Here is a 121,896-nt window from a genome sequence, read left to right as displayed (position 1 = left end):
TTTTAATTATATTAAACATTTTTGCGGCAGAACAGCTTTCAAATCTAGATTTTTTAGAGTAAATGCTATCCAGAACGGTATATGAAAAAATAACGCTAATGAGTGTGTTACGCAGTTTATGTATGAAAATTAAAGGGATTTCCGGTATTAAATCCATATGCGTATATAAAATAAGTTATTTTTTTGTCCTTATTTTTTCCTGTCTGCTTAAAATTTATAATTCTTCACCTTCAAACGCCGCCACTATTTGCCCAATGTCACGTGTTATTGCGGCCCGTTTTTATGCCTTATTTCACGCGCAACCAGGTTGGTTGGTATGCGGCATCTACCTATTAACTGATCTAGGTTTCTATCATAGCCGTATGATCAGTGTTGCCGCATGTTCATCATTATTACTTCTAAGAGGTGGAAATTTAAATGGATTTATATCATAGATTTCGAGAAGAGTAATACCCCGGTTAAATTGATTGCTCATTGATCCAATGTCTGAAACGTAACTCATTGATCGAAGAAATGCAGTAAAGGGGTGTTACTTAGCGTTTGCATTAAATTCACGTTTTTTAAATTCATTTCCTATGTATTATAAAATTGAAATGTTGGTCATTATGGCTGTCAATGTAACCCGCCATAATGTTAACGTCACAAACGCGTTATGAAGTACACTGATTAGTGTTTATCTGTGCATCACACCACCTCAAGGGCTACATCAACCATGCGAAAACTTTGACCCAGAAAGTAATATCAACTGTTGTCGTCAGAAAGAGGCATTTTGTTGGCAGATTTCAAAGATTGTGGATGAGAAATTGAGTCCGACATCAAAATCGACGACGTTTGGTACTCTTCCCTCTTTCTTTGAAATAATTAAGTTCCTTACTGTTGGTAAGTTTAAATTATAGTAGAATGAGTCTTATTTTATGCAGTTTTTTGAAGTAACTTTTCTACAAATTTTGTGCACGTAATAAGCCACTCGAATTCGATACCTGATTATGTTTCACCAAATGGATGTGATCAGCGTATTTTAAATGCTAATCTTGCAAATATTGTTTATGTTTGCGCAATTGTCATTGTACACTGGCAAGAATATTGTATATTAGGCCGTGAGATAGATTCGAGAGACTAACCAAATTAATTGTTCACTACATTGATTCGATGTATGGGTGTGCTAGTTTCTTTGCGGGATGAGGTAATTGAGTACGGAAATCCATTCATTAAAGATTAACGTAGAAATTAAAAATGTGGCGTATAAAGAAATACCTTCAATTCACGGCAACCGTGTATGAATGTTGGGACATGGAAATGCATATCAACTTAAGTTATTCCGTTTAAAAGGTAATGGTTCACGTATCGTGTAACTATCACTTAACGGTCCAGAATTGGGGCTTAACATTAGGAGCGACCGCATCGTTCTATCTGCCTAGTAGGTGTAGCAGACTTCGGAATTGTCGTTCAAAACATTTGAGAATCAGAAAGCATATTTCAAGAGCCATCGCGCCATTCGTAAATCATGAGTTGGTGATCTAAATGTGCCATCCACGTATTCCGTATTGCCTGGGACGCATAGGAAGCACCACAATTATTAGTGGAGGTGAGTTCTTAATTTCAACTACCGTAATTTTAATTTGAACGCTGAAGTAGGAATGGTAGATTTCGTACTGCGATACAACTCCTTAGTTATCATTGTCAAGTGTACATATAACATAATCATTTTACTTTTTTAATACAACAAGGAAACATAATGTAGCGCTACTAGGAGGTCGAAAATGTATGCCTATTGCTTAGTAGTCATCAAATATTACAATTGAAAATCTAGTTCTGCTATTATGCTGGCTATATTTTAATTTTTCACTATTTACAAATTTATCACACAAAACCGTCATGACAAACATAATTGTTGCAAATTGTAAATACCTCATCGCATAAGCGTCCAGCGCTTAAATTTCACATTTCAGTTTCTGACCATATATTTTATTTTGAGTCAATTAATTTATATTTTTGGGAAAAGTCAACGATTTTCTGCTGGGATTCAAGGATATATTCCATATGTCTCCCAAATTTTATTCAAGGGAGGCAAATGTATTGACAACAGTAATTCTTCAATAGAAATGTTATTTGCCATACATATATTTTATACGTTTACAATATCTTTGTTATGGTTTGGTTTTAACCTAGTGGTAGGTACTAATTGGTATCTGGTGACCTGAGTGGAATCCTAAAAATCCGTTTGTAGGTCAATCATGTTCGAGATATTAAAATTGAGTCCTGTGAAATTATAAAGTCGAATGAAATCTTTAAAGATTGCTGAAAGAAATTGATATTGAATACTGGGGAATTTCAAACCTGTAAAAGTTGGGCAAATTAGAAAAAGGGAAATTGTCTGGGAAGTAAAATAAGCCATGATATTTTAGTCCTTGAGACTATGAAACATACAAAACACTAAAATGCTATAATTTATGTAATTTAAAAAAATAATGAGGACCAATGAATTTAACCTGGGACTACAACCGCCTACGTGCTTGTTCAGAATGCCTGCCTATTTGTCATACTGGTGCATCGGGAAAAGTGAGAGAGTTGCAAACTCAGAATAATGGCAATCCTTTGAAATTAAATGGCCTAATAAACATAAAACAATAGAATGGACTTTCTCTGGTGTTCTCTTCCTGCCTTCTTTAATGAAGAGATTCATATGTCTGTAATGAGATGAAAAATTTTTGGTAATGCCATCATGCAGTGAATTAGTTCAGATCACACAGACCTGCTTGCCTTATATAATCTAAGATCTAGTGGCGTAAAATCTAAGATCACAATGACAGCGAGAAAATGCTGAATAGGAAACTACATTCCCTAACAAACTTTTTTGCTCTTGCTCTCTCTTCCTAGCCTTCACCATGCATGAACTTGGCATTCAGGATGTAAATAAACAAAGTTAAAGTAACCTACTTAAATAAGGAAGTTGAACAAAAGTCGGCACACGTGTAAGTAAATACACGGAAACTATAATACGAAGTGAAAAACACCACTTGGCAGAAGCAGTAAATCTTTGGCCGAATTTAAAAGTTAGAAAATTGTGTTGATATGACAAGAAAAATTTGCTGTTTATTAACTAATTTTATACCAATATAAATTTCAGTAAAAGAAATTAAGATTTCATTGACAGGAAGCAAGGAACAATTATCACATGATTCCAATGTCACATGTGGAAATGATGAAATATGTAGGAATCACAAAACATCCAACGATTCTCGTGTTATCACCCAGATGACTTAATTTGGAGTACCTACCCACCTATATTATTACTACATGATGTACTTCCTTTAAATAAAATTGAAGCTATATACTTCATTTGTTTGTCAGTCAGCAAAGGGGGTTACTTACTTAGTGCATTTGAAGATCAGTGCGATAGGTATGGGATGAGAATAAATTTAAATAATACAAAGGTTATGCAGTTTTTGAGAAAGAGTAAGACTAAGCTAAACTTAAAAATAGGAGGGTAAAAACAAGAGCCATTGAATAATTAATATACCTTAGAAGTGTTTTGAGCCAAAATGGCCAAAGTAATAGGGACATAAGGAGAAGAATTGCATTAGGCAAAGAAGCTTTCTCGAGGAGGAGGGAATTGATGACAGGGAGGTTAAGTAAGGATGTTAAGAAAGTGATTGTTAAAACTTTTATATGGAGCATAGTTATGTATGGTGCGAAAACATGTTCATTGAGGCAGGATGATAAGCTTATATTGGAGACTTCTGAAATGTGGGTGTGGAGAAGGTGAAGTGGACTGAAAGAAAACAAATGAGGAAGTGCTAGGAATGTTTGGGGAGGAGAGGGAATTGTTGGGAGAAATCCAAAGGAGACAGGAAAGATGGATGCAGAGAGTTTTCATTGACATTGGGATATGATACCGTGATAAAGGGGAGAATATTAGGCAAGTGAGAAATGAGCAGGAATAGGATAGGGGTGTTGGGCTGAATGGATGGGACAAGGAAGTATGCAGAGATAAATAGAGGCATGTTGTGAAGTAGGATGTTTGGTTGTGTTACATTAGGAGAGAAAAGTGAATTGTTTCTTAGCTTGTGTCCATCAAAACCTACCCTAACCAGTAATACCCTATAGTAATAATACTTCATTAGACTACCCATTTACTTCAAGTTTGTATAATAAAAGTAACCTTGTCTTAATTATGACCACCTTTTTTACCAAAAAAATTATTATATAATACTTAATCGTCAATTTTCCATTTTATTTAATCTCTTTTATAGTTTGAGTTCATTAATATTTGTTGAAAAAATCTAATAAATTAGTTTGTTGGAATTGCCTAGAAGGAATGGCAGTGTCCATCTCTTTCCAGCCTGTGCTGAGGCTCATATATTCACTTTCACCTACTTCAACAGTTTCTAGATATTTTGCAGAGTATTTAACATGAATAATACTTGGGTTGGCACTTCATCATCATCCTCATCACTACATCCATTTCCATGATAACATATAAGTTGTTATCAATGGTCTGATATCATTGTGCTCTGTCCATGTCAACAAAACCTATCCAGTTTACTTTTGTTCCCAGATGCTTCCATTCTGTCTCTGCATGTTCAATATTTTATTCCTTATACTCCTGCTCTTCCTCTCGTTCCTTATCTGAACCTTATAGCATAAATTCTGCTGTCTTAAAAAATTTTTGAAAATTTTTATTCCTTAATAGACGTTCAGGGCCTTGCTATAAAAAGTGGAGTGCCAAGAACACAAACTTTAAATCTTTAGATCTCTCTCACAACCATGATCACCATTCACCATACAAATTAACTTATTTGTATAACTGCTTTTTCGAAAATTTAACTTCTCTGGTCAAAGAAATCCTGGTGCCAATCTTTTAGTTTTTGATTCCACCAACTAAACCCTAAATCTGACCCATTATGGATTTAAGATGGAATTAGTTGAAACCTTTAATTTGGTAAATTCACTTATTTTTGGATCTATCCATGCAAATTTTGAAAAACATAATAAATAAATTGTTCAGACACAAAAGAATCACTATTACAATGTTGATAATGGAGATAACCCAAAATAACACTCATATGATGAGTATTGATTTTAGAAATAGGTTCATTAACAAGCACCCCTCATTCAACCAATTCATTTATGCCACCCTGCATGTCTAAGAAACATGCAAAGTATTAAAAATACATTCGAAATAATGCCTCAAATCATTCAATGGCCACATCTGCACATTTTTAAGTTGATGTATAAATTACTGTATTGAATATCGTGTCAATCTTTCCCACAGGGAAGCAATAACACAGAATCAGGGAGTGTATTTTATTTTAGGAAAAAACCACTAGGCTTCCCACTTGTCTCCAAACACCAAATAACAACCTCGGCAGGGTGCTTCACAGGTGCAGGTTTGAACTCTGCCAATATGGGTGTTACCTAACAATAGCATACTCAGGACATAGAATATTTTAAAATTGAACAAAGTTCCAATATGCTCAAGGGAATTGTTTCAGATTCCCTCAGTGCAGATATGGGCAAACATTAGTTCCAGGGGACCCTACTAACTGTGCATCTTCAGAATAAGATGTGTACTTGCTCTCTTTCTTCTAAGCCTTCAGCCATTACAGTGGAACCTTGCACAATGAGCATAATTCTTGAATTTGATTTGTAGAAAACAAAAAAAGATTCAAAATAATTAGTTTATAATTTATGATACATTCCTAATTCTTTCATGTATAGCTACTGCCTTATTAGGGTGATGCTTCTTAAGGTACGATACAAAAGTTTCTCATGACCTCTACATCATATTTAGCCTGCTCTTCTGGACTTTACATTTCTTGAAGGTCATTGAGTTTCTGAATGGTAAGCAAGGCAGGGTTTAATTTTCAAACCACCACTTGCATTAGTACAAAATAGCAGTGTGAGGCCGACATCCATTGCATGAGCAATGTATTTTCCTCTTCTGTTACATAGGTTTGCTGCAGAATCTTTTTCCAAAAGAGACCTGTTTCATCACAATAAAAACCCTGCTATGCAGGTAATCCTAAGAATTAATGGGCTTCTTGAAACCACTGAGAAAGTTCTCTGCTGCCTTTGTGCTGTTGCTCGCTGCTTTACTGTGCCTCACAGCACTGTGAATACTGCTTCTTGAATTACCCGTGACTTCCTTGAAATACTTCCTCTTTGGCTGCTGATGATCCTGGCATCTTCTTAACAAGGTCGGCCAAAAAAGACCTTATGTATCAAAATCTCCCTTTCTGTTATCCCACCTAGCCTTCACCTGCAATTGCATACCTTCCATCTCCCATCAATCACAGGAACTTTCACATGATGACCTCTCACGCTACCTCATCTCTTAAGTCAACATCAAACCAACCTGCTGTCCCTAGACAAAATTATATCAATTCATTCACTTATTTAATTCAATCACTCATTTAATTCCTTCACTCAACCCAATACCTGCCTCAGTTCTTTGAAACCTTGCTCAATGACATGAGGGTCTTCTGGAAAAAACTCCACTCTTTCCCAATGTCTCACCCACATGGGACTCTCCTTAACTCGGACGCAACCCCTACCCCAACTGAAGCTCCACCAATTTTTTTCAAAACCAGACCTTGCCACCCTTAACAACCTACCCCATCCTCAGTGCAAAACATCCGTTTTCCCAAAGGTCAACCTAAAGAGACAGCAATCCAATATCCCACATCCCGAGTCAAAAACAAAAGTAGTGAACTCTCGTTGGTGCCTCTTGATAATAGCGAGCTTTTGTTACTTGGTAAGGGTCTCTCCTCCCCATTCCCAGAATCAACCATGACGTATGACTATCATGGCAACACTTTCAACTTTTGCCAAAATCTAGGCTGGTACACTTATTGGAAATCTCAACCTTGTTCCTTGAGCTCTTCCACTGTTAACCCAGCAGTCAGTCATTTGTGCCCAGCTTTAGAAAATAAACCCAAACAACTCTTATTCAACCATCCAATAGAAGTCTTCACCAACCTGAAAAAGTTATCCAATAAAAAAATTATAGATACCTAAAGACACCATATAACCTTCCCTCTTCAAGGCACATGCGCTCAGAAATTTAGCATCAAACGTAGATGTAATAATCACAATTGTACACAAAGGGTCATCTATTGTCATGCTAATCAAAAGACTCGCTAAGCCCTTGCAACAATTAAACAACGCCTCTTGTTATGATCCCGTACCCTAAGACCCTAACCCTACATACCAGATGGTTATTCTCTCTTTCCTATCCAAATTTGGAACCAAAGAGTGCCCACAGATATATCCATTCTTTCTCCACGTAATGCCAAGATCCCCCACTTCCATTTGCTAATAAAAATACTTAAACAAATAACCCCTGATTGTCTCCAGCGTTAACTCACCCACTAATGATAAAAAAAGACACTGCAATGGGTACATGTATGACTTCAGCATATGCTTATCTTTTTGTGGGCAAATTCATGCACGTCTTTCTCCACCAGGAAGCCCTCAAACCACTCCTGTTCCTGCTACATTGACGACATCTTCCTCCTTTGTTTCCATGGTTATGAAACTTTATCCTCCTTAATTTTCTCTCTCAACTCCTCCTTAGTATCTTTCGCTTCTGCTAATTCTGGCTCTAACATTACTTTCCTAAATATAGACATTCACCTCCAGAATAATAGGTTTCACACCTCAGTCCTCATTAAAACAGCCAACAATACCTTCACTTCAGCAGCTGCCATCCATCTTACACAATATGCCCCATTCCTTTTTCACTGCCAGTCCGTGACCTCTGGTCTCTGCACATAAATCTGTGGATCACCTGCACAATTTCCTCAAGAAACGTGGGTCCCTGGTAAACCTACTCAATAGCAAGCCTTAGCTGTTTCATTTTGTATGGACTATCCTAATGCTTTCACTGCGGCTCTTGTTGTCCCTTTTTGAAGCTTCGGATAGTTGAACTCAAACCTTAAATTTAGTGCTTAAAAATTTGGTTGCTGTAGCATTTTTACTCTACAACCGTCATAATTTACTGCCACACCCCAATCACCCATGTTGAAAAAGAAGGCCCACCTAGCCCACATGGAGCCACATCTTACACAAGGATCCTGACTGATAAAAATTTGCTTAGCATCAGCTTCCTATGGATCTACTTGAGCAGATACCTTGGGGTTTTATGTGTAAATAAGGTGTTTTGCTCAATCCTCTTTCTATTGAATGTTGTGATTAGGTGTAATATGTGTAAAAATAGATGTGAGAAATATATTTCTCAAGGATTCTTGCATCCTATTCATTGAAGTTTCTTTTTGTTTTGTATATATAATGCAGTATTGGTTTTTAAATTTTTATATACAATTTCAAGTAATCAAGATTCCTCTTTATGACTCTCCCATGTAAAACTATTTACATTCCAAGAATTTTTCCCTTGCTACTTGCTTCATTTGCATATTTGTTTTGAAAGATGTATTTCCAAATTGTTGCGGATATTTGTTTCTGAGGCATGGATTTTTAACTGTTTGGTTACTAATATATTGAGAAGTTGAACAATGGCCTTAGGCTAAGAAGAACATATGTTTTTCAGATATGAAGTGTGACTTTAAAAGTTTCAGGAAATTTTTTAAAGATTTGAAGGATAGCTTTAAAGATTTTTATTGTAGTGATGTGGAAGGGGAAAAATCTCTTAGTAAATTACATCATTCTTGCATATTTGAAATATGGGCTGAATACCCCCGGAAATTACTTAGGTAAGCTGCCTGTGGTATTAATTGCGCACTGAGTATATGATGTATTGAACCTGTGGAATATTATAATGGCCAGTGCCAGAAATCGCATAAAAGGCAATCATTATCATGCTTGGTACCGGAAAAAATGATGAGGAATCACTTGTGGCAGGTTGTACAAAAATATAATAATCAATATATTTTTGGGTAATTACCACATATGCATATATTCAAAAACATTAACAGATAAAATTAATTCTTTTATAAACAGTAACATGGTATTGTGAATGGGATTTGCAGATAATAGGGTAAATCACAGATACACAAACATAATTAGAAGTGTAAATATAAGTATAGCAGCGGAGTAAAATCTTGGTGTCATTTCACATTGGACCGGTCACTGGTGAAATTCTGATGCACCCGTGATGTTGCATTACAAAATTAACCAACATTGCGGAAATATAGGGGTGAGTATTTCAGGAGAGTGTACAGGATCAAGGGCAAAAGATTTATTTGTGAACTGCTCTAAATAAAAAAAATCAATGCAAAGTACAAAAGTTACTGTGAATTATCAGAGGGCAGCACTTAAATTGATTTTGAAACCTAGGATTGGAGCCATTGTCAACTATTCAGAAAAGGAGAATGCCATTAGCTGGGCCATTTTTTTTATAGGTGACAAACAGTAGTGGTTGAGATCTTTGTGTCTCTTTCAGCTCTTCTTTTTTAGCATAATTAGCAAAATAATATTTGATGTGTTAATTATAATAAACCCATAAAATATTTTGAAATGCTAGAAAAGGCTATTTAGTGTGTCAGGACTAGTCAGGCAACTTGCTTGTGAGACCTTATATGATGGCGGTTCAATAAGTACCTGTGTTAGAAATGAAGAAACCATTTTTTTTATTTTTAACATAGTCCCCTTTTAGAAAGATACACTTCTTCCAATGTTCCGGCCATTTTTTTAACCCCTCCAAAAAATAGGATTTGTCGAACTCTCCAAAATATGCCTCTGTCTGGTCGAAAACTTCCTTGTTTAAGCTAAATTTTTTTCCCGCGAGCCATTTCTTCATGTTAGGGAATAAGAAAAAGTCACAGGGAGCCAGATAGGGTGAATACAGGGGGTGGGGCAGCAATTCATAATGTAGTTCATGCAGTTTGGCGGCGACAACTCCGGATGAACTTGTTGTCCACTGTGAGCAATCAAGGCACCCATCGAGCCGACAATTTTTTCATCGCCAACTTATCATGTAAAATATTAATTGCTATTCTGGTCGACACACCCACGGCCTCTGCTACTTCGCGCACTTTCGTTCGTCGATCAGCGAGAATCATGGCGTGGACTTTTTGAATGATTTCCTCGTCTGCCGGGCATCCTGGTCGCTCCTCATCAAAAACAGATGTTCGCTCATGTTTAAATTCTTTTATCTCCTCGCATTTCCTCCCATCCAAAAACAAAAAGCGAATAACCGGATGATACTGCTCTTTTTCCATCTTAGCGAAAATCACGAAACACATTTAACTGGAATTGCTGCCAAATTCAAACTAACCTTTATATTAGTCTGAAATTTGTTTCACCGTCGTTTGATAGATGGCAGCACACAATGATAACATAAACTTCCCAAAGGAACGCCCTTTGTCAGCTCAATGGATAGGGTGCCAAATGGTCTGTTGGAATTATAAATTTGAGAAACTATGGAATTAGCTTGTATTGGTGTGGCCACGTTACATTTTCTCTTTACAGGGCAGTTGATAAGATAGCAGTTTGGATAAGATTAATGCTTTTTGAGAGCTGCTACAGTGTAATACTCATGATTATGATAAAACAGTGAGGAACATCAAATTTAGTCACAAATTATAAGTGAAACAGTTTCTGGTGTCACTTGGTGGAAATTCTTCATATTGAAATTAAATTTAAAATACTTCGCCTTTCCACATAAACCACTTTTATTACTACCTAGGTTTCGTTATGGTATGACATCATCAGGTAAAAATACAAGTCAAACACGGTATATATAGTTCTGGACAGAGTGGAAGAGGAGGGAGGGAGGAAAGCAAGGATTGGTTGAGGTAGGAAGAGCGAGAATAAAGGAGCACCGAGCATGCTTTAGAAAAAAACATCTCCACGTCACTCTTCGCCAAACATCTGAGAGACTGTGGTCACAGCAGTGATTTCATCCCCGAAATCCTGCACTTTGAGAAGAAAGGCCACCGCCTCGATGTACTGGAGCAGTTAGAAATACTTCAGCACATGGATTATGGAGGAGAGGTTTTGACAAACGAATTTCTTTACCCTTCGCTTTCCCTGTTATTGTATTTTCCTCGCCCATCTGCCAATTAAACTGACACCAAGCTAAGCTTTTTCAACAATGAATTAACTCCTCCCAGCCTGCTACTTAATCACCTAATTACCCAATGCCGTTCGCAATACCCATTCCCCCACTCCTCTGCCAACTAATCGACGCCAAAAAAATGTATATATTTTTTTTTCTCCAACAATATTTGTATAATTTTATTTCTCTCTCTCAACAATGTAATTTTCAACAGTGTATATTTCTGTTATTTTATAGTTTCAACAATGTATTAATTCTCTCTCCCAGCCTGCTAATTTTTCAATGTTACCATTCCTCCTCCTCCTCCATTAAAATGCCCCCTCTTCCTACCTCAACCAATCCTTGCTTTCCTCCCTCCCTCCTCTTCCACTCTGTCCAGAACTATATACTATATACTGTGTTTGACTTGTATTTGTACCTGATAATGTTATACCATAACGAAACCTAGGTAGTAATAAAAGTGGTTTATGTGGAAAGGCAAAGTATTTTAAATTTAATTTCAATACAAATTATAAGTATAAAAAGAGAAATGTGTCTTTTTAAGATCATTACAGAGTCAACTGAAGACCTTATCAGTGGCTATGAAGCCAAAGATATTGTATAATTGCGTATGAATTATAAATACTGCCATACATAAAGTCTGGTCTCTGTTGTCAATTAAGCCAACTGAAATACTCTTGACTCATTCATTTTGTTGTTTGAAGTCATTAGAATTCATTTATAATTGTAAGGTGTAATTTCATCTCCATAATTTCCTTACATTTTGTCACTGATTTTCTTGCAAGAAAGTAGATTGAGGGAGTGGAATAATATTTTAAACTATATTTATGAACGTTCGTTCGAAGGTTTCCGCGGCGATGAGTAGGTGATTTCCACATTTTTCGGGCTGCGTCCGCGTATGTCGTTTAAATGTACAACAGTTTCGCCAGCTATCCTGCTGGCGTCCTCAGGTCAAGGATGAAAAGAAGCTTGTTGTCCCGTCTTATATAGGAAAAATCTGGCGCCAATACCGGGAAATTTCTTGGCCAATCAGGGAACGTCCTCATATTTGCGCGGAATAATTCTTTTCCACGCACTGTGGAGTGGATATCCATCCTCTCTGTTAAAATTTTCTGGCCTTTTAACGATTTCAATGGCCTCTCTGATTATTCTCTGGAAGTATTTTCCTTCTTTCGCTATTATTTTAGCGTCGTCGAAGAGAATAGAGTGTCCAGGTTCACTCCAGGCGTGCTCAGCGATGGCCGATGCTCTAAACTGTTTGGCCTTGGTTGCCCTCTGGTGTTCACTCATGTGTGTTTTCAGCGCTTTGCATGTTTCACCGATGTACCATTTGCCACAGGAGCGTGGCACTTGGTACACGCCTTCTGATATTAACGGTGAAATTCCATCCTTGGGTCCGGGTAGGGTGTCAGCTATCTTGGTGACGCAGTTGAATCTGGTCACCACATCATGTTTCCTTAAAGCCCTCGCGATTCTTTCCGAAGTCCCTGCGATGAAGGGGATGGTGACATAAGCCTTCGGTCGTGGTCTGGAGTCTTCCTCCCTGTCAGGAACAGCGGTGGTTTGTCTCTTCTTTTCTTCCTTCTCGGCCCTTTTTTGGATCATATGAGCGCTGTATCCATTCCTTTGCAGGGCATTTGTCAAGTGTTTCTTCTCGTTGGCAATAGAATCGGAGTCACATATTTTATATGCTCGGTTGACAAGTGTGTCTACCAGTGAGGTCTTCTGACTGGGATGGTGGTGCGATGCAGCATTAAGGTAGCGGTCGGTGTGAGTAGGCTTCCTGTATACTCTGTGTCCAAGCCTCCCATTCCCTTTATTTCTCTTCACCATGACGTCCAAGAAGGGCAGTTGATGATCCTTTTCCACCTCCATAGTGAAGTGGATGGCTTGATGCTGTGAGTTCAGATGTTTCAGGAACTTTTTTTAATTCTCCCTCTCCGTGTGACCAAATGACAAAAGTGTCGTCGACATATCTTAGCCACAGTGAGGGCCGCTTGTCGCAGGATTCCAGTGCTTTCTTTTCGAAGATGGAGAGCTTCGAAAAGAAAGCACTGGAATCCTGCGACAAGCGGCCCTCACTGTGGCTAAGATATGTCGACGACACTTTTGTCATTTGGTCACACGGAGAGGGAGAATTAAAAAAAGTTCCTGAAACATCTGAACTCACAGCATCAAGCCATCCACTTCACTATGGAGGTGGAAAAGGATCATCAACTGCCCTTCTTGGACGTCATGGTGAAGAGAAATAAAGGGAATGGGAGGCTTGGACACAGAGTATACAGGAAGCCTACTCACACCGACCGCTACCTTAATGCTGCATCGCACCACCATCCCAGTCAGAAGACCTCACTGGTAGACACACTTGTCAACCGAGCATATAAAATATGTGACTCCGATTCTATTGCCAACGAGAAGAAACACTTGACAAATGCCCTGCAAAGGAATGGATACAGCGCTCATATGATCCAAAAAAGGGCCGAGAAGGAAGAAAAGAAGAGACAAACCACCGCTGTTCCTGACAGGGAGGAAGACTCCAGACCACGACCGAAGGCTTATGTCACCATCCCCTTCATCGCAGGGACTTCGGAAAGAATCGCGAGGGCTTTAAGGAAACATGATGTGGTGACCAGATTCAACTGCGTCACCAAGATAGCTGACACCCTACCCGGACCCAAGGATGGAATTTCACCGTTAATATCAGAAGGCGTGTACCAAGTGCCATGCTCCTGTGGCAAATGGTACATCAGTGAAACATGCAAAGCGCTGAAAACACACATGAGTGAACACCAGAGGGCAACCAAGGCCAAACAGTTTAGAGCATCGGCCATCGCTGAGCACGCCTGGAGTGAACCTGGACACTCTATTCTCTTCGACGACGCTAAAATAATAGCGAAAGAAGGAAAATACTTCCAGAGAATAATCAGAGAGGCCATTGAAATCGTTAAAAGGCCAGAAAATTTTAACAGAGAGGATGGATATCCACTCCACAGTGCGTGGAAAAGAATTATTCCGCGCAAATATGAGGACGTTCCCTGATTGGCCAAGAAATTTCCCGGTATTGGCGCCAGATTTTTCCTATATAAGACGGGACAACAAGCTTCTTTTCATCCTTGACCTGAGGACGCCAGCAGGATAGCTGGCGAAACTGTTGTACATTTAAACAACATACGCGGACGCAGCCCGAAAAATGTGGAAATCATATATTTATGAACATTTGATTAGCTACTTTATTGGTTGCAAGTAATGTTTGTTTTGTGATTGTAATTATTATTTTCTTACTTGCAGATTTGAAAAGAAGCTGAATCTTAAGAGGGTCTATAGAATATGGATGATTTGGATTTAGACGATGAGGTTTGTGAATATTGTTTACATTATAAAACATTAGCACCTAAAACTCTTTGGCCATAATCTAAATTATTGTTGTTTATAATCGTTTGTAGTTGATCCTTCTTCTTCTCCATTCATTACCCATAGTTCATAAGTGACGTTCACTTAGAGGTTTCTAATTTTGCATGCATCTAGTTTGGGAATATGGAGTGGCAATTCCACTTGTGCATACAGTATTACTTTCATTAATTTAGTGTACGTGTAGGTTACTATCATCAAACCTACGAAAGAAAACAAGACCAACCATTATTTGAATATTTGGTTCTATTAATTTATGGCACATCAAATTCTTAAACTCTTCATTAATTACATCTAGGATTCACTATCTATGCATAAAAATGCAGCCATTCCCACATTTCAGACTTTCCACTTTCAATTGTGCGGACTAACTTAAATAATTTTAAAAATAATGCTTTATTAAATAGCTGGATGCCAACATAGAACTTGTCATGTTCAAGAATGTAATAGACGCAACTTTATGTAATATTTTGATATTAAAAGACCCAGCAGTAATAAAACTAATGTTACAATATCAGCCTTTGATAATAATAATCAGTTTTATAGATATTATTTAATTGAATATAAAGCTTGATTTATTTAATATTTTTTAGTTTCTATTTTGAAGTCATTTGAATTATTTGAGCATTTATTAATACAGGAAGTGCATTATATATTTTCCTTGGGCAATACTCAGGGCAACGTTGGTAAAGTCTTAGTCTATGAGTATTTGCACGGCATAATGATGCCAATTTTTAGGGAGTTAGAAAAAATTCCGTCGACCAAAGATTCATTAATGATATGAAGAAGAGATTTTAGGATAATGTCATCACATTTTGCTATGAGATATCCAGGTACTTCGTAATTTCCTGATGAATATTTTTTTCGTACTTTATCAATAATAGATTATAGTTCTTTTAAGTCTAGAGATCCCAGAAAGACTTGACTTCACATTTCTTTATCGAGTTCATTACAGTATTATATACAGTGGTTTTATTTGGACCGCAATAAGTCACATTGTTGTTGAATGTGTTTGTAAAGTAATCGTTGTATTCATTTACAATCAAATGATATGTAATTATCTTCTTATCTAATATTAATTATTTTCTTTCCATAAATAAGAATTTTCCATAAATAAGTAGAACTCTTAATTAGTTGCTATGAGGCTCTCACTCAATTAAATTATATAGTTTTCGCTGGATTCTTTCTTTGCCATATAAATCTTTTTCTTGTAAGATTTTGGGATGGGTTAATACTGGGCCATTAGAAAAGTAATATTCTTATGTTTAACTTTACTGTATAATTCTTTCAGAAATTTCCCTTCTTGTTTTGATGCAGGTGTGATACATCTTTCTTTGGATATTTTGTCTCATATACCGCTTCTTTGGTTATTATATGTTGAAGTGGTGATTAGAATGGTATTAGAGGAAACTGAAGTTGCCATCAATTGTCTTCTTAATTTAGACCTGCTGCCCATCTACTTGAGACATAACTGAGAGAAAATCAAGAATTTCATGGGGTCCAAATATCTTTTATAATAATGGAAATGTATGAAAAAGTTTCGTTTCAATAGGAAATGATATTAGTCAAGCAAGATGATCAAAGAGACTAATTGTTCAAATAGTACATTAATAGTTACCAAATACATAACTAATGATTATTTTATCCATCCGTGAACAAGCTGAGATTTCTGTTGATCAGAGTATTGTTGGTGATAGTTTAAATAATGTAATTAATTCAAGAAATAAGGTTTTCTTAGGATTAACAACGAGAATATTCATATTGAAAACACCACAGATAGTGCTATTTAGGCCTTGAGGCCATAGGGTCAGTAGAAATTTGTCTAGAGATATCAAAAACTGGTTAATATCTTCAGTTAGTGGCCTTTAAGTACATATTCCTAGGTATCTTTTCTTAGTACTGCATTTGAATTCTATGTGGGTCATTCAATAATTCTTTAGAAAAACTAAGAAATGGTGCTCGTAGTATCCAAAAAGGTTTGCTTTTAGTCAGCCTCATCTCTCACTAGACTGCTGTTAATATTTCAGCTTTATCTATCATATGGTTTCATTTTCTTAGTCAATTGAACCATCAAACTTTTTTCTATAAAGCAAATTGGAAAAAAATGAGTTTCATGTGGTGATTAATGGCTTCTATTTAAAAGGCAAACGCCGAAAGAGACCTAAACTGAGGTGGATGAAGCTTATTACACATCTGCTCCTATGCTTGCAACTGGAAATGACTTCCTCGAAAATGATTGACAAAATCCATTATTACTCGAATGGTTTTGAGTAATTGAGGAATGAAAGTTTGCAAAGTAGCTGAGGCCAAGGCATATTACAAAGTACATTGTTTTCAATTTTGCACAAGAAATTGGGTGAATAAAAATTGTGGCTAGATGGCTCTCTGCTATGTTTGCTCTCAGTGAAGAATAAAGGCAAACATAAGGTTGATTTTTAGGTGGTTTGACACTCTCTAAATTATCAACAAGTTTGAATTATTACAACATTCACTGGATTTGGCCCCCTGTGACTCTATTTTCAAGCTCAAATAAATGGCTCTGTGAAAAACAATTCACGTAAAACGAGGAGGTCATCGCCAACACATATGCCTACAGGGTTCGTCCGGAAAATAAGTGTACTGACTCCTGGGCTGGGCGCGCCGCTCCAGGCGCGCCCAGCCCAGGTCGCCGCTCTGACGGGCGGCGATTGGAGGGGGGTATGTTGGCAAGCGACGCTGAAAAAGGCAGTCGGCTCTGAGCTGTGGTGTAGTGAGGAGCTCTGTTAACGCGAACCTCCACGCTCGACCCACGTCACGGAACGCGATGCCGAAGTTTTTGGAGCAGCGTTATTCCATCAAATTTGCGGTAAAGCTTGGGAAATCGTCTACCGAAACTGTCGGTATGATTAACCAGGCTTACGGGGAGTCAGCCATGTCCAGAAACATGATCTTTCGGTGGCACAAGATGTTCGTGGAGGGCAGAGAAGAGGTCGACGACGAGTCTTCAAGAGGTTCCCGATGATGCCTTCGCGGGAGCGTTCCAGGAATGGGAACGCCGCTGGAACAAGTGTATCGACTCACAAGGGTCCTATTTTGAGGAATATTAGCTTAAGATATGTAAAAGGGTAATAAATTTTTTTTCCTGAGCTCAGTACACTTATTTTCCGGACGAACCCTGTATTTTGAGTACCCTCCAAATTGCTACTTTTTGGATGGCTTGGTTTGGAAAAGTTTGGGAATTGCTGGGAAAATTTTGTCGTTCTGAACAGAGATTGTTGAAAAATAAAAAAAAACTGCAGGATAATTTGTTTTTCTATTTTTTTAAAGGACTTATTGAAGGACCCTGTTATAATTTGAAATTATTAATACTGTTATGAAATTTCATAATTATTTATTTATAACTGAAATAACATTATAAATTTTATTTTCCAGTTTCAAGATGCAAATGAATACATACCTGAGTAAGTATTATGCATTACACAAACCTGTGCATTTCTGTTTGTCTGGCAAAAAGTTGCATTAATTTATGTATTTATATATTATAGGTCATCACCGATTGACTTGGAAGTTGCAATGGAAGAAGCAAAAACTGCTGTTAATTATTTTTTTAACAATAAATTTATTGAGGCGAGGAATATTTTGGATCCAAGGTAGTAAATACTTTATCAATATGCATGTAATCCATATTCTTATTTAAATTTCAATTGTAATTAACATTATTTAACTAACAATTTTTTTCAAGGTTAGTTTTTGAATTGTGATATGAAAGGCAGCCTCATATATTGTGTCATATCTTGTGTACAGGCTTTGCAGTGTGGCAGTCTGTGCTCATTTGTCATCATGATTCTCCTTAGTTTTATGCACTGTGGTTATTCTTGAAAATGTGATTTATTGTGAAAATGTTCCTATTCTTCTTCAAATTTACTTGCCCGTGTCATGCATTAAGTAAACATATGTGTTGCATAATCCATGCCCACCAACAATTCATTAAAGATGAAATTTATAATATATATGGAAAAAGTAATAATTTGCTGAGAAAATTCATTAACACCCCCTGTTCACAATATTAAAGGAAAACTCATGTTATGTGGCCATCATTTTTCTGCTAAATGTTACTTCTTGCATTGTCATACCAAGGGATAATTTGGAATAGGATATATTTAGAAAATTTGATTTTAAATCCATGCCATTGCTTTGGGTGGCCCATGATGTAATAATGAGCTGATGATCTCAACTAGGTTTTATACATGGGTTATTCAGAATACTATTTATCACTCCCAAATTTAATTTATATTTTCTGATTTACAGGCATTTTGTAAAATTTAATCATGTCATCTGAAAGTGATTTGTGCTAGTAAATAATTATGTTGATTATCTTTACCTTATTGTGAGGACTAAATGAATAGTATTTGTATACATTTCACAATGTTATATGGGAGGTAGTGTGTTGGATCATTCAAAGTGTTCACCCTGGCGGCACCTTTCGTCTCAGGTGACATTAGATTAAATGTTAAATGAATAAACAGAAAATGTGATGGAATTGACATTGGCTCCCAATGTACATCATTTAGATACTTGAGGCATATCTCTGGCAAGCCTTAGCCTTGGTCAGCTTCTCCATCTGTGGGGAGACTCATACTTTTTCTAATTTTCATTAAAAAAAAAATTATTGAGACTGTCTCAAACTTCTCAGGTGTGAGTGGGGAACGGGGAGTCTGGATGGTCAGTGTTAGGAAGAGGTGTAAGGTGGGGTTGTCCACTATCACCGGTGGTGTTCAACGTATATTTGGAGGAAATGATTAAAGAGGCATGTGAAGAACTGGAGGTATGAATGAAAGTGGACGGGGAATTCGTAGAATCAGTTAGGTTTGCTGATGGCCAAGCTTTAGTTTGTCAGTCAGCCAAGGGGCTGCAAGTAGTGCTGAGTGAATTGGAAATTCAGTGCGACAGGTATGGGGTGAGAATCAATATTAATAAAACAAAGGTTATGTGATTTTATAGACATAAAAAGGCTAAGCTAAACATTAAAAAAGAAGGTCAAAAACTAGAGCAGTTCAAACAGTATCTCGGAAGTGTTTTGGACCAACATGGCCAAAGCTGTAGGGACGTAAGGAGAGGAATAGCACTAGGTAAAGAGGCTTTCACAAAGAGAAGGGAGTTGATGAGAGGGACTTTGAGTAAGGATGTTAAGAAAAGACTCGTAAAAACTTTGATATGGAGCGTAGCTATGTATGGTGTGGAAACGTGGTCATTGAAGCAGGAGGATAGACGTAGATTGGAGGCTTTTGAAATGTGGGTGTGGAGAAGAATGGAGAAGGTGAAATGGACGGAAAGGAAAACAAATGAGGAAGTACTTGGTATGGTGGGTGAAGAGAGAGGTTTGTTGGGAGAAATCCTGTGGAAGCATGAAAAATGTATGAGGGGTGTATTGTTCGGCAGTGGGATGTTGTAGACTGTAATAGAGGGGAGAATGTTAGGCAAACAAGGAAAGGGAAGGAACAGGATGAATGGGATGAAGGATGGAATGAAGATGCTGGATGGGATGAAGGGAGGATGGAAGCACTCGGAGATGAAGACGAACCTGGTGTAGAGTAGGTTGCTGAATTTAGTGTTTTGTGAGGAGTCCCAAAATATTTATTTGGTAGTTATATCCATCCAAAAACCTACCGTAACCAGTAGATTACCTTATAATAATAACACAATGATTAATTTCTTTGATAAAAATGGAGATTTTCCGAATTTGTTAATAAGTTTTTATTTTCAGTGTGTAAGTGATGAATATCTTATTCCATGGAATTATTGTGACTTTTCTAAATCATGTTTACTCAAAATTTATAATTTTGTTACCAAGCAAGCACATGCCAAGTGATCATGTGTAATTTTCAGAGCTACCACCTACCTGAAAAATCTGTTTAGTCACGGAATTCGAGAAAAATCGTTGCAAAAATTATTCTTTCATCACTGTTATCCTTTTTAACCAAATGTGTCTGGTGTTTCACAAAGGAAGGCTGAGTTGGTAATTTATCAGCAGATTTTCCAGTTCATGTCACTAATTACAATGAACTGATTGAAAAAGTTTGATCCTTGACAGCTATTTCCTACAATCCTCCATTTATACATGCATATGTTCACGTGCCCCCATCTTAATGTGAGTAAGGAGTGATTGGGCGTGATTTAGTCCACGGATTTGATTTGCGCTGGTGAAATCTCACTCCTATCATGTGTATATATCTGTGTTCATGTGACTGTGTGTGTGCATCAAGGATCAAATTTGAGGAATGTGATCGCATGAGTTGATTGTTCAGTCTGATCAAAAGATTTTCATCTCCAGGAGTGAGATCTGTGTGTGTATGGGTGATAGCCGATGAGATGCCTTGGTATTGTTTTTCACGTTTCATTTTGCGTGGAAGGTGCCCTAAGAGAAGTGAGGATAGATTTCGTAGAAGCAGATTGTATTGCTCGTGGTAGGTCCCCATGTGAGATAGGGGGAAGGGTATGAGCTAGACTAGATAACCTTTATCGTGTTAACCAATATTTTAAGATTGAGGGGCATGGTGCTTTGGCCAATATAAAAAGCTGTGCCAAGTGTACATTGTTGGAGAAATATGATATTTGTAGAAATGCAGGAAGAAGTCAGGAGGGATGGGAGATATTTGAGCAGGTGTAGTTGGGGAAGGGAATTTGTTACAAGGATAAAGCAAGTTTTGCATCTAGTATGACTGCATGGAGTCTGAGGGGTTTTGTAAATTTAGGTGGAATTAGAAAGGGACCTGGTGAATTATAGAATATTTTAAAGATTTGCTGGACATTTAAATGAGTACAGATTATAAGACACCAACTCTTGATGTCACACCAACGCGTAGAATGAAAGGGCCATCAATTTCTAGTGTGATTGTTTGAAAAGGTTTGCAATAGGTTGAAAAAGCCCTGGCAGAAGGTTAATATTGATACAATCATGATGTCTTTTTGAAAATGTGAAATTAGCAATATTTTAGATGGAAGCGAAAATGACATTGTGCATGAGGGAAGTGATAATGCCACTGAAAATAACTTTGTAAATGAGTTAGCAGTAGTGATGATGAATTTCTGTCATTCTACAATGAATAAGCATTAATGAAGTAGCTTTTTTTTAAATGTAAAATTTCCATTTTCTTGAAAAAAAGTGTTAACATTAAAGTAATTTGATTCTTTTGTCTGATCCATTTTTTGTCTGATCATTTTTTGCTAATTCCAGCCTGAAAAATCATAGCGCATCTAATGGGCCGGGTAAGGTGCACCTTATTTTAGTGTTGGATGTCAGGTTTTGCTTTGTTAGGAGGAGGAAGTAAATGTATCGTTGTGTAGGATATGCCCATCCAAAACTTAAAGTTTTAATTCATTAAGACTACCAAGTAAAAAAAGTTCAACTCCCAAGAAATTTGATGATTAAAAAATTCCTGTAATAGGAAATGAAAAGTGTTGCCTTCGTATTTGTCTCTTAAAAAAAATTAGTATGCCTGTGATACATGCACAAAGTGCAGTTCTATGGAATAAATAAAAATGGAGTAATTACAACATATGTGGCAAGATATTATCTGTAAGTGTTAAAATCAAGTGAGATCTTATGTATTACCTTTACTTTTTGCTGGTTTAAATATGTTCGATTGCTTATTTTATTATCCTAGGTAGATCTTTACTGGTGAATATTTTGAGAAAAAAGGGGGAATTTATACAGGGGCATAGAGTATCAGTATTCAAGCAGTATGCAATTAGATACTAATATCTAGAAATGGCATTCATGCAATTGAAATTTCACAGTTTAAATGTGCATGATTCATCTTTGATCATATGCTTAACCTTTTGTTAACTGTGGCAAGATTTACCAGTAAAACCTTAGCAAATATCTTATATGGTTTTTATTTATATTAAAATGATACATGGTAACCTCAAGCCACTGCTAGGATGTGTCAGGGGATTATTAAACACCATATTGCTGTGATACAAAATACTCTAACCCCCTAGGGCAGTTAGACGACATTATTCTGATCTATTGCCATTCGTGGGAAGTATCTGTAAACTAGTGGCGACAGTGGAGGCAGATTGAGTGTACTCTGTAAACCCTGCCTGCATCCATCCCCTGCGATGGACTGAATCATTTGCTACTTCTTGTTCTCTGAATTAATATTCCACGAAACTTAAAATCTTCACCTGCCACACACTGGTTAAATTTCCTATTGCATTTGTCCTCACTCTTGAGTATCCCATGTTTGTGAACTATTGTTTTCTCATTTTAAGTTCACGATCCTGAAAACGATTGTGCACTTAGATAACAGTAAATGTATTAGTGACTGTGAATCTGATTTTTGTGAGCTATCCAGCTACCACTTCTGTGAGCTACCACTTCAGGAAAAACTTTTGTAAATGGGGAGTAAAATGCTGCAAATGGCATATTATGGCTCTAGCAATGGCTTATATATGGTACCCTACAAGCCACCGCTAGGGTCTGTAGCAGGAGTAATTAAATACCACACTACTTTTGACCCAAAATACTTTTACTCTCCAGCATGGTTGCATAACGTCATTCTGATTCTTTATCGTTCATGGAAAAATAGTATCTTAAATCCATCTGTTCTACAAAATCTTTCTAATTTTATTTACATGATCTCTCTTAACATTTTGCGACTGAAGTAGTAATATTTTCAGCATCATCGTTAAAGAGACTTCCTTCCAATTGATGGGAGAGATATATACTGTAGTCTAATCTTCATTCCGTGAGTGATTCTGAACCTAGCTCCGCTAATAATTGTGATATATTACTCAATTTTTCATGACAGCATTTTACAAATCTGCTCCTTCACACTGAATGCGATGGACTAATTCGAAAATCAATCAAAATTTTTGAGAATCCTGAAACTTTAAATTCCATAATTTTTGCCATGGAATCTGCACAGGTGTGCACCTGTCTTGATAGAAGAGAATTTTTTTTGCCAAATGAGGACATTTTTTCTTGATTTCTTTACTTGACTAGTGCAATTATCAAGCATAATACTATCCATTTATCATATGTCCTTTTTGCAGGTAATTGATGTAAATGATTCCACATTCATCCCAAAAAATTGTGGCCTTTGCCATTTCAGCTAATTTCACCATCTGTGCCAAGTTGCTTTTAAAAACCAATTGTTTCAACTTCATTTTCTCCTGGAGTGTGGTAGTGCATCCATGTTTTGTCCACGGTTATGTGTTGATGCAGAAATTCATCAGGATTGACACAGAAAAGGGCTCTGATTTGACCACAGAATTACATTTATTCTCTAATAAGAGCAAATGTGGCACCCATCTTGCCAAGATTTTTTTCATAACCAATTTTTTGTGCAAAATTGAAAACACTGTACCTTGTGAAATGCCTATGGCCTTAACTATTTTGTGAACTCTGATTCATTGATGCGTCTAAACTAAATTGTGAATTTTGTCAAAGTCTGGAGGAAGTCAGTTCCACTGGACTTTCCAAATGATGTTCATCATTTGTAGGCATATTGCCACGTTTAAACTCATTTAATAAATTGTAAAAGAGTCACAAGCACAGGAGCAGATGTGCCATGAACTTCATCCGACTTGGCTTAGGTCTTTTTCATTGTTAAGCCTTTTAAATAGAAGTGTTTAATCACTGCATGAGACTCATAATATTCGATTTTTTTTAAATAACATAAGTTTGTAGCTTTAATTTAAAATGAAAATGAAACCACATAATGCATATGGCTGAAACTTAAACAGCAGTGTGGTAATGACGCTAACTAAAAGCAAACCTTTTCTAACACTACAAGTGCCATCTTATGGATTATCTAAAGAATTGTTGTATGACCCATGTTCTGACCAAAGGTCAAAGGTGTGGCCTGGAAAATACTGCCCCACTGACCTGAGACACTTCCTGCATAATATTGTAAAATGTATCTGATAAGAAATCCAAAAACTGTTAACATTTTTTGAGCTTTCAGCATTGAGCTGTATAAACTTTTAACGTAGGCTACTGTGATGATTTGTGAAATGTCTGCCTTGTTCACATATTTGCATTTATTGTTTCACTCACTTAAAAATTCATTAGATGCTTGTAGGCCCTTTGGCTAGTTTATTAAACCATGAAACAACTTTTGTGAAGCCAGTTTGTTCTCCACAACCTTATTCATTATTCTGTTTTAGGGCAAATAGCAGTATGTACCATTCATTAGGGAGCTGCGTATTTAAGTTTCTGGAGGCTTTATTAACATTTGAACAGGTGAGTGTTGTTTATCCCAAATATATTGTCTTTTGATGTATGACAAAGATATATTTTCCATTGTCATCTTGCAGTAGTTCTTTAACTCATTTTGAGCCTTGTCTTAGATTACACTTTTGGCTTTTTTAATGGAATCACATAAAGGAAATCGGTGTTGTATAATGAAAAATATTTTAGGAATTATTTACTATGATACACATGCACTGTGTTCTGCAAATATTTTGTCACCCATCAAAAGTGACTTGTTTACCTACCTTTGGTTCATTATCGATATGCTAAGGAACAGCTTTATTGGTTGGTTTTATTATTATATAGTTGCAACTGAAACTGAATTGAATAATAATTGCAGGTTTTATCATTAATGGAATTGGTTAAAATTTATTCATTTTCATCAAGTATGAGTTTTATATATGCCGTACAGAATTAATTTTTCATATTTTCAAATGGTGTTCAAGTCAGAATTTCTCTGTGTATTCTCTGGATAAAATAAATAAGATTTGGAAAAATATTTTCCCATGGACAATGCCATTGATGCAGTGGAAGGGTTTGAATGTTCAGTTGACCCCCTGGAGATGTAATTAGAGAGAATCATTTATAATTGCTCCTGGTAAGGTCACCGATGCCACTTATTTCAAAGGGTAAGAGTCAAACAAAAATAATCCTTTCAGCATCTGTTCCTCAGTGAGGCAGCTATACCAGGTGTACCAGTATGAAATTTGGATATTTTTCCAAAATTATTTTTTTCAGAAGAATAAAAAAAAGAGCTTTGTTCAAAGTATGCTCCGTTGCTAGTTCAACATTTTTCCCATCTTTCGTGCAGTTGGTGGAAACCACACCAGTAAAAGTCTTTCCCTTTTGCCACGAACCGGTTTTGCCATATGTGATGGAGCATTGCCTTGAAGAAAAATGACCAAGTGTTGCCTCTTATGGTATTCTGATCTTTTTTCAAGCAACGAATGGTTCAAATCGAAAAATTGTTGTTGCTAGCATTCAGTATTAATCATTTCACTAGGTTTTTAATTGCTCCTAATGGAGCAGAGCACTGTCTTTTTGCCAAAGCGTTTCATTCTTGCGATCGATGTGGATGGTGCGCTTGGGTCTGCCCATGATTTTTTGTGCTTGTGATTTTCAAATAAATCCACTTTTCATCCCCAGTAATGATACAAATAAAAAACGATTACGTTTTGTATGGTGCGAGCAAAATTTCAAATGTGTTTTTGCACCTCTCCATCTGCCTGTCATTCAACTCTTGTGGTACTCATCTGCTGGTCTTCTGAATCTTTCCCATCTCTTGTAGGAGATTGAGAACAGCTTTTTGACTAACACTAAATGGCTCTGCAAGTTGTTTTTGTGTTTGTGAATCAACTTTGTTCAACAATGCTTTCAATTCCTCATCTTCATACCTTTTTGGCAGTTTTCCGTGTTCCTTGTGTGCAACATCAAAGTCATCCCTTTTGAATTGCCAAAACCATGTACACACACGATGAAACGTGTTCACCATAAGCTTCTTGAAGTAATTGGTATGATTCAGCAGCACTTTTCTTCAAATGGAAACAAAAAATCAAATGCTGTCCGCAAATACTCTTTGTTTGGTATAGCTTTCAGCATATTGAACAAAGCAATACAACATTATTCAAACACTTTCAATTTATCACCCATGTGATACTTGTTGATAGCATGACAAAATGGCATAAGTGCCAAATCTGTGTACCATAAACTGCATTGGTGCACCATCTAGTGATTAAGTGATGGTGTCATATTGAAAGCAATATTGTGGAAGTCAAAAGGAAACGATCTCAGTTATCATTCCCATGATAAATATGGATGAACACAAATGGAAAATGAATCTTGGCAATGATGGACTTAGGCAGGATGTCATGCCTGGCAGTGGGGAGATGAGGTCTTTTTGGTCACCATTTCATTAATTCCTTTCATAATTAAGCTGAAATGAGAAGGAAGGAAAACTTGGAAAAGGGCCAAAATGGTTCACATAGGTGCGTGGATTATTGAGAAGATGATGATGAGGAATGTTGTAGTCGTAGATTTAGGGGAGGCGACCGACAGCTGTGGCCATTTGTGCCATTAAGGATGGATGGGAATGGAGGAAGGGTGGAGAGAAACCCAGTTTCAGCACTAACCTAATATTATCAAAAGGCGCCTAGGTATCAACAGCTTAACATCACATCCGACCGATGGCATGCTCACTTAATGTGCTCTCTGTAAATCACCTCGTCTAGGGATTGGGATACCACTGAAAAATATCTGCTGTCTCTTGGAGTTGAACCTGGGCCCTCCGGGTCGAAAGCCAGTACGCTAGCCACTGTGTCATTTCAATCCCTATAAAATTGTTAGAAGCTAAAACAAATCAAGAGAGAATGGAAGGAGGAAGTATAGATAGATTTGCAATAGGTGAGATGAAGGGACAGGGGAGATTATTGGAGTGATAGATACAGAGTAATAGATAGTGGATGGGGAGAATAGTAAACGTGGAGTGGCCGTAATATGATTAGAAAACAGGGGAGAAGAGTAGTGAAGATAGGGCAGGTGAGTTATAGAATTTAATTGGTAGATTTACTTATAAAAGTGGACATTACCCATAGAGTAATGGTAATCCAAGTGTGCACACTGAATAGTAGTCACCAGGACAAAAAAATAACTAGTCTCTAAAAGAAATAATTTTCCAATACACATAAGAAATAATCTCCTCATGAACTCGGTCTACAGGCACTCAGCCTTTATTAGGATAAGAGTGTCTTAAAAGCATAGCAAATAGTTGCCTTTAATACAATAATTGTTGACAAAATAATAAAAGGAACTTAGTGTTGCAAAAAAAAGGTTGAGGGATGTGGTATAAGTGATTCTAAGAGGGACATTATCAGGGAAGGGTTGTTCAACACATACAGAGAGTGGAGGGTAGGGGGTGGTTAGATGAGAAATACGCAAAGGGTGGAGTCAGTAGGAGAGAGGGAGTTTCACTGTTTGCTGTGGAAACAGGATTCTAAGGAGAGGACAGTGGTTTATAAAAATATTGTAATTTAAAAGAACATTCATATTCAATTTTACAATTTTAAGTTGCTCTAGAATATGAAGTCTGTGGCCCTCATTTTCCTAGTGTGGGATCTCAGGATTAAATTTACATGAGTGGGATGATTGTAGTAGATGCTTAGCTAGGAGTGATGTTTCATTTAAAGTCCTCCAACATCTTTCATTTTCTTTTATTCTAGTCTTGAAACTTCTTCCGGTCTGGCCTATGTAGCACACATCACAGGAATCACACTTCACTTTGTAATTACCACATTGTAAGAGGGGTTTTAGTTTGTCTTTGTTGCAGCAAAGGATTTTCCCCAGAGTTGCGGATTATGAAATGATATATTAAACTTTCTTTTACTACATTTTGGGCAATCTGATTGGAAAGATCCCCTACAAACAATGAACGACATCACTTTGTGGGCTTTTCTTGTGTGGGAGTAAGGGAGCATATCTTTGTTATAGCTTTAAATTGTAATTTTTTCTTTAAGAGATTGGTGACAATGTTTATATTATAGCCATTGGATACTGCTTTAATTTTATGATAGCCAGCTCATGGTTGAAATTTTTTATAGTTAGGGTTAAATTAACAAGTCGGTGTATCATTGAATGGAAGACAGACAGTTTCTGGTCCATAGGGTGGCAGGAATCGGCTGGGATGATCTCATTACCGTAACATGTTTTCCTGAATATGCCCAAAACTATGTTTGTCATCCATGATAGATATGGGAGGTCAAGAAAGTTCAACTCTTTCCCGGATTCGATTTCCATGGTGAACTAAATTTTGGAGTGTTGAGCATTTGAAAGATTGAGTAAACCATCTAGTTGTCTTATACTCCCAGTTCAGTAGCAGATAATATCATCCATATAGCGATACCAGTAGAAAATATTAGTTGGGATTCAATAGCCGGAGTTAAATAATTGTGATTCTAAATTGTCCATAAATATTTTGCTAATAGTGGGGACAGAGGAGATTCCATTGCTAAGCTGTCTGTTTGATGATAGAACACATTATTGAATAAAATAAAAACCAGAATTAATTTTTATTCAATAATGTATTCTATATGAATTCATCAGATCATGCAAACAAAGCAGCTGAAAGGTGTTTTGGGACCACCTCCAACTGAGATGATGACATGAGAAATGAGGGAGCAGAATATGGATTTAGCATATTCAGGTATGGGTAAAGAGAACTGCATTTATGTCCTCCTAAATAGTGAAAGCTTGAGGAACATGTTAAGAACTGAATAATTAATCACCGAAAGAACAGGATTACCATTTCAATGAAACTGATTTTAACTGAAGTAAGAAAATTAGTGATAGATATTGTTATAAAAACAGCTGAATTTTTAGGACGATGTCATGGTGTGAGAAATTCATAAATAGAAAATGTCTGTGCATGCATACCAGATCTACAATTGTACATAAACAGCTTGAACTTGAACACAAAAGAAAGATCATTTGGCACCAACTTATGATGTCATACGGATGGGAAGAATGAAATGACTGTTGATTTCTAGTGTTGGTGATTGGTTGAAAAAGTCCTGGCAGAAAGTTAAAAGTGAGACTATCATAATGTCTTTTTAAAAAATGTGAAATAAGCAATGTGCTAGATGGAAGTGAAGATTATATCATGAATGAGGAAAGTGACAACCCCCATGGAAAAAGCTGTGGAAATGGCTAAGCAGCCATGGTGATGAATTTCTGCGATTCTGCAATGAATAAAAATTGATGAAGCTGCTAATTTTCAAGTGTATCAATTGAATTTTCATAGGGTGTAGTGTTTATATTAAAATACTTAGATCCTTTTCTGTCTTATCCAAGATTTTTTCATTAATTTTAGCCTAAAAAATCACAGTGTGTCTTATGGGTCAGGAAATATGGCATGTGCGATGCCAGTTTTTGTTCTCAAAATGGGATTTTATTCCTTCATGCATGTGAATTACCGTACACTTCAAGTTACACACTTCATTATCCTTTATTTAATACAGTGGTGTAATGGCACTGGAATGTAAACAAAGGCAGGCATATGACATAACACGCATTTATTGTTTAATTATAATATTTAATGCTCCTAGACATACATCCTATACATTCTTTTCTTACTATTTCAGAGGCATATTGAGGTGGCATCTGAAGCTCTCAAACAGTGCATGGCTGTCTGTAACAGGCACAGGCGGAAGACAACATTAACTAACTCACTTGGAAAAATGGTGAAGAGGACAAATTATGACAATTACTCCCCAGGTATACCATTTGAAGTTAGCGAGAATAGAATCACAGTTTGTACAAGAATTGAAGCCATATTAAAACTAATGATGTTCTTCTTCCTCATCATTAATTCAGAAGTGGGATGCCAGTGAGGCATGTAATACTTGATTTCACCCTGTTTATGAACTGGTATGCCCCCTGGTGCCTGACATGGCATATATAAGTGAAGTGTGCCAGGAGTCAGAAATATTTCAAAAATTTTTGTAGTTTTATTGAATTCTGTTATAAGCATATGGTGTAATTAAACATGCTTCATGCTTGAGGTTAAATTTTGAATTCATGCTCAAAATTATTCAAGAGAAGCCATCCTTCAAAATCCTCATTTCAAATTTTCTAGTTCACGAGGGTAGTCCCAGAAGTACCTGACCCAACAAAAAAAACAAAAATTTTGGAAAAAAATGTATTTATTTAAAACATCACCTCCTTTCAGCTGTATACACTTCCCAGTGATGTTCAAGAAGTAAGATGCCCTTTTTATATTAAGAACTGGCTTTCTCCTCAAATCAACAATTAACTGCTGGCATCACTTCCTCACGGTTAAAAAATCTTTGACCACCAAGCCATTTTTTCAAGTTTGCATACAGGAAATAATCCAAGGGGGTTAAATCTGGCGAATAGGGGGCATGAGGTACCAATTTTAAAATTTCATTCATGAATTTTAGCCATTGCAATAATGGATTTGTGAGTTGGTACATAGTCTTGATGAAACAACCCTTTCTTCTTAGCCAAATGCGGCTGCTTTTGCTTGATTTCTTTGCTCAAACGCTGCAATAAGTTTGCGTAATACTCGCTGTTGAGAGTTTTTCCTTTTTTAAGATAGTCAATGAAAATTATCCCACACACATCCCAAAAAACCGACGCCATGACCTTGCCTGGAGATGAAACGGTCTTCACCTTCTTTGGAGAGGGTTCTCCCTTTTGAAGCCATTGTTTTTATTGTTGTTTTGTCTGGGGTGTGAACAAATGGACCCATGTTTCATCCATGGTTATGAAACTGCACAAAAATTCTGCTTTGTTGCTGTGAAACTTTGCTAAACATTCAATTGAAACATCTTCACGACACTGGTTTTGCTCGAGTGTGAGCAAACTTGGCACCCATCTTGCACACAGCTTTCTTATGTCAAAATTTTCAGTTAATATGCGATGCACCGCACTTTTTGAAATGCCTACTATGTCTGCTAGCTCGTGCACTTTGTTGGTGATCATCCAGTATCACTTTGTGGATTTTCTTCACACTTTCTGGAGTCGTCACCTCATTTGGTCAACCAATGTGATGCTTGTCTTGACACTTTGTACGGCCTCTTTTGAACTCTGCTACTCAATACTTTACTGTTGTAAAGAAGGAGCAGACTCACCCAGAGTTGAATCCAGTTCAGCTTCTATATTGGTCGGGCCTAGGCCTTTCTAATAAAAATATTGTATCACATAATGATGACCAATTTTCTCCACTTTCACAAATTAATTGAAAACGTTCACTATCAATGGCTGCCAAACAAATACTAAACAATGTAGTGTCTTCAAACTTGAAACATACAAAGTGTGATCAAAAAAAGACAGGACTGATGTTTATTTCAATGGATACAGCGTAATTGAATTTGTCGCCCTCAAAGTGCATGCCTTGGCTTTCAGCACACCTTTGCCAACGTTTCTTCCAGATCTCAAACCCTGCCTGGTAAGCCACCTTAGGGATCCTTTTCAGGTCTGCCGTACAATTAGTTTCAATGCCCAAAATGGTCGAATATGCGCCCTTTCAAGGTTGATTTTAACTTTGGAAACAAAAAAAAGTCTGATGGAGCCACATCTGGAGTGTAGGGTGGCTGTGGAATCATGGAAGTTCCGGTTATAGCAAAAACTGTTCATCAGTCAGCACCTGCAGGATGAATTTTGGTGTGACATGCTTCATGCCCGAAATGCCTGTCATAATTGTCTGACAGAATCCAAAACTAATGTGCACTTCCTCAGCTATCTCCCTAATAGTTAAACGGCAATTTGCCGGCAAATCATTCACCAATCTCACATGGCTGGGGTTTGTCGAAGTAGAGGGCCACTTCGCTTGTCAGTTCGCAAATTTTCATTTGTGAAGGTTCTGCCTATTTTAAAATGAATGTACCGCTCAAATCCTTGGCTTCGAATCATAGCTTCATTAGCAAAGGCTTGCTGAATCATTCCAAATATCTCCATAGCACTTTTGCCAAGTTAGAAACAAAATTTCACGCACACACACTGTTCCTCTAGCTCCCTCATGTTGCCATTGCGTGTGGCAACGAACTGTTGAATATTTTTCCGATGTATCTCGATCCCTACTTGAGGTGCTTTGTGGAGGGCACTTTGAGTGAGTACGCTGTCCGTCGGATGGGACGTTAAACTGCAGACCCCTTGGCACCTTTCGTAAAGAGTAGGCTAATGCCGACGCCGGGTTTCTCTCCACCCTTCACCCTTTCCTGTCCATCCTCTTTGGCGCAAATGACCTCAGCTGTCGGTCGCCTCCCCTAAAACAACAACAACAAACGAGTAGGTTAAGACACATACCACTGCTGCTGCATAGTGACTCCACGTAAACAAACACAATGCCTCTCGTTTTATTTGTCAGATGTGTCGCTAGATGGCGCACTGTGTCATGTTTCGATCCGTTGAACGGTTTGCGTAGAATAAAATCTGTCCTGTCTTTTTTTTATCACACCTTGTATGCTTTATAGATGGCATACTTTCTAATACAGTGATATTTTTTAAACAACTACCGCCATCTCTAGTTCAGGCCAGGTACTAATGGGACCACCCTTGTATTATGTAAGATAAAATTGAATACAACCCATTACCCTAATGCCAAAAATCTGCATTTTGCTCTCTAGATCCACTCTGACCACATAGTGTGGCGTGATTCTGCCTCTCTGTTGTAGCTATTGAGTTATGCAGCAGCATTATCTATGTATTTGAGTTGAGAGTTGATGATTTCCATTGTAGGATAATTTGTACTAATGCTGTAGTTAAGCAAATTTTTGCCTCTATATTTACTTTTAATTGGTGAGTATATCATTTTTGCTCATTCCTCACAATGACTCACTATGATGTCTTAAACTGGTATTAAATTTGCATGTAAATGAAAATTCACAATAATTAACTGCACCTATGTAATTGAAAGTATAAAATCTGATCATTTATAAACTCTTACAGAGAGTAATGAAAAGTTTAAGAATGGTATTTACATCAGTATGTATTTACACTGTTCCCACATTTGATAACTGAAATACCTTTATGTTCATGCATGAAAATACTTCTCTATGAGGAGAAAAAAGCTTAAATTCACAGCCTGGAGTGATACAATTTCTAGGAGTTACACAATTATGATACACTTGTATATGCATAATGGTGCATAATTCTGTCTCAATGATATGCTAATATTTCCATTAAGTTGACATTGTGATTATCTTAAGGAAATGGATAAAGTGAGTAAAGATACTTTAATCTTTTAATGTACTTTTCATGGTTCCATTTATTTTTTGAGGTTTCCTTCAGTGGTTTGTAATTGATGAACAGAATTAAATCTTAGGGTTTTATACTAGACATGATAATTGTCTATTTCCAGTGGAAATCCATGCAGAGCTGTGCTATGCTGAATCTTTACTACTCAAATCTATGCTGACATTTATAGAAGATGAAACATTAGTCAGTTTCATTAAAGCTGGTCTGAAGATTCGCTCATGTTATGGTTCATATAAGTAAGTATTCGCTTAAGATTCATTTGTTATGAACTAAGAAATTATCAAATTTTAATATTTATACTTTTTGAGAGCCAAATCTCTAATACATACAGTTTCTGTGAGATTTAGGTACACCTATTTCACCCTGCATGATAAATTTCCTGCAGTGTTCCTGGGATTATGCTCAATACCCTACTTATGAAAATCTCAAACAGGTTTTCAGTACTTTCTTAGGCGGTATAATTACTGTGTATAGCTATTTATAAAAATTTTTCATGCACGGAGTGCTTCAAGGCTTTGGCTCTGCATTCATTGATTTTTTAATGTGTCGGTCCATCATATACAAACAGCTTCTTTATTTTAATTTTTCTTAATATGAGGGTGATCTAAAAAATCCCTAGCCTGATGGTGAAAATGACAATTTATGCCTTCAAAATAGTTTTATTTGTTGATATAATTGCCTTTAATATGAATGCATTTCATCCAGCTGTATTCCAATGCCATAATCCCATCTCTGTAGCGTTCTTCCATAATTACTGCAAAGTAATCATGTACCACCACAATTGCTTCTTAATTGGATAAAATATGTTGACCAGCAAGGAAATCTTTTGAGTTTTCATGAGGGGTAGAAATTTGGAGGGAGCCAAATCTGGGGAATAGAGCAGATGTTCCAGCACTTCATATTGTAAATCCCATGATTTTCCCTATCACTAAGACACTTTTGTTGGTTGGTGCATTGTCCTAATGGAAATAACTTTTTTTCCTCTGCGCCACAAATTTTTGTGTTTAGTTTGAAGGTTAGAATAGCACTCCCCAGTAATTGTTTTATCTTTACCAGGAAAGTCAAACAACAGAATTCCTTTCGCATCCAAAAAAATGCCATGACCTTCCCCACTGATGGTACCTTCTTTGGAGCAGAAAACTGGCCTCTATCCACTACATGTGTTGTTGTTTTAATTCTGGTATATATATTGTGCAATTTTTGGATGGTTTCCGGTATGGTTGGACTTTTTGGGCATCCTTCATATGGGTAATCTTGGAGGCTTTCACGGCAATGTTTAAACTTGCCACCCATTTCTTCTATGCGTAAATTGAAAGGAGTCCCCGTATGCATTAACAATCCTCAAATGAATGCAGTTGGCTTTAAACCTTCTTTGCAAAGAATTTTAATAACCCTATATGATACTCTTATTTTTTTCATTTTGAACGACACATGCACCATAACTGATCTAAATGGCTACCTTCAGTGAACTGCTGGATAGAATGGCTTGCAATTTCGCATGGCATGTACTAACAGTTGTGCACACACAAGAAAAAAATGTGATACCATCAATGGGAAAGGACGAGAACTCTTTAGACGCCCCTCATTAAAAATAAAAATTTTTCATGGTGTCAATTGTGATGAAAAAATACCATGTTAGCATTTTGCTGATCATGTGGGGGCTATTCAAGAAGTCTAGCTGAAAATCCAGTGGAGGTTGTAACAATTCAAACTTCAATTAAAAAAATTTTCATCATGGAATCTACACAGGTTTACACCCATCTTGATGAGAGGAGAATAATTTTTTTGTTAAGTGAGAATGTTTTTTCTTGATTTCTTGGCTCAACCAATGCAATAATGATGCATAAGACTCTCCATTTATCATTTGTCCTTTTTGCAAGTAATTAATGTAGATGATTCCCCTTGCATCTCAAAAAAAAGTGGCCATCACCTGGTTGGCCAATTTCACCATCTTTGCCTTTGGAGCCAGATCGCCTGTAGAAACCCCCAGTTTTTAACTGTTCCTTTTTCTTTAGAGTGTAATGGTATATCCATGTGTGGTACACAGTTATGCATCGATGCTGAAACTCATCAGGATTGTGGTGAAAAAGTGCCAAACCAACCTCTGAATCAACCATACAATTGTGTTTATTCTTCATTGAGAGTAAACATAGCACTTATATTGCATCAGAAATTTGCATGAAAAAGTGTGTGGGGAAAAAGTCTGTCAATATGGGTGCCACATTAGCTCTCGAGGGAGAATAGATGCAATTAGTGTTGTCGATTCATATGCTGTTACAATACAACAATTTCAGAGTGTAAAAATCATTTTCGTATTTTGGTTTGGCACTTTTTCATCATGATGCTGTTGAGTTTCTGCATCTGTGCATAACTGTGTACGAAACACATGTGGATACACTATCACAATCCAGGAGGGAACAAAAAGTCATGACAGTGGGTTTCTAAAGGCAATTCACTACACAAAATATTTCACTTGATATTTATTTATCCACCCTTTCACAAAATGATGAAATGATTGACAAACGCTCATCAAAAAATCAATTTGTCAATCCAGCTTCATAGAAGGGGCAAAGATGCCAAAATCAGATGACAAGATGGCAATGGCTTCTTGGGGTACGGCCATTTGGACACACAGAATCATGTACATCGATTACTTGCAAAAACGACAAATGATGTTTGCAGAGAATTATGCATCATTAATGTATTGGTTGAGCAACAGGAGGATAATAAAGGTCGTGAGTTACTATTCAAAATTTGGTGAGCCAACTTTGGACAATAAAGAAATGTCCTCAAGCAGCTATTTAGCAGTGAAGCTTTAATTGAAGACCTCTCACCCTTGATTCAATATTGTGTTTAAGCCTCTGCTTTCAGAACTGTTTCAGAGCTACGAAAGACCTATGAAGCCACTTGTGATTCATTTTAATGACGTTATGTTGAAAACCTGTTTTGCTTAGATGAAAATGAATACAGGAAGGGGGAAAATCCATTTGGAAATCCATCCATGGAAAATCCCCCATTCGGACTGCCAATTTCAATTCTCTTGGGGGTACAAAATCATCCCTTACTGCTGTGGAGTACCAACAAAGATTAAATGAGTTGCTGACCCACATCCCAATGTTGCAGCAATCCACACTGACAGGTCAAAATCAGTGGGTGGATCTGCACGGCTATAACTTCCTCTTATCACGGCACAACCCAAATGAAGATGAACTCACTCAATAGCATTTTCACAACTTACATTTAAACTTGTCCTTTGCAAAATACACTGTAATGAGGGATGCTTTTTCATCTGCATGTATTTGTAGTAGTTTTTTGTGGAGGTGACTGCCAGCTAAGGTCATTTGCGCCATTAAGGATGGGTGGGAAAGGAGTAAGGGTGGAGAGAAACCCAGCATCTGCATTAGCTTACTCTTAACAAAAGGTGCCAAGGGGTCAACAGTTTAACATCCCATCTTATGGATGACATACTCTCCAAGTTCTCTCCATAAAGCACCTCAAGTAGTGATCAGGATACCACTGAAAAATATTTGCCATCTCCAGGACTCGAATCCGGGCCCTCTCGCTGGGAAGCCAGTATATAAGCCATTGCACCATCCCAACCCCTCGCATTCATATAATGCATTACTGACCATATGTAGACATTACAGCTTTTCCTCTAGTTCAGGAGATTGCCAACTCTCTTAGACCTAAAAGGTCAGAATGTTAAAGAATCACTCCTGTGGGTTCCTGTGTATGCTGGAATAGCTGGAAATGAGTTAGCTTATGCAGTGGCAAAGGGAAGCTTTATTTTATTTTAGGGTTCTGTTCCTTTGTATGAGGTGAACTTATCTTTAGTACTGTCAAATATAACTTCAAATTGATAGCGATGGTGATTTTTTGCAGGGAATGTGGAAATATTTTAAAGAATCGAAACTGGGAAAAGGAGAGTTATAAAATTCATTTTGAAAGTGGAGTTAGAATGGGAATTGGAGCTTTTAATTTGGTAAGTATGACAATGGAGCAGCTTAATAGCATTATTATTATTATAGTATGATAAAGAGTATTGTTGGAAGCAGTTTTTATGGTCATAACACCCTAACTAACTGATGTGAATCATTAATCCTATGTTTAATGAAAGCTTGACTATGAAACCTATCCAGCTTGCTATTCACTTTATTGTAGTTCTGTGTTCTAAAATCTAAAATTCTACTCATTATAAAATGGCTGGAAAACTGAAAAAATGTACTCTCTATTGCTAACAAACTCAGATTAATAACTTGGAAACAAAAAGGATAGTTTCCATGTATCTTTGCCTGTATTACTGCCATATTAGCTGAGGGGCGACATCCCCGTTAGCCTAAATGATTAAGTTTTACAGCAGCAAAACATGTGAGATGAAACTAAATGTGCTACGTTGTATAAATTTACAATTTGGGAATTTTTTCAGGAAGCACTTTCAACGAAATATTAAAACTCTGTTGCTTATTACTGACTCAAGGCAATGATATTATCAAACTTTGAAATCAAGGCAACCATTTTCTATGCTAAATGTGGGGAAGAATACGTTAGAAAAATGCTTATTCCGCTAAATCGGTTTGTGCTTTTAGATCAAAGTTATGCCTATATACCCTTGGTCCATACGAAGCAGCCACATTTTAGAACACATTTTGGGGTAAAAAAAGTTACCATATTTTCCTATGTTTAAGACTCACTGTGACTTTTCAGGTTAGAGTATAAAAAACATCCTTGTATCAGACAGAAAAGGCTGAGAGTATTTTTATATTTCCACATAATATGAAGAAAATTGAATTGTTACATTGAAAGTTAGCAGCTACACATATACAGTGGAACCTCATGCAAAAGCTTCTTGAAGTCACCATTGAAGCTCTCTGCTAGCTTTGACTCATAGGTTGCTGCTTCACTATTCCTCACAATGCCGTGGATGCCCATTCTTCTCATTAACTTCTTGAACCATGCACAGCTCCCCTTTAATACTTTGTCAGCTATTGATAATCCAGACAACCTTTTGTGGAGGTTAGTGTAATTCACTATTCCATTCTCACAAATTATATTCTCATTAATGGTGTAGCATAGCAATAGCTTTTTGTTTAAGCATATGAGAAGCAACCTTTCAGCATTGTTGAGGATGTTTGTTTGTTTTACAGATATTCTTGTTACTCACTTTGAAACATCTACCTCCCTAATTTTGTTCTTGAAGAAAATGCAAATCGTTGATGTCGACCAATGGTTGATTTTCGTAATAGATCAGCCATGCTCACAGCTTGTTCCTGATTTTCAATGGTTTTACATTTCATTTCTATGATTATTTTTATTCCCTTATGGATTTTTATTCAGGGGCATCTTCAAAACTATGCTCAAAATATTATTTAATATTTCTCAAAAAATAAATAAAACAGAGATGAAGACTACTTCAATTTTCCACTGAATAAAAATTTTACTCACGACCAGTTTCGATGCACTACTCGTGAATAAATTTTTATTTAGTGGAAAATTGTAGTTGTCTTCATCTCTGTTATTATGGAACAGCTCCACCACATCACACCTGAATCTGTAAATTATGAAATCTGTTCTGTTGAAACAGTAATCCTGCTTACTGTGATTTGTCATCCAGTTATTAAAATTTTCCTCAAATTTTGGACATTTAGGAGCACATGAACGTGAAATTTTTCTGCTCTGAGGTTATCGGGAGGGATACGCGTTCAATGTATTAGCAGAGTGGTGACATTCCCGTAGATTTATTTTGGAATTTTTTTTGGAAGTTCTCTCCAGGAAATATTAAAACTCTTGCTTTCTGCTGGCTCAAAAAGGTGATTTTTCCAAAATTTTTATTTAAGGTAATCATTTTCTCTGCTTGATTTTGGAAAAAATTAGTATATTTCTGGTGAATTGGCTCAAGTCCTATAGGTCAATGTTATACTTGTATACCATTGGCTCATCAGACAGGTTGAATTTATAGCACATTTTGGAGCAAAAAAGAGCATCTTATGAGTGGGAAAATACAGTGTATATGAGTGTATATGCATAAATATTAATTTCTATTTAACATTTTAATATTTTGCTAAATAAAAACTCTATTCTTAACATAAGTAAAAATTCCTTAAAATTAAAAAAAAATTATTTACGTCTTTGCAGATGATTTCACTTCTTCCAGCACGGGTTATCAAGCTATTAGAATTCATTGGGTTTTCTGGTAGCAAAGTAAGTAATAGCAGTATTTGCTGAATTTCATTCTAATACATATATAATAGGGATCATACCTTACAAATTAAATGGTGTTCTACTCTTCATTTTAAGTGACTGAAGTCTAAAGTCATATATGTGGTAGTCTTGGGTATGGGAAAATTCATATAAATGTTCATTGTGATAAGTGAGCTAATTCTATGGCTAAAGCATTCATACCTACTCTAACTTTTGTTGATTTTTAGAGATTTAAAAATATTTTTTGGCAATTCTATTTTTCATTCTTTGCTGGAATACAAGCAGTTAATTATAGACTGATAAAATACGAGAGTTGTTTGAAAGGTTCCCTGAATCACCACCAGATGTCAGCGCTAGTGCAATGAGTTTCCTGCATAGTTATTTGTAATCCTTCATGAGTAAACACATAATGCATCAGTGCTCTGGAAAGAGATCTGTAATGTGGACATCTTGCTGTTGTTGTTCCCAAGTAGTGATTTGTGAAGATGGAAAAATTTTGAGATTTGAGCAGTGATTAAATACTTCATAAAGAAAGGTACGAAAGCAAAGGAAACACATGCTGACTTTCAGATCACCCTGGGGGACTCTGCCCCTTCATATTCAACCGTTGTCAAGTGGACAAACAAGTTTAAGTTTGGTCGGGACAGCTTAGAAAATGATCCACTTAGTGGTCAGCCAAATTGTGCCACTACTCCATGAATTCTTGTAAAAGTGCATAAAATGGTAATGGAGGATCAATGACTGAAAAGGCAAGTAATCACTGAAACTGCATGGATGTCATCTGAATGGGCTTATCACATTTGAACAGTAGAATGGAATATGAGAAAATTATCTGCTTGACTCTTGAAGAAGCAGGATCTTCTCCATAAATCAGGATGGAAATTTGTTTGGAAAAATGTTTTGACCAGTTTTAAGAGCAATCAACCAGACTTTTTACGCCAGTTTGTGACCACAGATGAAACTGGGGTCCATTACTGTACCCCAGAGACAAAACTGCAGTCAAAGTAGTGGAAGCATGTTGATTTACCACCACAACCAAGAATTGCTTTGGCAGGCAATACAGTAGGCGGGAAAGGTGATGGCTTCAGTTTTCTGGGATGTGAAATGGATTCTGCTGGTAGATTATCTTCCCACTGGTCACACAATTACTGGACAAGACTATGCTAACCTCCTAGACCAACTGCAGCAAAAGATATACGAAAAAAGGCCTGGTTTGGCAAGAAAGAATCTGTCTTCATCTTTCATGACAGTGACAGTGCATGCCCACACACGTGTCCATGTCATGGCAAAAATACGTGAACTTAGATATGAATTGTTGCCACACCCACCCTATTCACCTAATTTGGCCCCATCAGATTTCCATCTCTTCCCCAAGCTCAAAATGTTCCTTGGTGGACAGAGGTTCTCTTCAAGCAAACAACTAACAGCTGAAGTAGAATGGTATTTTGCAGCCTTGAAGGAATCTAATTTTCGAGATGGGATCAAGACTTAGGAACATTACAGGGCCGAGTGCATTAGTGTGCGAGTAGACTTTATTGAAAAATATAATACTTTCACTGAGGTAAGTCATTATTCCTATTCCATTCAGAGAGCTTTTCAAATTACCCTCGTATTTGAATTGCTAACTTAATTAAAATACGAACACAATTTCAAATCCTCTTGAAATATTATTGAAAAAACTACATTAGTATGATTTTAAATAATTTTGTTGTTTATTTGACTTTTCAAGGAAGTTGGCCTGAAGGAGTTAGAAACTGGTTATAACCTATTCAACAGCCTTCGCCAAGTGCTGTGTGTTATGGTTTTGCTCGCATACCATCTTATTGTAATGGTGGTACTTAGTCATACTGATGGGGATTTAAATTTCTCTGAAGAAATTTTAAAGAAAGAACTCGAGGTAAATATCTTCCATTTGGAGTTAATATTTTCTTATATTCTCTGGGAAATTGAATATATTTCTTAAAAAAAACCTTTTCAGACCTATCCCCAAGGTGTTTGGTTCCTATTTTTCAAAGGCCGTCTTGAGTTCATGAAAGGGAACATCAATGAAGCAATTGCATGGTATGAGAAATCATGGAAATCCCAAAACCTTTGGCCTCAATTTCATCATTTATGCTTTTGGGAGTTAATGTGGGCCAACTGGTAAGTATCTATTTGTTTTTTGTGTAGATTATATATGTGCTAAGTGAAATGCATTTGATTACAAAATGAAAGTCACTCATTAGGGGAAACAATTGCTCCCATATAAATTAATATAAAATCCAACTATAGGTTTCATTACAAAAGAATGAAGTATGGATAAGAATTATTCAAAGATATCTACAGTTGACTTATTAAATTATGTGGAAACTTCACTTAATGAGCATAATTTGTTATAGAATCTTACTCTTAAAGCAACTTACTTGTTAAGAGGAAATATTTTTCCTGTATAAATGTAAAATATGGTAATGCGTTCCTTGGCAAAAAAAATTATTTATGTTCAAGGTTTATTCAAAGAAAGTTATATGTACATTTTTTAGGGTCATTAATCATCTCCATCTCTTATATAGGAGAAAGAACCAACCTGCGAACTCCATTTGTAGAAAACAAAAAAGAATTGAAATAATTAGTTTATTATTTATGATACATGTCTAATGCTATTTAACTGGTTAACTGACTAGAAACATTTGTTTTTGGTAATGCTTCTAAATTGTGAAAACCTAATATACCATTATCATTGAAGAAATTTTAGCACACATAGCCATTGCCTTATTGGAGTTCTCAATATATGATGCAACAGTTTTCCATGCTTACCCATGATGTCCACATTACATTTAGCCTGCTCTTCTGGACTAAACACATCTTGAAGGCTCTTGGGAGTTTCTGAATGCTAAACAAGTATGGGTTTGATTTTCAAATCGCCACTTGCATTGGTACAAATGTCAGCATGATATTGTCTTGTGACTGGGAAATGCATTCTCCTCCGCTGCTTTATAGGTTTGCTTTAGCTTCTTTTTCCAGAAGAGATCCATTTTGTCACAATGAAAATTGTGCAGCAGATAACCCTCAGAATCTATGATCTACTTGAAGTCACCGATGAAGTTCTTTGCTGCCTCTCGAGTTATAGCTTGCTGCTTCACCATGCTTCCCAATGCTATGGATGCCAGTTATTCTCTTATAAACTTCTTGAACCACCCACGGCTTCCCTCATATCCTTCTTCTTCAGCTGTTGATGATCCTGGCATCTTTTTAACGAGGTTGGCGAAAATCACTTTTGCCTTCTCACAAATGATAATGTTGTTTATATTACTACCTTGAAATTACTTTTTTTATCTATATGAGAAAAAACCTTTTGACATAATTGAGAATATCTAGCCATTGCATAGATATTCTTGTATGCAATGGCAATTCTTGATACATCTATTTATTTAATTTTGTCTGTATTCTTGAGGATAGTGCAAATTGTTGATGTGAACCAACTGTATGTCTGCGCTTGATCAGCCATTCTCATATGTCAATAATTTTACCTATCATTTTTATTCATCCATGGCTGTCTTGTGGTGGTGTTTTCTTCTGGGACATTTTTGCAAGAGATATGATTTTATATATTTATAGGTATTTGTAACTTGTTATATTGAATGACTGGCATGGGTGCTATGCATTAGTCTCTTCATAACTGGTTGATTTTACATGTAATTCTTAGGCAAATAAACTGTGTCTTAAGTATCAATTGTTAGATGCCATACTTGCTATATAAGGCTTCTACTGCATGTAAGTTAATGCTAAAAATTAAATTTCTAAAAAAATATAGTATATTAATATGCAGAATCTTTTATTCTCACTCGGCAGTTTAGTGTTTTGAACCTTTTAGAATACGCCAAATGATAAAAAATTGCTTAATATGACAGTAATTGCTTAACATGAGAGTAAGAAAACCTGTAGGGATATAATTTCAAAAATGTATTTAATACACATAGGAACCTGGGAAAGTAAGGCATTTGACATAGTGGGATATCTGTCATGATCGTGTGATCATTTTAAGTATGTCAATTTTGTTTTGAAGCCAATACAAATATCTCTATTTTCAATAATTCAAAGCTCACTGAGGATCCTGCAGCTCAGAAGAATAGTATTATGGCCTACATAAATTAAATAATAATAAATACCTACTTAAACATGTAGGTATTTTTTAGTATTATACATGGGTCATTCAATAGTCCTTTAAAAAAAATTTTCAACAATATCCTTCTTCCTCCACAAATTACTCCTAGTGTTTCACCAGCTTTTTTCAGCCATTCAAAGGATAGAATTTCAGAAGGTTTTCAAAAAGCATTTTTGATGGTGATGACCTTCTCGTTCCATGTAAATTGTTTTTTGCTGAGCCATTTTCTCAAGTTTGGAAGTAAAAAAAGTCTGGGGGCCAAATCTGGTGAATACAGTGGATGTTAATTATAATAATAATTCAAACTTAAATTACATAGTTTTTGCCATGGAATCTGCCCAGGTGTGCACCAATGCATTGTTGTGATGGAAGAGAATTTTTTTCTTGAACAAATGAGGACATTTCTCATGATTTATTTACTCAACAGGTGTGAAAATGATGTGCATGTATATTCCTCTCCATTAATTGTTTGGCCTTTTTGCAATTAATAGATGTAGATGGTCATCTTCTTGTCAGTCAAATTCATCATCGTTGCCATCTTTGCAGCCTGATCACCCTTAGAAACCCACTGTTTTGACTTTTCTTATTTCTCTGGAGTGTAGTAGTGTATCCATGTATCAGTGCAGAAACTCATCAAGATTCCGATGGAAAAGTGCCGAATCAGCCTCCATATTAACCACACTATGGTATTCTCCACCGAGAGTAAATGCGGCACCAGTCTTGGGGAAAGGTTTTCTTGCCCATTTTTTAATGGAAAATTGAAAACAAGGCACTTATTTTGTGGTATGCCTATAGCCTCAACTATTTTGTGAACTTTGATTTGTTGATCACGCAAAACCATATTTTGGATTTTGTCAATCATTTTGGAGGAAGTCACTTACACTGGACATCCCAAACGTTGTTCATTATTAGTGGGTGTGTGGCCACGTTTAAACTCGTTAACCAAGTCGTAGAGATTTACAAACACAGGAGCAGATTTGCCATGAACTTCATCTGACTTGGCAGAGATCTCTTTCTTTGTTAAGCCTTTTAAATAGAAGTGTTTAATCACTGCATGAACCTCATAATATTCCATTTTTTTCAAATTTATATTTTTATATTTATGGTCATAAAAATTTCAGATACATATTTTGTAGTATTTCACTGAGATTTTTGGAAAGTTCATAATTATTTATTTCAAAGTCAACAACAATTACTAGAACTATATTAATCGTAGCATTAATTTTCCCTTCCAATATTTTCAGTGCCAACCAGTGTTGGAGAGAAGCCAGTGTGTTTGCTGATAAACTTATAAATGATAGTAGATGGTCTAGGACAATTTACAGTTACCAAAAAGGTGCAATGCTCCTAATGATAAAAGATCCTATTGCTGAAGAAGTGAAGGAAATAGAAACCCTTATGAAGTACGTTAATCTTTTATTGAACCTTTTAAAATAAAAATTGTATGGTGAGTAATAATAATATGATGGAAATATGTAAATTGATTTTCATGAACTGTGCATTGTAGTGTAGGGTAAACATCCACCTCTTGTGTATTGGCAGTAATGTGGACACTCTTGAATCAAGAGTGATCAGAAATTTATTTATTCACATTCGCAGTGGCAACCATTGCAAGCTGAAACAGGTTGCTTGTATTCATGCATTTGATGATGAAAAAGTGTTTTATCATCTTAAAAACTACTTTGGGTAGGTCTGTGGACTATAAGGAGGATGGGGAACACACTTAGTATTGAGTTTTGCTAGATATTAGGGACAATATTTGCATTATCACAGTGCAACATCTAGTATGTTGATTTTAAATATGTCCTTGAAGAATTTTCAGCACATCTATACGGTATGCTTCATTTACAGTTCCATAAGCTGGTATGGCATACTAAAATATCATTGCCTGATTATCAAAAAATGATGAAACCATTAACTTTCCCAGGTGAAGCCACCACTTTGGTTTTTTTTATGCTGGTGATGCCGAAGGTTTTCACAGCCTTGCTCTCAGTATCAAAATGTTACAGCCAAATTTCATCTGCGGTGATTACCTTCAAAAGAAATTCTTCATCTTCTTGTAACATCACCTTCAACTGCGGACAGACCTGCATGCAAACAACCTGCTGCTTGAAATAATCAGTGGTAGTATCCACCTTGCACCAAACACTCTCACTTACACTTTTCCTTATACCAAGGAGTGGGTAGTACCCATTGAAATTTTCAATATATCTGAGAGAGTGCTCTTAACATTATTTAATGTCTTATCTAACAATGTGAGCAGCGGTGTTAACACCATTGACTGGATATACTTCACACTTTCAGGCTTCACTTGGTAGAGCTATTTGATATCCATATTGAATGAGTTTCTAATTTCCCATTAACTTTATTTTAAGGCACAATGCATTTCACAGACTTGTAGCATCATCAGGTACATGTTTGGTTCTCATGCAGTAGTTGAATATAGATAGATAGATAGATAGATAGATAGTGGTCTTTATTTGGGCGAAATTGAGACCAAATCCATTCTTCTTCCATTCATTCTTCCATTTAACCCATAAATATAATAAATATATACCCTTAGGACAGAGTAGAGGGGGAGAAAGGGTGGAAAGTTGAAGGTGGGGGGTCAGGGTTTTTTCGGTTAAGGGAAGGGAAAGGCGGTCGTGTCTAGGTTATGACATGGCGTTGGGTCTGGTCAGACGAATGAGGGGGGTAGGGGAAAATGGATACGTTGAACTACTGGATTTTTTTTCCTTGAGGTCAGTTGCTCCAAAAGGAGAAAGGAGGGATGAGCATATAATTATTCATTATAAAGTATTGTCTTGGGGTCTGATTGTATGTGATCTGTGGTGCTCGAAAAATCCAGCTTGAAATGTTTAATTTGAAAAAGCAATCTGGCAACAGACTGAGAACTGATGTGCAATGCAGATTCAAGCGTTGTGTGGTGAGTGGTTTTCAGGCATATGCAGTAGGTTGGGAGGGTGGAATGTGAAATTTGAGATGAGAGCATACCCACTCGCCTCTGATCCAGGGCTTCTCTGATTCTCAATGGAATTGGTGTTTGCCCTGATGGGTGTCTCCCTCCCTTTCTTCAGCCGGATCTGCCCCATTACTCCACTACCACCCTCCTACTTTCATGTAAAATCACTTGGAAATGACATAATGCATTGAAACTAGTTATATTTAAAAAGTAAAAAACTCCTTGTTTCTTTTATTATTGAGAATTTATATTCCAACTGTTGCATTTTCTTCCAAATTATAGTCTTTTCGAATGCTTGGATGAATTGACCACTCATAACAACTGTCATTCTTAAGAAACTGGAAAGGATGTTGTTGTTTTGAGCTATTATTGCACCCATTTTGGTTGTCAGATTGAGAATCATTGATAAGATTTGAAAGCACTGCAACTTGTGAATCGCTATTGTCTGGGGTATATTGTGTCAATTGTTATATTTTGCTCTGCTTATTATTTCAGAAATGCACCCCAGTGGAAGCAAAGAATCGCTGGAAAATCCTTACCAATGGAGAAGTTTGCTGTGAAGAAAACGGAAAGATATTTTTCTCAAGGGAAGACTCTATTGCTTCCAGCACTGGAACTTCTCTATGTTTGGAATTTGTTCAAAGTGTTGGGGAAAAAATGGCCACTTGTTGAGGCTGTTTACAAATTAGTTGAAGAAGAAATGAACAAATTGAGTAAAAGGCCTGGTAATTACATGACTTAATTTTTTTTTTTTACATTTGGATTTTTTATCTCATAATTTTAATATTTGATTGTTTTTCCTCAAAGATACCGAATTCAGTGCTGACAACAAAGGTTTGCTACTTTTGTTGAAAGCAGCTTGTTTAAGGGCAATGGGCTCACCACTACAAGCTGAAGAATGTATCCAGAGTTTACTTCTATTGGAAAAGTCTATTAAAGAAGATAATTACTTGATACCGTATGCAGTTGTGGAATTAGCATTGTTGCAGAAAGAACAAGGCTTTAATGATAAAGCCATACAGCTCTTGGAAGATGCTAAGTAAGTGATGTATCTGATAATTCTAATGTTTTATGCCCAGTTTTAGGATTGAGGGTGGTGACTCATTTTATAAATTTGGAAAAAATTCCAAGGAATTACTCTTTACCATCATAAGTTTGGGAAACTATCTGGAAGAGGACCATGTTTTTTTGAGTCTAAAATTTAATTATGAGATTAGGAATATTATATAAGGATTCTGAGTGAGAATTATGTTACTTAGGTTTTGAGACCATTTCATTATTGGTCTATCCCAATGCACATGCTGTGAGGTGAAAACTAAATGTGGAATTGCATAAATGGTTGGTGGCCCAACATGAGGCCAAGAAGGGGTCAAAAATTCACAAAGTTTTGAATTGATATCTTCTGTCTTCTCAGATGGCTCAAAATGAAAATTTCAGTAGATGTTAAAAAAATTTCAAGTTTCTTTTTATCTTTATTCTTATAGAATGGAAAAACATCCCTTTATGAGCACTAAAACAATGAGGAAAATGGTATCATACCATTTAACCCTCAAGCTGCAGGTAGCATACATACCCATGGGCAACTGAAGGGAAAACATTCTAGTATGTTTTCTCAGCAAAGGAAATTAATTGAGTTCCTCACTAGCAGTGTTTCAGGGACTGATCATTTTATGTTGCATGTGTGGGAAACTTGAGTGTGGGAAGAAAAACTATTCAAATGTATAAAATGTCATTGGCTATTAAATTTTATCCAAGAGGGAAGCAGAGGGAAAGTGGGGGAGGGGGGAAGGATTGCCCCTTGCAGGGACCCAGTGGATAACTGGGCATTGAACTATTGGCACTCTAGTCTTTAAATATTTTTTTACTCCAGATTTCTTAGGAATCATTTTCAAACCTAATTGCTACCATGGCAAATAATTTTGGGTGCAATATTTTGAGTTTCCTGCAGTTCACTTATAACATTTTGCCTTTCCTTGCAGGAGGTTATACACAGGATATTCTTTGGAATCACGTCTCCATTTCAAAATTCATTCTGCCTTATTAGAGCTGCAAAGTGACCGAAGAGTTAGCAATGAGGCTGCTGCAACTGAAACATCTGCTCTATAGTTTTACACATGAGCGTACATACATATTGTTTCAGAAAAAGTCAGTATTTGTTTTCATACTACATACACCTTGTTTTTATTGTACTTATGTTGTTGAATGTTTGTAGTACAACCTAAAACTAGTCTTCTGAGGCATTTTTTTATGTAATTGCCAAGCAACCAATTTGTTAATCAAAAGATAATATATATATATATATATATAAATAATATATATATAATATATATATATAATATACCTGTATATATATAAAATATATATATATATATTATATATATACATATATATATATATACATATATATATATATATATATATATATATATATATATATATACATATATATATACACATATATAAATATATAAATATATATATATATATGTATATATATGTATATACATATATACATATACATATATACACATATACATATATATATATATATATATATATATATATATATATATATATATATATATATGTATGTATATATATGTATATACATATATACATATACATATATACACATATATATACATACATATATATATATATATATACATACACACATACATACATATATATATACATACATATATATATATATATATATATATATATATATATATATATATATATGTGTATATGTATATATGTGTGTGTGTGTGTGTATGTTTGGATTTTTTCTGGGAGAACAAGGACTTGGCAAATGGTAGAAAAAATGCATTCCAATTTCTGCTGTCAACATTGAGTCATATTGAGGAAATGACTTTTTGCCTATTTTAAATAATGCTCTTGAGTGCCACCAAAAATTGTTACTTATGGTTAAAGCTTTACTTATTAATTTGTTCCTATTATTGTGTCTTAGTTTGATTGGTTTGTGTTTAAAAGTTTTGGGGTTTGTTTTTTATTTTTGGATGTGATGCCAGGGAAGTCTACTTTTTTATTTTTGAGTTATACTTTACTATTACTTTTATACATTAGTATTGTTAAGTCTTTCACTTGTTTTTTTAAACAACTTTGCATTCTTTAATGACATTAAAGGTGTTAATTTTTCTTAGTTTATTTATGCACAATTACCATGTCATTTGCCATGCATATATTTCGAAATTTTTCATCCATTAATGGGTGCATACTTCCTATTTAAGGTCCTCAGGTTTTGACTTTCCAGATTTTATCTCACAATGGTGGATGCATATTTACTTTGTAAAGATAAGTAATTAAATAGCTTTTGCAGTATTTATGGGTCATTTCCATGGCCCACATAGTGCATTTGAATTTTAAGCAAGATATGTTACAGAGTGACTTGCAATGGTGCAATTTTATTTCAAAATTTTGGAAAGATTGAATTTTATTTGATTGGACCCTGCAGCATGCTATATGCGTGTCAATATTTGAATGATCACATTGACACTTTTTGTGATAGCATTCAGTGTATTTGTAATTTTTGCTTGCAGTAGGTAATAAACCTGAATCAAAGTTAATTTGCAATGTTCTCATAAACCACTTTTAGTTTATAATAATTTGATTATGCATACATATTAACTTGTAGTTGATTGTGACCTTAAAGCATATTGTGAGCAAATCATTAGCCCATATGCAAACACTTAAAGTTTTGTCACAATGGTGCATTCCATAAAGTATTTGTTCCTTAGGAATGTCTTCTCCAGAATGTAATTAATGGAAAGTAAATTGTTGGGAATAATATTCAAATCTAATGTTAAAAGTAACAATGCCCTCACTTGATATTTGTAATCTGTGTGTCTATGTGTATGGCACTTCAGAAAGTGAGTGAGAGAATACCATTAATATGTGAATACGTGTAATTATGCATCAAAAAAGTTTCCTAGCAAAATGCATATATTTTGGAATTCAGTGTTAAATTTGTTGAAGTTTCTGTAGTTAAGTCTTCACAAATTTATGTGCCTTATAAATTAAACTGCTAATGAAAATATCTTAAGTATGGCTATTATGGTTACTTAAGTTAATGTTTTGCAATGAAATTATTATGAGAAAATTGGTCACAAAACTGCATGCTGAAATAACCAAGGTGATAAATTGAATAATATACTATTAAAGACATAATATGATTACATACATAGATTGTGATTTCTTACGACCAGTTGTAAGTGATGTCACAGTGATCAACTTAACTCCTGTGTTGTGGATAAAGTGTCCATAAAATGCAGGGATGCAATACTCACATGAAACTGTTCACATTCATCATAACTGCAAATATGGTAACTGATGCCAAAGGCGGTAGTTCTTATTGGCTTATTAATTCAGCTGGAGCATCAGTGATGAAATGCAGCTAAATGAGATTTCAGGTGATTACTCTCAGAATCAAAATAAATTATTACTAACGCAAAAGTCATAATAATTTTTATTTTAGGACTCAAAAGACTTATATAATTCAATGAGAAACACATTAGCCGATTTCTCTCTTCTAAAATCTTATGTCATTTCCCCAAATCCTGTGTAGGCTTTACTTTGGTAAGAAAAATAAGCCATTTATAAAATAGGAAATGGCAACCAGCAACTCAAGCCTAGTGACTCTTTTCAAAATAATACAAATCAGGTGAGGGAGAAAGTTACTAGAATGCTGCAGAATTAGGGATGGGTAAAAGTCTTTTTTGTGAATGCAGCTTGTTAACATGCATATTATTACTCTGTTCCACTTATCCTGTTGTAGAAAACCTTGATCTTCCCTCTCTTCTGCTCACAGCCCTGCCCTCGAGTCAGGAACTTGAGGATAGCTGATGTATCTGATTAGTGGGATACAAGTGGTAGTGGCAGCAAAGGATATGCCCTGATTTTCCTCCTGTATAGTCAGCAGAATAAGTTCTCACATGTAATAGAATTTTTATGCTAAGAATAGCGGCTTAATTATTAACTTTCTATGCTCATATGCATCTCACAAGCATTCATGCATCACTATTTGCAGCAAGACTACTGTATGCTTCTCAATCCCTAGCAAGTAACAGTACAAGTAGTAGTGATGAAAAACACTTGCTTTTATTTATTTATAGTTCTGTCAGTCAGGTACTTGACATAGAACATGGTCATAAAAATGTACAGAAAATAGATTAAGAACTATACATGAAGTGTATTTGGTAGGTTGGATACAGCAAATTCTATGAGATTAGAGAAGTGAGGGGTTACTCTTGTGGGAACATTATTGATTACTGTTAAACCCAAGGATTGGAATTAAGCATATAATTCCATAAAATTGAGTAGAATTGTTAAACAAACCCTTATTAAAGCGACCAAAAATTATTTTTTTCAGCATTGCAACCAAACACAGTTTGATTAGTGTCGTTTAATTAATTAAAAAAGACTTGGGGGAGGTACTGGGAGATCTATAGGCTACAATAACCCTTCAGGATTTTTTGGACTTAAAGATAACCATGGCACATTCATAAAGTTTTTCAATATTGTTCCTTATTTTGATAAGGGAAAAGCTGAAGGAAAGTTTGCAGAAGATGGCAATGCCATCTCTCTATTATCCTTTCTTTAAAACAATTCAACTGGTTTCAAGTAATTGATTGCGTAACATTTGAGCTCATTGCCTTAGTGTCAGTGTTCAGTTGATTTGAGGATGTCACCTTTTTCTAGGAGAAGTACCTCTAAGTCAACAGCCTTGTTCCTTAAAGATCAAATGTTTGAATAAAGGAACTTGAGGAAAATTCCACTTACTGCTAGTCGCCAGGTTTTGGGTCAGGTGTTATACGCATCAGTTTTCACAGAGGTGTGGTGAACACATGCATTTTCAATGCATGTAAAGATATTATCACCAGGATTACATGGAGAATACATATCAACCCTCAATTTTGAATTATTTAACACAGTGGAGTTGCCACTTGCCGGGTTTACTTCAAAGGGCTTCTTAGAAGGGTATAAATTACCTATCGCTATCTAGGATCGCTCAATGCCAAGATATTGCCACTTCCAAGGATGGACACAATCATTAAGTAAGAAACGAGTTACTTCACAGACCTCAGTGTAAAGTGATTTTTTGTCATGTGAAGCCATTATTAAGTGAGGGCCCACAAATTAGGAAAATTGAAAAATTTTAATTTAGGCTTATTTGATTTCCTAGTGAAATGGCAAAAGGAACTTCCAATTTTTGAAAATGTATTCCATTCTGTGGCATCAAAAAAATTGTGTGACCTCCCTTTTAAGGTCACTAATATCTGAGAGGAAGAAAAATTCTCTTCAATGCACCTTAAATATCAGTATCAGCAAGGCAGCAACATGTCAAACTTGTTGAAGGAGTAATTCCATCATTTATTTACCAAACTCCTGCTTCAGCGCTCTGCCTAGCATGCTGCATCATAAATTTACATTGTTCTCTTTTATAGGACAGTTCCAGCATGTGTCAAGGCATTGGGTGCTCCTTATCTGAATGGCACTGTGCTCACTCTCCTAGTCCAACTTTCACAGTTTTGTTTGAAGAAGAGTGAATATCACTTGTCGCTTGCCTACAGCCTGAGGCCCATTTCATTATTACATTTAACCCTCTATAAGGCACAAGAAGGCTTGAGAAGCATATTGGTCCTACTGGGTGTGTGAGAATCATGTCAGTTTTAACTTTTTTCTATGCATATAGCAAAAGAATTCATCATTAAATCATTTTCAATATTCCGAATAAAAATGACAACACTATCAGCAAGAAAATTTGAAATCCATCATCTATTAAAGATCCTCAAATTATAATCTCCTCAGGGTCAATGATTTGTCCATCAACATTATTTTTGCAAAGACTCCACAGATTTATCTTAAATACTTGTTCAAACATAAATGTATATTGCACTCTCTCTATTATGCTAGAATCTGTTTTGGTGTTTGAATAGTAGGCACAATGCTTTCTCATCCTGCTTCTGGCATCTTGTTTGGCAGTGAATGTACAATTCACATTGTAAATTATCACAAATCCTTATTTAAATCTTTTAATTGAATATAAGTTATTTTTTTAATAAAATGTTGATTCCTTTGAGGAAAACTACAGTTATTCCATTTCTGTGACCCTGAAAAAGGTATTTCATTTTATGTGTAAATTTATATGTACTGTTATATTGTTCAATAAAATCAAACTGCTAAGTTGGGACAATAAATTTCAGCTGAAGTTGGTACCTGTTTTTTGCACTGTCCATGCATATTATAATTTCCTTTTCAATAGTTCTTTCAATATCTCAAAGCTGATGAACCAGTTATCAGCTGTGGTCCCCGACCAGATCCAGAAATTGGTTCTGCAAGTGTTGTCAGAGAATCTTGAATTGGTGGTTTCTCTGATAGGATGAGGCTTGCAATATTTCCATATTAGCTGAGGTAAAAGGTTTTTAAGATATATTTGTTATGTTTATTGAAAGACTGAATGTGCTGGTGAAAGTCACAGTGATTCAAAATCCAGGTAGCATTTCAATAATTATCACATTTTGACTCAGAAACTTTGTTTAATGATTAATTATGATGATAGCAAAAAATCCACATATCTGGATTAATTTATCATCTTGTTGCTAGTTAATGTTGTAAAGTTTTATCCAAATGAATCCTAATGGTTAGGGGAGAAAAGCCTGTTCCAGATAAAACGTACCCAAACGTTCCCGGTGCTCTCTCTACAGGCCGGGGGGAGTAAAAATAGTTCTATGGAGTCGAAAAATATTGATATCTAGATAAATGCTTCAACTATCGGGTGCATGCTAATTCAAAAGTAACTTATTTTAATTGAAAGCGCCCTTATACCTTTTATACAATGCTGACCACCTAACTGTGCCTAAATTAGTCAAACCAAGAAATTTGAAGTTAATTTCAGTGCCAAAGTATAATTTTTGAAATGTAACTATTTTTTTAGCCAATGGTATCTATGGCTGAAAGAGTGTGTACATAAAGGGATGAGCCATTTTGTATAGACAATTATAATATATTTAGTGAAATCGGAATTCACATTTATCGTTTATGGTAAATTTGCTCTTAAGTCGAACGAAAATAATAATGTTGCCACTCTAAAAATTTGTCGTACTTAAATTTCATTTCTCATATAGATAATAATGAACAATAAACGATATAAATATGGGCATCAGTATTTTCATCAAATTGGCCAGAATTAGTTTCATTAATTAGCTGTGTGTGTGTATGTATATATATATATATATATATATATATATATATATATTATATGTTTATTATATATATTATTTTTATATATATATATATATATAAAACATAAACACAGTAATCAACCCAAAGGTCGGCTTAGTAGGTGATGGTAGAGTTCACCCAGTACTAAGCCCTGTATGGCATGTGAAAATTCACACATCAGGGTAGGGGGGCCAGTTCCTTTCCCTGTGCAGGTTATGGTTTCCCAGGAAGATCTGATACCAGAAAAATCACATAGCCTCGCCTGGTGGAGCTGCAGGTGCCCAGAGTGCCTTGCCCGGGAATTGAACCCGGGACCCTCCGATCAGCAGTCCAACGCTCTACCCACTGGACTACCGTGACCCATATATATATATTTATATATATAATATATATATATATATAATATATATATATTATATATATATATTATATATATATATATATATATATATATATATATATATATATATATATATATATAATATATATATATATATAAATAATATATTATATATATATATATAAATATATATAAATATATATATATATATATATATATATATATATATATATATATATATATATATATATATATATATATATATATATATATATATATATATATATATATATATAATATATATATAAAAAATATATATATTATTTATATATATATAATTTATATATATATAATATATATACTACCTTGATCAAAAAGTTCCAGGAATAACCACCGTGTGGCGCTCCCATCGTTCCGATTTGAGTTCTGTTTTTTTTGTTAAATTGGTACATCTGTTGTTGATATTCCCTTTAAATCTTAGTGTCATAACTTGACATTTGCAAAAATTACGTAGCCAAGAGTACATCTATCTCTGTGTGTGTTGGCGATTTTTTACAATTTCAGAAATGGATTTAAATTTGCAACAACGAACTTGTATTAAATTTTGCGTAAAAAACGGATTTAGTGGCGCACGGACGTTGGAAATGTTGGAAAAGTGTTTCGGCAACGATTCTCTAAAAAAAACGGTCGTTTACCAGTGGCACGAGCGGTTCAGAAGTGGTCGTGAGTCAATCGAAGATGATGAACGCAGTGGCAGACCATCGACATCGAAAGTCGGTGAAAAAATTGATAAAGTAAAATAAATGTTGGTCAATAACCGCAAATTAACCATCAGAGAAATAGCGGAGGACTTGAACATTGCCTATGGATCCGCCCAAGACATTGTGGTTAATGATTTGGGTTTCCGTCGTGTAGCTGCAAAGTTGGTGCCAAAAGACCTCAATTTCATGCAAAAAAGAGACCGTGTTGACGTCGCAAAAGACATGATTTGCGAGGCTGAATCCGATCCCACATTCATCAAAAGGATCATTACTGGAGACGAGACGTGGGTTTATGAGTACGACACGCAATCCAGACATCAGGCAAGTGAATGGCGTTCACCAAATGAGCCGAGACCAAAAAAACCACGTCGTTTTCAGTCAAAAAAGAAGTCAATGCTGACGGTTTTCATGGATTACAACGGTGTAGTGCATCATGAATTTTTGCCAGAAGGCCAGACAGTAAACAAAGAGTATTATTTGGGCGTTATGAGACGTTTGCGTGAAGCAATTCGCCGAAAGAGACCAGAAATGTGGGCAGAAAACTCGTGGATTTTGCACCAATGATAACGCACCGTCGCACAGTGCTATCATTATTCGTAATTTTTTGACGAAAAATGCAACAAATACCATCCAACAGCCACCGAATTCACCTGATTTAGCTCCCTGTGACTTCTTTCTGTTCAATCGAGTTAAAAAACCATTACGGGGAACGCGTTTTAGCAGCCGAGAGGAAGTAATGGAAAAATCGCAGGAAGCACTGATGGACATACCGAAAACCGACCGTAACTTTTGCAAATGTCAAGTTATGACACTAAGATTTAAAGGGAATATCAACAACAGATGTACCAATTTAACAAAAAAAACAGAACTCAAATCGGAACGATGGGACCGCCACACGGTGGTTATTCCGGGAACTTTTTGATCAAGGTAGTATATATATATATATATATCCATATAAATGTATAGTGTGCCAACAGTTTGCTTCACTAGTGGAAATATACTCTATCATGGGCAAAAGAATGACAATTTGCCACAAATATAGTTGTTTTATTTTTTGTGATTAGTAAACATTTTTATTGGAAAAATAAAAACTTGACACGATGCCTAAACATTTACCTTGATCTAAGATTGTTCTAGGCGAATGACGTAATCTTTATGGACTTCCCTAGATGTGAACAGTCTACGAGACCTTTGCCGTTTGTTTTATAACCAACATCGCTGGTGAAAAAGTGACTTTTTGAAAGCAATGTAATGGCTATTCGCAATTTTGAAATAAACATAATTAACATTTGTCGATTATTTAATATTTTGAATGGAAAGAGAAGTGCCTTGCACTTGGCAGTTTTTTGTAAAATTTAACTTGATCCCATTATGCTACTGTGTCAAGTGACCAGACATCACTTCTTTGACTTGCAGCTTATCAAACACGAGGTTTTGCTCATGTTCTACAGGAAATAGTTTTGGCAGAAGAATATTAAGGAAAATAGAGGCTTGAAAATAATCATGGCAGATTTTAACATTCCACCAGTAGAAAAATTGTTGCAGCTCATAGAGCGTACTGGATGTGAAATTGTAGAACAAAATGGGAGCCGAATATACGGTACTGGGAGCCTCGTACCTGGATGGGACCTCCACCACCTAAGGGGACCAAGGTTTTCGTGAGCCACCTGCCCCTAAGATCTTTTTGAGGACGAATTAGTCCCTTTCATGGAAAGAGCAGGTTGCATTTACGAAGTGCGGCTGAAGCTAGATTTAGATTGAGGTACCAGAGGATTTGACTTTGTAAGATACAGTAGCACAGGAGAGGACAGATATGCCATTCAAACATTTGATGGGGAGCAGATAAGGCGAGGATGGAGGGTTTTGGTGGATAAATCTATCGAAAATAACCGTTTATTTATTGGGGGAGTCCCGGTAACGAAAATTGAAGAAGAGGTCTACAGAGAGGTGTCTCACATCGTCGAAGGGGTTAAAGCTGTAAGTGTGTTAGAATCGTTGTAAGTCTATATGCAGTATGGTGGATTCGCTTTTATTGAATTCATAAGCCATCGTACTGCAGCTCTCGCCCAGCATAAGTTGTTGAGATGCCACTTATGGCACAGTCAAATCTGCATGACATGGGCGAAGACTACTTATGAAGAAGAAGAATCCGAAATGTTGGAGGTAATGTGTAACTCTCAGTAATTATCATGTGCCTAGATGATAGAATTCACTCTTCCATTTTTCTCCTATATGAATATCCTATTTACGATGTCATTAGATCAAATAATGGCTGATGTCGTTCATCGTATGATGTGGCTGTAAATATTTAAACATTAAAATATGGAATATTTTTCTCCGTACCCTTGTCCCAATTGTGATGCCAATGCAGAAAGTACAGGTTTCAGTCACATCTTACGACTCATTAGTGTAATTGGTGAAAATGCTAACTTACCATCACTAGACAGTCAAGGTATTGCATTACATTTAACGTTTTGTTGTAAGCTTTGTAAGAATCGCAGTCCTCTCCTAATTTCCTGCAGATGTTAACGCACCATCCTCCAACTACTTTAAAGACCCAAAATTCTTATAATTCTAGAACTGGTTCATTTTTCCCATGTATAATGTGAAGCAATGGAAGTAATGCTATTGCATCTGAAGAAGATGTATTTTTTTCTCAATCTTCAATTACTTGAAAGAGAGTATCAAAACTTCTGGAAATATAATGCGTGTCAAACACATTATATATTTATTGTTGTATTATTGATTGATTGGATTTATGTTTTATCTTCTGTCTTTAAACAACTCAATTTTTTATTTTGGACAAGATTATACATTTTAATTGTTTCCTAATTTACACATGTTGTAATGGGTAAAATTCATTAGAAATGATTCCATTCTGTTCAAATATCTCAAAATCATATTGTGGTAAAATTTTGAAATATTTAATCCTAGGCCTCATTGCTTTCATAATTCAGGTGCCTGATTTAATTCCTATATAGTAAAAAGCAGCCACGTGAACACTTTACATTTGCAAAAAATATTGGGTTGCTTCTAATATAATATCTTTGGTCAGTTATGTAATTAATAAGGAATAGTGAAGGCCCTTTAACACAACCCTGCAACTCAACTGAAGATGTACCATCATTACAACATCATCTTCATCAATACCATCACTTCTCAAATTATGAATCAGTTTGTTGAACTTGACCTTTTTGTAGGTTTTCTAGATATCAAAAATAGTTAATTCATTCTCCCTCATTAAGGAACCCACGGATAAAATTTAAATGAGTTAATTTACATCACATAAATTTTTCAACCTATGCCGGAAAACATGAATTTTAAAAGAGCAAAACTGATGAATGGAATTCGATATTAAACAGTATAAATTAGCAAGTCTGGATGTCACAGGAATGATATAACTGCCACCATCAGTTTTCATAGGTTTTTCATAGCTGAACTGATACTTAACAGAACTACAGTTCCAACATATGTAATGATTTCAAAATTCTGTGATTCAAAGTAGGGTAACCTATTTGTCATATTTAGAATACCTCTTCTTTAAAGTTCTGTGAAGTGTATAATAATTCTGTGCTTCCAACCTATCTTTGACTCGTTTCTTTGGAAGTTTGTTCCAACACTATTCCAAAGATGTCTGCTGTCGAGTAAGCTGAGAGATTTGAAGCACCGTATTAAATGAGCTACAGGAGTCCGCTGAATTTTTGGTCTTTGAGGGCAGAGAGTTGCCGTATGATGATATAAATTATCAAAAGATTTTCTCTCTAAATTTCACATCTTCCCATCGCGATAGAGCTACAAGACCCGGAGGAAGAGGTTTCGTGGTAGTGATAAGTATTTTTGAAAGCAGACAATATGTATTTAAAAACAATAACATAGAAAGTGTTCGGTGCACCTTACGTCGATTTAATCAACCCAACATTAACGTATACTCTTTCTATAGACCTCCATAACCATATGTGCCAGAGAGGGATGTCCGTTATCGCCTGTTCTTTTCAATAAACATGAGTAGAAAACGGTATGAGATACATGGTAAGGGTTAGTTGCTGGAGTGAAAGTGAGTGAGAGATCTAAATTAGTCAGATCAGTGTGTAATCAAGTGTTAGTTAGCCATTCAGCCAAATGATTACAATAAATACTTAGGCATTGCAGAATCAGCATGATACGTGTGGGAGTAGCATTAATAATAATAATAACAAAAAGTTGATAAGATTCCAAAGAAGTAGGAATGCTAAGATAAACATTAAAATTGGGAGATATATAACTTGAACAGGTGGAAGTCTAGCCATTTAGGAGGTGTTTTGGAGGAGGGTGAGCAGCGGACATTACTGAAGACAAACAGGAGAATTTCCTTTGATAAGAAAGCATTTAAGGAAACTTGCGAGTTGATATCAGCTACCTAAATTACAGACATAAAGAAAAGACAAGCAAAAACCTTAATGTGGACTGTCGGAAATTGGTATGGAATAAATCGGAAAATTGGTATGGAAAAAAAATGCAAAACTAAATAATGAATGATTGCAATATGCCAGAATACATTTGAATAAGTGGAATAATTTTGCCATGCAAGGTTTTTTCCAAAAGTAATTCTTTTTTTAAAGTAATTTATTGAACAGATTTGCACAAACACTTAAAATTCTTCAGAATACTGTTCTTGGGCCTCTATGCATTTTTTCCAGCGAATCTGCCATGACCGATACGAGCCTTGGAAGGCGTCTTCGGGGACCTGAATAAGACCCTGATACTAGCAAAAGAAATAGGGTGGCAGTACTTCACTGCAGCATTGAAGGACTAAATTGGGCGTCAGATTTTTTAAGATTTGTGTGTTTATATTTATATGTCTGGGAGCCGCGGAAGATAGTAGCAAGAGAAGAGGAAGCAATTTATAATGTGGTGCTATAGAAGAGTGATGGAATAAACATTCTTATTTAGTAATCGACGAAGAAGCCCTTTGAGGTGGGAAAAGAGAGAAGAAGAGAAAAGAAAGTTTGTACTAACAAGATGAATTAAATCAATTTTATGCATCATGATCATAATGACCTAAATGAATGCCTATACCAGAGGGCAAAATGGAGATAAATATAGACATATTCTGAAATTACAAGGAAGGATTACGGAATGCAAGTTTTAGAAGACGTCTTTGCAAAAATACTACGAATTAATAAAGGATCGGCAGGGAAAAGGGCAGCTCGGGCGGAGGCACTGTACCAAACTGATTCTCGTCCTGAAACCTTTTAATTGAAGTATACGAGGAAACTGGAAGAATGAGAAGGCAAAAACTAAAACAGGTAGAAGAGTTTACTTATCTTGGAAGTGTTTTGACCCAGATGATTAAAGTATGATGCAGGTGTCGAAGAACAAGAGTTGTGTTGTGCAAAGAAGCTTTAGCAAGGGGGAGGGGTTTGATAACGGGGACATTGAATAAGAATTTTATGAAAGATTCGTTGAAACTTGGATACGGAGAATCATCTCGTACGGCGTATTAATATTGCCATTGAAGCAAGTTAGCAAGCATAGATTGGAGACTTCCAAAATGTTGGTGCGAAGAAGGATGGGTCGGAGGAATTTGGTCGAAAGGAAAACAAACAAAGAAATGCATGGCATAGTGGGGGAGAAGGAGGAGGTTCGTTGGGAAAATCCCAAATGAGACAGGAAGGGTGGACGACGGGAATTTTGATTGTCAATGGGGTACTGTCATAGAGGAGCAAGCAAGGTAGGAGATGGAATAGGACGATGATGGATAGCATGAAGGGAGGAAGAATATATGCGGAATTAAAGAAGGGCTTATTGTAGTGCGGTGTGTCGGGTTTCCTTTTACGAAAGGAATCAGAAATGAAGCGGCGTTCAGTCTGTGTCCATACCAAATTTACATTAAAAAATATACTACCAAGTTATAATAGTACCTTGATGGCTGGCAGAAAACGTTCTAATTAGGAGGTTCCACTCACCTTACTGAGCGCTAATATTCGTATGCCTTGGACTCATTGACGCCCTTCTGTCATCCCTCTAAGATGCCCTCTGCTTTCCAAGATTCCTCTATTGCCCAACGTGCCCTAATGGCGCAAACTTTTAAGTTGAGCCTTTTGGAGACTCAAAAGCCTCCAAGAATATACAAAGATCAATTTCAACAGTGGTACACCTTCAACTGCAGCACGACCACGGACGGTTGATATCTACCACGCGACACTATTTTTTAGCAGCCAAACTCAACCACTAAAACAATTTACGCAAATCTACAAAAGCATCACCTGGGCGGTTTTTGAAACTCTGCTAAATACTATAACACATTCAAATTCTGGTTACCTGAAATAAAAAAAATACTCAAGTAATTAATTACTGCTATGGATTGTTACGAGACTAATATAAAACTGTTTTTGTAAGAAGAGCGGTAAATTTGGAATTTCAAAGCAATTTGCTGATTACGCCATAATTTAAAACAATTACATGAAAGTGAAAAATTATCTGAATTATTTCATATTAATATTCAAAAATATCTCCTTCCCACATCTTTAAAGTGAAGATGCATTGAAGGAAAGAGGAAAAAAGTTACAACAGTATTTCCCAGGGATCAGTAGTTTCTGGGTAGCTATCGAATGGATGGTACTTACCGGAATCTAAGCTTATCTTAACTAAGTGTAGCTTAATAAAAAATTGAAGAGGCATGATTTTATGGTTGTCAAAACTTCGTAGCTGCACAAGGGTAGCGTATGGAAGGGAACTGTCCCCTAAACTAAATTTAATTTAAAAAAGAAGCGGTAACTGTCTCTGCTGAAGTAAAATTGACCCTCTCAAAAAAATAAATCTACAAGGAACGCGTCAATAGATTGAAAATACGCGTATGAAATGTATGAATCAACATATTAAATTTAAGGTAAAGACCCTACCAAGATCACTGTTCTATCGAACCGAGTACGTGCCCTCCTTTTTGAACGTTTGACTAACTAGACTTCCTTTTTATTAAAAACTTAGTTACCTTTTTGTTTACATTGTTTCTCGTCCCGTGCGTATCGCAATGATTTTCTAATGTGTTTGGCAATGCTCTTAACCTCTTGGTTGACTGCATAATTCACCATTCCGATTGCATGGATTACACTTCGAGCGTGTTATGGCTTTACTGATAAAGATTTATGTGTAGACGAGCATATTACAGTTCCCTCAATTAATATTTTATAACAACAATTTTATTAACATTCTATAAAATATTTAAAAAACTTTTCTCAGAATTTATCTTTAGAGCTTTTTCTTTCCATCCAAGGCATTCGTAACCTACATTTTCGCCGCATGATAGCTGAGTTAAAGTTTTACAATAATTTTTATATTTCTTCTCGAAATAATGATCTCATATAATGATTTTCAATCAGCGGTCCTCTTCGTGTCACCTTTGATACCCACCTTGTTCACCTTCCTCTCTTCCAACGTTCCCTTTTCTGCTGAATCTCCTCCGTATTTAATTCCCTTGCAGCAAAAAATCTCTCACTTGAACTTCTTGACTCAAATCCCTTATTCAACGCCGTCATTTATTAAATTGTGTCTGTTAATGCTTTGTTTCCATTCGTTTTGGTTTATTCTAATTGTTATTTGTTTGTTTTACCTACCAACTCTGCTGCTGAATTACAGCTGGCATTACAGATGGCAGGTGACTCCGAGGAACCTAGAGGAACAATCCTTGATTTGTTTTACCAGGTGAAGTTTTTTCAAATTAAAAACTGAACGAAAACTTAGTCAATGTTATTATAAAAGTTAAATATGCTTAAAGGTGAGACAACTGAACCAAAATGCAGGACATATTTCATTCGAGCTATTTAAGGAGGAAGCGAAAGTGTAACGCCCAACTTTCTCGCCCTTTCCTCAAAGAAAAAGTACAGTTCCATTATCGTACAAAGAGGTCCACATCACCTCACTAACCTTTCTACCTAACCTACTCTATTATTTTTAATAGTATAGATGCCATGGTCATTAAACTCCGCTAATATAAAAAAGGTAATATCAAATTTGAAGTCAAACCAATAAGTGCTGAATAAGCGAATATTCGATTTTTTTAAATTTGGGAACAGGAAGAAAGGAGGAGTAAGAAGAGAAAGTTTGGAGTTGAGGAGAAAGAAAAGTTTGAAGCAAATTTCCAGTTTTACATCAAGATACATTTTTAAATTTATAAAAACCTCACGACAAACGGTTTATCGCGCGTCGAAGGCAAAACGGCGACTTGGGTTAGCGACGAAAGGAATGTCTGTAGTTTCTCTGTATCCATTCCGACGTTCAATTGAAACTTTTTTCACGACTGATCATTGCTTGTTCATAATTAACCTACACCTTGCCCTGTTATTTGCTATTAACATCATCAAAATCTCCTGTGAAGTTTCATATTGCAAACCCAACTTATGTACTGCATATTTAGCATTAAACACTCGAAGACTAATTCCTGAATTTCGAGTAGTTATAATTTCTTCCGGCGTCAGCTTTTTTAAGTTCTAATAATAATTCTATAAATTTCTTGAATCTCCTTCAGACTTGGTGGATATTAAATGCCTTATTTTGTTAGTGTACATTTTTTTATTAATTTTTGCTCTCCGCGGGACAGTTGAAGTCTGAATTTGCCTCTTGAATTAAAAATTTTGAAAACAGTTTTGGATATCCATCCGTGCATCTAGTTTCTTAAATCAAGCAGCAAAGAGGTTTGATCATTATTTTGGTGAATGCCGCATCGCAACACTCCTCGCAATTTATCAAAACCGCTTATTACGGTAACCTCCCGATTTGATTTGAGAGTCTCTCATTGGGTAACGAAAGTAGTCTACTTTGCATATTTCGTTCCAGAAATCACTTTTCTTCCAGTTAGAAACTCGGAAGTCTTTCCCTTGGTAGCAAATAAGTAGGATTTTTCGATTTATGGTCGCCCAAAAAATACTTGCTTAATATTCAGCCACCACCTTATGTCCTAAGACCTTGTCTTAGTGGAAGAACTAGTCCGTTATGATGACCTCTAGAGCTATGTTGGCAGCAACTATGATAATTACTCCTGGTAGAGTTACCAATGCAAGATAGGTCGAGGGTTTGGAGCCCGACGAAAGGTAATCCACGCAGCGTCTGTTCCTCAGTGAGACGGCTGCAAAAGCGTCTGACCCCCGTGGGAAGGCAATTGAGTCTAACGTTAAAATCAATATTGAGGAAGACAACTGGAAACCATCTCAATTATTCATCACATGATTTTTGTGAAAATGAATCCAGGCAACTACGGGATTCGGTAAAATAGATTTTGTGTCGTGCCTGGTAGCGGGGGAGGCAAAGCCCTCGTATTCTCATCTCACGAGATCTTTGCAAAGGGAAAGCGACAGTAGCAAGAGAGAAGACAAAGAAGGCGACCGAAGTAGTTAGAATAGTAAAATGAAATACTTTAACAATGATGATGAGAGGATAATTAGTGAGTATAATGCGAGGAATAGAGAGAGGAAATGTAAGTTTATTAGAGCTGTGCGAGGTGTAGTGGCAGGATAGCGGAGACCCCTGGAGTGATAGTAATAATGTGCAGCGGAGGAAACATGAGCAAGCGAGGGGTGGCAATCATATTAAAATAAGGAGTTGTAGTAAATTAAGAGCAGGCGACTGATGGTATTTTATTAATAGAAGTCAAAGCGGAACTAACGATTGATTGCACGCGTAATTGGTCATTGTTCAGGTGTATATGTTACCAAATAACCATATTTCAGCCGTAGCAACCGTAAGATAAGAAGTCGATACGATCAGTTAGAGGTCTTAATCGCTGGAGTTCCTTGGGGAAACATTTAATATTGTTCGGGGGTTGGAACGCGACGGTAATCCAAGGAAGAAATTGTAGTGAGGTGGGGTACTACCGGTTAGGAACAAGAAATGACCGAGGTGAAGAAGCAATAGAGCTCTGCAGAAGAGAGGGGTTAATCACAACTAATACATGGTTTAGATACTACAAAAGCCCTAGATACTAATTGAAAATACCTGGGGAATCAGGAAAATGTCAGCTCGACTATGTTGCAGTTAGGCACAGATGTTAGATGAGCGTGACCAAGTCGAACATATTTCCGGGAGTGGATGCAGACTCGGACCACAATTTATAAACTACGACGTGTAGCGTTCGATTCGAAAATATAAAGCTGGGACTGCAGATCGGAAATGGAGCGTAGAAGAATTATCAGGATCAATGTACAAGGAAGGAGTATCAACAGGCTGTAGATAAGATCAAATAGCTGCGAGCGAAATCAAACTTATTGTTCTGTAGTTCTCACACCATGTAGCCTTAACCATTTTTGGAATAGGAACTAATACTGATCTGACGAAGTCTTCCGGCCAAAATCCTATCTCATAAATGGAACGAATTAGGGCATAAAATCTTTCTCTCAATGTTTCCCTGAACTTTTAATTAGTTCCACAGGATTGTTGTGTGCCCCTCGGCCTTACTGGATTTCCGTTCCCTTAAAGCCCTTTCTATCTCGCTATCAAACAAGGATGGACCTAAGCCACATAGCTACATATACTAATCTACGACATATTCTCTTTCTATGGCTAATCTTGCTGGCCTATGTTCTTCTTCTTAGGGTATTTATATACGTGTAGTCTTTAAATCTCTTTTGGATCATTTCTGGTTCAACTAATATTTTCCCCGATTCATCTCTGATTTTTAACAGAGATATACCATTTTGGCTTCCAAACAGCGTTTAAATCTACCTGCATAGCGTACCAATTTCACCCTTTCTTTCCAAACTTTACATATCTTTGCACCTTGTTTCCATAATGCTTATTTTGATCTATTTATCACGTGCATGAGTTATTATTGAACTCTTTTGTACTCCCTTCATCCTAACTTTGTATTTACCCTCTTCCATTTCCTCTTTCATTTATCATCCTAATCATCTCGTCCGCAAACCATGATTCCCTCATCCTTTCCCAAAGAATAGTTCCTATAATTTCTTTTGCGGCTGTTAATAACCATTTTTTGAGTCATTTCCATTTTTCCTAAAGAATACCCCCCTTTCCTCACTATTGATTTTTCCTACTGTCTGCTGATACTCCTTCATTTTCAAACAACTGAATGCTTCTAAGTTCCATTTCCTAAACCACCTTCCAGTTTTATCGTTTTGAATCGAACGCTACACTTCAAAATTAATGAATTGTAATCCGAGTCTGCATCCGCTCCTGGAAAGTGTGTGAATTGATCACACTGCCCCTAAATCTGTGCCTAATGTAATCTAACTGATACCTCTCTGAGTCACCTGGCTGTTTCCATGTAAAAATACGCCTTTTTTTGCCTAAAACAAACGTTGGTGATTATTCACTCCCTTCTCCTGCAGACCTCAATTGTGTTCTCCCCGCGATCATTCCTCGTACCTAAATCGTATTTACCCGCCTCATCACCATCGCTTTCTTCAAATACCGTCGCACTCCAATCACCCATCACTGTCAAATGCTTCCCTGCAGGACAATCCCCGATTGCTTATGTCTTCTAACTGATCATACCCTATCAAATTCTTCCTCCCTATGGTGGCTTGGTGGAATGTGTACCTGTGCAATAACCAAGCTCGGCGATTTGGGTTTTACTTTTACTGATAAAATTCTATTCGTTGCCTGATCTATATTAACTACGCATCTTCCTGCCGTTTTACTCAATACATTTGCCACCCCTCGTTAGAAAATATTTTGTTAATATATTATCTGGAAGTTTGGGCATCACTTTCAATTGAAATTTTCACTGATTTATAAACAAACTCTCTCCATGGACTACGACCATTAAATGGTGAAGGGCAATTACGTTCTAAAGACCACACAGGGCATTCATGAGTGGTATTTTGTCATAAGTGGAACTAACGAACATGATCATCATGAAAGTCTAACAGCTAACAAAAATCGGGAGAAAGGAAATACATGATCGTTTTGAAGGATTAGTATGAGATGGTGGGCGAAGAAAGATATGGTAGTGAGTTTAGGAACGTCAAGATTCAAGAGGATAAGCATTGTGGAATGAATTGAAATTAAAAACGTGTAGCTTGTTTGTAAAACGCTCAATCATAGTTTTTTACAAGTGAGAGAGAAAATAATTTCAACCAGAGCGTAAAACAAGGTTCTACGTGGCACATATGGGCCTACATTATAGCCAGTCTGCTTTCAATTCATTGGGTCCATGTACCCGAAGGAAGGCACTACACTGATGAGACGGCCGTCCACATCTTCAGTGATAGGTAAAAACATTAGGGTAAGAGGTGCAAAGGGGATTAGGGTACATTCCAGCGTAAGTAAATATGAAATAAAGGAAATGACTTCCAGTGAGCGAGGATGGTGAATCTAAAACTAGGACTAAATTTAACCAAAAATAGCGGTGGGACTTATTTGCCCACTCTTATCCCCATGGACGGAACTAAAACTAGACACGGTAATAATGCTAAAAAACATTTATCACAAAAATGATTCGAAAATTAAACTTTGAAGCTCTTTGATACATGATTTTATTTGCTGTTTCAAACATATTTTGTTATTTCAAGAAAGAGTTCGTTAATTTATACCCTAGATTGCATCGAGGCTATAAATTAACTTTAGGAAGAAGAAGATAAAGTCCTAGCTTGAGGCCTAATAAATTATGTATTCATCCTTTGGTTTTAATACTTTTTCTATTTTCAGGTTAATCAGTTTTTTTGCTGCTAAGCACATATTGGCTTAGGCATTTACGTGTATCATTCGCTGAACTGAGCATTTTTCAGTTTCTACAAGTGAGTTTCATGGAAGGGACCTTTCAAGGAGTTCGGTTTGAGCTGTGATAAATTTGTGAATTTTAACAATGCAACAATTTCAGCGAGTAAAATCATTCACCTTGATCAGGATGATTTTCTCAATGAAATATAATAGTGATGTGTATGCTCTGAAATCGTTGCATTGTAATACAGAGTGAGCGGATGACTCAGTTAAAAGTTATAGTCGCGGCCTCTCCCGCAGTTTCTTGGATTGTGAATTTTTGGTGCGGTTTTGCGCTTCGGATGGCGGTCATCGGCACGAGTCGCCGTTGGGACATGAGGTGGTGCAACGTTTTGTAATGGAATGTTTATACGTAGGCCTTATCTGAGTGTATTTGATGATTATCCGGAAATTTGGTGGCCGTAAATCGGCCGGGAACATATGCTATATATAGATCTACGGAGCTTAGCCTTATTCCGTCGCTAGATGCGCGGACAGAAACGCAAGAGCGGAGACTTAAAATATCTCTAGTGTTTCTGGCAAAGGAAATGGCGTGCTGTGCGTGCTTTGCTCATGTCAGATCTTCATCAAAGGAAGTCTCTAAAAATATGTGTGATGAGTTAATCGGAACGCTGGTGTAGTTAAAGGTTAAGGATTTTTGAGTATTTTCGTATTTTTTTTTTAAGTTGACGGACACGTTTTTTGCGATGTAAGTAGTTACAAAATTTGAATTTTACATTTTTATATCTTCTTAGCTTTTGTGATTGAAGTTTATTTCTTTATTAATTTAATAATAGGCTACTTCTAGGTCTTGATTTACACTATCGTCATTTATCATACTTTCGACACTTTCTCATTCTTGAACTAGACTATGATGTTAGGAGAATAGTTGTGATTCTGAATTCTGAGGAAATGTACTCTTATTTTTCAAACTCGGCTGAAAAGAACTTGTGTTAGAATTGTTGATACGCACCGTTTCATATCCGCCTCACTGGCCTCACTCGCGGTAAACTAGAAATCCTATATTTACACGAGTGAACTTACAAATCTAGGAACTCGTGGAGGGTGTTTACACCTACGATTACACCAAACCAATTGAAACGATAGAGAAAATTTTCTACCGGGTAAACATCACTTTTACAATTACGCTGACATTTACGACCAAGATTACGCTCACGTGAAAAACGTATGGGAATCGTTTGAATGTAGAACACTTGGTGTCTACAGTGCCGCACACCTAAAGAGAGACGAGGCACTTTTAGCAGATGTTTTCCGGGATTGACGAGACGTATGCCTTGGTACGTGAAAGTTATATCATGAGTGGAATTAAACCACTGCTGGGCTTACTATCGATGCATTGCTTAAGCATACCAAAATCGAATTAGAACTACCATCAGCCTATTTTCACTTATGCCCTCTAGAATGTTCGCAAGAGATCCGTAATTTCAACTTCAGTCACAACTCCTTCGGCGGACTAAACCTTTCTAGATTAGTAGGCCGAAGTCTCAATGCAAAGCTTAAAATTCCTTCTTTCCTTTTCTTAGTCATTGTACCCCAATTGTCGGTGCATGAATTTTTCTAGACTTGAACTGCAAGAGCAGACGTCTATTATAATTTTCACTTGTGAATTAAAGTCCTCTGGTCTTCTGAGGAATTCCGTTATTTTCAATCCGTTATTGTCAATGTTATTGTACACATTGATAGTATTCCTAATTTATTTTACATTTAATTTTATAACTTTATTCCTGTTTTCTTTCTTCCAGGGCAATTTCATTCGTGGCATCCTTAATATTTTTATTATTACCATGAGGAATTCATTTTGGTCAATTTTTGCCTTAAGTTTCTTTCCAAGACTTCATATTTAATGCCCTTATTCATATTTGAGGTTTCATTTGAGACACCTTTTAGCTCCTGGATATGATTATTAAGCAGCTCTGTAGAGTTTCGTTTGATATTTTAGTTTTCTGGTATTATTATTTCTTTTACACTCAAATTTCACTTCCAGAGGCTTGCAAAGGTATTGCTACTTTCCGTTAGACCGAACTTAATCTGCTTCATTTAATGCTTTAGTAATTATAGCAATATATTGAAGGAAGGAAACAAAACTTTCTTATCAAAGATTATGAGTAAAAACAAAAATTCTCTTTACCTCCGAATAATTCAGTTATTTATTTTCCCTATTTGGTTCCGTAATTTATTTTCACCCAATACGGCATACACTAATTTTTCAAACGAAGCCTTTCATTTCACCTTTTTTCCAATTTTCGATTACTTTCTTGCACCAATTAGTCTTTCCTTTCAAATCTTACCTTATTTTTCTGCTCACTCTGACTGCATACCGGCCATCAAAGGGAGTCAAATTCCGCTTTAAATGCAATAAAAATACTCTTGAATTGCATTTTACCATGATTTTTTATTTTTATAATTATTTTTCGTCCAATACCATTTTAATGTATTTTTTGTAATACTCAGACATAATTCTGCTTTATCCAGATGGATCAGCGTGATATGGTATGTAAGAAGAGCCTTTATAGTCCCCTTGTAGCCTCAATAGCAACATTAATCAAATTAAAGAAAAAGTAAGTTAGAAGTAAAAAATATTACATTTTAGTTTAAATAAATTGCACACTGTACAAAATTTCCTGTAATTAAATGTACCGTTCTTGTACACACCAAATTATCCATGTAGCTATTCTATTCGCGTTCATTTTGCTTAGAGTTTGAAAAATATTCTCGACAGGAGATATAGCAAGAGATACATTCGAAATATAAGTTTTAATATTATAACACTTCTTCAACTCCATTACACCAATGGATGTACTCTTTGATGCTGCCAGGAATTTTATGTGGGCCGCATCTGAAACGAAAGGAGGGGAAATTGTAATGCAATGTAAGCGGTAGTCTACTCACATACCACCATGACATTTGAGTGTGCTAATAATGCATCCTAGTCACAGATTTTACTTTCACCGGACAGAATTTACTCTTCACAGTATATTTGACCCGTCTTCACGAATCTTAATACCGGAGCCCGGGCGTACCCCTAAAAATGCAATCAGATTTATCAAATTTTCTTTCCTGCTTTCATTTTTACATCTGTAATTAAACATATTTTTTAAATGAATTACATTGTATCTCTCTTATGATTGTATTACATTGTATCTCTCGTATGATTTAAAAAAATGATATGTGAGCATAAAATGAATCACTAGCTAACATTTTCTGTATCATATGTGTATCAGAATATGTGATATTATTGAAAATGAAAAAAAATTGCTTCCAAGTCAACTTTAAGGTTTCAAAACACAACACCTTCTGAATTAATCAATAACCTCGAGGACTACTCGTCATTCATTAGGACAAGTTCAATCACCTTGGCAATAGGCGTGTCCTTACAATATAAACACACCAAATATGAAATTCTTAAAATTAATTGAATCATTAAATATCCCCATTTTCTCGCAACTCACATTAATGGGAACTCACAATGTACTAAAAAAAGAAAATATATCAAAGTGAAAAGAACTACACAGCCACGGGAAAAGGAAATAAAATTGAATGGACCCTGATTAACTAGTTATTTCTAAAAATACTGATTCAAATCAGGGGTGATTGTGGTCACTTAGGTTGATATTCAAATCAATAGTGAAATTAAGTAGCACCAGGGGCTGTAGAAACAAACGCATTAAATTTTAATTTTCCCCAAGAAAGATAAGGGGGCAGAATAACTGGAGTCGAACTCGCTCAGAAAACTAATAGGAAGAAGACGTGTGAGATATTGACTGTGAAAATGAAGTTAGGATAATTATTATAGCCAATAATAAGATACTAAGAAGGCGACAATAACGCTACGTCGGTCGGCCGATGACCATCAACGGGGAGATAGTAAATGCTTTTCAGCGAAAAGACGTCAGCGAAGTAGCACTTTCGTCGATGTCAAGTCAAGGCATTTGACATCAGGCAGTGCTACAGGGTTCGTCCGGAAAATAAGTGTACTGACTCCTGGGCTGGGCCAGGTCCAGCTGGGCTGGGCCAGGTCCAGCAGCGTCCAGCAGACGACGCCTGGGCGCCGCTCCAGGCGCGCCCAGCCCAGGTCGCCGCTCTGACGGGCGGCGATTGGAGGGGGGTATGTTGGCAAGCGACGCTGAAAAAGGCAGTCGGCTCTGAGCTGTGGTGTAGTGAGGAGCTCTGTTAACGCGAACCTCCACGCTCGACCCACGTCACGGAACGCGATGCCGAAGTTTTTGGAGCATCGTTATTCCATCAAATTTGCGGTAAAGCTTGGGAAATCGTCTACCGAAACTGTCGGTATGATTAACCAGGCTTATGGGGAGTCAGCCATGTCCAGAAACATGATCTTTCGGTGGCACAAGATGTTCGTGGAGGGCAGAGAAGAGGTCGACGACGAGTCTTCAAGAGGTTCCCGATGATGCCTTCGCGGGAGCGTTCCAGGAATGGGAACGCCGCTGGAACAAGTGTATCGACTCACAAGGGTCCTATTTTGAGGAATATTAGCTTAAGATACGTATGTAAAAGTGTAATAAATTTTTTTTCCTGAGCTCAGTACACTTATTTTCCGGACGAACCCTGTATGGTACTGACGTCTTAAAAGCACATACTTTCCCCATTGATGGTCACCGGCTGACCGGAATAACGTTATGATCGCCTTCTAAGTTTCTTATTATTAGCTATGGGAATTATCCTAACTCAACTGAAAACTAATATTTACACGAGTTAGCCCACGTGTTCCTCAATTAATTTATCTAATACATAATGTATTGTAAAAATAATTAACAGCTTTTATTGAATGCGTATTGAATTTATTGATCTGCATTAGTATGGTGGAGGTTTGTCCTATGAATGGTTGTGGTTCGTTTTAATTTTCCCCCTTTTTGTATAACAGAGGATTAATTTGCTGGGTGAAATTTAATCATGTTTTTATTCAAGTCTTCCTCCAGTATATAAATTAACACTTGACTTGAGGCTTTTTATTGGATGTTTTTTCCCTTCCTCTTCCAGATCCTCCATTGTCCCATACCCTTCCCACGTGGTGCATGCACCCTCTTCCACATGCCTTGCTGGTGGGTCGCGGGGTAATTATTTAGACGTAGAATTCGCAGCGTAGTAGCTGAAGATTGATTTCTGTAGTGCCTGCATCTTAATATTTTGAATTCCAAAAAACTATCACGTAATTCACAACTTTTTGGTGCCTTATTTACATTTTGAGTGCTTAACACTTGGAAAATTCTCTGTTTCACACCTTTGAGGAACCAATTGCTTTGTATTTAATAGACCCATATTATTAATATTTTTACGAAATAATTTCAATGTACGTATCCTGGTATTAAATATTATTGCGAGTAAGTACTTTCTTTCGTGTAATTAAGGGATGTCGAGTGCATGAACAAACTAATATTTGTTTAGAGACAACATAGTTTTGTCTTGCATGTGGTTTTATTTTAGTTTACGGGTGGTGACCTAACACCCCACGCCACGCGCCCTTGCGAATCCTTGCAGGGTATTGTGTAGATGCAGATGTAAATTGATGTATGTAGATGAAAAAAATGTGAGAAATTTAAACTAGTGGAGGCATTTTTTCGGCAGTGACTGGCATTACAGCCCACTAAAATACACGTGATATTTGGCACACAAAGAAATAATTGGAAAATGAAAATCTATATGCATCGAAAATAAAGGGGCGTTCCTGTGCATAACAGTGGAAACGCAAGCTATGAAAAGCACATAATTTAAGAAAAAGAATCAACATTTTATTCCTCACTCCCTCTACCTTTTTATCCGCCTTCCAACTCCACTATTTCTCCCTGCTCCATTTAGATTTAAAGAAGCTTCCTCCTTCACACACACAAATATCTAGCGAGGCCACTAATCCATCCGATGGAATCCCCCCACGTCCTCAGCGCATGGACTCCCACCGACCGATGGGGGAAAACGAACCCTACGCTCACGCGATATTTCGGAAGACGAGGCCGCAATGAAATGGCGACGAATGTTGCAGACGCAGGGCAGGACTCCTCGGGGAGTTCAGTCCTCAGCCAAGTCCTTCCCGCTCGCCACTTCCCCAGTCGTACGAACTCACACGAACGCGAGCACACGCACAACCGCACACGCACCACCACCACACCACCTGTCGGAGCGCGAGCGCATTCAATTGGCCCCGCAGAGAGGTTGAGTCGAAAACAGTCACCCACGCAAACGACAAGGAAAAACTCTCTTAGGAGGAGGAGGAGTACAGGACGAGTCACTGGCTACGTAACGGAGGGGGGTTCCGTCGCATTCGAACCCTTCTTGTGCCTCCTCACAACCAGTTCTCCTCGGAGAGAGAGGCGGGCGGAGGAGTGACGGACCGGAGCGTCGCCGACGGGTAGACCTGAGTGTGTGTAGGCGGGTCCCCGAAAGATGCCGTCGTTCTGCGGCCTTTGACTCCGGACGGTGCCCGTGAGGCAAATAAAGCCCAATTAAACATGTCCCCTCAGACCAGTGAATATACACCACTTCCTTCGAAGCCTCCTTGTTATCTCTGTAACCCATTGAATATCCCCCCTCGCTCCGACGAATGTGCGACGCTACGTCGGTGACTGCTAAGGTGGGGGGTTTGGGGGCCTCAGTTGCGGTGGTTGCATCCCTAAGGACTATTGTTAATGTTGCTTTATCGCCATACAGAGTCGTTGTTTCGTATTTTACTTTTTAAATATTTCCTCTGGTTCAGCCGGAGCGTCTGCCCTACTCGGTACCGCTCTTCCCTCGCGTCCCAACGTTGTGTGTTGTTTGACTTTAATGAGGCACCTCGCTCCTTCCTCCCGCCTCGATCTGCAAACACGAGCCTTGCAACTCTGCACACCGACCGGACGCCCCTTCGCCGCAGCGCCGCAGGGAGTCTCTTAGCGAGAGAACGACGCTCGAAATCTCCCGGAAGGATAGGCAGGCGTTTGATTACGGTGCAGAGGAGATACGTTTCCAGGCACCTTCCTCTCCCTAAGTTTGTGCCGCTCTAAACCAAAGTAATCTTGGGGGCACTTACGTTCAAGGAAACGCCTCACTCCCGCATGACCAGGTGATTTGCTTCGTGCTTTTGTCATCCCATGATTACTCATTAAAAAATGTTTTTACTCTAAGTTTTCTGTCAATAAAGATTAGGTGTTTGTCAATCTTTTCCTTAAATAGTTTCATTTTTTCAGAAATAACAAATTTGGGAAATCGTTAAAATGAAAAAGCTATTACTTCAAAAACTTCTATGGAGTTTGAATAATAAAAAAAGTATTTATGTGCATCATTGTTCTTTTTACTGTATTCTGAAGTAAGATAAATGATGCTTTGCGTGTAATTTTTGTATTCGTTTCCTAAAATAAATGAAACAGAGATTTTCGGTAACAAATGGGATTGCAACATTTTCTGTGAATATTCATCGCGCTTCTGTAATAAAATATCCAACGACTCATTCCGGCAATACCTAAATTAAAAGGGACTTACTAACATTGAATAAATTACCTTCAAAAAGGACCCTCAAATAAAGAAATTATAAAGAAAGAAGCACGAAAAAAGTGATCTTTTTTCATGCTAGACGAAAAAATATTAATTTGCTGAAGCATTCACAAATTGCATTATTGGTCCTCATACACCCCGATACCAATCTGTTAGACTTGGACCCAATTAAGGGCGCTCACCGCAAAAATCGTCATTCTCTCCCTAGAGAGAACCGTAAGAATCACCACTTCTCTATGCTCCCAAAAATAAATCAGCTTAAAAATCCCAAAAGCCCAAACATTCCTAGGATTTACTCCTCAACCAGTAGTACTGCTACGTGGAAATCAATTAAATCATGAAGATGACAAATTACAAAACGGCTTCTAAACTGGACGAGAGGCAACTCGGAGGAAGAAATACGAAATTCCACAACGTTCGAAATGCTAATATATGTTTAAAGATACTAATATAAGGTGGAGACATTAGGAAAATATGATAATAATAAATTAAATAATTCTATGATTGGGTCAAACCACTTGATGATGACTTAATTAAAGGAGAAATGTTGTTTGAATACATCGGACGGCGCTGTAAAAACCTGAAAACAACAAGGCACAAGACAAAGTAAACGTGGAAATAAACAAAAAACTCGGGGTCTAGGCTAAAGATACTCTCTCCGAAATAATACAAGAGAGAGAGAGAGATAGAGAGACAGTGGACTTCTAGAGGACTTCAAGAAGAGTGTGATGATTTTTGTGCAAATAAACCAATAAAATATAAATGCGAATGACACAAGATATTGAGCTTTATGTCTAACGCATCGAAAACACTCACTCGGATAATTAGCTAAAGAAAAGAGAGAAAAATAGAAAAAACCCTCTCAGAAAACTAGCCACAATTAAAAGACGAGTTGCATAAGAAGCAATACTCAGCTTGAAGGTATTAATCCAGATAATAATTCTCATGAGAGGGCCATCAATCGTGGTATACTCGTATTCTCTCTTAGAGAAACCTCGCTCTCATTTCACCGAGCCAATTTGGAATCCAGCCCCTTAAACTGTTGCTCTTGGGTTTGTATCCTAAGCAGGGCTTGCCTCAGACGGTCGAGATGCAGGTCGTCATGCACCACGCACTCGCTGGAAGTTAACACGAGCTCAACTGCGTATTCAAAAAAGATCCCGATGTCGTCCGAGGACGTCATCAAAAGGGCATTCATCCATGTCAGCATCATACTGGCAGAGAACTGAAATGAGAAACACTCTGTTGAAACTCAAGTGCTGAAAATACCAGTCAGTACCTTTTATGGCTCTAGTAGGGAGGCCTCCTTAAGGTAATTTCCGCTCGCTTTCGCTCCCGTACTTTTCGCCTATGGATGGTTCGCCGGCGATGATTATAATTTCTCGAGAGGCTGCCTCTCATGGCAGGACTAGTAGGTTGGAAGGTAATTAAAGTGGTATCTAAAGTGGGGATGTAATCATGGGGTAACAGGTAAAGAGGAAGTTCAGAATTTGACAAGTATTCTGTGGCTGGATTTTGTAGCCCTCCTGGGCCCGTCTGCGCTTCTGGGAAGGTCTGGGGATCTGAGCTGATAGTAACCTCCGCAGGATCATGATACCAGCCCCTTCCTGGAGTTATCGGTCGCTCGGGAGTAGAAGGGGGCCCATCATCGTCCCTGCTAATGGCCGGCGATGGAGTATCTGTGTCGAAGGAGCTGGTGTAATCATCCCAATCGTCCCACAACCAAGTGCTGTCCGGAAGGATGTCTTCTGGTCCGTCGATGGCTTCTATTTCCGGGAAATGCATCTCCAGACCTTGGCCGGGTGTTGGAGGGGTATCCCAAGGAGCGGTGTCAGTATCGCTCCCCTCCGGTGTTACTCCTGCCTGGGCCATTCTGAAAATGTCATTATTACGACATGAGACGGGTCAGAAGAGGTCGGAGGTTGTACGGGGTGGGGAATAGGGAATCCACTTGGGTAGACGATGTAGATGAAGTAGAAAACATTAGAATCCGGCAAAAGGAGCGAGAAAGGAGAGGTACTCTTTGGCAGGATGTTTGGTGAAATAAATCAGCGTGATTACCAGGAACAGGAGATGTTCCATTAAGGAATCTTGGTGGGAAACTGGTATGGGATCTGGGAGGGATTTTAACATTACGGTGATGTTATATAAATCTGCGTTCACTTTCCAGACTTATGGCGTCTAGCATCCCTGGGATTCGTACTCTAGTCACGTTCCAACTGTTCCTAAGATCAGATCCAACTGTTCATCAACTTTATAGCTTTTCTTGGGTTTGGAGCCACATTTCGCTGAAGGAATAGCTGGCCAACGGCAATTGAGGGTTATGACAATCCTTGATTATGGCGAGTATGCCTTTTTCCGTATTTTGGGTGTTAAAATCCGCGGCTTGCTCATGGGTCAATTTTGAAGCGGCGAAGTAATTCATTTGATATTGATCGAACTCTGATTCGGATTGGCCTAGCATTGGCGAAAAGATATCATCCCAGGTCATCATGAAATCGCGGCTCTGTGGCAAGTATACTGGGGAATGGCCAGTCATTCTATTTTTCGGGTTCTGGTAGGCAAATAAAGCAAAATCCAAGTGTTAATCCCAGTCGCTGTGGTCCTATGCCTCACAATGGGAAATTAAACTTAAAGATTACTGATGTGCTCTCTCCAGCCTTCCATTCTCCTATGGATTATATGTCCGTGGAAATGAAAATGGAGGTTACGATGTAAATCTGGCAAACGTTTTCCATTATTACTGAAGTGAGATTCGCTCCTCTGTCTGTGATGATGTACCGAGGAATGCCATGGTGACAAATTCTGTTTCCCGTGGACTCTCGGCCTCTGGTCATGGACGATTGATCAGGGAACACTTTTGCTTCTCTATAGCAAGTGATATGCTTCTGGCAAGTCAAAATGAATCTGTTTCCCCGTTGGGGTTTTGGAAGCGGAACTGTAACGTCTAACTTTATTTTTCCCCAAGGACGGGCGGCTGTCATGACTGATTGCGGGGGATTTCTGGATCGAAGCTTTACGTTTTTTCAAATACTAAGCAATGTTTTACATAGACACCGATAAATAAATAAATAAAAACCTTCCCAGTGGAAGTGTCTTCGTATTGAGGTTGAACGTTCTATCCACGCCACAGTGTCCTGCTAGTGGGAATGCATGACACCAAACTATCAGGCCTTATTAAATTTGGATTACAAATAACTGGATAGTGACCCGTGGTTCATTCTTCACTCTAAATAGAATGCCACGTTCGTCGAAGAAAAAGTTGAAATCGCTCCTACGTGCGTGAAGTGACGAGCTCTGGACTTGCTTGGACAGTCTTACTCTCAAACTATTTTTCCGATGTCTCAAATTAAATTGGTATTTTTCTTCGAGAGAATATATGGTGTCAGTTACCCTCGAAAGGGCATTGTTGGGGCAAATATCTTTTCCGCGGCAGTATTTAGCGTCGAAGTAATTCTCGCTTAATTCCATGGCTCACCTTGCAATACGGACCTTCGGTTCTTTAGGTGACAATAACCATGTCAGGGGATTATGATCTGTGCATACAGTAAAATGCCGACCCATAAATTAAGTGCGAAATTTTTTTATCATCTCGATAACGGCCAAGCGTTCCGTAGCCGAAATAAGACTTTTGGGTTTAATGTAATTTGCGGCTAGCGGCAACAGGATGTTCTCCGTTCTCTAATTTTTGCGACACTACTTGCATACCGCCAAAGGCGCAGACGCATCAGTGGTAAAGGTGAACGGTATTGAAGAGTCGGGAAATTTTAAAGCAGTGTGAATAGCAAGGCAATTCATTAGAAATTCAAAAGCATTTTGTTGCTCATCTTCCCAAGAGTAGTGCCAATACCTACAGGATCAACTTGAAGAGGATACTAGAAATCCTGGCAAAATTAGAAATGAACTTTCTATAATACCCCTATAAGTCCAGGGAATGATTGGATGGTTTTTAAAATCGTGGGTTTCGGAAATGTTTTCAAGTATTCTTTTTTTTCGTCATCCGACGGTATTCCTTCTCGCGAAATGAAGTGTCCAAAAAGCTTTTCTTCTTTGAAAAAGTGACAATTTTTCAGTTTGAGTTTTAAGTTCTCTTTAGAAATTCTACCCAAGCCCCCGTTGTGATTTTCCCACGCGTCATCATATCGCAAAATATCGTCCAAATAATAAATACATCAATTCATCAGTAGTCAATGTAATACTTTTGTCATTAAAAGGAGGAAGTAGTGAGTGGTGCTCTGGGTGTCCAAAGTAAATGTAAACGTACGATCAGAGATCTTTATTTGTTCTACCATACCAGCATCCGGTGTTACAACTAAGATTACTGGCTACCCGACCTTGTGGCCATGATCGGTATGTTTCCCTGATTCTTTTTGCTTTAGCACTCTATCGAACGGGGCCTGGATTTGTGATACAACCCACAAAGGAGCAGTGGGCATTCCTTCGAAAGGTGCGCGATTACACCAAAATGAAAACAACTTCGTGATAGCGCAACAATCACGAGAAAGATGACCTAAACGGCCGCACTAGTAGAAATTTAGAGGGAGTGGAGGTGGTGTGAGACGGGCGGGTTCTTGCTTGCGATCAACTGTCAACCTCGCGGAGAGTTTTTTTGGATATCCTGGCAATAATATGAATATTTTCTGCTTGTTAGGCGCAAGAAGGACCAAATGATGTATGCGAGGCAGGGGAGAATGGAATGGGAAGGTTATGTTAGTGTAACGGGAGCTAATTGAGGATTCTTCATCTATATAATAACCTGCAAGCCGCCGCAAGGACAAGTGGAGGGGGGTGTTTGGTCACAACCCATCAGACAGAATAAAACCACATGCAAAACGAACATATTCATGCAAATCGATGCATACAGAGGCATATATATTCATGCGAAAACCTTTTTACTTACATGCATGCAAATACATGCATTATCAAATAACATGCACATGCACCTACGAATATACCTTATGTCTACGCACAGTTAAATCTTGTTTTGACTTGTAAATCGAATGTCTATTCTATTTCTATGATGACTTTGGTTTCTTGCAATTATGACTCCTGATTGTCTGGGGAAAGAAGAAATACTTGTATCTACGAGGGTGGTCTGAAAAGTTTCCGATCTTAGTAAATTTCAGATTTGCGATTTTCCTTATCGTATCTTTGTGGTCTCACCTACCTAAATAAGGTGGGGCCTAATTATTCCATTTGTGCCATTGTTTAACTAGTTTTTCCTGAGCCTTGTTAAAAGTCTCGCTTGTTCTCACATTTCAGACAGCTCCCAGCCTGATTCCTCCAATAGGACTGTCACACTCATCTTTTCAAATCTAACAATTTTTGACGAATCTGGCGGATTTTCTATGAAATTCAACTACTTTTTTTAGTGACAATTTCTCCCAAGGATCAAAAATATTTTCGGCGCATAGCAAATGTGTCCTAACTAGAGTGTATTGACACCTTTCTTTAACTTTCTCATTACATTTCCCCACCACTCGTTTAATGAAGCGGATCCGCATATTGACCAGATATGTGCTCTCCATGAAAGACCTGGTGTTAGAACTACCCCCAAATATTTAGCTTGATATGCCCAAGTTGGCACTGAAACCTTGATTTCATAATTTATGCCATACTCATCACTTCCTTGGTTCCAAAATTTAAAAACTACGTATTTGCCTATGTTAAGAACTAATCGCATCAAAGATTTGGAGTAGCAGACGTTTCAAATCGTTATTTGAAACGTCTGCTACTCCAATGGCGTAATTTCTCGTATTCACTTTCCCATTCAGAATACGTTCTCCACCTTCTAAAATGGTCTTTGGGTCCCTTACTATGGAATTTACGAAGGTTTTTTGCATCCGATTTGGTATCCGGTAATGTCTCTTCTAACTGCCTCTAGAGTTTTCCTAGATGAGAAGTCATTGACAGACTCGAGGGGATTTGCAGAAAAGAGGTGAACGTCGGTTTAACAGCTCTTGAGGAAATAATAGCGGAGAATCTGCACTTTAGAATACCGGAGAAAGTCTTATAGCTATTTAAATATGAGGATTCGCTCCAACATATTAACATTGGAACATGCAATAATAAGGGTCTGTATTTCCGTCCAAGGGCTGATCTGAGTGCATTCAGGTATTCCAAGGAGTAACCTAAGGTGGAATCGTCATCACCATTGAAATTAGGGACAAGATACTATTGGTTACCTGATACGCGGGGTGAACGGGTGGTACTTCGGCTGATGAGATATTCACAAGAAAGTTAAATTTGAAAGTAAAATATTTGGGTATGATGAACGTCACGAGAGGTCGGAAGGAAGAGGTATAAACGGATTGGTAGAATGTGAAAAGAAAGGATTGTAAGAAACCTTGATAATGAATATGTTTCACCAATTGCAGGGGTAAATAAATGAACTGAAAGTTGGTAAAGTCTGAAACATAATTAACAGAGTATTAAAGGGAACTATAAGCAGTGAATTCTGTCTCTTATACCCTTGACTCCAAATTATGACCTATTGGCAGAGTGGCCAGAGATAATTTGAACTCCATTTAATAAGGTTTACGATATTATTTAAAACCCGGCTCATGAACATTAATACCCCACATGAAACTTATTTTTAACAATCAAACTTACATACAACCAGTTCTGTTTAGGAAGAGGGGAGTCACAGAGACAAGTAGACTGCATCCGACGAGGGCGCCGTCTCCCGAGGTTAGGAGATTGTGCCTCCTCCTTCGTCTAGGACCTCCGATTTACGCGCAGTGTTGGAGGTCCAAAGGGTACATTGCCATGGCTAAAAGGAGGGGGCTTTGACGCTCGGGACAAACTGTAAGTACAGTCATCTCCATGTCGTGACCTCGCATCATCCATAACACAATAAATATAGGAGTTATATCACCTCCTAAAGACAACAAACAAAATCCAAATAATAGATGAGCAGACCTTGCATCCGATGATTTAATCATAGGTAGAGAAACGAAAATACCTACCTACTTTTTCTCGCGAAACTTCACGGCATAAATAATTATAGTGATGATTTTAAAAGTCTCTGAACATGTTTACCAATTACATTATATTTAAAACCTGGCCGGCACGACTTTACATTCTTAACTCGGGGACATAGTCATTTTCATCGGACGTAAAACAGTTTCTCTTATGCTTTCAACATACTATATTTGGTGCACAGAAGTTTCTGCTGCGAGGAATAGGGCAGGGCTTGGACTACCTACTCTACAATCTTGGCGTTGTCCAGCTTAATAACACGGATCGTATTCTACGAAAGTCATTAGATTCATTTGGCTAAATAATCAGTTAATCGTTGGCCGCTAAATGAGTGTACTCGAAAGTATCATCATCTATTTTTATTTTAAAAAAATTAGAACTCATCTGCTTCACCGAAGAAATATACCGCGAGCAGTCTTCTATGGCTGGGTACTCCGTCAAACCATACGATTTGTTAGCAGTTGGACTTGTTTTTTCATAACTTAAATAAAAAATACAGTCAAGTGAAAAAATATTTTTATCTATCTGTTCCTTTAAACTCATTAATTTAATGATAGGTAATTGAATTACTTCGAGGGAAGAATAATCGTACCACCCAAGGAATCTCTTTTGTTAATGGTCCATAGGTACTCAACCAAGCTTGCTTGGACCTCCACTATCATCCTTGCTGCCATCGTATGCAGTACAAGTTTTACCTATGGAACTAAAACGGCTTAAATTTACGAAGCACATTCATAAATAATGGCCGTTTGCTTATATTTAAATATTGGCGCTTCAGAACACAGTTTTACTCCTGCAGCGCCGTATACTGATTCATTGAGAAGCTATAGCAACATTTGTTTTGTTTCAGAAGTCATTTCCTTGTCCGTGCATGCAAACAACAATGTCCGCGACAATCGTTCATCCCGCCAGCTGTGAGGTGCATTCTGTTATACGATTCTTGTATGCAAAAGGATTGTCGGCTGCTGATATTCATCGGGAGTTATGCCTAGTTTATGGACCTACAGTTATGAGTGAAGGAAAGCTTCGAAAATGGTGCCGTGATTTTAAAAATTGACGAACAAATGTCCATGACGAAGAGCGAAGTGGCAGGCCCAGTATCCTGACCGATGAAATTGTTTCGCAAGTGGAACAAAAACTGCGATGTGATCGTCGATGGACGATTAATGGCCTGGCTGAACAATTTCCTCAACTTGGACGCATTACTGTCTACAATATTGTCACGGAAAACCTCGGATACCACAAATTGTGCGTACCGAAACACTGCTGTCAAAACCAATAAGAAAATTGAAGATTTTCGTTGGGAACTCTTTGACCACCCATCGTACAATCCTGACCTTGCACCTAGCGACTACTTCCTCTTCTTGCACTTGAAACGGTGGCTCGGTGGACAACGTTTCGAAACCGAAGAGGAAGTCAAGAACGGCGTTGTCAATTGGTTCAAATCTCAGGTGGCGAGCTTCTATGCAGAGGGGTTAAAGGAGCTGGTGCAGCGGTACGAAAAATGCTTAGAAGTGAACGGCGATTATGTAGAGAAGTTAAGTAGGTTTGTAGCTAACTAAAAGGGCCAATAAAATGTGTTTCATAGTAGTATATTTTTCCTGTGACCAAACGGCCCTTAAATTATGTACATGCCTCGTAATAATCGGGCATGTCATGTTTTGGATTACTGCCTTTATTTACATGTGGATTAAGTTTGAAATACAAAAATGCACAAAAGAAAACTATCTAATCATTAAAATCGTCTAATAATTTTGTTTTTTCTTGTGATATTGAAAATTTGTGAGAAACGTTTCTTGAACCATTGTGACATAATCTTTCCTAGTCTTGCATCTGCACATGGCTAAATGGGAGCTGGATCGTAAAACTTTAATTTTGGAAAAATATGAATTGTACTAATGGACTGAAATGAGCTGTATAAATGCAATGTATAAAGTAATTGATAATATTAAAGAAAGGTACTTATATTAGGGTTGATAACATTAAATAGATGGAGGATATGGGATTAAAACTGGGACATTATTTAAAGGATAACCGAAATACCAATTTGTACACTTTTCTAGTATATTCTATTCTATTAAATCAAGTCATTTCTTAATAAAAATGTGAGGGAAATATTGGTATTACCCCTCTAATTTAGCGATACGAATAGTTAATCTTATATACACCAGGTTACTTTAACCTGGAGCTGAAATATTCTCAAAAGGAAGAGAAAACTTTCTTAATATCACAGGCAAGGGCCCTCATCCAGCCCTACAGAATGGATTCCAATGGGTGAGCAACATCGTTCATCCTCACGCTTCCAATTAAAGCAAGGTTGAATAAGCCTAACATATTTTCAATTTTATGGCCAAATAATGTTCCATTTTGAGGATACCATTTTTAAGGAAACAAAAAGTAAAAATATGAGGTTCTGCATTTTTTGCTCAATACCTGAAAAAAATAACATTTCACAAATGCACCCTTCTCATTGTTCCTAAATGCATGCCACCAAGCAACGATAGGGAGGAAGATGTCGATAGGGCATAAGATAAGTGAGAGGACATAATAGAGGCTATTCCTGGAGGAAAATGAGTGTTGAGGAATTGGAATGCGACGATAGGCGAAGGTAGAGATAGAGATGAGGTGGGGGATTACAGATTAGGTACGAGGAATGACCGCGGGGAGAAAGAAATTGAATTCTTCAGAAAACACGGTGTTGCATCTGGGTATATATCCAGCGACGGGATCCAGCAACGGTGGCGACCAAGGCTGAACCGATCTGGACCCTTGACCCTTGCCTAAGTCACAATACTCCTTTATCGTGTATCTTGATGATGAGTACGGATGACTGAAGCTACCAGGTTGGAGGAGAGGGAGTCGGGGACTCGCCCCCGGGCGACACACGCAAGGGAAGGGCTCCACCTTGGATTTTCACGTCATAGACGACGAACAATTGTCCCTTGGCTTTGATGGAATCCTGGGAAGAAATATGCTTAAGGAATTAGGCGCTGTTGTGTATGTAGAGCAAAAAAGCATGTATATGAGAGGACTGACGATAGAAATTGATCAACGACAGGGATCAGAAAAGGCAGTGAAAAGGAAGCTGACGATTCCCGCCCGCTGCGAGTGCATAGTGAAACTTCTAACCTCGTCCACAGGTGAAGGACTACTAGCAAGAGAGAAATTACAGGAAGGGGTTTACCTGGCTGAAGCATTAACCGTAGCATCTCAGGGGAATGTGCAGCCAGGATAAAAACAGTGGTGACGGGACAGAGGCGGCAGCACACTGTGAAATACCCCAAAAATATTTGGAAAAGATAGAGAAAAAGCCGCAGACTGGGAAATCACACGTGAAGAGACGAGACGCCACATGCGGAAAACTGCTCAAGGGGCAGTTACGCGCAGGCCCTCTAAGCGAATCAGAAGCTGAAGAGTTTCTGGGATTGTTTGATACGTACCACGACGTGTTCTTTTTTCCTGGGGATAAGCAGGCAAGCAAGCACTCCTGCCGTTTCACTTGAAATTCCAACTGCCACAAGAGAAGATGTAAACGCCATTAACACTCGCCCAAACCGTATGCCCGAAGTCCACAAGGAGGAGAATGTTCACTCGCATGAGTCATGTAAATGAATCAAAGGAAAACCAAAAAGCCACTGGTCATCACCACAACCCCGGAGTTTACATTCCCGAAATTTAATGTGGATATCGTGGGACCTTTAACTGAGACCTCCTATGCAAATACATAGGTATTATGCTGACTTTCCAGGACGAATTGTCCAAGGATACAGAAGCCATGCCGTCACCAGACCAAGAAACGTCAACAGAGGCCAAGACATCAGTAGAAGAGGAGTCCCAAAGTTTATACTCTCTGATTAAGGGAGTAACTTTCCAAGTGAAGCATTCAAGAGCACTAGGAATGTCATCTACTAGGAATAAAAATATACAGACGAAGGCCTATCGGCCGCAATCAAACGGCGCGTTAGAGAGAAGCCATAGAATTCGGATGGAGGATCTCCGAACAGGACAATTGGGATGTTTGGATCCCGTACACCATTTTCGTTTTTAACACAACAGCACCTCATTCATCGACGGGTTACTTAAGTTTTTTTTAGAAAAAATAAATTAATAAGTTAATAGTTACTTAAAAATATACATTTTTTAACTCTTAACTCGCTATATCTCAGAGGTGGCAATAACAAAGAAAGCGATTAGGTAGGAGAATTACTGGAAAGCTTATCGAAAACCATATCGGTCGTGTTTGTCGTGTAAAAGGTAGACTGACGCCAATAATCTTGCAACATGACTACGCTCGTGCGCACACCTCGCGCGTAACTGGAGAGGCTCTGCGAAACCTGAAATTTAAACCGATTCCACTCCCTCCTTATTCCTCCGATCTTGCGCCTTGCGATTTTTATTTTATTCCTCAACTCAATCAAGGGTAATCATTACACCTCGGGCGATGAGGGGATGAAGGCAGCTGTCAAGTCCAGGATTCGAGAAAAATCGGATGAGTTTTTCAGTGATGGAATAAAAAACTTATTACAGGTTGGGAAAATTGCGTTAGTCTCAACGGTGACTATGTTGAAAAAACAATATATATGATTTTGAAACTTTTGAAAGAATTGTACTTGTTACCCCATCTTGCTAATTGTTTTCGTTTGCGTTCTAGAAGCATGTGTGCATTACTTTTAAGCCTCATCTCGTGTGTGTGTATATAAATATATTTATATACTATATATATACTATAAATATATTTATATCTATATATATATATATATATATATATATATATATATATGTAACCATAAACGCAATAATAAACCCGAAGGTCGGTTTGGTGGGCGATGGCAGAGTTCACCCAGTACTAAACCCGAGAGCGTGTGAAATTCACACATCAGGGTAGGGGGGTCAGTTCCTTTCCCTGTGCCGGTTATGAAGGTCACCCCCCGGCCTGGACGACCGTCCCGCGACAGCCTGCGTCCCAGTATCGCCCGCGACCCTGACACCCTTGGAACGAGAACACCGTGACGCGGTCCCGACGAATCGACGACCGCGCACGCTCTCCGCCTCACCGAGTAAGTAAAGAAACTATCAAAGTAGTGGTATTTCACCGTCGACTGCGGTCCCCGAGGGAACTACAGCTCCCACTTATGCTACACCTCTCATGTCTCCTTACAGTGCGAGACTAGAGTCAAGCTCAACAGGGTCTTCTTTCCCCGCTGATTCTTCCAAGCCCGTTCCCTTAGCTGTGGTTTCGCTAGATAGTAGATAGGGACAATTAATTTTTTTTTAATTTTTGGACCCATTTGACCAATGGTATCCTGGGTCCACTTTTATTTTACTTCACAGTTAGTTGGGGATTCCTTTGAATCTTAGTTCCCCTTTTTACAAACAATAATGAGACATAAGGAAACAACATACATAACAAAACAGACAAAGAAAAAAATAATCAGACAGAAGGAAAGTTTTTCTAAAATTTTAACATCTACAGGTGCTTACATATGTTGGGAGTTAAACTAATGATAAACAATTCAAGAAAAGAAAAAAAAATCACTCAATAGACATATAGAATACATTGCTACATTTTACACAAAATTTTACACAAAATATTTCCCAGTTAGTTCGCTTGTTGTGGTTCACTATTTGCTGGTTTTCTTATTGCAAATTTTCCGAGCAGGTTATTGTTGTTCTTAAAAGTAGTAGATAGGGACAGTGGGAATCTCGTTAATCCATTCATGCGCGTCACTTATTGGATGACGAGGCATTTGGCTACCTTAAGAGAGTCATAGTTGCGACGCCACCAGGGCCGAAGGCCCCAGCGGGGTTCTGCGACGGCACGACGGTCCTAGTTCCGCCATTCCCCTGAAGAACCGGCCTCAATGGCTTACAAGGAGCGAACTCGGAATGAACGAACCCCCGGACTTTCTTCAGAGTCAAAGTGTGAAATGAACCACACTCCCCGGCTGGGGTGCTCGGAAGTTCGTACCGCCGAACTATGCTCGAACTATGCCCAGGAATATCTGGTACCCGAAAAATCACAAAGCTTGGGTGGAGCTGCAGGTACCCAGAGTGTCTTTCCTGGACTACCGCGACCCACATATATATATATATATATATATATATATATATATATATATATATATATATATATATATATATATATATATATATCATCATTGGTCGTTCAATCCTAAGCTTGGTTGACTGCAACCCACCATCCTACCCTATCAGGTGCTAATTGGATTACCCTCAATACCCTTAATCATAATGTAGTAACCCAGAGTAGTGCCTTGCCTTTCGCCTAAAACAGTGAGTTTTATAGCGTTGAAAAAGATTCGTTTGGTTAACGAATATTTTGCTGGGCGTACAGACCTAATATGGATTAGCAGCTACCAAACAAACCCTTCAAAATCAGTAATGATGACTTCCTTATTAAACCGCAAACCACTTTCCCACCACACAAACTTCCGAACAACCACATACTTTCTGGTTAACACAGTGAATTAAGTGCAATTTTTATGCAAAGCTTACCTTTTATGATATATTTTAAAAGGATTGTCCGGGAGATGATGGCCATAGTCCTCGTACTTTACTGCCTCACTGATGACCTTGATCCTCTTTCCCTAAGAACGGTGTTTTTCTTCTATATTCTTCCCATTCTGGAGTGGCGTTTACCAACCTGATCTTTCACCTGTCCAACTACTGTAAGTTTCCAAACCCATCCGGCATCGAATACTATGAGATGTTTAATGATTACATCGTACACCGTCTTAAACGGATTTTTTAGTACCAAAGACCATTTACTCTTTCTAGTCTCCTAAATTCGTGTTCCCACTCGTCCAACACTTAAGTGAGGGGAAATATTACGAGGGTCATCCGGAAAGTAGTACCCGTTCGTGAAATAAAGACACAAAAGTAAATATTAACAAACATAAAAAATTTTATTTGAAAGAGGATACTTTAAACTACTTCTCAACATAATCTCCAAGCAAATTAAGGCATTTGTCATAACGTGTGACAAGTTTCTGTATTCCTGCTGCATAGTCCTTCGCCGCCAGCTCATTGAGATACGCGAGGGACCCATCTTGCACAAATTTTTGCATAATGCAGATGGTGTTTAACAATTTCATGAACAATTGTTCGAGAAACATTGGGAAAATGCTCACAGATGTCATCAATTGTGACGCGCCGATCGTTCCTCACGAATTCGTCAACTGAGCTCACCAGTTGGTCTGTAATGACAGACGGTCTCCCCGAACGCTCATCGTCGTGTGTGTTCCCCCTCCCCATGTTGAAGTTGCGACACCACCGCCGAACAGACGACTCGTCCATTACATTGTCTCCATACACCTCCTTTAATTGGCGATGAATATCACATGGGCGAACGTTTCTTGCATTGAGGAATTTAATCACTGCCCTCACTTCACAACTGGCGGCGTTCTCAATTTTTTTAAACATTGTAAACAATCACAGAAACAACACAGGCAATGCTAGCGTCACGCAACTTGGCTCAGAGAAGGCAGACAAGCCACTGAAGCTATCTGACCTCGTCCAGCGGCTACTCGCGTCGTCAGCACTTCATGCGGCACGAACGGGTACTACTTTCCGGATGACCCTCGTATGTTCAATGCGTTTCCAAGGACGTGGTAATGAGCTGGTGTGAAAAAATTCAGGAAAAAAGATGGGATATCTATTGAATGTCGTGTTAGTATCCTGGGTGGTAAACTTCACCGCAGTTCTGAAGAGCCGTGTCGGTTGCATCTTTGACGCATAATGCTCAGACCGGTGGATCCGTAAAAAAAGATACGGTGGCGCTTTCGTTGAGTATAGGACGAACTAAACGAATTGCCGGGTTTTTAACTTACGGTTTTTTAATGTCGTTTTTTCCGATTTCGTTACCTGCTTGCCGCTGATTGCGAGAGCGTTATTATTAACTGGTTACGTAAACGTGAAACTGGGACGAGCGCACAAATAAGGAATAAAATACTCAAAAATATGCATACTGCATCCTAAAAAAATATAATTTAATCCAAATGGTCGCCTTATATTCGGGAAAGGAATACACATCATGAATAGACTTATGCTTCAGCTATGTCTCTTGATTTTTAGTCCATATTATGAACAGAAACATTGTTGCAAGGCATGATCAAATTTGAAGTAATAATTAGTGCTGGGGTTGCTCTTGCCGAAATAAATTGTGTCCCTGCTATAAACACACACACACGTGCGTGCAGGAATACAGGAAAAAATCGAATCGAGTTGTTACCCTCTTTTTCCTATGAAGCCATGTCTGAAATTGCAATATCTTCTGTGGCATCGATCGCCTATTTAGAGAAATCACCAGACAAATCGCCAGACTTGCATCAAATGCCGGCTATGTAACCGTCTTCAGCAACATGCAACTCAGTGTGGCCTCTATTCCCACCTCTCTTAAACTTCTAATTTATTCTCACATAAATGATGAAGTTTTGTGATCCATTCAAACACCAAAATCTGTAGTTTTTTCTAGAGATTTTATTCATTTTTTCATTAACGTACCTGTAACCAACTTTCACCTCACTGGGAAAGCTTATTACGCAAATTTTATTCAAACGTTATATAAGTAGTAAAAACTTTGAGGAAACATCCGTTATCGCGAAAAAACGAAGAGTCCCCCCTCCAAGACATAATGCACGATTCTCACTCGAGTGATAGAGTAAAGTTGTAGTGATTGTTTTTTGTAAAGTTACTTTGCATGACGATTTCTTATTTTACCAGGCCGATTATGAAGGATTAAGGTGTGAGCAGAATCACTCTCATGATTCATTTAAGACATGTAGTAGCAATAGAGCCAGTTAGAGTTTATGGAGTGCTTTTCTCGACGTCACACGGGTTGCAATAGAAAAACACTTACGTAGTAAATTGAAAATTCACACTACGGAACCAAGACGGTACAGTGTAGATGTGCGTAAAGTATTATAACATCAATGAGCATAGTATTCAAAAATTAGGAGAAACCGCAAGGACGGGCCTAATAATAAACAAAATTAAATAATACACAAAACTAACACAAAAAGCGTTAGCAAGAAAAAAAAGTGTCAAAAATTAAACTTAGAATACGATAAATAGCAGGCAATAGTAGTTCCTTGAAGAACTAGCATAAGGAAGGGAAATTGAAATGAATTTTTCAAAGATATAGCTACCTCCGAAGTAATAATCAACTGCAAAAGTTTGAAAAGCAAAAAAGCCAATTAATACCATATTATAAGATGTGCAGAAGCCAATTAAATTATAACAACCCAGTGCTGGTTATCGCAAGATTTTGCAGACGAGGGAATTTTTCCGAAAGACTAGAATTTACAGTAGGGACGGAGAAAATAGGATTGGAAGAGAAGTGTTTATAGCTCTTAAAAATATTTATGAAAGGACAAGTGAGTCTTTTTCCAATAGTAACATAGAACGTTTGGGGCTCCATAAAAAGCCCTAGGTCGAGAAGAGTCTACATGCATTTGGACCTACTGCATATCTCCAGATTCCGGGAAAATATCAATTTGAAAACCAGAAAGAGAAGTCGCTATTTTAAAATCCCGTTTACGCAACAGAATAATAAAAATCGCACAGGATTTCAATCTTCCATCCATAAACTGGAAAAACTATTGTTTCATAGCGGGACGTAAGGACAAGGAGTCACCGCTTCCTGTTTTCATATCACATTCGTTAAACGAAATAGTGCTAGCACCCACCAGAGGAAACAATATACATGATCTAGTAGATTGTAAAATTACTTAGCCAGGCAATCTCTTGTTCGAAAACAGCAATATATTCAATGGTCTCCTCTTATTGCTTCATATTTTCCAAATACTTTTTTCGTTTAAGTTACGAGAGAATTCCTTATTTGGAATCATCAAATGAAGTTCTTATGACTGCTTCACTAAATGTGTTATGTCCTGTTAGCATACAGAGGACATTATTACCTTATATTACCTCTTCTCTGCCCTCCACGAACATCTTGTGCCACCGAAAGATCATGTTTCTGGACATGGCTGACTCCCCGTAAGCCTGGTTAATCATACCGACAGTTTCGGTAGACGATTTCCCAAGCTTTACCGCAATTTGATGGAATAACGCTGCTCCAAAAACTTCGGCATCGCGTTCCATGACGTGGGTCGAGCGTGGAGGTTCGCGTTAACAGAGCTCCTCACTACACCACAGCTCAGAGCCGACTGCCTTTTTCAGCGTCGCTTGCCAACATACCCCCCTCCAATCGCAGCCCGTCAGAGCGGTGCTGGGCGCGCCTGGAGCGGCGCGCCCAGCCCAGGAGTCAGTACACTTATTTTCCGGACGAATCCTGTATTCCCCAAAACAAGTCACATTGTATGAAATAAGGCATCACTAACGTTCTACGATGGGAGAGAGGGAGAGAGAGAGCCGGGCACCGGATGCGATCACTCTTTGAAGATGGCACGACTGGGCGACAGCGGAACGGTGGCAGACGCGGGCACGGCGAACGTGTCCCCAATCGTCAGCCGCGGTACGGAGCAGGACCCGAGGGGAAGACGAGGAAGCGAGAAACGCGGGCACGGCGAACGTTACCCTGGCGGAGCTTTTGTCTCTCGAGGACGGATGGCGGGGGCGGTCCGATCGCCTAGCCGAAGTCACGGCGAGCGTAACGAGCCTCGTGCCAGACGTGGTCACGACATGCGTGGCCCAACTGACCCTGATGCCTTGCCGAAAGCCGAATTTATTCCCGCTCCTGGAAATGACCCTTGTCCTCTGACGGGCGCAGCCAGGAGTCATACTCAGGGAAGCAAAGCTTTCCCGGCCTCCGCCACCGGCCCTCGGTACTGATAACGGAAACTAGTCCTGCCCCTGCGGAGTCATGCCCTGTATCTAATTTCCACAAATTAGATGGTGCGTAAGGCGCTCATCGTTCGGCGGATGCTTCGCTCGAGGGCATGGCGAATGCATTTTCGAGGAGCTGTACCATGGCAAAGACATTGCTATAAGAGAATTTAATCAGGATGTACTTGCTTGTTTCATAGATTTCAAAAATGCTATTGACAAGAGTTGAATTGATAGAATTAATGAATGTATTACAGCATATAGGACGAAATTGGATGACTAGGCTACATATCCGCAACCTAGTGCTATCCGTCAGACTGCCCAAGTGCGAGTGGCTGAAGGAGAGTCCAGATAGGCAGGAAGAGAGGTAAGAAAGGGGTGTCCATTATCACCTGTGCCACCCTAAAAATATGTGGAGGAAATGGTTGAAGAGTCATTGGAGGGCCTGGAGATAGGAATGGAAGTCAATGGGGAATTCCTAAAATCAGGTTAACACATGACCAAGCTTTAGTTTGCCAGTCAGCTGAGGAGTTGCAAGCAATTCTTAGTGCATTGGAAAGTCAGAGCGGTTTTGGAGGGAGAGTATTTGAAGGAGGAAGATTAGCCTATATATTGAATACTGAGTTCAAAACAATAGCAGGTGGAACAGTTGATTATCTCAAAAGCATTTTGGACCAAAATTGTCAAAGTAGTAGGGACATGAAGAGAAATTGCATTAGGAAAACGTGCTTGTACAAGGACAGAATTGATCACAGGGACTTTGAGTAAGTACGAGGGTCATCCGGAAAGTAGTACCCGTTCGTGAAATAAAGACACAAAAGTAAATATTAACAAACATAAAAAATTTTATTTGAAAGAGGATACTTTAAACTACTTCTCAACATAATCTCCAAGCAAATTAAGGCATTTGTCATAACGTGTGACAAGTTTCTGTATTCCTGCTGCATAGTCCTTCGCCGCCAGCTCATTGAGATACGCGAGGGACCCATCTTGCACAAATTTTTGCATAATGCAGATGGTGTTTAACAATTTCATGAACAATTGTTCGAGAAACATTGGGAAAATGCTCACAGATGTCATCAATTGTGACGCGCCGATCGTTCCTCACGAATTCGTCAACTGAGCTCACCAGTTGGTCTGTAATGACAGACGGTCTCCCCGAACGCTCATCGTCGTGTGTGTTCCCCCTCCCCATGTTGAAGTTGCGACACCACCGCCGAACAGACGACTCGTCCATTACATTGTCTCCATACACCTCCTTTAATTGGCGATGAATATCACATGGGCGAACGTTTCTTGCATTGAGGAATTTAATCACTGCCCTCACTTCACAACTGGCGGCGTTCTCAATTTTTTTAAACATTGTAAACAATCACAGAAACAACACAGGCAATGCTAGCGTCACGCAACTTGGCTCAGAGAAGGCAGACAAGCCACTGAAGCTATCTGACCTCGTCCAGCGGCTACTCGCGTCGTCAGCACTTCATGCGGCACGAACGGGTACTACTTTCCGGATGACCCTCGTATGTTACAAAAAGACACTTCTACACGTTGATATAGAACATGTTTTCGAATGGTGTGGAAACATGCCTATTGAAGCAGAATGAATGGTATATATTTGAGGCTTCTGAAATGAAGGTACTGAGAAGGATGGAAAATGTGAAGCGGAGAGAAAGGAGAACCAACAAGGAAGTTCTTAACATGGCGATGGAGGAGAGGGGATTATTCAGAGAAATACTAAACAGGCAGGAAAGATAGATTGAGAGTATTTTAATTGGCAAAAGGGTTGTTCAAGACTGTGATGGAGGGGAGAATATTCCGTAAATGTGGAAGGGATAGAAAAACGTTAGAGATGTTGGACGGAATGAAGGGAGGAAGGAAGAATGCAGAATTGAAGAGAGGATTATAATGCGGAGCACTAAAATATAGTCATCGAAATATTTGCAAGTCTGCTCTGATATAAGAATCACGCTTGTACTATGAAATAAAACAACAATTTCATCCAAATCATACCAGTATTGTGGACATTCGTAATTCATCTCTAAATAAATTGGTTGTTTCTCAATGTTCACTGTCCGTATTGACAAACCGCGGACAAAGAACGCCAATAACACAATTAAAATTGAACTATTAAAACATGAATTTTCATATTCAGAACGTTGACTGATATTATATATTTAAGTAAACATCATATCAATACGTAATGAATAAACAAACTCTCAAGACTTCCACGAGTAATTTTTTCCAGAGTAGTTGTATGGCGGTTTCTGCACTTAATCTCTTAAAAAAATCTCGGACGAAAATTCAAAATTTGGAATCAGTCAAGAGTCATAAATTAAAATTGAGCATTGAAGTCGTCTGGTCGCGTCACCCTTGATACGGTCCAACATGCTAATAAACGAAATTCATAAAAAATGCGACAAGTCTCCGGATCGAATGGAACAGCTGGTATGAAATATAATTTCAATCTCGTCTTCTTGTCAACTTAGTCAAAATTCATATCGTTAAGTTATTTACAAAAGCAATTAGAAATATTGCGTTTTGGAACAACGTGCACTAGTTGCGATTTTGCGAAATAATTGAAATACGATTTCATCTTAGCTGTCACTCCCGGGGCTGGACCACTAAGGTGTTTGTGTGTAAAGTCTGCGAAGAACTAATATTGCCGTTGTTTCTTATAGTGATTTGAATCCGAAACACGAAAGCGACAAGAAAGGAATTATTTTGAGTATCCACGATTGTGTTTTTAGTATTTCTCTTCTGAAGTTACCCATCTTGATTCTGGACAATGGCTTCACAGAAATGGATAGTTGGCCCATAGAAATACTCGAGTATGTACTGTGTTGTGTGGATGGCCGTTCCCAGATTCGGGCTACTACTGTATGCAAAAAGTGCAATAAAGTGTGTTTATTATTTGAAAAGGTAATATATTCCTTAGTATTGTAACATGTAAATATTTCGAGATACAGTATTTTCAGATTGTACGAAATAAATTTTCTTCCATCCAAGATACATTTTTGGCATTAGAATTTTCTATTTTTTATTTTAAACGATAATCAAATGGTTAACCTAGTGCTGTATGCACTATGAATGGTGTACTTAATATTGCAGAAACAATCTCTTTGGAAAAGTTCATGTTGCAAAGAAATATCACGAGTTCCCTTGCTGGAATATGCTCGAAAGAAGAATCCGTACTGGCGACCGAACCGCGAAAATCCTGGGCGGTTAAACTGGAAGGAACTATATAAAACTTAGTAGGGATGCTGAATGGGGAAATCAAATCATGGAAAGCAAGAGGCGTTGATCCTTATCTCTTATCTACCACAGATGTAAAGTAACATGCCTGGATGTTCTATCTATTTTAGGTAAGTCATGTGCATTTCAAATATATTAAATTTTTAACATTTCTGTGGGCCCTACCAAGCAGGATAGAGACATTTTCTGCCATTTCAGAGTTTATTATTATCTATATATCTCTTTGAAATTAGGCAATTTTCCTGGTGGCAACGGTCAAATCTGTCAAAACAATATTTTTAATTAATACAATAATATATCCACTGACCGATAAAGTTAATTACCCTGCTTTACAATTATTCTTAAAACTCCTTAAATTGGATGGAAAGGGCTCAAACAAACCTCCAGGCAGCTGGTTCCATTCAACAATAGTTTTGTTTAAAAAGGAGTATTTTTTCTTATTTGTTTTTTTGTGCTCTTGTTTTTATTTTAAAACTGTGGTCGTGTTTTCCCTTAAAGTTTGGTTTTTGTATCTCATTCCATAAATCTTCCCAAGCTTTGTCATTTTTATCAATTCTATACATCGCGTCTAGCCTACTCCTTTTCCTTCTTTTTTCAAACTTTCCTATTTCAGTACATCCAAAATTTTTGTAACACTATCAGCATTTTTTTGTATCTTTCGAGTGCATATCTTTTTGCCTTACTTTGAACTTTTTCTGTCTTTTTCATGTGTCCCACCTTTATAAATCCCATACTATGGGTGAGTATTCTAGGCGAGGGCTAACCTGTATCTTACATATTTTTTTTGTGGCTACGCTACTTCCTTTTAAATTTCTTATTACCCAATGAAGAACTTTAAATACCTTCCATGCCACATGATCTACTTGGACTCCCCGCCCTAACATTGAATGTGAAAAATAAAATGATTATCATTACTTTAATCGTAAATGCGAGTTATGGTAATTGACAGAGAGTTCTTGCGAGAGGCAGACAAGACATTAATGAAAATATATGTATGAGGAAAGTGACCATATTCAAATGAATATAGGTGTCATGTAATTAGGGAAAATATTAATTACATTGCAGTAAGATGTAATCTCCTCAATGAAAAAATGCACAGATAAACTCAAGACCAGGAAGGTCAATCACCAAGAACCTGAACTTGAAATAGATTCATACAAGCTAATACAATTGAAAGCTATAGATATGTATGTGAAACCTACCCAAAATGATTTATGCTTTGAATTTAAGTAATTCATTTATTCTGAAATTCGGGCAAGTCCATTGTTTTTAGGTTTAGGTTTCGAAGCATCATGGCCACCGAGCCAACCTTCAGCTGTAAATTGTGCGGTGGTAAGCCAGACACATCCAAGGAGTTTAAAAATTCAGATGGATAGTTGGTAGCTTCGTCTTCGTTTGTTACTCAGTCAATAGATTTGAATGAATGCAGAGTACCAACGATTTGATTCTCAATTACGAAGTTTAAGTTATTCACATCTTTGTTCTTAGCCGCCAAAATTGCTCGCTCACTCAACCAATTGTGATTTTTGTAGTTATCAATGATGTTCGGAAACACTTTGTTGATAAGTTCATCTTTCGACGAAACGAAATTGCAAAAATTCCGAGGAAATAAAATCAAGCCGCTCGATTCATCGACAGGAACACGGCCATTACCGATAGTCAACAATTGCTTGGAGAAATCTTCAGCAGATGGCTTGTTCAGCAATGCAACTCTCATGTTTGTTGTCAGTTGAAGTATCTTCATCTAGCGCCACAGATTTGATGATATGAGGCAAGAGTTTATTTCATCGGCAGCAGTCGATCTTTGAATGACTGGCTGTGTTCGGCGGAAATCGCCAGGCAGTAAAATCATTGCGCCACCAAAGCGTCTCGAGTCAAGTGCTCCCAATGCGCGTTTGTGCGCCATTGTGCATTCGTCCCATATGATGAGTTTAGATGCTAATAAAATTTTGGCCATTGCACACTGTTTCGAAATGTCATATGCCACTTGTTCAGAATTTTGTAGGTTTAACGGCAACTTTAATGGTGAATGAGCCGTGCAACTTGGCCGCTATGCCAGAAGAAGCAACTACTACCGCAACGTCCGATCTCGCTCGAACAGTGGCCAAAATCAATGATATGAGTTTTGTCTTCCCAGTTCCACCATGGGCATCCAGGAAAAATAAGCCACCATTTCCATCATCAATTGCCTTCATTAATGTATCACATTCTTCCTTCTGTTGGGGGTTCAGCAGGGGTGCGATCGTTTGAGATCTAATTCATGTCGATCATATTCTCGTTCGCGTTCCAATTCTCGATTAAACGCGTCGTTCATTCCACGATCTGGCGCTGGCATTCCTAACTTCACTAATTAACTACCGCACATTAGGTAACATATGTCTTCAATCCACAGCAAAGCCTGGTTATGCATCTCCTCATTTTACTCCATACCGAGATATCTTGAACTTACACGAATTCAATGTAAAATGTCTTCTTACAGGTCACGTGGATTGGATGGGAAGCATGCCGGAAGGATGATAGCAAATAATGTGCGTATCTGACTTGGAGATGCAGAAATAGTTGCTTCAGCCATTGTCGTGTCCAAATGACAGAAAGCGAGTCGCCTTTCTTCGGACGGTAAAATTTCTGTGATGAAGCGATACGATACGATATTACGATACGATAATTTTACGATATTTTAATGGAGAACCGCGTCGCCCTGCTTCCGACGTTGAAATTTCTTCAATGAAGCGATACGATTAGATATTTTACGATACGATATTACGATATGATAGGATATTTTACGATACGATACTTAAACGATATTTAAATGGTCAAGCTGCTATTCTGGGTCGAGACGAATCCAATAAACCAATTATCATTAAAATCGACGATACGATATTATATGATACGATATTACGATACGACACTAAAACGATAATGTCATCAATGTGTATTCTGCTTTTCTGGGCTGAAACGAATGCAAAGAAAAACAAATATCATCCAATTCGACGAAACGATACGATATTTTACGATAAAATATTACGATACGATACTTTTACGAATTTTTAATGGTTATTCTGCTATTATGGGCTGAAATGTATTAAAAAAACCGAATATCGTCAAATTCGACGGTACGATATATAAAGCTACGATACTTTTACGATATTTTATTGGTTATTCTGCTATTCTGGAAGGAGTTGTATCGAAATCCCCAAGCATCATTAAAATCGGTTCAGCCGTTATCGAGTTATAAATGGTGTAACTAACACGATTTACAACTTTCTTACATATAGATATCTATATATATTTTATTTTGTGACTCCTAACAAGATATTTATTTGGTAGTTGTTTCCATCCAAAAATCTACCTTAACCAGTAGATTACCTATTAATAAAAATAATCGATGGGAAAACAAATTTGAATTTCATGAGTCTTTGAATGTGCAAATGTATTTAGTAGTCTTTGATGAATTAAGTTTGAAAAAAATTTGAGTATATTATTCTCTTCACCTCTCTCTCTTGTCGTCCCAAGATGTTTCACTTTGATGTTTTTCTCAGAACACCCTTTGCTGCATCTGCTTTGGATTACTGTTTATTGCAAGGAATTCATCAGTGTGTAATGCAACAATTATTGTTGTATTATTGACATTCTTTATGCCTATGGAAATATATTCATGACTGGTAGTATGACCTAATCTTGGATGTACTTATTAGCTATTATGTATCCACATATGTGATGTCTGTCTCAATAGAACTCTGTCCTACAGAACTCCCACTTATTCTGAACAATATTTTCAAAATTAGCTTGGGAACAAAAGCCGGCATTGGCTGGAGGTGATGGTGAAGCCTGACTAACTGTTAGTGGTTCTGTAGTATCAGAGCAATGAGTGTATAAGTTGAACATGGAAAGAATACTATTTTGGCATTTACTGTCTCTGTAGGCAATGATGCTCTGCGACATCCTGGCCCTGATTGTGATTATGATCAGCATGATCTCCCACCTGTTGCTCTTCTGCTATTATCTACCAAATCATCAATTCTGGGGGAACAGGGACATTTCTATTGCTCATTGTGAGTGAATGACCATCCTCTTTAGCAGTCACAGGTAGTAGAGTGATGCCTTTTGGCAAAGGAACTAGATGTCCACTTGCTTTAAAAAAGGTTAATTTAGTAAAATCTACCTATCTCTCTGTGACTAATTCATGAACGTCTGGATTCGGGAGCCTGTATGCCTCCTTGTCACCCAGGTTTCCCACATGTACCACTAAATGTAGGGGTCAGGTCTGGAAGATAAAATTGCCGCCCAAATTTCTCAAATACCTTCATTTCACCTTTTCCGTCCTGTTGACAGATTCTGCATGCATCTTATCACAATCAGCACTTTGCTGTGGATAGTGCTCACTTAGTTGGTGTCAGACCATTTGGTCACTCCACCATTCAGGTCAGGATACTATTATAAAAAAACTCATGTATAGGTATATTGCCATACTTTCTACCAATGTGAGATGGAACTGCCATCGTCTTTCCTTCGTGCACATTTTCTATGGGAATGGTGAAATAATCTAAGCTCTTATCTCACTTTTCTTTAAAAGAAGATTGAAAACCTTTCCTCTCTGGTTATCTATCACAGGCTCTAGACTCATTGGTTGGAGGGCATAAAGTGCTGCTGTACTTGTTTTACATCTAAGCATGGAACACAAAGCTATTTTTCAAATGAAAAATCAATGACATTAACTTGCACTCTTTTTAACAAGTCTATTCTCATATGAGATGAGATTTCTCAACCTTTCATAACCCTATGATACTGGAAAACTATAACTTTGAAATTCCACACTATTATATTTTGATATGTCCTAGGTTTCATGATTCATCATTATCATGAGGTGTGAAGACCTGGTCATAATGAACATTGAAACCTGTGTCGCGTATAAAAAAATATACTGGAATTTCATATTGACCGTTTTTTATTACAATATGAACCATTTCCATAAAATCTCACACCTTAAAAATTCAACTGTTATGATCTGATTGCCTAGAATTATAAATTTCAAAGCACAAGTTAGCAATTTCATTTTGATCATATATTGATGCTATAAGAGAAACTTCGTTGGCTGAATGTAAAATATAAAGCCTTGGTTTCATCTCTCAATAATGTAAATTCATCCGTATCTCTCAATCCTCAGCAATGAACCTTTTCAGCTTCATCTACTGTTTAACTGATAGATTGCTGACTGCTAGGTTAGGAACATATGTAGTGTCTAATAACCATAAACATTAAACAACCAGATAAATATATTATCTGAAATAAAAAAAAACTTTCACATGGATTACTTCTTCTTCATTGTATTCTCATTTTTATGCTTGAAAAACTTCAATTTTACCAATTTATTTGTGGTGTGTGCGTCTGAATTTTCCAATGATGATCATTGGTTTTTGGTGATCCATGCCCTTGCAAAAGTGGGCCCTTGCCCATGCTTCTGAAAATTCATCAATTAGTTTTTTAACCACTGATAGAAGTCCTGGCACTGTGGCCACATACTTGTCCATTGCTGTAAACATTATTGCCAGGTAGGATAGAAGTGGTAGATAGTCATCGTATGGCAATTTGCACATTTTTGCTTGTTCTTTCTCCAAGCACAAAGAGAAATACTTCGAGCAAGTAACCTCTTCAGGTGATGAGGAATAACTTGCAGATTTACCAAAATCATAATACACTTATTAATAGCAATAATAATAAATTATGTTCCCCATACATACCATTAACAAAATTTTCATTAAACACCAATTTGACAACACTAGGCCTCAGAAGATCAAGAGGGATAGAAGTGAAGGAACTGAAGAAACTGCAGAAAACAGGAAACCGTGGGGAACAAATGGTGAAAAAATGAAAACAAATCAAACTGTAAGTAATTAGTGCTAACACTGATTGATGATGGAGGGTACAGTTCATGAGGACTATTTTCTACTGTTTTATGACCAGGAAGATAAATGTGGTAGGATTAGAGATCCAGCACTTGGTACAACTACATTCAAAAGTAAACTTTCATCTTGGGCCATGTTCAGTTAATGGTCCTTGTCAGGAATACTTGGGCTTTTTATCCTATACTTGGCATGACCATGGACTTTCTGTTCACATACAAATAGAGGGATACTCCTTACTCATGTTTAGTGTATCAGTTAAATTTCAAGAAAAAAGTACTCTAATTTAGGTAATATTGTCTACTACTTTCTGAATTCCACTTGAAAAGACAACTATCATCACGAATAGTTGGCCCTGAATCCTATACTAGACCTTAAGTCAAGGGTTACCATATGCATGCAATTAGAGGGAGTACTGCTTAGTGACTGATAAAATTTCAAGAAAAAATGTTCTTATTTAGGTGACATTGTCTAATATTTGCTAAATTATCCTTGAAAAGTCAGCTCTCATTAAAAATAATTGGCCCTAAAACCTATACTAGACCAAGAGCCTAAAGTATCTGTTAACATGCAAATAGAGGGTGCACTGCTTGAAGCTAAATTTCAAGAAAAAATGTTTGCCAGCTTAGGTGATATTGATATATTATCTTTGAATTCTTCTTGAAATGATGAACTCATCATGAACAGTGGTCCCTAGATCTTATACTAGGTTATGAGCACAGGGTTTCTATTTATATGCCCATGGAGGGTAACTGATCAGTGTTAAGGCTTAATTTCAAGAAAAAGAATGTGCTAGTATATTAAATTTTGTCTAATATTTTGTGAATTCTGATTGAAAGGACAACTCTCATCCTGAATAAAGTGCCATAGATTCTTTACTAGGCCATGAACATAGGATTTCCTTTCACAAGAAAAGAGAGGGAGCATTGCTTATTTATTAATTATTGTTTCATCTTGTTATTTTTAAAATCGTAAATTATAAGGTATGTCAAATAAAAATAAAAAATGTATACATTCATTTTAAGAAATGGTTATGATAAAAGAAAATGTTTACAGCTTGTCATACCTCGACAAAAAATACTCATTTAGGTTTCTAAAACATGAATAAAAAAGAAGTTATTCTCAATTTAATTATCTGATATGAATTGGTATCATTTATGCTTACTGGTAAATGATTTTATACTTAAATACCATACAAAGGGCTCCTTTTTGAAACAAAGAAGTGGAATCCTGTAATGAATGTACCTTCTTTCTTTGTTGTGTGGTATAACAATGGATACTTTCATTTTTTAAATAGACAAATGTTTTCTTGAACATATATCCTTGCATTATGTATGTATAAAGATTTTAAAGGTAATATTTCAAGATTGATAAAATGGGGGTCTACATGATCTCATTTTGGAATTTGGCCATGTATCTAAAAACTCCTTTTTGCTTGAAGAATATTTTGTTAGCACATATAGCAGAGCTCCAAAAGAAAATTTTACAGCCCACTCAAGATTGGAAATTATCAAAGGAGGTGTTTTTTCAAACAGCCAGGCATTAAGCCTTGGGTTTGATAGCTCCGGACTGCAGTCGCGTAATAGTTAAAGATTGTGCAGGAAAATTTTGGGGCGTGCGTGAAACACAGCGCACGTTGTTATCCCAGGTAGAGACACCAAAAGGAATATTTTCCTCGTACTCCTTCGCTGAAGTGGGGAGACTTAGATAAGAAATATTTTCTACGCGTACCCGGTCAGGCTAAATCCCTATCGAGGACCTCCTTCTTCGAGGCTTTCAAGGAGAAATATGCCGTACATACAATGTCAAAGGCATTCGTAGTCGTGCGCGATGCGCCACAGTCCACCAGGTCAAAGCCCACTTTAAACACCGAGGGTGTTTAACCAAAATTTCAGAGTGCAAGAGGACGCCTCGATAGCTTAACTGGCTAAAGCACTCGGCCGGACGTCGATGGATTCGGGTTCCAATCCCGGTCAAGGCGAATGATTTTTACGCTCTGCAATGGTTACATTATAATGCATATTAGTGGATGACTCCGTCAAAAAGTTACTGTCGCGGCATCTCCCGCAGTTTCTTGTAAGGGATGCTGTAATACGTGATACATTCAGTGAGGTACTGTTTATTTGTTTTGTGAAATACTTGATGATATCAATGGGCGTTGTATTAAGCTGTAAACGACCAACGTAGGGATATGCTCAACGAACGACTCCAGTAAAGTTGCACTCCTCACCCGGCTTGGTGCTAACTCCAAACACTGCTTTCTGGGTCCACTTCTTTTTCTTGTAGTCCACCTTTCGGAAGCCATCCTCGTCAAGAGCAGTGGTAATGGTACAATCCGCAGGGAACACCGAGGGTTGATTTTCGGACAGCAACTTCGGCAGGATATTTTGAGACCGGGTTTTCTGGAGTGCGTACAGGTATTTGCACTCCCATTGCACGGGGCAGAATTTTCTCGTAAGTAGTCTCGTATCCGGCACACTGCTTAATGTGCCCGTTAAATTACAATAAAATACAATGCACGGGGCAGAATCTTCTCGTAAGAAGTCTCGTACCCGGTACACTGCTTAATGTAGCGGTTAAATTTCAATAAAAGATGTGCTTTTGCTTATACCCAATAAACGATTATTTTAGGAGATACCGTCTAATACTTTGTACTTTCGATATGAATAACGACTATCCGCTTAGGCTAACCTCAGCATAGTGACTTCCCGAGGGTCCTGTATGCTGTAATACGTGGTACGTTCAGTGAGGTACTGTTTATTTGTTTTGTGAAATACTTGATGATATCAATGGGCGTTGTATTAAGCTGTAAACGACCAACGTAGAGATTCAACGAACGACTCCAGTAAAGTTGCACTCCTCACCTGACTTGGTGCTAATTCCAAACACTGCTTTCTGGGTCCACTTCTTTTTCTTGTAGTGCACCTTTCAGAAGCCTTTCTCGTCAATAACTGTGGTAAAGGTGCAATCCACAGGGAACAGCGAGGGTTGATTTCCGGATAGCAACTTCGGCAGGATATTTTGAGACGGTATAATGCTTAATGTAGCGGTTAAATTTCAACTTAAGCTTAGTCACCTCCAGAATGTATGCTTTAATACGTGTTACTTTCAGCGAAGTACTGCTTTTTTTGTTTTGTGATATTCAGGTTGGAAGTGCTTTAATTTCTAAGCTTTTATGCTTAAATTACTTATTACGACAACTTTTGTTAGTAGCGATTAATTTACTAGCATGTCGAAAAGAGTTTGCGTTAAATCATTTATGAGATAGGTATTGTTTTAGTATTTCAAATTTCAGGAAAGCTAATTTCATTAGATGGCAAGACTGGCCGAGTAGTTTAATTAATTCGGAATGAATGCTTCCATGTTGCTCCAACGATTTTTTGTTCATTATTGCGTATTCATATGGATTAATGCATTCCATTGTTGAGGGCTGCGAGACTCAACGTAATTGAACTATAATCGCTTCCCGCTTTGGGAATCGGTGGTAACAATCGCGTGGCATCACTGAAATATAGCACGTGCCGATCGGGACGAAGTCGTAGGCTAGCACTTCGTGAGAGAAGGTCAGTTTAGTACTGTTTATTTGTTTCGTAATATTCTTGCTTCCCACTTTGGGAATCGGTGGTAACAATCGCGTGGCATCACTGAAATATAGCACGTACCGATCGGGACGAAGTCGTTGGCTAGCACTTCGTGAGAGATCAGTTTAGCTTTGTTTATTTGTTTTGTAATATTCACGTTAGCATTTCTCATGTTTCTATGCTATGCTAACTTATTAATCAAGGGCGCGGGTATCCAATGCATAAAAATAGAATAAATATGAGACAATTTTGTCATTACGTATTTATTGAAACGCAACAACTTGCGTTAGTTGCGATTAATTTACCAGCAAACCGAGAAGAATTTACGTTAAATCATATTTGAGATAGGAAATGTTTTAACATTTCAAGTTGCAGGAAAAATAATGTCATTATATGTCAAGATTCTGCGAGTAATTGGATTAATTGGAAATAAATACTTCCATTTTGTCCAAACGATTTTCTGTTCATTATTGCGTATTCATATGGATTGATGCATTGCCAAATGGAAGAATGCGAGACTCCATGAAATGAAAGCAATCTCTGGAAATCACTGATTACAATCGCCGATTCCTTAAGATGTTGCCGGAAGACACATCTAGCTTTATCTATCTTTGCGAACCGATTTCTGACAAGGTTATCCCCTATAATAATCCGGCAATCCAGGAATCGCTGCCCTCATGTTTGGTATAACTGAAATATAATACGTTTCGGCCGAGACGAAGTTATGGGGCACTCTGTGGGCAAAATTCAGTTAAGTACTGATTATATGTGTGTTATATTCACGTTAGCAATCATAATCATCAATATTTCAATCCTAAGATTGGTTTACTGCAGCCCTCCATTATTCCCTATTTAGTGTTATTTCCCTCGCCCTCTGATAGGTTCCCTGTTTTACGTCCTTCTTAATTTGCCTTATGTACTTGTCTCTTGGCCTTCCTCGTGGGATCTTTCCTTCAATTTTTCCTTCTATTATGTTTCTAACTATGCCATTGTGCTTCAAGGTATGTCCAATCATCTAGCTCTTCTTTGCTGTAGAGCTCTCCATATGGTTTTTACCTCTTCTGTTCTTGTATATACTTCATCATTCCTCACTTTGTCTGTCCATTTGATCTTCAGCATTCTCTTCCAGCACCAAGTTTCAAATGCTTCTTTTTTCTTTGTTGGTCCTTTTTTCCAATATTCCATGTCTCCGATCCGTAGGGTGCCATGCTCCACACAAACGTTTTGGCGAGCTGCTTCCTTGTTTGTAATCTTATGTTCTTCGAACATAGTGGGTATCTCTTCTCAATGAAAGCCTTCTTTGCTTGGGCTATTCCTTGCTTGTTGTCGGTCGAGCTTCTTCCATCCCAAGTTGTACTGATGCCTAAGTAGATGAAGGACTCACGTTATTCTAGTTTCACTCCTTGAATTGTGATATCTGCATTCAGCTTCTTTCTTCCACACGCAAGGATATTCTTTTCTTCTTGTTGATGCTCATATTATATTCCTGGAGTACTTGGTCCAGAGTTTTCAGGTTTGCTTGCAAGTCCTCTCTAGTCTCTGCTACTGCGATGTTCTCTGTAAACCTCAGCATATTAATTTCTTTGCCATTCACCTTGACTCCTTTGATACCCAATACTGTTGCCTCCTTTATTGCCTCTTCTAAATAAACACTGAATAGTGCTGGCGAGAGGCATCCTTGTCAAACTTCTTCGTTTATTTTGCCTTCTATTTCCCTTCCCTTTTTCATTTGAATGGTTGTTACCTGATTTTTGTAGGGGTAATGGATTGTTCTTCAGTAGTTGTGGTCTCTGCCAAGCACTTCTAGTATCTTGAACATCTTGTTCCATTCAACATTGTCAAAAGCCTTCTCCAAGTTCACCAATGCCATATGTAATGGATTGTTTACATGGATCATTTTTTCGGCCAGTACCCTCAAGCTGAGTATTGCCTCTCTTGCTCCTCTGTTTTTCTGGAATCTGGATAATCCAGATTCCAGATCCTTTTATCTCTACTAGTAATATTCCACGGGGGTCAATTCTCGGGCCTTTATTATTTACTATTTTTATAAAAGAACTAGCTACCATAATAACTCATTGTAAACATCACTTTTATGCTGACGATCTACAGATATATCTTGAGTCCTACCCCTCTGAATTTAACCATGCCATTGACTTGGTCAACAAGGATATCCAACTCATCTGTGAATGGCTGACTGAAAATCGGCTAAATCTAAATCCCAAAAAGACCAAGTCGATAATCTTTGGAAGCACCGCCAATGTACATATGCTGCTCGCGAGTGATCTCCCTAAAATAAGTGTTTTAAATATTCAAATTGACCACTCAAATACAGTGAAAAGCTTAGGAGTTTATCTAAGCAGCACCTTAACCTGGCGCGAGCAAGTAAATGCCATTTCTAATAAAGTTCACAAAACTCTTTACACAATGAAGCATTTCAGACACCTAATCCCTATAACGTTACGCCAGAAGCTTGTTCAAACGTTAGTATTACCACATCTCGACTATTGCTCAGTTGTCTACGCTGATGTGAATAAGGAGCTAAGAACCAAATTACAACGGCTCCAAAATTCTTGTCTACGATTCATCTTTAATATGCGTTTTAATGAACGTGTAACTCCTTACTATAAAATGTTGAATTGCTTAAAACTCGATCAGAGGAGAATGCTTCAAAATGCCTCACAATTATTTAAAGTTCTGAATTCAAAAACCCCTTCATATTTATATAAAAATTTTATATTCAATTCACTTACGACAAAGAGATCAACCCGCATTACAAAAACATTCCATCTTCCCAAATACCGCACGGCTATATATGAAAAGTCATTCAGTATTTCATCCTGTAAACTATGGAACTCTTTGCCTAATAAAGTAAAATTATCCAGAAACACATCCCAATTCAACAGGAAAATGTTTGAATATCTGTCTACCACACTACCAAAATGACCTTATTACTATTCTATCAGGCTAAATATTTAACTATTGTTCTTTGTATTTGTATGTATGTATTGTACTATATGTTTCGTTCAACTGATGTTAAATTATGTTTTGTGACTGGTTTAATTACCTTATTCTATGGATTATGTAAACCTGTTTCACTCCATAGGTTTCAAAACCTCATGTAACCTGTATTCTGATCCAAGGGACTTTGCTCCCAGAGCAATAAAAATTGTTTATTATTATTATTATCCTCCTGCTTCCATGACCACATTTCTGCACCGTACACAGCTACGCTCAATATCCAAGTTTTTACGAGTCTTTTCTTAACATCCTTACCCAATGTCCCCGTCATCATCTCCCTCCTCCTTGTGAAAACCTCTTTGCCTAGCGCAATTCTTCTCCTTACGTCCCAACTACTTTGACCGTGTTATTCCAAAACACTTCTGAGATACGTAAACTGTTCTACCTGCGCTAGTTTTTGCCCTCTTAATTTATGTTGAACTTAGGCTTTTTCTTTCTGGAAAATCACATAGCCTTTGTTTTATTCATATTGATTCTCATCCCATACCTGTCGCACTGAATTTCCAATTCACTCAGCAATGCTTGCAACCCCTTGACTGACTGATATACTAAAGCCTGGTCACCAGCAAACCTAATTGATTTTACGAATTCCCCGCCCACTTTCATTCCTACCTCCAGTTCTTCCCATGCCTCTTTAATCATTTCCTCTACATACAGGTTGAAAAGCAACAGTGATAATGGGCAACCCTGCCTTACCCTCTTCCTAACACTGCCCATCCAGACTCCCCATTCCCCACTTGCACCTGAGCAGTCTGAGACATGTACAGGTTGCGGATTAGCCTCCTGTCCCTCCAATCTTTTCCTTTTTTCTGCAATGTACTCATTGGTTTTTCCCAATTTACCCTATCAAATGCTTTTTCAAAATCTACGAAACAGGCAAATACCTCCTGGTTGTATTCTATATTCCTCTCGATTAATAATCTCATTACTGCAATGACATTATGCGTACCTCTCCCCTTCCTAGACCCAAACTGGTTATCCCTTAAGTAATCATTTGCCCTACTCTCTATCCTTTTGTTTATGATCCTTAGAAAAACTTTAGCCGTGTGGGATATCAAACTTATATTCCTGTAGTCCTCACATGATTTAGCTTTCACTTTTTTTGGAATAGGAACTAACACTGATCTCACTAAGTCTTCCGGCCAGATTCCTTTGTCATAGATGCTACGAATAAGTCCATATAGCCTCTTCAACCCACATTTTCCTAAACCTTTAGGTAGTTCCGCAGGAATTTTATCCTCCCCCACGGCCTTATTTAGTTTCATCTCCCTTAATGCCCTTTCTATTTCATCGTCGAGTATGCCTGGACCTAAGCTATCTTTTTCAATGTCATGTTCCTTTTCTATGTCTGTGTTGGTCTAAGTTCTTTATTATAGAGTTCTTTTATATATTCCTTCAATTTCTCTTGGATCTTTCCTGGGTCAACTATTATCTTACCCGCCTTATCTCAAAATGTTAGCATAGGTCTTTCCTTCTTACTTCCTGATAAAGATTTAACTTTGCTGTACAGCGTACATTTTTCACCCTTCCTCTTCAAACTTTCCATATCCTCGCACTGCGTCTTCGACCATACTTCTATTGCTTTATTTTTTGCCCGCCTCAATTAATTATTTACTCCTTGTGCTCCTAACTCTGTGTTTACATTCTTCCATTTTATCCTCTCATCCATCTTTGCAATCATCTCATCCGTGATCCACAGTGTCCTAGTCCTTTTCCCGTTAACGATTGCAATAGTGTCTCTTGTAGCTTTTGATAACCCTTTCTTGATACATTCCCATTTTTCTTCAATAGTACTCAGCTATTTACCATCCTCCATGATTTCCTCTACAGCCTGTTTTTACTCCTCCTTTTCAAACCATTTAATGCTTCTACATTCCATTTTCTAACCCGCCGCCCCTGCCTTATCTTTTTGAAACGGACACTAGATTTCATAACAACTAAATTGTGGTCAGAGTCCACATCCACTCCCAGGAAGCTGTGAGAATTTATCACTTTGTTCCCAAACCTGTGTCTAACCAGAATATAATCTAACTAATACCTTTCTGAGTCACCAGGCATTTTCCATATATACCTGCATCTTTTGTGGTGTCTAAACCAAGTGTTGGTGATGACTAACCCCTGTCTCCTGCAGAACTCAACTGCTTCCTCCCCGCGGTCATTCCTCGTGCCTAAACCGTAGTCCCCCAACCTCATCACCATCTCTTCCTTCGCCTACCGTCACATTCCAATCCCCCATCACTATCAAATGTTTCCCTGCAGGAACACACACGATAATGGCCTCTAACTGATCGTATATCCTATCGACCTCTTCCTCCATATGGTTGCTGGGTAGCATGTATACCTGAATAAAAACCAAGTTCGTCAGTTCTGCTTTTATCTCTACTAGTAGTATTCTATCCGTTACCTGCTCTGTGTTGACTACGCTTCTTCCTACCTCTTCATTTAAAACTATGGCAACACCCGTTGGCTCTCGTCCCCGCCGCTGTATATTAATCTATACTTATCACTCCAGTAATCCCCGCTCTCTTTCCATCTCACCTCGCAGAGACCTAAAATATCGATATTTCCCCTTTCCATTTCTCGCTTAACATTCTCCAATTTCCCTGTCCTCATCATTGTCCTAACATTTCACGTTCCTATTCTAATTAATTTGGTATTCTTCTCCTGCGTCTTCTGTCCTGCTGCTGCTGGTTTTCCCCTGCAAGGGTTTCGTGGGATGACGACCGCGGAAGCCTTGCCTCCCTCGCTGCCGGGCACGACACATGGCCGATTGGGCCGGGCCCCGTAGTTGCCAGGACTCAAATCTCTTTAGTGACCATCATATTTATCTTGGAAATGATAATTGAGGTAGTTTCCTGTTGCCTTCCTAAATAGTGTTTCAACATGACACCATCACTCTATGGCTCCCCCACTGGGGTCGGATACCTTTGCAGCCGCCTCACTGAGGATCAGGCACTGCATAGACTAGATTTTGTCTGGCTCCTAACCATCAACCTGTCTGGCATGGGTGACCCTACCAGGAGGAATTATCATTATTCCTGCCAGCACAGCTCTAATGGTCTTTGGAACGCACAAGCCTTTCTACCTCATCTAGGTTGTAGTCCATGGGAAGAAATTATTTATCAATCATTGGCTATTTTATATTCTATTATTATTCATTCTTCAGCTGATAGTTTAAACCAAAAAAGGGAAAATGCTATTGTATTCATTCATGGTATTCTGTGTTTCATGGTAGAATATGGGATGATCCCAAAAGCCTAATATCTTTTACACAGTCGCGAGTATTTCCTCTTGGTTGCCTAATAATCTTTCCAAATTAATTTCTTTTTTAAAGAAAAAATAATGCAACAAATAATCTAAGGAGTAACTTGCACATTTTTTGCTCATATTAGTTAAAATAAATAAATATATCCTGCCTTAATTATTCAAATGAGTGTTGCGACTAAGTTCCATATATTTTACTCATTGAAATATTCATCTCATTCCCAAATTTACTCCAGAAACTACTGAATTAATTGGTAGCTCATTAATTTTAGAATTGGCATCATATGGGTGTACCTCAAGAGGAAGCATTACACCCATATTTGGGAGAACTTATAACATGAAAGTAAGGAATATTTCTAGGTTGAGTACTCGTTAGTGTAGACATGAGTGAGCAATTAGAATAACCCGTAGTATCAGGCATCCTTTGCCACAGATGCCATTTGCCAATTCAGGGGGCTTTTAAAGAATAATTATACAGGCAATTTAAGATGCCGATTGAAATATAACATCGGGCGACTTTTAGAGCTGTGGATTAACCTCTAGCTGTACCTAACCTGCCACTGTGGCATCAGGGACTGTTGGCAGCAGTAATCAGTTGTCCTGGGAGATGAGTCCACTTCCTTCCAAGTTTGTCTGAATGTTTCCTTTATTCTGCTGTTTACCAGCATTATTGTCTTTTTCTTGTGTCTGTCATCGTTAATTACTCCCTGGAGAGGGGTTGCCATGGCAGATTTTTCCAGTCACTTTGCATCAAGTAATATTTCATAAAAAAACTGCAGAATGTATGACCTAAAAAGAGAAAACGTAATTCTATTCATTTATGGTATCTTGCGCATTAAGCTGGAGTTTTACGAATGCCAATTACTTGGTACACATTCATGCTTATTTTTTCTTCCTTGCTCTGTAATATTCCCAACTTCATTTCTTGTTTTAAGAGAAAATAATGTAATGTGTAATCTAAGAAGTAACTAACACATTATTGTACTCTAATTCTTTAAATAAATATTTATTGCTTGCACTAATTATTTAAATGAACTGTATGAATAAGTTACATAGCTTATACTCATCGAAATATACATTTCATTCACAAAGTTTCTCCAGAAATAACTCAGTCAATTCATTTCCCTCAAACAGAATGGATAAAATACAATTTTTGAGAAGGAATAGAAAAACAATACAATTTTGTATGGAACTCTGTCCTACAGTCATACAGTCTTCCTTTATGTCAGCAGTCTTGTTATTGCTCATTGAATTGTATTTTAGATTTCAGGAATCTATATTCAATATCTGCATTTTTATGACATATTTCAACTTTTAACCTTAGCTTCATAGATGGCAGGACTGCAATGTATGTGTCCAAAATCAAGTTCATTTTTAAAATGCCACTTTTCATTTTTTTTGGAAAAAGGCTGGTGCACAAATTTGTATGCAATTTGTTTGTAAGTTTAAGATATCAAATAGAATACCGAGTGATATTCCATGATTCTTTTTATACTTTATGAACGATGTCATTATAGATTCATTCATCCCTGGGGATAGAGCACAGGTTTTTTTATGTGTACAATAACTTCATATACAGCAGTAAATATTTCCAATTTTTGCAATGATTTAAATCTGAAACATATGAACTTCAAGAAATAAACAGTTTTGTATTTCCTTGTGGATCCACATTTGTTTTTTTGCTATTTTTCTTTTCAAAAATGAGTCATCTTCATTTTGCGCATCATTTTCACAGAAATGGAGACGTTGCCTGTAGAAATGCTGGAGAATATAATGCGTTACGTGGATGGCCTATCCCTCATTCGGGCTAAAGATGTCAGCTAGAAGTGGAATGCTGTTGCACAAATTTTTGATAAGGTAATATATTCCTTTGTATTGTAACAAATATTTCAAAGTGTAGTATTGCCAGAATGTATTAAAAATAATTTCATCCGCCCATGGATTCATTTTTGGTACTTATTTATGCAATAATATACTCAACTGAATGTTGTTCTGTATATTACAGAAGCAGTCTCATTGGAAGCTTATATGTTCCAAAGAAATATTGAGTAGTACCCTGCTTGAAATGACTATGAAGAAGTATCCATATTGGCGACCGAATGGCAACAATGATCGGCAGGTATCCTGGAAGGGCCTTTACCTCACGTGCCTGAATTGGAAACTGCTCGGTCGGTTCCCATTCTTTGCTGATGAAGTCTCAGTGCAAGCAAGATTTTATGTCACGTGCTTGAAGCTTGTTGGTGAGACATGATTTAATCTTTGAATTTGACATAGCTGTTATAGCAGGATTGCCCGCTGTGTTTGTTATTGGAAATGCAATATTTCAGGCGATTCCATGGTGGTGGGCTTGGCAAATGGCCAAATGAAATGATTGAAAATAGGAGGTGGTGATGATCTTAAACCCTTGGGTTCATATAATTCCTCTGTGAGGGATATGGATCATCTTTCCATTCTAGGTAAGCCATTTGCATTATAAACATTAAATTTACATAACTTTTGTAGGTCCTACTGAAAACTACTGTGAAATGATCTTTCATTTCAGTCATACATGCAATGTTTTTCGGCAAATTATGGCCTAAAACACCTAAAAATGATAATTCAAGATTTAGAAAGAAATTCAACTTAAATATGCAATGATGACATTGAAATCCTTAAATCTCTAACAAACAAATTTTGAAATGCATTTTGAATGATCATGCTAATTGTTCTCATAAATTTTGCACTAAGTATTGGGTCTGATTAGCCCTCCTTCAAATATTATTATTGGCATCATTTACTAATTCACAAATTGTCACGTCATTTTTACCAGGCTCTTCTCTCAGCTGAATAGTAAAAGTTTTTTCCTTGAATAGTCCTCCTGAAATGGGATTTACATATGTTGACACATTTGTTAATTATTTATTTATTCAGCTTTCAAGTAGAGTCATAAAACTCATCAATCATGTTGATGTACTTGCTTGCTTACTAAAGTACATGCTTGGGACATAGATGTATGGCACAGAGAATATATTATGCATGTGGATAATTTTATATTTATATCCATGGGAAAACAAATTTGAACTTCATGAGTTATGGCATGTTTAAATGTACCTAGCAGTCTTTGATGAATTGAGTCTGGAAAAATTTGAGTATATTATTCTCGTCATCTCTCTCTCCCTCTCTTTTCGTTCCAAGATTTTTTGCTTTGATGTTTTTCTCAGAACACCCTTTGCTGCATCTGCTTTGGATTTCTGTAAATTGCAAGGAATTCATCAGTGTATAATGCAACAATTATTTTAGTATTATTGACATTCTTTATGCCTACGGAAATGTATTAATGAGTGGTAGCATGACTTAATTTTGGATGTACTCGTTAGCTTTTATGTATCCACATATGTGATGTCTGTCATAATGTAATTCTGTCTCACTGAACTCCCACTTATTTGCAAAGGAAAACATATTGCAGCAGCACAGAATATGAAGAAAAGGAAGGCATTAGTATGAATGGGAAGTTAGTAGAATTTTGAATGTTAAGAAAATGTCGAGGACATGAAAATAAGAGAATATAAAGTGAGAGGTGTAAAGAGGAAATACAGATGCTTTAGGGCCACATGAAGTGACATGAAAGGATAGTGAAGATTACTATAGTGTTAGTAAAATAATATAAAGCTCAGGGGATGAGAGCTGGTAAGGTGGCAATGATATTAAACAAAAATGTAGGGTGAAGGGCTATAAAGATGGAGTGTATGATAGAATACTAGTAGTAGAAGTAAATGCGGAACTGATGAACTTGGTCATTGTTCATGTCTATGTACTACTATGCACACGGAGGAAGAAGTTGATTGAGAACATGATCATTTAGAGTAGCAGTCACCAAACTTTTCATCCTGAGGGCCACATTAACTATAAATATGCATATACATTACATTAAATATCAATAAACAAAAAAATGAAAATGTGGATGTTCTTTTTTATTATTTATTTAATGTTATTTTATTCAGTTATTATTTATACACTACACATGAACACCTGTATTAGTAAGAATGGTGAATTAGACAAGTTTGTTCTCAAATTGTTCTTCACGTATTTCATTCTTGAAGATGTTTGTTCCCACAAGAATGTTATTCCAACGATTGAAAGGTACCTTGATGCCAAATGATGAAAAATGTTGACATTAGGAAAGTCTTTCTTGTGAAAAAACTGGTAAAAAACCACCAGTCCTTCTTTGAAGTTGTCTCTAAGGAGGTCATTTGCTTGCAACTCAATGACCTCCAGCTGTAGCTCATCTGGGCAACTGGCCACATCTGCTTCAAATGGGTTTTGGAACAGTCTTACTTCTTCTGCCTTTGAATCCAAGTCATAAAACCACTCCTATAACTGCCGCTGATGGTAGTTGATGATCTTGCATGCAAATGACATGGGGAACTCAGCTTCTGCTCCAGCCATGAAGACCTTGCACTGCTGAAAGTGCATCAAGTTGTTGGCCTGTACTTGTTCCAAAAACAAGATAATTTAGAACTTAAGGGCTTTAGGAGGGTGGATCGATCAGAAACTTGATTTTCCTCTTCTTATAGTTTTAGGTTCAGCAAATTTAAATGACTAGTTATGTCTGCAGTAAAGGCCAATTTCTATACCCACTCTTCATCCGACAGTAATGGCTGTGGCTTGCCTTTACTTTTGAAGAAGTCACCTATTTCCTTGTTGAAAGAGCTACTCGGGTCCTCCACTGGGTCAATTCCTCCATCAATGGCATTATTGATTGAGGAACTGACCCGGTTGAAGACCCAAGTAGCCTTTTCCACAGCAATTTGCTGGGAAAGCATATTTATTTCCTTTCTTAAATCAAATACTCTGCTCAGGACTTGTGTAATATGGTAAATCATGTGATGCTGTGTCTGTATCTTTCAATATGACTCTGAACTGTCTATGATAGAGCCCATGTGACCTTATTAAATTCACCTTCTTCACCACAGAATTTAGTGCACTGCTAATGTCCGCATATTGAGCGCACAAAGCTTACTGGTGAATAATACGTACAGTGCAGGAACATTGGTTGTGGAATGTTTTTCTCATTACATATCTGCTTCACTTGTCCAATCAAGTCTTTCCTTATACCACTCATGTTCTTTCTGCCATCAACAGTCAGGAAATTAATTTCCTGTCCAAGCTATAGTCAGCAAATGTTTATTTTCAATTAATTGAATATTTCCTCTCAGGTAATAGTGCCATGCATGTTATGTAAGGAAGCCAGCTCTTGTGTCATGTACATGTCTTCATCCACACCTCTAATGAACACGAACAGTTGAAAGGTGGAACAGATGTCTAGGATTCATGTATTGCAATTGAAAAATGGCAAAATTTGCTTACAAATTTTGCTATTTGAGTCACAATGTTTTCACCCATGTCTGCAACATGGCAGGCAATGTTATTTGCACCCAAAGCTACATTTTTAAATTTTTTCGACTTTTCTGGGCAAAGTTCCTCAGCCACCTCCAACAAACATTCCTTTTCTACTTCGGCAAGGATTTTACCCTCCAACTGTGCATATTTCTCCTGATGTTTGCTTCAATGATGAAGGCGCAGATTCTTTCATCCTGTTCACAATTTTGTTGCAAATCATACACAATGCTTTCTCACTGGATTTGGTGAAGAAGTATTTCAAACTCCATTCTTCTTGGAATTGCTGACGCTCATAATCTATTTTTCTTTTCCTCTCCTCGGCCATCGTTGGGCACTAAAATAATGTGACTTCAACATGAATAAATAGTGAAACTGAAACTACCTTGCACACAATATCGCCAGAAAAACCTAAGGTTAAGTAATGTAGTGATCGGTTGACAAACATAATACACTACGTACTGCATGCCTCTATTTAAATTAGGTAAAAATATAACCTCCGCGTAAGCGGTTGCTGATCTTGGCAGAATGCACTTAACTTTCCTTGAATAAGAAGGTATCTCAGGGGTGGATGAGAGGTCCTCACAGGCCGCATTTGGCCTGTGGGCCATAGTTTTGATGCCCCTGATTTAGGGGATATTACTGTGGGGGTTACTGTAAGGAAACATCTGATAGTGATGGGGGATTTGAACGCGACCATAGGGGAAGGAATAGTTGTTAGTGAAGTGAAGGACTACGGTTCATGAATAAGGAAGGACCATGTGGAAAAAGCAATGGAATTCTGAAGGAAAGGGGTTAATCATCTCAATAACATAGTTTAGACTTAATTTAAGGAATCAGAGAGAGACTATTATGATTAGATTGAGGAACACCTGGATCAATTTGCATAGTTTACCAGGATTGGATGCTGACTCCATTCACAGTTTAGTAACAAATAATTGTAGCTTTTGATTCAAAAAGATAAAGGAAGGAAGGAGGTTTAAGAAATGGAATTTAGAAGCATTAATTGGATTAAAAAGGAAGGAGAATCAGTTGGCACTAGAGAAAATCATAAGTTAGGAAAGGCTGCTGGATACTGTAGAGGAAAAATGGGAGCATATGAAATAAAGAATCCCGAACACTACAAAAGAAACTGTGGCGGTTCATTTGTTAATGAACCGCCAGATGAACCGCTTCATCAACAAATGAACCGCCACAAAACTATAAGAACTGCTCATAGGAAAAGGACAAAGAAACCATGGATTATGGACAAGATGATTTAAAAGATAGATGATAGAAGGAAATGGAATAATGTTCTAACAGAGTTAGGTAAAAGGAAGTATAAAAAGTTAAATAATATACTGAGGTGGGTATCCAGTAGAAGTAAATAAGTGTGGTGGAAGATGCCATGCAAGAATATGGAATTTTTGCAGAGGAAGGGTGAAATGTGCAGTACTGTGTACAGTAAAGTTAAAACTCTGCCAGGAAGTGAGAAGGAAAAATCATTACAAACAATCAAAAATCAGTCAGGACTGCTTTTTCTGAAGAAAGAAGAACTGTATGGTAAGGACACTAGGCCAGCATGGTTAGACAAAGAAAGAGAGTATGACGTACATGAGGATAGCATAGACCCTTACAGGATGCTGAAATAGAAAGAGTATTAAGGGAATTGAAATAAAATAAGGCAATGGGGGTGAAGAACATTGCCACAGAACAACATAAAGGTACACAAAAAGGTGGGAGAAAAGTTTTATGGATTAACACTCATGAGGGGGGAATTTAGCTGGAAGAATTCATGAAATCATGTTTTACTTCTTTTTCCAAAAAAAGGCAAAGGATTTGACATATGAGGACTACAGAACAATAAGTTGATGGGATAGGTTAAGGGATGATAAGTTTGATTTAGCAGTGGGATGTTAAGGACTGTGATAGTGAGGAGAATGTTAGGCAAGCCAGGAATGAGTGGGAATAAGATTGACATGTTTGACAGAATGAAGGGAGGAAGGAAGCATATATAGTTGAAGAGAAACTTATAGCGGTGTAAGATGTATATTGTAGGGTTGTGTTTTGCTAGGAGATGCAAGTAAATTGTCATTTTACCATTTCATAGCTTGTCTGTGTGCTATACCTACCTTAAATGGTTGATTACCAATAATAATAATGTATTTCATTATAATATGAATCAATTACATAAAGTCATCCATGTCCATGCAGGAGCAGGGCATCTAAAAATTCAAAAAGGTGGTTTGTTGATAGCACCGCTGCTCAGATGTTGAGATAGAATTGACACTGTAGCCACTTACTCTTTCATTACCAAATAAATTATGACTGGTAGAACAGAGATAGTAAAACAATCCTTATATGCCAATCTGCACCTGTTTTCTTGTATGACTTTTGTAGTGGATCATAGACCTCCTTGGTGCTGTTAGATGCCAGCAAATTGGGAAAAACATTATTCTTCAATAAATGAAAAAACTCCAATAGCCGAAAACAGTTTACCTTTCAAAACCAAGCACAAATAAGATTAGTTGGCTAATGCCACAAGTTAAAGAATGGGGTAAAGGGTAAAAAATAAAAGAAATGAGAAAGGTGAATACGATTATGTGTATTTTGGCCACAAAGTAGCCTTCTTCAGCATACTGAAGGTGAATCGTCATGATAACACAAGTTGAAGTGAGAATGGGTTAAAAAGGCATCCGAAGAATATATAGAAAGAAATGTGGGGGGAGTGAAAAAGATGGGACCTAATTGACTGAAATGACAGTTGAGGAGTTGCTCGACTGAAGGGAGCTGCCTAATCGAAAAAACGACCGTTGGAGAAGAGGGGAAAGAAGTGAAGGGGAAGTTTAGCACAAACATTGAGTGCATTTTTGTGGTGGAGGGAGAAATGAAAGGCAACCAATGAAAAAATGGCCATTGGAGAAGGGGGAGGGGGAAGAACGTTTCAGAGAATGAAGGGAATATCTCACAATTGGGGAATTGACCGTTTGGGAAGAGGGAAACGGGGAAGTGAAGGGATGAGAAGCACAAATGTTGAAGAGGCCTTAGGTTCAAAATAAACAAATTAGGCTATTTCAAATTTGACAGAGAGAATACCGAGGAATATGAAATAGGTCGGTCCTGTGTCACTGTTTAAGAGATAGCCTCTGTCTTTGAAAATCAAAATGCTCTCACAAAATTCAAGTAAATTATTCGTTGTTTGTTTTAGAAGATTTAGAATGTCTTTTGTCACGTGGTGTCCTGTTTCAATTAAATTATGTGCCATATTCGATTTATCTGGTTTATTGTGTAGTGAATTTAATCAACACTACTGTTCTCCAACATTGAGCTAATTTTTCTGGGGGAACCCTCATCTTGTTGCATCTATACATCTCCTCCTACTTTATTCTATTCTCTGGAATGAGATATTCCATTCGATAAAACATCATTTGCTATCAAATTTTCACTTGAAAATAACAGTATATAGTTAACT

The 121,896-nt window shown here is 37.5% G+C and overlaps 1 protein-coding gene across 3 annotated transcripts; it reads left to right on the top strand.

Moving 5' to 3' along the window:
* Window positions 1–395: 395 nt before the first annotated feature.
* On the top strand, window positions 396–49,040 carry LOC139691252 (tetratricopeptide repeat protein 39A-like). 3 transcript variants are annotated; one of them, XM_071589002.1, is made up of 15 exons: window positions 396–834; window positions 14,309–14,374; window positions 17,840–17,868; window positions 17,953–18,057; window positions 24,581–24,656; window positions 29,798–29,930; window positions 33,538–33,670; window positions 37,317–37,416; window positions 39,567–39,632; window positions 41,362–41,529; window positions 41,611–41,774; window positions 45,018–45,176; window positions 47,231–47,460; window positions 47,543–47,774; window positions 48,715–49,040. In XM_071589002.1, the coding sequence occupies exons 2-15, from the start codon at window positions 14,348–14,350 to the stop codon at window positions 48,839–48,841; spliced, it is 1,749 nt and encodes a 582-aa protein (XP_071445103.1). In that variant the 5' UTR covers window positions 396–834; window positions 14,309–14,347; the 3' UTR covers window positions 48,842–49,040. The 3 variants fall into 3 exon arrangements, with proteins under 3 accessions (XP_071445103.1, XP_071445102.1, XP_071445104.1); XM_071589001.1 differs by having other exon boundaries at window positions 396–879; XM_071589003.1 differs by lacking the exons at window positions 396–834; window positions 14,309–14,374; window positions 17,840–17,868; window positions 24,581–24,656 and having other exon boundaries at window positions 17,958–18,057.
* The last annotated feature ends 72,856 nt before the right edge of the window (window positions 49,041–121,896 follow it).

The sequence above is a fragment of the Hetaerina americana genome, unplaced genomic scaffold (genome assembly GCF_022747635.1).
Source record: "Hetaerina americana unplaced genomic scaffold, ioHetAmer1.1.p SCAF_31, whole genome shotgun sequence".
Classification (NCBI taxonomy): Eukaryota; Metazoa; Arthropoda; class Insecta; order Odonata; family Calopterygidae; genus Hetaerina; species Hetaerina americana.
Note: the sequence above shows the minus strand (reverse complement) of the source record. Positions and strands in the feature narration are given on the sequence as shown.

Coding starts and splice junctions, on each gene's coding strand:
- LOC139691252 (XM_071589002.1), top strand. CDS start 14,348: ATGGATGATTTGGATTTAGACGATGAG. Junction 41,530..41,610: donor TTTTAAAGAAAGAACTCGAG/GTAAATATCTTC, acceptor AAACCTTTTCAG/ACCTATCCCCAAGGTGTTTG. Junction 41,775..45,017: donor GAGTTAATGTGGGCCAACTG/GTAAGTATCTAT, acceptor CAATATTTTCAG/TGCCAACCAGTGTTGGAGAG.